At 42.1% G+C, this 133,956-nt stretch overlaps 8 protein-coding genes, 1 long non-coding RNA gene and 1 pseudogene across 14 annotated transcripts in view; 4 read left to right on the top strand and 6 right to left on the bottom strand.

Moving 5' to 3' along the window:
* The window catches only part of camkmt (calmodulin-lysine N-methyltransferase), an 83,979-nt gene extending 71,536 nt beyond the window's left edge, over window positions 1-12,443 (bottom strand). Inside the window, exons 1-3 of the mRNA XM_028988244.1 lie at window positions 12,089-12,443; window positions 11,641-11,819; window positions 11,506-11,570 (exon numbers count right to left, since the gene is read on the bottom strand). Coding sequence (XP_028844077.1) covers window positions 11,506-11,570; window positions 11,641-11,819; window positions 12,089-12,250 — 406 coding nt within the window. The 5' untranslated portion in view covers window positions 12,251-12,443. The remainder of the gene's footprint in view (window positions 1-11,505; window positions 11,571-11,640; window positions 11,820-12,088) is intronic.
* Window positions 12,444-12,560: 117 nt separating this feature from the next.
* On the top strand, window positions 12,561-20,528 carry prepl (prolyl endopeptidase like). Its single transcript, XM_028990048.1, has 14 exons — window positions 12,561-12,728; window positions 12,995-13,117; window positions 13,201-13,267; window positions 13,353-13,565; window positions 13,790-13,916; window positions 13,986-14,202; window positions 14,384-14,575; window positions 14,893-15,084; window positions 16,491-16,666; window positions 16,873-17,089; window positions 17,643-17,792; window positions 17,911-18,034; window positions 19,154-19,242; window positions 19,778-20,528. The coding sequence occupies exons 1-14, from the start codon at window positions 12,627-12,629 to the stop codon at window positions 19,850-19,852; spliced, it is 2,064 nt and encodes a 687-aa protein (XP_028845881.1). The 5' UTR covers window positions 12,561-12,626; the 3' UTR covers window positions 19,853-20,528.
* slc3a1 (solute carrier family 3 member 1) lies at window positions 19,597-28,288 on the bottom strand. Its single transcript, XM_028990049.1, has 10 exons — window positions 27,862-28,288; window positions 25,826-26,005; window positions 25,311-25,453; window positions 25,107-25,232; window positions 24,518-24,637; window positions 23,607-23,731; window positions 21,735-21,936; window positions 21,003-21,185; window positions 20,783-20,908; window positions 19,597-20,418 (listed from the first exon to the last, which is right to left on the bottom strand). The coding sequence occupies exons 1-10, from the start codon at window positions 28,283-28,285 to the stop codon at window positions 19,990-19,992; spliced, it is 2,058 nt and encodes a 685-aa protein (XP_028845882.1). The 5' UTR covers window positions 28,286-28,288; the 3' UTR covers window positions 19,597-19,989.
* A 291-nt stretch (window positions 28,289-28,579) lies between these two features.
* On the bottom strand, window positions 28,580-51,181 carry ppm1ba (protein phosphatase, Mg2+/Mn2+ dependent, 1Ba). 6 transcript variants are annotated; one of them, XM_028990054.1, is made up of 7 exons: window positions 50,770-51,181; window positions 35,840-36,706; window positions 35,505-35,622; window positions 33,508-33,619; window positions 33,165-33,222; window positions 31,617-31,633; window positions 28,580-29,853 (listed from the first exon to the last, which is right to left on the bottom strand). In XM_028990054.1, coding segments are annotated over exons 2-7 (1,158 nt in total). In that variant the 5' UTR covers window positions 36,692-36,706; window positions 50,770-51,181; the 3' UTR covers window positions 28,580-29,852. The 6 variants fall into 6 exon arrangements, with proteins under 6 accessions (XP_028845887.1, XP_028845883.1, XP_028845886.1 ...); XM_028990050.1 differs by lacking the exon at window positions 31,617-31,633; XM_028990053.1 differs by lacking the exons at window positions 31,617-31,633; window positions 50,770-51,181 and adding an exon at window positions 50,540-50,682.
* Window positions 51,182-64,270: 13,089 nt separating this feature from the next.
* LOC114796060 (uncharacterized) lies at window positions 64,271-67,213 on the bottom strand. Its single transcript, XR_003750591.1, has 3 exons — window positions 67,076-67,213; window positions 66,425-66,525; window positions 64,271-65,859 (listed from the first exon to the last, which is right to left on the bottom strand). It is a non-coding gene; the product is annotated as an uncharacterized LOC114796060 (long non-coding RNA).
* Window positions 67,214-67,790: 577 nt separating this feature from the next.
* On the top strand, window positions 67,791-110,064 carry lrpprc (leucine-rich pentatricopeptide repeat containing). The gene is made up of 38 exons (XM_028989391.1): window positions 67,791-67,980; window positions 68,605-68,813; window positions 69,264-69,386; window positions 69,473-69,594; window positions 69,975-70,033; window positions 70,123-70,209; window positions 70,981-71,107; window positions 71,177-71,321; window positions 71,426-71,583; window positions 74,489-74,594; window positions 74,775-74,882; window positions 78,233-78,351; window positions 79,885-79,978; window positions 81,839-81,908; window positions 82,530-82,557; window positions 82,663-82,720; window positions 83,226-83,332; window positions 83,685-83,762; window positions 83,854-83,916; window positions 84,160-84,273; window positions 84,411-84,541; window positions 86,006-86,091; window positions 89,641-89,848; window positions 93,205-93,329; window positions 94,683-94,789; window positions 98,532-98,600; window positions 98,683-98,773; window positions 98,862-99,004; window positions 100,982-101,111; window positions 101,395-101,521; window positions 103,114-103,202; window positions 103,287-103,491; window positions 105,582-105,715; window positions 106,239-106,354; window positions 107,669-107,743; window positions 107,833-107,917; window positions 108,798-108,940; window positions 109,815-110,064. The coding sequence occupies exons 1-38, from the start codon at window positions 67,826-67,828 to the stop codon at window positions 109,884-109,886; spliced, it is 4,266 nt and encodes a 1,421-aa protein (XP_028845224.1). The 5' UTR covers window positions 67,791-67,825; the 3' UTR covers window positions 109,887-110,064.
* A 122-nt stretch (window positions 110,065-110,186) lies between these two features.
* On the bottom strand, window positions 110,187-117,376 carry abcg8 (ATP-binding cassette, sub-family G (WHITE), member 8). Its single transcript, XM_028989128.1, has 13 exons — window positions 117,257-117,376; window positions 116,811-116,915; window positions 116,514-116,661; window positions 116,064-116,302; window positions 115,633-115,765; window positions 115,217-115,486; window positions 114,707-114,863; window positions 114,457-114,549; window positions 114,159-114,358; window positions 113,968-114,044; window positions 113,292-113,559; window positions 112,888-113,015; window positions 110,187-110,667 (listed from the first exon to the last, which is right to left on the bottom strand). Exons 1-13 carry the CDS (start codon window positions 117,374-117,376, stop codon window positions 110,530-110,532), a joined length of 2,076 nt encoding a protein of 691 aa, XP_028844961.1. The 3' UTR covers window positions 110,187-110,529.
* On the top strand, window positions 111,695-111,803 carry LOC114796260 (uncharacterized; annotated as a pseudogene).
* Window positions 117,377-117,543: 167 nt separating the features above from the next.
* On the top strand, window positions 117,544-123,570 carry abcg5 (ATP-binding cassette, sub-family G (WHITE), member 5). Its single transcript, XM_028989765.1, has 13 exons — window positions 117,544-117,755; window positions 118,021-118,142; window positions 118,715-118,851; window positions 119,745-119,843; window positions 119,978-120,110; window positions 120,651-120,790; window positions 120,941-121,070; window positions 121,178-121,391; window positions 121,491-121,696; window positions 122,111-122,249; window positions 122,388-122,573; window positions 122,683-122,795; window positions 123,188-123,570. The coding sequence occupies exons 1-13, from the start codon at window positions 117,547-117,549 to the stop codon at window positions 123,370-123,372; spliced, it is 2,013 nt and encodes a 670-aa protein (XP_028845598.1). The 5' UTR covers window positions 117,544-117,546; the 3' UTR covers window positions 123,373-123,570.
* A 114-nt stretch (window positions 123,571-123,684) lies between these two features.
* On the bottom strand, window positions 123,685-128,497 carry dync2li1 (dynein, cytoplasmic 2, light intermediate chain 1). Its single transcript, XM_028989565.1, has 13 exons — window positions 128,357-128,497; window positions 128,164-128,269; window positions 128,013-128,047; window positions 127,858-127,927; window positions 127,658-127,746; window positions 127,300-127,456; window positions 126,652-126,720; window positions 126,487-126,564; window positions 125,475-125,554; window positions 125,326-125,396; window positions 125,023-125,120; window positions 124,686-124,778; window positions 123,685-123,872 (listed from the first exon to the last, which is right to left on the bottom strand). Exons 1-13 carry the CDS (start codon window positions 128,368-128,370, stop codon window positions 123,810-123,812), a joined length of 1,023 nt encoding a protein of 340 aa, XP_028845398.1. The 5' UTR covers window positions 128,371-128,497; the 3' UTR covers window positions 123,685-123,809.
* Between the last annotated feature and the right edge of the window lie 5,459 nt (window positions 128,498-133,956).

The following is a 133,956-nucleotide window of genomic DNA, read 5'->3' as shown; positions in this document are numbered from 1 at the left end:
CTAGAAGTGCACAAACACAAGTGTACAAGTACCAAAGTACAAGTAATAAAGTAATAATATTCACATTTGATACCAAATTCTGCACTATTACATATCTGGAACAATCACAAACAAATTAAAGAGGAAATGGTAGTGTGTTTGCAGGAGTGCAAACACACTCAACGTTTGGGATTTTGTGATGGCCCGTTCTAAGAGCATGTTGACGTGGTAACGGTCCTCTCCATGCCTATGTAACGAGAGGACTTACCCAGTCTAGTACATAAACAAATCAATCAACAGATACCTGAGGTGTGGGCACTTCAGCGCCACGGCAAATGTTTACACGACACACTCACCAAAAGCACTCAGTGCAGACTGACACACTCCTGCTCACTCCACACAAGCCTCTCCATCTGCACAGCCACCGTCTTACAAAGCCCCCCACCTCAGTCATAACAAAATATGACTCTTTAAATGTTTGTGCTCCATATTCAGTCTGTCGAAAGCAAAAAATCATGAACCATTCTGTACTTCCTGGTTGCTATTCCGGGCCTCACATAGCCTGAGACCTCTCTATACGTCTCAGATGAATAATAACTTCATGTTCAGAGTGAATAAAAAAAAAAACATAAATCAGTGCATTGTCTGGAAGGATTTTCTTTCCTTCTTTTGATATTGTGCATTGGAACTAGAATTCACCAGCATCATTTCAAGTGTTCTCCAAAACACCTATTCTAATTTGTCCTATGACGTGGTCACTTCGGGCCATTTTTATGCAGATCAGGCCTGACACTGCTGGCCAGGATTGGGTTTAGCTCACTCTAGTGTCAGCAGTCCACCCCAGACATGCAGATATGCGCATACACAGAAGGACTTAAAAAACACACATAAACACACACACACAGAGGTATTAGGAGTGTGTGTGGTGGAGGACTTGACTCGATGGCCCATGTGTTTGAAGAGTGCTGTTGTGGAGCCGGTGTGTGTTTCAACAGCACCAGCATCAGGTGCGCTTCTGTTCAAAACAAAACAGGCACACAAACACACTAAACAACACACAGTAATTCCAAAATTACACTTCCCATAAAATATGCACATATTCAGCTACAGCACATAACCGTACACACAAAAACAAAGCATGTGCACACAAACACATATACTCACAGATACAGTACAGTGTGTGTGTGAGTGCGTGTGTGCGTGCGTGCGTGCGTGAGAGCACTTCAAGCTGTGATAGTTAGAAGTTGGACAAAAAGTGTTGGACAAGAAGTGGCACAGGGCAACAAATGAAGGGATTTTGCAGAAGGTATGGCAGATGTCATAGGTCAGCAGGTGATGGTTAGATGGTGGCATGGAGACTGACGGAGTGAAGAAGATGGGGCTGAGATTGTTAGTGTCATTACAGCACTAAGACCTGGCAGACAACCCGCAGGAAAGAACACACACACACAGGCCACTCACTGTATACTCCTTTCCAATTGCCTGTGCATTAGATCAAATCACAGTAAAAATGGCTTTCAGTTTTAATGCAAGTTAGATGGTGGATTTCTATTGGCACAATGCAAGGTTATCCTAACAGCGACACACACACACACCTCATCATTAAACAGACCTCAGCCATCGAAACGCATATTCACACCAAAGCATTAAAAAGCCACAGTAATTAGAGTGTCTCACTGCTAATGCTCACTGATACTACAGGACAGGGTGTGTGTTTGTGAATGTAAGTGTGACAACACAAAGAACATGACTGACTATGTAACGTATGTATCTATGTAATGTAAATGTAAATGTAAATGACTAGAACTGTCCACCTCTGGGCAGGGCCCACCATGAGTGTCTGGTTTTCCTGTGAATTTATAGCAGATTGTTCAATTATAGTTTGTACATGTGGGGTGCTGTGGAAGTTACCTTCTTCCTCACCAACACAGCCTATTTTACATTTACATTTACAGCATTTATCAGACTCCCTTATCCAGAGTGATTTACAATCAGTAGTTACAGGAACAGTCCCACTGGAGCAACTTAGGGTTAAGTGTCTTGCTCAGGGACACAATGGTGGGATTTGAACCTGGGTCTTCTGGTTCATAGGCAAATGTGTTAACGACTAGGCTACTACAAAAATTGATGCCAATTTTAATGTACGGCTAAAATTAATGAAATGCCACTGCTGAATATACTTAAATTGTTCAGCAATGTCTACTTTTCCTACAAACAAAATGTTATATTATGTTGTTTTTGAAGAGTTCAATATTGACATTGTTCTTATTTCTGAATGTTTATGGATGTAGAGTTTCTGCAATTTAGATCTAGAATTACCAAAGTGATGATGGCCACTGACAATCTTACACACTATCAGCCTAGCACAGTAACAGATCTGTGTCTTGTTGGTGCAACTGTGTGTGTGTGTGTGTGTGTGTGTGTGTGTGTGTGTGTCACTAATGGCCCCCAGGGGCAGGGCTCAGATCCATCAGTGGGGCATTAACACACCGCGTGTCTCCCTGGGTATCGATGGGTTGCTGTGGCGATGCGGACGGCCATGCCCTCGGAGTGGCTGTCTGTCTGTGCGACCTCTGACCTCGGGCTGTTTGGCGCAGCAGCAGCCATCGATCCCTCATACACACCAGGATGGCACTTAACTCTGACAGGGAACAGTAATAGACTCTCCCTACACTATTACTGTACCATCATTCACCCGCTTTCTGTCCTTAGTGTATGACACTCTCACCAAATCCTGTCACTGCATCACACCGTCCCCTCAATTTCACAAATACACTGGGAGGACCAGTAAAACACAACCTGATCACTAATAACTGAAAATAAATTATTCACTATAGTCATTCTAAATAATCGGAATTTCCTGTTAATCTATTTTTTTACTCAATGCCAACATCACACCATATGAGCAATGCTGGTTTCCATTACTTGGTGGCTGGTTGTAGTTTTGTCTCAATTGTTATTTGGATATAGCATTGTGTAGTTGTGTTGTTAGTTTTATTTTGTTGTCACTTAGCTGTTTCATTTTACTAGGTACTTGGCTGATGATTTCAATCACTGTTCTTTTTAGTCCCTCCCCTTAGCAACCTGGAATGCTTGTGTTTTTCCAGCTTGCTTGTATTGGTTTTATTAAAGCCCTTAACACCTAATTCTTACACTCATTAAAAAAAAAAAAGAGCGGACAGGGAGGTTGGTGGTGCGACTGTACAGTCACAGGTCCCCTATTATATCCTGTAGCAGGACACTAAAAGAAGAGCATTAGCCCAACGTAAATAATGCACATCCATGATTGGGCAATGTGCATCATCCACCCAGAGACCTTCCACACTCCCCACCCGCCTGAGGCCATCGGCTGAAGGAGACGCTTCACTTGAGCTCAAACGCTGATCGTTCATTTCATCAGTTCGACCTTGTCCCCTTTATCCGAGTAGGTGAAGGACATGGGGGCCGTGGGGGTCTGACATTTGAAGAGGGGAGGGCTTCTGTGAACTAGAAAGAGCATTTGTCTGAGTGACATAACTACAACTTTCACAGTGAACATGCAAAGATGATCACACACACCCCAAACACTCAACACATACACACACGGAAATAAGTGAATGACACTTATTCCAAATTGATTAGCAAAACGCTAAGAGAGAACAGGCTTAAACGACACCATTGATTAGTGATGCTCCACTTTGGCACACAACATGTGTTTGACCTCAATGGGAGCTTACTGAGTGTCTGTGGTAAAGAGAGAGCGAGAGAGAGAGAGAGAAACATTTATGGGAGCGGTTGGTGGAGTGAAATAAGAGAAAGGTAAAAGTTCTCTGCCCATGACTGTAAAGTGCATAATCTGGGAATGCAATAGCAGGTTGAGCATTTTAGGAAGTGTGAGAGCGCCCCCAAATGGACACAAAACGCGAAGGCAGGTAAGTTGTCAGAGAAACTGTCTCAAGAGTACATACTCAAACACAAATGTAAAAGGCCTGCAATGCCTCCATTTCTGAACAAGGGTTGAAATACTGAATAGAAAAGATCTCTCCTTCCTTCTCTTGCAAATAATACACAGAGCACAAGCATAACCACACATTCGCAAAGAGATATTCATAAACAGCAGCATCTGAATCTAGCAATTTAGCGGAATGAATGTTTTCCACACCGTGTCAAAACACGGAGGTCATCTGAAAGGCACCGGTGGCCGTTTTCCACGCGGTGAGTAAGAGAGAAGCAATTAGGAGGCCATGCCGATCAATTAACAAGCTCTCCAAATCAAAAGTAATTAACGGCCCCATTGTGGAACAGTTGTAAAAAGCCACTTGGGGGGAGGGGGGGGGCTGCTAAAGCATCAACTGCATTGTTCTGCGTGGAACATGGGCGTGTGTACATGAGTGTGAGTGTGTGAGAGAGTGTGTGTATGTGTGTATGTATGTATGTGTGTGTGTGTGTGTGTGTGTGTGTGTGTGTGTGTGTGTGTGCGTGTGTGTGTGTGTGTGCTGGCAGCAGAAACACTTGTTCGGGTGTGCACACTCGGAAGCACGATGCACGCTGAAGTGGGGTTGTTTAAAAATGGAGGGGAAAAAAAAAGCAGAAGCAAAGATATTTTTCCAAAAGTGCAAAGATAAATGCATGCTCCTATATCCCCAAGACCCTCATATACACACACACACACACACTCACACACACACACACACACCTGAAAAGCACAGTGGGTAAGCCTGCCTGGGCACAGTAATCCTTTGGGCGGGGTGGAGAGGGAGAGGACCAGAGAGAGCGTGCTGCGTTCTGATTGGTCCACCTGAGCTGAATGCATTTTGTGAAGCGTGAACTGCGGCCCGAGCTTCATAAATGACTTCTCTTCTCTCCGGCCCACTGGATTAGCGCTCTCCCCAGCATGGCCGCGACAATGGGGCAGGAACCAGCCTGCTGGAGACGACAGCATCGCTCATGTCCGGTAGCACCGTGGGGGGCTTTACAAAAGTAGAGAGGAGCACAAACACACACAAGCAGCCATACTGCTGCATGCATATACTATTAACATACACAGAAAGCATGCATTTCAATATCAAGACAGACTGAGCAGCAAAAATTATTAACACATTCAATAACCACTGCACATTTTATGCACATTTAGCCCAAAAAAGTGCACTGTTCTGAAATGCATTAATGTTTCAAGGGTATGAAATGAATCTCTGGGTAGATCGTAATTTAAGTAAAGTTATGGTGAGAATTAATAATATAGAAATAGTGTTTTTTTTAAAGAAACTTAAGAAAAAAGGAGAGAGACTTAGTTGCTGAGTCAGTCAATAAACAAGTAATCAGTGAGCAACAATGTAGTTAAGTACTTTGTGAAGAAAGAGAGAGTGATGAGAACAAAGGGAGGGAGGGAGAGAGAGACTCTGGCCTGAAAAGCCACTGATGCGAGGTGCAATCAGCACATATGAAGCCGTGTGGACAAAGGCAATGTCCCTGAAACCGGACCCCATGTGTGCACTCCCCCGGACGGGGCGGGGCAGGATCCCAATCTTGCATCTCATTCCAGCATTGGCGGCTGGAGGTGTCATGTTCCAGGGATGAAACCCTCTCAAAAAAACATTCCTGCTCTTTTGCTTGGGCCAGCCCAGCGTTTTTGTAACAAAAAAAAAGTCCTCTGTAATTAACAGGACGGGGTGCATTTTGGGGGTGGGGATTTAGGGGGAAGGGTGATCTTCAGAACTCAATGACTGTGCGTAATTGCTTCTCTCCTTTTCTTCTCTTCCCTGCTTCTCCATCCGGGCTCTCCCTCCCTCCATCTCTCACCCAGAGCTTTTGGGGCTGACTGGACAAACACAAAAGAGGTGGCTGTGTCGCTGCCTGCTGACTGCCTTGCTGGATGAAATGGGATGGCTGATGCAGAGAGGAGGCAGAACGAAAGGAAGAAGAGGGGGAGAACAAGGGGGCACTCGGGTCAGCCGTCACCCCTGTTTGGGACACAGAAGCTGTACCGCTGCTTACGAGAAGAAACGGAGTGTAAATGGCAGGTATTCGTCCTGATGGGGGAAGGAGGAACACACTCGCACCAAGGATAATGCAGGAAAAACAAACAGTTGATGCAGACATCAGTACTGTCTCTGGAGGCTAGAAATCTTTGTTCCTGCTGGAAAACTGCCTTTCAGAGGAAGTGTGGTGACAGGTGGAAAAAGGACCCTGTGGACCACTTCCACTGCTCTCGGAGGAGTGTTTAATCAGAGGCTGCATTAGCGCTGACATGCTGACAGTTGCGTGCAGGTCTTCCGGGGCCTGTAAATTGCACATTGCGGATGCGTCGCCGGGCTGTTAAAAGCCAAGTAATGCGATTAATGTGCAGCCGCAGTCCCTAACAACCGCTGAGGCTATGTGCTGGTAGACATGTGTCAGTTCCACTGTTCCTATGAGTGGCACCGCCTCACCGGGTACTCACTTGTATTTTTTTGGTTATTCACAAATGCACTCACTCTCTCTCTCTCTCTCACACACATACACATACACACCTTCCTGAGAAATAACTGTACCTTCTGAAAAGGCTTTCAAATACATACGATACGTACCAGACAGAGATATACAGGAATAATTACTGCAACACCACACTGCACAGCACAAAAGCTGGTGTGTTAACATGCGTGTTGGGATGGGTGGGGTGGGGTCATAATTACACACACACACAGCTCCCTACCACTCCTTTCCAGCAATTCAGGGTTTGGAGAGGTGCCCAACTCAGGATTGATAGGTGGCCATTTGTGAGCCGTACTCCCCCAACCAAGACGCTAATCAGATTAATGATGCATTTGTTTTAAAACATCATCAAGTACATTAGGACTGGAGGACTCCTCGCTGCCCGTTGCTAGGCAAATGGGGTGTTTTTGGCGACATTGGTAGAGGTGAAGTGGAGGGGCAGAGCGGATCTGTCAGACGGACTAATGGGACAGTGCCGCTGCACACTCTTTGGACGAGGAGCAAAGAGACACAATTAACCACCATGCGCTAATCACTTCAGCTGTTGAAGGGAGGACACACACAAACACAAACCGGGGAAAAGAACTCACAACCTGGACATCTGAAACCCAGCCCGTTCAATCAGTCCCTCCTGTGTCAGTGACTTCATACTTAACACAAAGGAAGAAGCCTGTATGAAAATAGGGGAATCTTCCGATAAAATTGCTCATTGTGAGCCAGGTCTCCTCAAATAATAGAACATTTTCTGTTCAATTCACCCATACTCACAGTAAAATATTCTTGTGGACACATAATGGGAGCATCCTTCAAAATTAGTCAAAAACTGAAGAACCAGACCCACAGTAACCCAGGGATAGGACCAGAATCAAAAGAAAAGCCACTTGAGATGCCAACCTTCCAAAATAAACTCTTCCTAACGTTAGGATGAGCATTAAGCTGTCCTGTCACTAACCAATGACATCACTACACATATTTATATGGCACTTGTTTACACAAACAACAAAATATTACCAATTAAATTAATTCACTGTGAGGCTTATGGCAGCTTCTAATCAAGTGTCTCATTTACATGACAACAGATGCAAGACAGGCAGCTGCGAACCTGATCACGTATACTTTACTTTACTTAACTTTACTTGGCAGATGCTTTTATCCAAAGCGACTTACAAGGAGAAGACACCAGCAAGTCCCATTCGGTGAGTTACAAAACTAAGAGCCCTGATTCCTCTATTACTAAAGCAGGGATCTGATGATATGGGTCCCACCTTGAATCCTGCCCAGGTTAGGAAAACCTGAATACTCAATCCAGCATCGGTTATCATTTCTTATGCCTGTTACCTAGCAACGAACATTCGTTTTCATTTCTTATTGAGCTACTTTGTACACCATTAGTATCATGATAAATGTTTAGGAGATAAGGCTAAAATAGTCGTAGCTGCCAGAGCCCTGTGTCGCCAGGCCAACCTGAATGAAGTTCAAGCTAGGTACTTGGCTAGCTACACTTTACATTCAGTATTGGTGAAGAGTTTGAACAGTACAGAACAGTCCACTCTTCAGATGTTCCCTGCATGACTATACAACATAAATCTTCAAGTCTGAGTAACTTCCAGGTTAAAAGTGAGTTAGTCAGAGTGGGCCGGCGAAACATGAAATCCTTGGGGGCAGAAAGGTGAAGCAGAGAGTAATTGTGCCTAGCGCACTGTATGCTGATTGCAACATGTTATTACTTTTTTCCTAGCGTTTTTTCCCCTCCACCGTAATTCTGAAAGCACTTTTTTTCTTTTTGCTACAGAAGGAAGGCGAGACCTGGCTGCTGAAGTATGTGTTTGTAATTACTGGGGTATTACCCTGCACACAATGCCCTGCCCTCACTAGACTGGTCGCTTTAACTTAATTTCCTGGCTAATCCCAGCTCATTGGCTATGGCTCAGGCCCCGTCGGCACCACGGTAACCACCCCACCCCTCAATACTCTCCCTCATACATTGGTCATTCATTACAGAGACAGCATGGGTCACACACACCTGAAGTATGTGCATTGTATTCATAAATACATTGTGGCACGATGGATTCAGTAAAAATAGGATTATTAAAGTAATGAGCCAGGAGGGGCCGTTCATCACAGCAATTTCCTTTTAACAGACATTGTTGGGCAGTATGTGAAGTGTGATTACTGCTTTTAGAAAAAAGCTGTGACTGCACCAAAATTAAATACATTTATATTCCATTCAAAATTTTATTTATTAATAATAATAATTACAATAATCCATTATGTCACCACTTGTTTTTTTTGTACCATGAATTTGAATATAACCATTTAGAAACATAACTGTCCTTTTATGACACTACAGAAACTGATCGTGATCATAATGTTCCCCTTTTTTGACTAAACATGATTTGGTTGAACCAGGTCCAGGTGTTGAGGACAGGGTCGTGGATCCTGGAACAGCCTGCAATAGATTCCTATCTATGTTTTGTATAAGACTGACAAATCAAAGATAGCTAACATTCTATGCTTAATTAATAACATACTTTTAACTATTACATGGTAATACACTCAATCATTTCGATATGACTAACTGTAAGTACAGTGCAAATATGATTGCAATAAATAAAAGTTATGTTAATTCTAATTTGCCGAATCTAAATTTATTTTCTCCAGCACATCTCAGTGCGTCTGCGCTAATTTTGTTCCGATTGTGTCACCTCTTAGGGATGAGTAGTTCATTCCAGGCTCTGTACTGTAAGCAGCCACAACAGTGTGCTAATTAACTGCCACTAACACAAGAGTTAGGAGTCAGGAGGGACAGGGGACTGCACCCAGGGGCTCAGGCAACCGCCATTGTTTCAAAAGATATAATTAGCATTCTGTCTGGCTGAATTAGCATAATTACCCAAACAGGGGGTATGAGGAAGTTGGTGTGAGAGAAGGCCACAGGAGGCAACCTTCAATAATGCATGCACATGGCTACACACTACAACTCTCCCTCTCACACACACACACAATGCATGAGCTTTGCAGACATCATTAGTTGTCTCTGAGTATTTATGTTCTTTTTGACATGCTATAAAAGCTGTGCACGACCCAATAGCAGGATTGCCCAACAAATATGCACTTACTGGGTATTATGTGAAGAAACAGATGCTTGTGATATTATACTTTGCTAAAGAAGCCCTGTCTTTAAAAACATGAATGAGTTCAAGCTTGTTGTAAATTTCCATACATCCATTTGAAGTGTACTTTTTTAAATATGATAACATGTAAGTAAATAATTTACCCTTACCCTGAGCTTGACACTGTGACAAAATGTGACATTGTACAAAAAAGATCACTTTTGAAATTATGACCTGAAGAAACCCATCTGACTGCCCCCTCCCAGCCCTCAGTGGTCAAGGATCCTCTCATCTTGTTGTTGACCCACTTCACTGGGCGCACTGGCTTCGGAAAAGACCCCTTTTGTCTCACTCCTTGATCCACCCTGGAAAGAAGAGCCCTCAATGCACCAACAACTCTCCAGCATCAGCGGCCTCTGTGTTGCAGATGACTTAAACTCACACGTTTGCTAACCATTAATCCACAGTTAGTGCTTTGGGAAACACTGACAAACAGGGGAAGCGACTTTAGGGGTTTGCCCACCCCTGGGGGTAGGATTTGGGAGGGCTGGAATGGTAAGAGGAGGCATAGGGATCAGGTAATGCAGAGAGGACGGATCACCTCCATTCACACAATGAGGAGGCCAGCTCTATCTGACAGGGGTCTGGAGATGATGTTTGGGGGAACTAATGCGTGTGATCAATTAGAGGTGGTTGAGAGAAGAGTCTGAAAAGAACATGAGTGACCCCATGTCAGAGAGGAGCAGGGGGCCAAAGAGAACAACTCCACCCAACACAGACACACACACCTCCTTTTTGTAGGGATATAGTAAATTCCACCAAACAGCAGGCGTCCTCTTGTTTCTTAATCCAAAGGATCACCCATTTGTGTCATTAGGACGCCTCCTCATGCACCCAGAAATATTCTAAAACTCAGGGCCTTTGTAACAGAAAACACTTCTGATCAACTAAAAGGTCCCTCTCATTCATCTGCATATAGAAAGGCCTGTATTTGTATGTGGCCTATATTTATCAGTGTAATAAATGTAATAAAACAGTGACTGCCAGTCTGAAGTCAGGTGCAACAAAAGAAAATCATGTCACCAACATACGCACACTAATAAGATTGCAGAAGTGTGACATCCAGAACGTTGAAGTAGATACAACTTTATGTTAGGAGGCACATTCTGTGGATGTACTTAGCACACAGATAAGTGTTTTTGATGGGGTCTATACACATTATTAAATATCAGATTTCCATTATTCTCTTGTATTTCCTCATATCATTAAACATGAAGAGCAAAATTAAACATGAAGAACAATTATAAAACTAATTAAAAACCGTAAGTAATTCATGATTCTTTCATTATTATTTGTAGCTGCAGCAGTACTGGCAGTGTTTTGTTCTTCTTGATATTATTATTATTATTATTATTATTGATAATAATATTATTACTATAAATTAAAAAGAGTATTACAGTGTTATCAGATTTGTGGAGATGATACAATAACAATATTTCTCCTACCGACTTGAGTCAGTCACAATCAATAATATTTGAATAAAGAAATATGAATGAAATTGCAGTTTGTCCCTTTGCATTCTCTGCACAGTGCTGCCTACTGCTGGCAACATGAAACCATGCAGCTCCTGCAAGTTCTCAACACAATAATCATACCACTGTAGCATAACCCATAACCGGCTTAGCAGCGGAACATATGTGAATCATGTAAGGCATGTGGCTACAATTCATGAAAAGAAACCACTCACAAGCCTATACAAAATATCAATATCTCAGCATGAGTGTTGGAGGTAGCATTGTGTATTAATACATTGTTTATTGTAAATATTAATTTTACTGTTTAGCCTGGCTGACAGGGATAATTACCAGTAATCATCCAGCATGGTTCCAGGCAGGATAAAATCTGGGGAATTGACTGGAATTAAGTTATTGTGAGGTGCTGAATACATAATCTGAATACTCACAGACATTTCCGGTGTTATCAAAACTTTGGAGTACTTCATCCATTCTGATGGGTCCAAGGTTGTCCCTGGAAAAAGACACAGCAGAATATAAAATCTGAGCAAACCCATCTTTTACTGGAAGTCAGGTTCACCAACCTTAGTAAGGCACTGTACTGGGGAAAGAAGGCACTTCGGTACTCAGCCCACTGCACTTCAGAGGGGACATCCTGGTGAGAGGACACAACCCTGGTCCTTGAGAACAGGCTGAAAGAGGAGAATCTGCGGACTGACACTGGTTGAGCCGCCACACTGTCCAGCTGCTTCTGTCTCAGGACCTGTTGCCAGGAGACAGGAGGTGTTAAGCTTGGCCATAGACCTACAACACCCAAGGGTGTAGACCGCAATTTAAGCTCGAGGGGTTACCAAAGCAGCTCTTGGATGCAGCTTCGTGTTAATGAGCACATACTAAGACCACATGGGCATGCTGACAGGGTGTTGCAGCATGTTGCAATATTCATATCCACATCAATATAAATCACGTTCGGTCGGGTAAAAGGAGATCTTAAAGGAAAGCGCATAATTATGGGATCATGGAAATTTTCACCTGTCGTAAAATCGTCCAGCGAGCTCTAGCAGCGTCGGTTCCACTGCCCAGTACTTGTTTTTTTTTATGATTTGCTTTATAATTTGAATTTACTAACAAGGACGACACCGTGTCCGCAGTTATGTTGTTCTTGTCTTCATTCTTTGTTTGTTTTCCATCCATCCTGTCAGCACTGTTTTCTTAAATGAACAGATTGAGTACAGTTAGCAAAGCAGCTGTCACAGTGTTGAAATGTTTGAAAACAGAAAGCTGCGAAGGATAAAATAAAAAAAATGTTCCTCGGCGTTCCGCCGGTAAAACAGTTCGTGATCCTTCTTCGTGCTTTCCGGCGTGACACTTCCGTACACTTCCTCCGCTCCTAGGCAACCCAATATGCGCTCAGAGTAATCGAACGTCCCATTCACGCAAACCCAGCTGGAGCGCGTAGATCGACTGCTCTGGTCTGGGTCACGCTTCACGCTGCTCGCCTGTGGAACGGAACTAGCTCCAGCGTGTTCTGTCAGACAGAGAAACCTTCAGTGCTTCTTTCTCGTTATTAATGTACCAGACAGTGGGTTCCTTCTTACGCCGTCTGTCACGGAGTGTACGGCGGTCACGTTTACACCCCGCTGCCTCCGTAGCTGTAAAACTACACACCGCGGTAAGGCTAATTCGGAGTTTAAAACATGTCCAATGACATTCATGTTTAAAGAACATAAAAAAGTGGTACGCTTCAAAAACCTATATCATACGGTCATATAGCAACATCTGACCGTATGATATAGGTTTTTGAAGCGTACCACTTTTATGTTCTTTAAACATACCATGTTCTTTAAACATAAGATTCAAAGAAAATATCTACAGCTATTTCGAGAACCTGATTGTGCATGTCAGGAATGATGGGGAATGTGTGCCGTTTCTTTGCAGAACCTTCAAAATGCACAGTTCAGCAAATCTCAACTTCCAGACTACCAAGCCCTGGAGTGTTGGTTTAAAAGAAGGCTGGAGACTGTGTATCATAGATATTCTGACATCCCAGACAATACAGTTGTAAGTTTTGCACGGTGGCACAAATGTGCTTTATGTGCATAATTTCGTAATTGTACTGCTGGCTATTTGATTTCTGTCCACAGGTTTTGGGGTGCGACCATGTCTATATTGAGGATGGGGGTGTTATCTACAGGGCCACCCGTGGACTGGGTGAGGAAAATATTGAGTTGTGACATCATCATACCTCATGCATCTAGATGCAGTGCAGTGTGGATGATTCTGCTCGTCTCTGCAGAGGAGTTGGAACCAGAGGAGGTTCTCTGTGCAGATTGTGTGGGAGAAGGAAACGGGAGCATTCAGAGGGTCCGTATTTCCCCAAATGAGCGTGTGATGGCTGCCACAGTGAAGACACCCCACAGGGATGAGGCCAAGTGCATTGTGGTCCGGTTAGATGGCCACTCTGTAGCACGTCAACCAGTGGTCATTCTAGATCAAGTCTTCAGCTTTGGTAAGACTTTATGCCAGCTGTTTTTTTTTTTTTTAACCAACGTTTTTTTGTTTTTTTTTTCAGAATGACCAGTTGAATCTGTTTTATTTTCCACTAGGGTTAAATAAAAATGCACATCCACAGTCTGCAGAATCTGTAATATTACAGATATTGTCGGGAAGATTTTGAAAATTTGAACATTTGTTTAAATAACTTTTTATATCTTGGCTTTTTTGTGTGTGTAGAATGGGCAGCAGACAATTTACTGCTGTACAGTAAGCAGGAGGGACTGAAGTGTCACAGCGTTCACCGTCTGGACTTTAATGACTCCAACATCCATAGCACACTGGTGTATGAAGAGCACGACCCAGAGTAAGTCAAATTAGTAATGGTAATATGTGTTATATATTGTATATTGAATAGTTATTATCTAGCTGTTAGGTTCTTTGTTGAAGTGGGACGCTCCAGAGACGGCCGGCTGCTGACGCTGAACTGCACCAGTAAGAGCTGCTCAGAGGTGTGGGTTAGTGACACCGCCACTCCCCACCTCCCCCCAGCTCTGGTACAGCGCCGCCAGCCAGGACTCCTGTACCATGTCGAGCACTCCGCTGATCATGTGTACATACTGGCTAACACAGGGCCTGGCCAGGAATACCAGGTACACACACCAGAGATGATGATCTTTCCTGAATTAAATGGAACAGCTGACTGTATAATGAAAAAGGCCAAATTAGCAAAAACAACATCAATATCTTTATATGTAAATATTTTGCAGTCTTATGAGAGAGTGTGCACAAAAATGAAGCATCTGTTCTCTGTGTGTCACTGTGTGTTTTAAGTTACTGAGAGCACCTCTGTCCACTACCTGCTTGGAGAATTGGGTTCCATTGTTTACCCCATCTCCCGGATCAATCATTAAGGATATGGAACTGCTGCAGGAACACTGTGTCTTTACTATTAGGCACCCCAGCGGTCACCTGGGACTTTGCACAGTGTCACTGAAGGACCCCTCCTCTGAATCATTCCTAAAGGTGTGTTTTTAAAGGTACATGAATGCTTTTAAAAGCGAATTAATATTCAGTACACAATAGGCATCAACTTCTGTTATTGACCATTATTATTGTTCTGTACAGTTTCTATTGTCAAACTGACAGATTTACAGCATTGTAGGCACACATTGTAGTTCTTGCAATACTTCTCTATGTAATCATTACCATACAACATTTTTATATTGCTAACTATTCAACAGAAGTTTGTATATAGTACTCATAGTTTAGTATTCCTGGTCTATGCATATGTTAATAAATTAATATGTTCAATGATACTCTCTCCTGTGTTTGTGTGGAAGCTCCCACCCTGGGCCTGCTCTGTGGAGATGCAAAGAAATTACATTTTAGACAGACAGACCTTCCAGTTCCTTCTCAGCTCTCCAGTGTGTCCGCCTTTTCCATGCGTTTTCTCTCCTGCCACTAAGCAGCTTGTTACAGACGCACGACCCTGCATAGACTACAACACCACTCGTCTGGAGGCCAGCAGTAAGGTAAGAATCAGATACTGCCACACTCAACATGTCTCAAACAGACACTAAAGCAGATACTGAAGTATATGCATATGCCCAAATGTTTATACGTGCAAAAGTCATATGCAAAAGTGTTTTACCCTAAATTAGTTGGATTAGCTCTTTAAGCCTCAGACTTCATAGACAGGTGTGTCCTATAAGACATGCTGTATGGGATTTTGGGTGAAAACAGAAAATGTATTTAATGTGGCCAATTACCAGTTTGACTATCCTCTGAAGAGTGATGGGATCACGGTTATCATCAGTGCAACTCTCAAAAGATAGATGTTCAGTATAATGGTTTAGGGGATGCTCTCAGGAGCTTGAGTGAAAGGGAAGTGATTGTCTTTGTGATACACGGCACAGCACATGGTGCACACAACGAAATGTGTCCTCTGCTTTTAACCCATTACCCTTGGTGAGCAGTGGGCAGCCCTGCCTGTAATGAATGTAATCAGGAAATGGAAGACCGCAGCACAGGTACAATTGTTGTTAAACCCAGCTCTGGCCGGCCAAGAAAAATACACAACACCCAGACCACTTCCAAGAACATCTTGCTGCAGATGCTGTACATTGTTCTACATTTTAGCACAATTTGCACAAATAACATCTGTGTGGCAGAGTGAAGTGAAAGAAGCCCTTTTCCTATAATGCAAAAGCTTGTTTAGACAAGCCATTCATTTTGGAACAAAGTGCTTTGGACTAATGAGTAATGTAGTTACTTGGTCATAACAAAAAGTGCTTTGTATAATGGAAGATTACTGCATTCCAAGAAAACACCTGCTACCTACTGACACATTCAGTGGAGGTTCCATGAAGTCAAAGGTCAGATGAATTCAACCCAATATCAACAAATTCTTCAGGATAATGTTCAAGCAACAGTTATGCAGGGGTTATATATTCCAAAAATCGAGTGACCCAAAAACAGTTTGAAAGGCAATCATGTAGAGGGAAAAGTACAATGTTCTGGAATGGCTGTTAGTCCCCTGACGTCATTAAGTTTCACTGAAAATCTGTGGGATGATTTGAAACAGGCTGTCCCTGTAAAAGGAAGATGCTACTTTGAAAGCTCAGGCAATGATAAACAAAATTCCTAATACTATCCCTACTACATAGAATCCCTAATACATAGAATAATACAAAGCCTTTAGTTTTTTAAAAATAGACAAAAATCAGACAAAATGTACATTTTGATTATAAATAGTTCTGCCTATGATTCATCTACTGATATTGTTAGTATGCAGTCAGATGTCAGGTATGTAAGACAGAACAATATTTACATAGATCATGTGATCAGTGACTCAGCCAACCACAGTGGGAGCTAAATGACTAATTATGTTAGTCTGGTTTTTGCATCGTATGGATATTTTCTTTGCTGTGTCTAATAGGATGGAACACTAGTGCCATTGACCCTCCTACACAAGCCAGCTCTGGCTGAGCTGAAAGAAATGCCCCTGTTGGTACACGTGTATGGAGCATATGGTCTGGAGATCAACATGAGCTTCAGTTCAGAGAAGAGGCTGTTGTTGGACCACGGCTGGGCCCTGGCCTATTGCCATGTCAGGTATAACTTCCTGCTGCCAACTGAGCATATACCCTTAGCAATATATATATAAAGTATGGTCATTTTTATTTAGAAGGTTCACATAACATTATAGCAAAGAATGAAAACTGCTTTGTGAATGTGTGTGTGTGTGTGTGTGTGTGTGTGTGTGTGTGTAATTAAGAGAGCGAATGATGATTTGAGTTTATTATTTTTTTTCTGTTTAGGGGTGGTGGAGAGCGTGGTCTAGGCTGGCACAGGGCAGGGTGTCTGGAGGCAAAGCAGAGGGGGGTCGAGGACCTGGTTGCTTGCATCCAGAGACTCTTCCACGTGGGTGTGTCCCAGCCAAACCTGACTGCCCTCACTGCCCGCAGCGCTGGAGCTGTCCTAGTGGGGGCACTGTGCAACCAACAGCCTCACCTTGTCAGAGCTGTAACTCTGCAGGTGAATATATATCATATATTTTGCGGGGGGGGGGGGGGGTAAGGACCACCCCTGCATGCATGGGTTAATGAGGTTTGTTAGAGCAGGAATAAGGATGCCCGTGATGTCGCCCCCATCCCCGATACCGCCCTGGGCAATGGCCCATGTCACCCATCAAAAACTGCCACTGCATGCATGCCTGAGCAGGGAAGGTGCTGGACTCTATGTTCTTTTTAGTGTCAGGACCTGCAGCAGTCTTTCAATAATGAGACAGGGGTTCATGAATAACCTTTTCAGGAGTTACAGTATGAAAGTGAAATGAAGTGATTGTCATTGTGAAACACTGCAGAACAGCACACTGTGCCGACTACGAAATTTGTCCTCTGCATTTAGCTCGTCAATTTAGTTAGCAAAAGTCACCCGGGGAGCAGTGTGTGGGGACGGTACCTTGATCAAGGGCGACTTTGGTGAACCGGCAACGTTCTGATTACAGGACTGCTACCTTAACCACTAGGCCACCACTGACCCAGTATGCTACTATGGTTCCTTAACTTTTTTTTTGTTTTTGGGTCAGGCTCCTTTTCTAGATGTGCTGGGTACCATGCAGGACCCATCACACCCACTGACTATACAGGAAATAGGGGAGTGGGGGGACCCTTTGACAAATACCCACCACAGAGAAAACATCGCCTCCTACTGCCCCAGCCATAACATTACACCTCAGGTAGATCTCACAGACACACACATTTCCTACAACCATCTGCATTGTCATAGACAGGTGCTGAACTGACAGACGATTGTTAACAGCAGCATTTCTGTCTGTATACCTGTGCCTGTTGCAGAAATACCCATCCATGCTGATTACAGCCTACTCAGAGGACAGTAGAGTACCTATTGCCGGTGTACAGACTTATGTGGAGCGACTGAAGGCTGCCATCCAGAACCAGTCCAGACAGAGTTTGTCTGGTGAGTCTGTTTGTAGCTGTAATGTAGGATTCCCAGCTATACTGTGTCCAAATTATTGGTGTGTAAAGATCTATCATTTGAAGATATACAAGACATATGTATGTAATGCTCTACACATGCTGCCTTATGAGTGTTTCTGTGATTCTGTGATTCTGGCTGCTGTTCATGCCTTTTCATTTTGGACCAGTTACACAAAATATTGAAATGCACAGACCACACACAAATAATCTTTTAAATTATATAAGCAGCTTCAAAAAACAAGAATGCCTGTCGTATTTCCCTAAACTCATGCTTTTGTGCTGCTTTGGGTGTATTTTAAAATGTTAATTATAAATGAGGAACCATACATCTTTTGTGAAATTCTATGTTTTGGTATCTTTATTTGGTCCTGACTAAGATGTAAATAGAAGAACGCACAAATACTCTCATACACAAAAGCTGGAACAGGCTGTCCCTCTCACTAATCCCTCCCACTGCCTTCCACCAGATAAAATGCTGATCACACACACACACACACACACACACACACACACAGCTTGACCGATTAGCAAGTTTATGAGATGGTGTATCTGGAGGAGAGATAAGGAACAATACACTTGGCCCTGTCAAGGTCAGGAGGAGGCTTGTGAAACACACAGTGGAGAGTGGGCTGGAGAGTGGAGAGACCCTAGCCAGGCTGGCGATAAGGCCGGAGATGACTGAGGAGCGCGGAGGATTAGGCTTATGATGCTCTTTACACAATCTCGACTGCATGCCGATACTCCCTTCTCAGCCACTCTGCTAAAGACACAGCCTGCCCAAAAAACTTCCATAACACTGGGCTTTCTGAAATGCCTCCATAACTTGATTGATCACATTATCCATTGTATTGTGAACATTGTGACCTCAATGTGACAAACATTGTCATTTTTGTTAAACCTAAATCATTGTAATTAATCAAACATTTTTTTAAATATTCATTATGAAAACAGTTTTGTAGTCTGGCTCTAACTGGTCTGATTTAAGCACAAATGCAAAATTATACCAAAATATATTTCATATATTATTCTTTTGGTTCTGAAAATTCCACACAATAAAGAGTTGTACATAGCTAACTAGTATTTCCATTTTGCCCTGTAGAATCTGGAGCAGTGACCAGGATCGTTTTGGACCTGCAGCCTGGAGGAGATCACTTTGGCCCGGAAGACTTTGATCTTTCCTTGGCAGAGGTATTTACAGCATAATCACACTGTTCCTTATGTAGAGTCAACTATTGACTGGTAGGGCAACATTACACATTATTGCACAATTCTGGATTTAAATATCCTGGATAATATAGTTTTTCTTTCATTTGCCACATGCATATATTATGTTTTTTTTTTTTTAGAAATGAATTTGTCTTCCGAAGCTTGTTGCTTAAGATTGTTAATAATAATCACCTGTTTACTATTTACTGAAGCTGCACTCTGTGCTTGTCAATGATTGTGAAGATATAATTCATCCATTGTTTGAGAGGTCAAAGTAGCATGTTATATCTCATTCAGTGTAATGTATTAACTTTCATACCTCTCCTCACACCATGCTGGCTATTTTCAAATTTTATTATGTAGCACCATGTAACTTGATGTTACATATGGCCTTCAAGTCACCACAGGACACACATTTGATGGATCATAAATTAGATATTTTTTACTGTATTTCTAATTCCAGATCAGTCCATGATTTAATAATCACTCTACTGTCTCCTCTTCTGTGTCCTTTCAGTCTGCACGACAGCTGGCCTTCCTCCAAATGGAGTTGGGCCTGGACAACCCACCCAGCCAACAAAGATGCAAATAAAAACTGGTAAACTGATCTTTAAAGAGGGCATAAGACAGGGGAACTCATATAACACTCATGGAAAGCTATTCCTATGTAAGGCCCGTCACGTTGGTTGTCATTTTAAAAGACTTGTTTGACTGTACCTGATTGTCTCCTCAGCACTGGTACAAGATATTCAGTGCTCCCAGATAACAGGCCGGCTCTGAAATGTAGCATTCAGACTTGTGGCCAGGGTGAAAGCGCTGGTATGAGGAGAACTCCAAAACCAGGCCCTCTCCCTTGCCTGTGGGAATGTCTGATTTGGAATAGCGCTTCCCATTATTGACTGGAATGGTACTTGTGTGCACAGTCAGGTCAGAGGGCAGTTCCTTAATGAAGGCGAGGTCCGTTTTGGCCGCCTCACCAAAGTTAAGTAGCACCAGATAGGCGCGTCTCAGGCCGTCCATCTCACGTAGGTATGCAAAGACGTTGGTGTCTTTCCATATGTAACACATCCAGCCACGATGCAGCGCCAGCTCAGACTCCCGGAGGTGACTGAGGCGTCTGTACTGCTCCAGCACTGAGCTACTGTTCCCCTTCTCTGTCTGTGATGGAGGAATATTTTATTTTAACCAGTGTAGGTACAAAAGTACAAAATTACTGGCTTTTTTCTCTTTCTTGCTTAAAAAAATAAAATAAAGACATTTTTGATGAATTTCATTCTTTCAGCAATATTTAGGATTTGATTGATTAGGAAAGACTGATTAAAAGCTACATACTGTTTTAATCAGTATAGATATATGGTAAATTAGTATTTATGTCAGTATTGCTGTGACCTGAAATGTACTTAACTTTCCTCTGTCATAACATACAAATTGCCCAGCGGACTAGCCCTGTAGAACCCCTCTAACATTAAGCTGTTATCAACCATTACATTGAGAAACCTAATGAGAGTAACATCAGCCTCACCTCCACATTGACAGTGAGGTAGTCGGGGTGGATGGGCAGCCAGGTGCCCGTCTGGTTCTCGCTGAAGCCTGCGTTGAGCCCACTGCTCCACTGCATGGGTGACCTCTGAGGGTCACGACTGGAATTCTGCAAAGGTCCAGTGGTTTCATATGGACAAAATCTTTCTTTAAGTAAATTTAATAAAAATAATAAAAACAAAATGACAAAAACACACATTTACCGGATTGAATTTCCCAAAGGGGTCCTGAATGTCACTTATGTTGATGTGGACATTCTCCATGCCAATCTCTTCCCCGTAGTAAGTGGTGGGGGTGCCAGGCAGGGTAAGCATCAGCATATTGATTGCCCGTATGTACTCCTTCCCTGCACTGGAGGACATACGTGGCTTGTCGTGGTTTCCTACCTTGAGATAATCAGTTTAAATTACGTTAGTCTGACTGAAATCTTGCTCACACTTCTCAGTCAAATAATGTGATAATTAAGCTGTGTCTGCATTTATGTTTTCATCTGGACCCAAAGTGACTAAAGTGATCTGCACATGCACCACAGTTCCCGCTCTAGGCTTTTACATGGACGTGTCATTTCTACCTTTACGTGGTGTTTCTACCATGACTATCAATAATTTTTACTGACTGAAACAATTAAGTGGATCATTCTGTCAAATCAGGGTTTTGGGAATCAACATTGTCAGCCAGAGTGCTACTTTAAAAATGGTTGTAAGAGTCACTGTATTGCTCCATCAAAGAAGGAAGACTAAGAGTGAGAGTGGTCAGAATCGATCAGTTTGCCCAAGAAAATCGGATTCTTGTCAAAAGAAAGGTTAAAATGACCAACACTAAAACTGTACCTAAACCAGAAATACATATTTTAAACTTTAAAAATAACATTAGCATATAGGCAGATATTTGGGCATCTTAGCAGATACTACAGAACTGGATGATATGGGACTCACCACCCAGTTTGGCCATTTTCCCTTGGGCATGTTGGACATCCACAGGTCAACAAGCTCATGGGCCCTGGTTCCTGACAGGCCTTGGGGCAGATCCAGCAGGTAGAAGTTAAAGGGGAAGTCGCCCTCTTTGATAAAGTCTGTGCTGTAGTACATCATGGTCTTATCAATCTCCTCATAGTCGTACGACTCAGTCACCATAAATCTGATTGGGATAAATACATGGAAAGCCAGCTTCATTAGAATGATTAGCAAACACTCCACTGAAAGTGAAAGAAAGTGAAGTGATTGTCATTGTGATATACTGCAGCACAGCACACAGTGCACACAATGTGTCCTCTTCTTTTAACCCATCACCCTTGGTGAGCAGTGGGCAGCCATGACAGGGAGCAGTATATGGTGACGGTGCTTTGCTCAGTGGCACCTTGGCGGATCGGGATTCGAACCACAATCCTTCTGATTACGGGACCGCTAGGCAAGAATAATAGTAATAGCCAACTCTGTCCTAAAAAAAAGCTCCACCACCACCATCATCACAATACCAGATATGGGAACATATTTGGGAAAGCTGTACAATCTTTACATTATATATTAGATTCATTGTCATTGAAGTAATTAAAGTTAATGTATTTAGCCTAGATGATGTTTTAATAATACACATTCACCTTACTTGTTTTGTTGGGAGGTGGGACATAAAAAATGCATACAAAACTAAAAAATATTAAAATTTGATTTTTCTTTGCCTTTAAGAAATGATCTTGTTCTGTTATGTTTGCTATATTTCTCTCTTGTTTGATTAGAATTTATTCCTAAATTTGACACCCAACTGAAATCTTCAGTAGTAGCTAATTGCAGATTGTGGCTGAGTCATCTTTTCAAGTTCAGAATATTGGGTGAGATGATCAGGATCCGCAGGTGGTTTTGTAGAGTTGTTGTATTATAGCTTGTGACCAGCACTGTCTTCCGTAAATTTGACAGCTGACTTTTTATGCCCTACTTTCTCATATTAAATGCTGGACACGATTCTCCACAGAATTAAATAGAAGGGGAAGTGGTGGCCTAGCGGGTAAGGAAACGGTCCTGTAATCAGAAGGTTGCCAGTTTGAAAACCAGTGAGCAAACACACTACTCCCTGGGCGCCTCTCCTGGCTGCTCACTGCTCACCATGGGTGATGGGTTAAAAGCAGGGGACACATTTTGGTGTGTGCCCCGTGTGCTGTGCTGTGCTGTGTTTCACAATGACAGTCACTTCACTTTCAGACATCATTAAATGAGGCAACTATAGAACAGCAATACAAACATAACATTTCTGTTCATAGTGATTATTTATAAAATTATAAACAGGTGATTACACAATGAGGTGATTATGTAATAATTGCAATAGAACTAATGTTGTCCAACAGGGAGAATTTGTGCCAAGGTCCGCGCTAGGGGTGTGTATTGGCAAGGATCTCACAATACGATATGTATGTGTAGAAAAATATTGCTATTTGATAGAGTTCTCCTAAACAGTGACCTGACAATTATTCAACTTCGGTATTGTTTCAATGTTAATTTTCAACTCTAAATAGTGTGTTGGGGTGTTAAAAAATTACCTTGTAAAGTGCACTCGTCAATTTGTGGCAAATCATTTTTACATTATATATTTCTTGTTATGTTATCCTGCAGTCACAAAAATCAAGGTTCAGTTTCCAGTTAATGATTAAGCCTAATCCTAGACTAAATGAGAACATAAGTAAAGATCTACATTTACAGAATTTACCAGATGTGAGTGTGGTTGGAACCTGTGACTTTGGTGAGTATCTTAACCGCTAGGCTAATACCACCCATTCAAAAACCATTTTAGTCTTTAATCCATGAACAGGAAGCTGATACCTGTAGCGTCCTGGTTCCCGGCTGTAGGTGTCCATCACTACCCTGAAGCCTCTGAGGATGTCATGCATGCCCACCTGAGTGTATGTGTAGTCATGATGGAGCTCAAACTCTGTGTCCACAGTCTCCTGGATGGAGCGAGGAATTGAGGTTGTCACTATCTTCATGCATTTCATGCAAATTCATACCAGTGAAAAATCACACGTTTTCATACAACTCAGAATCAACTCTTCTGATATTTCTGTCTTGAATTTGTTTTACCCTCCACTTCATATTATGTTCACACAGAAAAAAAGTAATCTAAAATACATTTAAAATACATTTGCCATGCTTGACTTGCTTTAGAATTTGGACATTATATCACAATATCACTATATGTGTTTTCTGAAATTTGACCATCTGCAGAAAATGTCATGAGTAGGAAACCTAAGCAGCACAGCCTTTGCAGCAGCCTCCAAACATTCTCAACCCCACTGAATTTTGGAGTTGAGCTTGAGTTCAGAGCTCAGATCTGATCTAATTGCATGGCATTGGGATGATGGGAGTGACACTGGCCACCAAATCCAGAGAAATATGCCACAGTAATCCCCTCTCTGTGAAAGCACTGGCTGCTACGGCGACTTTAGATGCCACAAGCCCCTTTCACGTGACACATAGACTGAGAAAAAACAGATGACAAGCTGTGTCCAACAAGCCCTGCTTTAAGAATATACTCTTGACCGCCATCACTCCTGTTCTGTTCTATCAGAGCAGCAAATCTCTCGGTTCATGCTTAATAATGAATTATGTAAGACCAGCGTTCAATTTGGCAATTTGTTCCATATTTTTTTTTTATTCAAAATGGCAGCAGATTGGAGTAGAGAGAAGGCAACTTAGGTGGTTCTACAAGGCATATTAATATGTGAAATACTAACAGGAGGTTGCTCAGGGTCCACCTGAGGCTCATTCCTCAGGTGCTGTGCTTCTAACATGTGCTTGACTGCGTCCATGCGGAATCCGTCCACTCCTTTCTCCAACCAGAAATGAATGATGTCCTGTTAAGGAGAATCACAACAGAGTACAAAACTAAATGCAATCATATATTTACATAAAGGTTAATGCAGTTTTTGTGACGTTCTGGCTGCTTTTCTGGCCAAGGGAGGCAGTTTATTTGGTGTTTACAGAATACCAGTCTGCCTGCTGTCAATACCTAACAAAGTGTGAAGCAGGAAGGCTAATATGTTACTGCAGCCGAAGATAAGCAGACATAATCAATAACCACTCTGGACATAGCAGGAGTGACCGGATGCCCAGTGTAGATCCCATTTCCAATAAACAAGACATGAAGAGGCTTCTTTGACCTCGAGAAAACTTTATACACACACACCCCATTCCCTTCCAAGACACCAGAGGACAGATGAGTATCTTCACTCTTTGTAACCACAGGTTAATGTAAGTCTACATGGTTGCAGTGTAACAGCAAGGCTTAGCGGTGTTGAAGTGGAGGAGAGTGTATTCACGCACCGTCATCTCCCGCTTGACATCCGGGTTGTGAAAGTTGAGGTCCGGCTGCTCCTTGAGAAACTGGTGCAGGTAGCACTGCTTCCGCAACGGGTCATACGTCCAAGATGAGTTCCCAAACACGCTCACCTGGTAACAATCGTCAAGTTGTAACATTTGTATAACCTGCATGAATGGCTGTTATTATTTTCAGACCACAACACTTACCCAGTTGTTAGGGGGCTTGTCAATAGAACAGTTGGTCCAGACATAGTAATTGCTGTAGGGTTCTACATTTTCACGACTCTTTTGAAACCAAGGGTGCTTGTCACTGGTATGGTTGGGTATGAAGTCCATGATCATCTTAAGTCCTGAAATCAGAATAAAAAGAAAACCTGCCAAACAGGGTGGTAGTAGCCTAGGGGTAACACACTCGCATATGAACCAGAAGACCCGGGTTCAAGTCCTGCTTACTACCATTGTGTCCATGAGCAAGGCACTTAACCCTAAATCGCCCCAGGGGGGGACTGTCCCTGTAAATATTGATTGTAAGTCGCTCTGGATAAGGGCGTCTGATAAATGCTGTAAATGTAAATGTAATAGCCTAGTGGGTAACACACCTGCCTATGAACCTATGAGTGTCTCCAGGGAGACTGTCCCTGTAAATACTGATTCTGGATAAGGGCACTGCCTTTACACATCAAATGACAGAACATAGAACAACTTTTATTGCTGTGATTCACCTTTTTCATGCATGGCTGTGAGAAGATCTTCAAAATCCTGCATGGTCCCAAAAATTGGATCAACATCACGAAAGTCCTCCACGTCGTAGCCAAAGTCCTTCATTGGAGATGTGTAAAAGGGGCTGATCCAGATGGCTTTAATGTTCAGATACTGAAAATGATCCAGTTTTTCCCTGATACCTGCACATGGAAATGTTAAAATTAGGATATGGATCATGTGATGGGTATAATGATCAAATCCATCAACAATAGGCTCATATATTGACTGAAATATATTTATTGTGTTATGATCGTTCAGGATATAAATTTTGCAATAAAAAACATTATAATTCAATATGTTATTGAAAAATAGTGTCAGCCCTTGAACTTTCACTTCATAATAATCCAGTTGATTTGCTGTATGGGGACATGAGGACGAATGAATCCTGAATATACTGTTATAAATATTAAAATACCGTGCTACAAAGAAATAAAAGAAATGCATAATCTGCTTCTTCAGGCAATTTAGTATCTATATTTCTGAAGAATATGTTTCTACAGCACTATGTTTATTGCATCTCATAGTTAGGAGGGATAAAACTGTATGGGAGGTCCATAAAACAGCCATTTAAGAGATTAAATGCTCTGACTAAGCAAATACTGTATTTACACCAAATATTGTCATTCATTTAAAGGAACATTCAGTGGAGTCTGGGGGTCATCAGGCACCTTTGAGGGACAACAGTAATCAGGGATTGTCTTGTTTTACACTCAAACAGCAAAATCATATCTCGTCACAACTACGTGGCTGGGAAATAAGAGGACAATGGCTGGCTGCAGCTGTCAGGTGCAGGGACTCCTGTGATTCTCCAAAATAATAGAGCTGATTCTGCCATGCTTAATATGGTTGTCTACAATAAATGCATGTGCGTGAATGAAGAACAAAAAACTACATTTTCAAAATATAAAAACACAACGTGATTTTAAACATATGTGCTGTGTGGATAAAGTTGTGCATTATTTATCACAGTATATTCCCTGGTCCCTCCCTGAAACGTGGTTGAGCGGATGGCTTTAACGGGAAAGTGTCAATGTCTGGTGGATCCTACTGACCTACTGTCGCCATAGAGTTGCCATTGACAAGTACAATACATATACTATTATTTTAATGATTTGGTGTTGCTGAAGATTAATAAAGTTTTTTGCCTGACTTGTGTAATGCGTGTAAACTGTTGTAGTGGGTAAACTGTGACTGAATCAGAACAGAAGTGGTAAAGAGGGTGCAGGGTTGAGACCCCAGTTATGGGAGAGGCCATGAAAGACACTAAGATGGGCCCGCTGACATATTTGAAGAAGAAAAAGAACATGGTGTGTCCGTAACCGGTGTTAGACCAGCCACGGATGAAGATAGTTAGTGGGGTGGGTAAATGTGGTAGAGAGTTCTAGCTGGAAGTGAGGACTGGCGGTGCATTATTAGCAGTCGTGGCCTTTTCGAGGACTTTAATCTCCCCCTTTCCTGGAGACCGCGTGGGAGTCAGGCGTGCTTCTCTCCATGGAAGTAACCGCTTATGATGTTGAATTGTATTCAGGGTGAATGTGTGTGTGTGTGTGTGTGTGTGTGTGTGTGTGTGTGTGTGTGTGTTAAGTTTAACGTCGGGTTATGGTTGCGAGTGTAGATGGCAGGGTTAGACGGTAGGCTGGAAATGTGTGTGATAATTTTCACATTCGCTTTGATTTCTAAACTGCTGTGTATTATATTAACCTTCATGTGTACCAAATTGCTGTGGTCATAAGATTGCTGTGTTTGCACCATTATGTTTTGGGGTTGAATTTGAAATTTTATGCATGCATATTTATATCCCTGCCCGGTCGTGTGGACCAGAACCTGTGGCAGATACCCTTTGTTTAAATAAAATAAAAATGTAATAAAAAATGTGGTGGCAGTTCAGATCAGCAAGGTCCTCTTCATTGGGAACACTTGTTACACTATGCATACGCATGCGAATATGCATGGTTGAAATGATTTGGTATTTCTTGTCCAGACGAGCACGCAGTACCTCGCAGGTCCCCGACGCCGTCGCCGTCGCCGTCCCTGAACGAGCGCGGATACACCTGGTACACCGGGGAGCTCTGCCACCAGCTGAGGCATCGCGGCGACAGCGCGACCACGGTGACGGTGAGGGCCACCAGCGCCAGCGTGCACGCGATGATCAGCCAGAAGATGAGCTCGCGCGGCAGCCGGTAGCGCGCACGGTGCGAGTAGATCAGCAGCACCTCGCGGGGCATCCCGGCGTACGGCTGGATCTGGGAGTAGGCGCTCGCCTCCACGGTATCGGCGGGGCCTGCGGAGAAGTTGGTGACGATCACCTCGCGGCTCTCCCTCTCCTCCATTTGGAACTCGGGGTTCTCCATCCCGTCCTTCGCTTCCACGCTGTTGCTCATGTCGCCTGCAACTGCTGTGACGTGCGGAGCGGCGCGCATTATACGCGCCTCCCCGCCCTCTGTCACCCTTTCACCCTGCGATTCATGCGTTCAAATATCATTTGCTACGACTCTAATCGTATAGTTCAGAAATGCACAGGACAATAGCATTCAATAAATGATAAAGAGTAATAATACAAAACCCACTGAACATTTTTACTGCCAGTTGGTTGATTAGTATTCAGCTCGCTCCTCTGAAGCCCAGGCGACAGCAGAAGCCTGCCAGCAGCACACTTTACAACCAACTCAGTGTGTGCACCACAAACACGAGTAAAAATGAGAGCGGAAAAGAAATGACTTTGCACTAGATCTTTATTCTTCAGCAGAGTTTCATAGCTTTGTTGTCTCAAGAATTCTTGTGTGAACGTCACTGAGTGTTAAAAATGCAGTTGGACGTGACCATGGCTACACAACGATGCACTTGAAAATAAAAAGTGAATTCATCATAAAGCTAACATTTCTCATCAGGCTAAACAAACAAAATTCACACAACTTTACAATAAACTCTGAGGATGAGATATCGAATGGATGAAGGCGGGTCATCGCAAGATGTCGGCATTGTGTGGGCAGGGCAGGTCAAAGGACAGAAGATGCACAGAACAATGGTGCGGCTTTGGATGGTCACTTTTTAGCCTGAAATACCCAGCGTTTCCGAGCGGAAGGTTTGTGCACACGCGTACACACATACACACACACAAATGGCACAAGCTCATTTTGTTTACAAAATCCAGAATTCACTCCTGCAACTTCCTTTAGTCACACAGTAGGTCACGTCTTACACCACCAAAGGAAAGAAAATCCAAAGAAGAAATTTGTGTGTATGTGTGTATATGTATAAATATACACACACACACACATTTATATTCTATTTTCTCTTAAAACAGCAAGATTAAAAAGCTTATAACACACAAGGAGTAAGGGGAGGTGAAAGTTTTTGCAAGCTGAGGCAGTGTCAATGCAAAAAAAAAAAAAAGTTCATTAACTTCCACATCTGTTGGAAAAAAGGAAGGGTGTTGGAGACGGGGTACACCACAACATCCCCCCCACCCTCCACACAATTAATGCAGCTTTGTCCTCTCCACATGTTCCATGCCAGACGACTGCTCACTGGCAGTCTGGTGATTACTTCAAAAATCATAGGAGGAGCAGTATTCAGGGACCACTCAGTCCCCAACCCACCAGCTGTCCAGAAAAGGCACCACAGAGCACATGGGCGCATCCAGCCCACTGTCATTAGAATCGGTTTCAACAACAAAAAGGAAAAAGAACCACCACCACGAAAAAAGGTAACAAGTCTTTAATATCTCCTATTGTGTAGCTAGGAATTTACTGTTGAAGAGTTCTTCCGTTCCCTCCTCTTCATACAAGACAGTTTTAAATACTTTGTGTCATGTTGTGTTTCCAAAAGACTGAAAGCAAAAAAGATTTTGAATGTTTCATTTGTGGTCCAATTGATCTATTGGTATTGTAGGATACCAAAAGGAAAAGGTGAGGCAAAGATGTCTTCAGTGTTGGGGGAGGACTGTCCGTCCGGGCAGCTACCATGGGTCCTCCAGGTCTGCAACATTCTGAGGGAGAGAGAGATGGTCAGAAGAAAAGGTCTCCCCTGTAGGAGGTCAACTATAAATAAAAATGGATCACTCAATAGATCGCTTGACTACATTCTAACAGGATTATTGTACACTACTGATGAAAAGGGTCATTTAAAAGTCCAAAATTAGTATGAATAGAAATGATTACTGTATTAACAAGAAATGGTAATTGATAAAGAAATAACGACTGAACCCACATTTGCTGATGCACTACATACACAACTAGTCTGAATTACATTTACATTTCGGCATTTGGCAGATGCCCTTGTCCAGAGCGACTTACAACATGCTTAACGTAAATTTGGACAGTTTTATTGTTTGTTTAATTAGTGTGACTTTTGTGTTTATATCATGGCAAAAAATGTTTTTCTAATAATAATCAGTCACAGCATTATACAGGAAGTCAAGTCTAATCGTTGCTGATGTTGGGCATTTCATAGTTCCATATAGTTCCAACAATCTCTGGACTGGAGGTCTGATTCTACCTTGAACAAGTCAACTGATTAATTTCACTCAAACTGAGGATGTTTCCCAAACGTACTATAAATTCTTCAATGGTAGTGTGGTGGTAAGCTTTGAACCTATTTGAGCCTAGTCACAAGCAAGAGTACATTATTTTCTAATAGTGTAGTGTGGTAGTAGTCTAGGCATCAATGTGGTGTGCTATGAACCAGCTGACCCACAAACTCTCCATTCTGTAAGCGATCCTTCTGATCCTGATACTACTACACTGCTGTGAGTAACACACTTAACTGTAGTGTTGCTACAGAAAGACTGAAGATATAATTACTCGTTCTTGGCCACAGAAACAAATGCAGTGTATGATTGTATGAGTAAATGTACAAAATAAAAACATGCCTCTTATCCACATGTTTTTAACACATCATGGACACGTTCAAAAACACACCTCTATTCAAAAAGGCCCAGGTGGCTGTATCATGATACTGGATTTCTCACTGTTTCCAGAACAGTACATAGGCATAAAGAACTAGACAACCCTCAGCTACACAGGCTTATCAGTATCATCGCTGAATATGAACTGTGAACATGCAAAAGTTGTCAGGTTATCCATGTGACTTGTGGTCTAGAAAAGGGATTAATAAGACACATATTCTTTGTCAATATGCCTCAACCTACATTGGCAAAACAACCCTGTCTGATAGGAAAGGCAATCATGTCTTCAAGCAAACCCTCCATGGTGTTCACAGCAATTTTTAAATTCCATACATCACGTCATTACTAGAACTGGAGAGGATATTCGGCAGTTATGCCAGAAACAATAAAATCCATTCCAGCAGCCTGTTTAATCCTCTGCCTATCTAATTATCTAATAAAACACTTATTATTAAGTCATGGTCATAGGTGAGACGATATAAATAAGTTCTGAATATTTGCGCACACACAATTAAAAGCATCACCACTTCACCTAACAACTCTTTTCGACTGATAAAACAAATAAAGACATGAAAGCTCCCCACAGTGTGTGTCCAGGTTAGGAGTCATACCAAGACCGTCATGTTGCAAGACAGTAACTACATAAAACTGTTCATTTTTATCACTGCTAAATAGAAAATCAGATCATAGTAGCCAGCCCAAAAGCATGAACCCACAACCATAAGCCAATAAGATGCCCCTTCTCTCCCCTCATACAGACAGGTCCTATGGGATCAGGACTGGGATTACCTACTGTGCAGTATGGACAAATCAACGTCTGTTCAGGGGAGCATGTTTCCACTTACCAAATGATACAGGAGGGCTGCATTAATTGAAGGGTGAACACACACAATTAGACAAAACTGAAAAATCTTCACTGCTTGTGTGGCTCTGTGCATATGTGGAACTGGGGCTAGAGTTTCATGAATATGTTCCAAAACACACACACATCAAGAACAATATGAGTCTGCAACCAAAGGCATACATATTCTGTCTGTTTCCATCTCTGAATTTATACTATTAATTCCCAGTGAGGACCAGCAAAATGACCCTGAGAGAATTTCATGCTTTTCTATATTCCTCTGTGAGGGCATTTTGTGCGAAGACATATACAAACATATAGCTCTTGGATGTATCCGCAAAGTGAACGAGCACGCTCACGCTATATCCACTGACACAGGTGCACAAAAACAGTTGCCAGTCCATGACATCACTTTCAGGCTGACCAAACATTCACAACCTTTGCATCCTCAATACAGAAAGGATTTTCATCCATGCAAGCCACAGACGTCCTGCACACCTGCATCATGCTCCTTCAGGGAGAATGTGACATCATCAACATGAGACAGTTCAAATTTACCCAATAATCTTAATGCTGCATTGGTTTCAAATTACCTACAAACATTTGGTCTGAGGTTTTATAAAGTTGTATTTGTGCCCTTTGCTGAGACCATTTCAAAACCACACACAGTGTCTATTGTCTCATAGACTAACAAACAATTGCAAACCTGCATGCAGAGAAAAGGAGACCAAAACCTCTGTATAATTTAGGATCAATATAATACCATAATAAATATAATACTGTTTTGCCTCATATCAATGCTCTGATCTCAGATAATAATAAAAATCTCTCTCTTTCTATATACACTGCTCAAAAAAGAAAGGGAAAACAAAAATAAAACTTGTTCTTTACATAGTTGAATGTGCTGGCAACAAAATCACAGAAAAATGATATGGACACTATACCAAAAGACACAGCAAACCTTCTTGCCACAGTTCGCATTGCGAGTATGATGAGTATATTTATGCTATGCTAAAGTTTTGATCAGAAATGTACATAACACATAAATGTCATGGTAATTTCAATAAATTATTTTAACTGTTCCTTTTACATGGTGAAATGATTGTACTGATTAAAATGTTAAATATATATTCTTAAAAAAGGATCAACATAAATCCAAAATTACACATACAGGTTCAAATCTATACATAAACCCAAAGATATTGATATTGTGTGCCCTTCAGGACCACTTAAATTAAGTTGATGTAACTTTGTTATCCACCCTAGAAAGGGAACGGTTCTAATAAATCTCTGAAAGTCAAGAATTACCAAGACATTCATGTCTACAATGAGTGTATATAATCTCTTAGCCACAACTGTTTGTAAGATGAACAAAGAGAGTATGTAATTTAATCTCTCATGTTGTGATGTTAACAGGAGCAGAAGGTTGAACACGTTCAGGCGTCTGTATACAGGAAACCCATACACACATATAGACATTTGTTATATGTGTGTATGTATGCTCATGATAGATAATGGGATTGGGTAGTATACTGTTCTGAGACACTCTCACCCCATCTTCTTCCCTGTGTGGGTTCAGCCGGGTGTACACTGCTTCAATAACACTGTGCCTGTCAACAGATCACAAACACACATATACAGAAGACAGACAGTTTGTAACTCTCTCTGCACTCTCTCGTCATCTGTTTATTCTAAAAGAAGAGGTTGGGCATTCAAGTATGTCAGAAACCCAGTGTTGGTGGATGCATGAAGAAACATCTTTTCACTGGATAATGTGTGTGTAAGCCTCCAGCTGACTTGTGTGTGTGTGTGTGTGTCGTGTGTGAATATTCTATAGATGATACTTATAGATGATACTTATTTCTTTTGCATATATGTGTGTGCACACATCTTACTTGCTGGCGAGGCCTCCCCCTGGTGGGAGGTTAGGGATACTTTCTGAGGCGAGAATTCTCATGATGTGGACCAGATCAGGAATGCCCTCCTCCCCTGCCTTCTCTATGATATCTGACGGGAAGAACAGTGACGTAGGAAGTCAAGAGAAGCACAACAAAAGCACAAATCTGTGTGAAGCAGTGCTAGGATCAGAAATTGTGTACAAAAGAAAAATTTTGAAGTGCACAATATAGAATGACAAAGCTATGGACATGAGCAAAAACATACTTTTTGTTATTATGGTTATACTATTATCAGAAACTGTTTAATTTGAGTACAAGTGGACAGAGGAGGGGGAGATTGAGAGGAATCCTGTACTGGGGACAGTATGGAATGACTGTTACAGTTTGGGCCAGGGTCCAGATGGATGTTCCGCCAGCACATTCCACACTGAAGCTGCAGCAGTGTCAGCCTCCCTCAGCAACTCACAGCAGGCAAACACTGGATCAACGTTACGTCAACCTCTGTCTAATGCTCCAGCCCAGCACAGCACAGAAGGGAAGAGTTTACATAATTCTCAAAGACTTCAGAACGCTCATGCTCACCTGCCAGCTCCCAAAAAAGAAAAGGAAGAAGAGAGGGTGTGAGGCACAAAAACAGGGGACAAGGACAAGAGGGGAAGGAGAAGAAATGGACAGTGTATGTGTAGTCAGGGCAGGAGAGAAAGTAGGTCAACACAGGCTTCTGTGAAAGATAGTGAGAGCCCCACTCTACCACTTTACAGCACTGATTTGGCTCTCCCAAATCAACCCATGGGATTTCACAACATTCACCCCAAAATAATGCATTTAGAAACACACATAATATGTGTTCTGGAAGACTCAGCCAGGACCAATCTTCAATGCTCTTACTGAGTGAAGGAGGTTGTAGGCCAAAATCTTGTAATACATGACCCAATCCATCCTCTATTCAATATGGTGCAGTCATCCTGTCCCCTTGGCAGAAAAGCCCCTAAGAGCATGATGCTTCCACCCCTATGCTTCCTGGTTGGGATGGTGTTATTGTTCATCTTTCTTCTTGCTCCAAACAGATTGCTCCAAAAAGTTCTATTTTGGTCTTATCTGACCACATGACCTTCTCCCATGCCCCATATAGATCATCCAGATGGTCTTGAACTTCAGATGGGCCTAGACATGTGCTGGCTTGTGTCAGCTCTCTTCAGGACATTGACCACGTCCTCCTGTCCATTATTATTATTATTCACCTTTCATCCATTTTAATATTTTGACAACATCTGTTTCCTTATCACCAATCTGTTTGCCTGTTGTCCATCCCAGCCATGTGCAGGTCTAAAATTTTGTCCCTAATGCCCTTAGACAGCTCTTTGGTCTTGGCCATAGGCGAGAGGTTGGAGTCTGATTGATTGTGTGTATGGACAGTAGTGGTGTGAACCTTCACTGGTCTCATGATTCGATTCTGATTATCAATGCCTCAATATCGATGCATCATGATGCATCCCATATATTTTCTACAGTGTCACATGATGTTTTCAAATACAAAAGTTATGGTATCATACACCTGTGTGTACACTTTGACTTGCTTCAATGACCAGAAAAACTGTGTGTAGTCCACACTCACCTTGTAACTGGTGAAATATACTGGTAGTTCTCCTTTAAATGCACACCTTTCTCTGCATGCTTCACCGGAGTTTCCTCCACTACACAAATCAAACCCGATACAATCTAAAGCCACAAACGGCAGAAAAACACCTGATTCAGACGCCCGTGGCGTCATATGAGTGTGGACTGAATACAGACCACTTTTCTGCTATTTGGAGAAAATCTAAAGCCGTGGCAGTGCTGCACTCACCGCGGGGTTCAGCACAAAAAAAAAAAAGCTGTTTTTTTTTTTTTTTTTTCCTCTCACCTTCTATGATAAGTGTTCTGTAGCATGGAATGTAGATTCATACACTCAAACACAATAAACATGTACATATGTGCAGATGTCACCCTCTCACCTTCCACACGCGACTCCAGGAACTTATCCAATTCTGCATCTTTCTTTACCGCTTCTTCTGACACTTTGGGAGCATTTGGCAAACACACTAGGACAACACTCATGTTGTCTCGACTTCCCTGTAAAAAAAAAAAACCCAATACAGTATGTCTGGAAAGATGTTCTGTATGTTATGCTAAGAAGGTATCAATGTAAAACAGTATATGGCCTCTACATGATTCTTCAGTCTTTCAGTAGGCTGAATGTTAAAACTCAATAAGCCCCGTGCTATTCCCACGTGGGAAAAATGTCTGTCAAATAAATAAATGTGCACAACACACACACACACAGCCATACCTTATGCAGGCAGGTGTCCACCACATCATTGCAGACCCTCTCCAGGTCCTCAGACACCTCCAGTCGGGCACTGACAAACTCACAAAGCTCCTCATTGCTCATCACGTCCCAGATCCCATCACAGGCCAGCAACACAAACTCATCCTCAGGGGCTCGCACAATTTCAAACACCTCTGGCTCTGGCGACACCAGCTGCTCCGTGGGGCCTTTTCCATCCACACACTTGTAGTCATAGTCACCGAGTGCACGGGAGACGGCCAGGGAGCCATTAACGCGCTGGATCATGACTGAGCCGCCAGCGTTCTGGATGCGCTCTTTTTCGCGAGGGTTGCAGGGCTTGTGGTCCAACGTTGAAAAGCAGACATGGGCGTTCCGGCAGAGCAGGGCACGGGAGTCGCCGCAGTTGATGAAGTAGAGGTGCTCAGGTGACAGCATTACAGCCACTGCTGTGGAACCGCTGCGGTCCATGCCATTGCGCAGGTCCGTGAAGCTGCGCATGTGCTCATCGATTTTCAGGAAGCCTGACCGAATGCCACTCTTGACTGCCTCGACTGCTGGAGCTTCAGGAGATGGTGACCCAGCCCTATGAAGTTCCTCTGTGCCACCGGCTGTGATGATGTGTTCAAGCAAGTGTTTAGAACAGTAGTTGGCCACACGAGAGCCAGCATGCCCATCGTAAACTCCAAAAAAGGACCAGTCATCCAGGCCATGTGGTAAGCCCACCACAGCAGTGTGGGCATCCTCCATCTCTACCCGCCAGCCCTGCATGCTGCTCAGACCAAAGCGCAAGCCATTTCCATCACCATGAGCATTGTGCTTCTCAGTCTTCGGTTTGTCCAGAAATGCCCCCATGGCTCAGAGTGCTTCCTGGGAACCAAGCAGAGAAGGAAATGTAGAGACAGCACACAGAACACAAGGAAAAAAAAAAACCTATTCTAGTGACACACTGGTGACCTAACGGACTTGTCATTTCTGGCATTCAATTTGCCAAAACAAATCCTTGAGTCTGCACCAATTATAAAGGCTTATACTTATACAGTTAGACCATGGCATTCCTACAATGTTACCTGACATTACCACACCTGCACAGATGACAATTCCAGTCCAGGTTGTTCTTTTCTGTTCTTCTGCAATGGGGGAACAAGTTTCCAACCCCTTTCAAATCAGGCCCACCATCTCGATCTTCATGAATCTCCTAAGACTCGTCTCCTCAAAGATCAAATCCTCAATCAACCCCACAACACACTAACTTCTATTGGCTTGCACTAAATATGCAAGCTCTTAAACTAGCTAGCACCTATATGTTTCCCACTACTGAGAGAATCCTCATCTGCAGACTGCTTTAGAGAAAAGGGTTGGATATAAGGGTATTGTCATCGAAAAACCAGGTAAAGTTTCCTTACTATTGAACAGCAGAAATACATTAGTAGTCTGGTACATGACTGTCAGTCACGATTAGATTACTGGGGTGCAGGCAGAAACTGGATGCTTTCATCTAATTTTATGAAATGAATCCCTGGGTGATATGTTTATAAAATATGATTAGCATGAATATTATATGAATATTCATATCTCTGTGAATTTCAATATTCAAATGTGATCCAAAACTGCATTACACAATTTAGACAATATGCTTAAGTTATTTTAGCTGTTAGTAAGGAATCCGTAAATAATAAGGCGACCATCAGAAGAAAAAAAAAAAGTCTACTGTTTCAATGTTCACTTACTTAGTCTGAACAGCTGATGTAGAACCACCGAAACTACATTTTAGCTCAACTTCAAAGAGGGTTCAAGTCCTCCTATACCATAGACAGTTTCTATTAGCAACTTACGACAGAAAAACATGATTGATCTACAGCATACAGTTTTGAATATATATACACACACACGCACATACTCCTGCTGCCCGATTTGGGGAAAAAACAAGACATATTGCAATTATTGAGATCAATATTGCGATATGCGATATGAAAAAGGGCACTTGCTCTTTAAATCAATTTATGCACTAATAATGGCAATCAATGAGACAAAAACTTGACCAATGTCTTAAAGTTAAAATAGTAAGACTTCAACTGGCAGTCTGGTCTTTCTTTTAACAGTGAAATGATGACAAAAAATAAACATTTTATTGCATACACATGGGCTCAATAAATATTTCACTCATTCCTCTCTCTCTCTCTCACACACACACAGCGATTACTGTTATCTACATACATATATATATACATTCGCATATGTGCTAGGTATTAAATATGTACAGCATAGGATCTAAAATACTTGGAGCAGAACAGACTTACACGTCTTTTTCCTTGTTGTTTGGAGGCTGACTTGAACACAGGGATGCATAGCTTTGATAGCTTAGCTAAGGTTAAGATTTGTAAACGGAGGATGAATTTCTTTAGGAAACCTTCAAAGTTTGATAAAAGTTAACTGAACAGCTAAGAACAGTCTAAATAGTTAATGCCTACGTTTAGCCAAAACCTTGTTTGGAGGCTGACTTGAACGCTGCATATCTTCGCTAGTTTAGCCTAGCTTAGCTAAGGTTAAGACTTGGCCATTATAAAACGGGATTTTATAATGGCCAAATATATTCAAAACAATTGTCCAGCTTTACCTATGAAATGTAATCCCCGGGATCTGGTTTGGAGCGTACAGTGGTTTGTACAGCCCCAAGCAGCACAAGGCATTTTTACTTCTCTCCATAGACATGTATATGCTTCACACCACAGCAGAGCCTATCGCAATATGGCAGCGACGTTGATGTATGATGCAGCTTGTCATGTGGCGTCTACCCATATGTCTATGTGACTCACGAATCTGAGGTCTCAATTGAACCAAATCAAAAGTCATGTGACCAAACACGTCACATTAGACTAAAGTGAGACTTCAGTGAGCTCGCAAACTTTGAGAGAATGAGTGATATGTTGCCGATTAAATCCATGTACTAATCATTTAAATCACAGCTTTTTGCGTTCATGTAATCACACAGACTGACATTGCGATTACGATTGCGATTAGATTAATCGTGCAGCTATACTCCAGCCTGATAGCCCTGCACAAATATTTCTGTGCTCTATGTTTGAAAGAGCATTTCAGAGAGAAGGCTTGCCATTTACAGCCTTTCCCCTAGGACAGGGCATTATGTAATAATATCCTAAGGTCAGATATAACTGAGGAGTTGGTGCATCATTATATTGTTCAATTAAATTTTAGATTTTATTTAATTCATCTGGTCCTTGACGAAAAAAAAAATCCTTTAAATACAAAATATTGTCTGATTCTAAACTATTCATTAGTTCACACTCACTATCCATGACAACTTATTCCTAACCAGGGTTGTGGCTGCAGAGCCAATCCCAGGGTGCAAACACCATTCAGTCACACACACCCACACACACACACACAAATACAGACAATTTAGAGTAGTGCTGGTCCTTTATGCAACAAGTGATCTCAGTGATCAGCTTTGGGCATTTTTCCTTATCACGATTATTAAAGTTAAAAGTTAGGCCCAAAAAGGCCACAGCCATACGGCTGTTTAAAAGCCCAAACCCTTTTTCAGCCTGACATTATTGTGGTGGCAAAGGCCAGCCAACCTGACTGTACCAGCATACCTTGCAAGAGCTACAGGAAATGAGTGGGTTGGATGAAAATAGTTGAATGTTTAAATGTTGGTTACATGGGGGTTAAACACAGTTTAGTGTAGGTGGGTAATTAGACATCATCTCCGTTCCGATAATCGCAAAATGCAAAATGAGAGAAATTAAGCCCAAACCAGTCAGGCACAGAGCTTTAGCTCTATTTACTATTATTTTTAAATGGAGACAGGTGGCTGCCGAGGTGCTAGAAAGCAAGAGACGCAGTACCACATGACGTTGTTGTGGTATGACAAAGACCCCAAAAGGCCAACAATAGTCATGGTTTAATATGTCAATAAACTGTATTATCTCTTGTGTCTTCAGTTTAAAAATCTGAGTTCACTGTCAATACTGGTGTGCAGTTTAAATGTAAAAACGTGCTGAACATCAAAGCAGTAATGTGATTTTTTATTTTTCCAAAAATAGTGAAGTATTATGAAGCAAGAACACCCTTGAGGAACCACCACCACCAGGTTAAAGAGCTGATTCTATTTTGGCAAGTGGTGTAACTAGTCTGCAGCTTATTTTTACAATAACACACAGGATTGGACATGGCTGGGCATGTTTGTGAGTATTCCCTGATTATATGGGCATGGGCACAGAGATGGAATTAGCTATAATCAATAAAAATATAGAAACTGCGTTGAAAATGTTTCTTTGCTTAATTAATATAATGAATACTACTAGATCCAACTACCAGGAGTACTGTAGTTTGAGCCCTCAATATTAATTCTCCCTTCTGTTGTTGTACTGCTCATGAATAATCTAATTGCAATTGCAATGTCAGCCTCTGCAATTACAACAACAACAACAACATTTATTTCTTATATAGCCCAAAATCACATACAGTATGTCTCAATGGGCTTTGACAGGCCCTACAGTTGACACCCCCCACACTTGACCCTTCTGCACACAAGGAAAAACTCCACACAAAAAAAAACTCTAGGAGAGAGAAAAAAAGAAGAAACCTTGGGAAGGAGTGATACAGAGAGGGACCCACTTCCAGGGTAGAGTGAGCCTGCAAATGGTGTCAGTGCAGGGTTGGGGATGATATAATAATAAGTCCTACAGTTGTAGGGTTGGAGAAGTCCAGGATGTAGTCAGTGTCATGGTCTAGATTACGTGTCCATAATGATGGTCCATTTGAAGATCCCTATAGCTGTAGTTGTAACGGTGGTGGAGGCTGTGGTGACCCTCTGGTTTGTTTCATGGTATGTCCTTGTTAAGCAGTTGTCAGGAATACATGAGCGCAAAATTAATGTATAGACATAACTCATTCTCTCCACACCGTAACACCAGGAAGCCTGTTAGCATTATCAAGGAACTGTGTACCTTACAAAATAAAGTTTAAATTGTGAGCTTCAAGTTTGGGGAGTAGCACATGTGCCATGTATGGTCACATGACTTTACAGAGCGCATTGAGGATGAGAGTTGGAGCTGGAGCTTGTGGAAGAGGTTGAGCAGCACCGGCTAGATGTAGGTCGGACTCACCTCGACACATAGCATTGGCTCTGGAACCCAAGTCCTTGAGAGAGATTGGACACTCTCCTTTGCTGGAGTTGCTCCAGGTGATAGCCGGAGGGCTGGGGTTGGCTCAGCCTTTTCTGACCGGTTTACCCTGGGGGAGGAGGGGGTAGCTTCACTGCGCCTTTGTGTCGGGGAATGGGTCCTGACTGTTGTTTGCGCTTATGCAACAAATAGCAGCTCACAGCACCCACCCTTTTTGAAGTCCCTGGGACGAGTGCTAGATAGTGCTCTGAGTGGGGACTCCATTGTCCTTCTGGGGGACTTGACAGCATGACCTGAAGGGGCGTCATTGGGAGGAATGGCCAGATCTGAACTCGAGCATTTAACTCTGATAAATGCTGTAAATGTAAATGAGTGGTGTTTCGTTGTTGGACTTTTGTGCAAGCCGCAGTTTGGCCATAACAAACACCATGTTAGAACATAAGGATGCCCATCGGTACACTTGGTACCAGGGCAGCCTAAGTCACAGGTTAATGATTGACTTTGTAGACTTATCATCTGACCTGCGGCCATATGTTTTGGACACTCAGGTGAAGAGAGGAGCAGAGCTGTCAACTGATCACCAAATGGTGGTGAGTTGGATCAGATGGCAGGGGAAGATGCCATGTAGACCTGGCAGACCCAAAAGATATAGTGAGGGTCTGCTGGAAACGCCTGGAAGAAGAACCTGTCGCGCTTTGACCGTGTCCTGAGAACATTGAGTCCGAATGGACCTTGTGCCATGCGATTGTTGAGGTGGCTGTTGCTAGCTGTAGTTGCAAGGTGGCCAGTGCCAGTCAAGGTGGTTACCCCCATACCTGCTGGTGGACACCAGAGGTTAGGGGATTCATCAGGCTGAAGAAGGAGGCCTACAGGACATGGCTGATCTGTGGGTCTCCAGAAGCAGCAGACAGGTACCGGATGGCCAAGCAGGATGCAAACAGTGGCAGAGGCAAAATCTCGGTGTGGGAGGAGTTTGGTGAGGGCATTGAATAAGACTGATTGTCTCCAAAGAGATTCTGGCAAACCATCTGACGCCTCAGAAGAGGAAGGCAGCAACTCGCCCACACTGTTTACAGTGGTGCTAGGGAGCTGCTGATGTCGACTAGGGCTATAGTCGTGCAGTGGAAGGAATACTTTCAGGAGCTCCTCAATCCCACAGACGCGCAAACCGAGGAGGAACCAGGGCTGGGATAACTGAATATGCCCTGTCCAATCTCAGGAGCAGAAAGTGCTGAGGAAGTCAAACAGTTACACAGTAGCGGATGAGATGAGATCTGTCCTGGGTATCTCATGGCTATGGATGTTTTAGGGCTGTCATGGTTGACATGTCTCTGTAAATTTGCGTGGACATCAGGGCAGGTCCGGTGGAGTGACAGACTGGGGTGGTGGTCCCCGTTTTTAAGAAGGGGGACCATTTACAGTTACAGCATTTATCAGATACCCTTATCCAGAGCGACTTACAATCAGAAGTTAAAGGGACTGTCATCCTGGAGCAACTTAGGGTTAAGTGTCTTGCTCAGGGACACAATGGTAGTAAGTGGGATTTGAACCTGGGCTACTACCCACACAACACAATGGTGTGTTCCAACTATAGGGGTATCACACTCCTCAGCCTCTGTGGAAAGGTCTACTTGAAGGTACTGGAGAGGAGGATCCGGTCAATATTTGAATCTCAGATTGAGGAGGAGCAATGTGGATTTCGTCCTGGCCATGGAACTGTGGATCAGCTCTTTTGTTAAGGGCCATTGTCCCTGTACCAGAGGAGCATGAGTTTTGTCCACATAGCCGGCAGTAAGTCGGACCTGTTCCCGGTGAGGTTTGGACTCCGCCAGGGTTGCCCTTTGTCACCGGTTCTATTCATAACCTATATAGACAGAATTTGTAGGCACAGCCGTGGTGTGGAGGGTGTCGAGTTTGGTGGCAGGAGAATCTTGTCTCTGCTTTTTGTGGATGATGTGGTCCTCCTAGCTTTATCAGGCTCTGACCTTCAGCTCTTGCTGAGTAGGTTGGCAGCCAAGTGTGCGAACCAAATCTGAGATCATGGTTCTTGACCGGAAAAGGGTGGCTTGCCAACTCCGGGTCGAGAGAGAGGTCCTGGAGCTCTGAATCGCTGCTCCTCCACATCAAAAGGAGCCAGTTGAGGTGGTTCGAGCATCTGGTCAGGATGCCTCCTGGACGCCTTCCTGTGGAGGTGTTTCGGGCACGTCCAAAACTGGCTGGTCAGCCTAACTGTCTGGTAAGTAGTTTTAGAACCATATAAAGCATGGGTTCAGATGACAGTGTTGTTATAATGTAGGTGAACTAATAATAAAAAAACAACAATAGTAATCCATGTGATGTTTTTATATATTGACCAAAGACACTTAAAAGGGTCATGGATATCATTTTAACACACACCTCTGACTGGTAAATCGCTGGTATTATCCCTTGCTGAATTTCTTTTGAAAATGTAAATCATTAGGGGAGAGCTTTTCTCTATTAAGTCGTCAATGTGCAGTCTCAAAAGGGATATCCTAGGAACTGTCCTATCAGACAGAAGGCCCCAGATGATGCCTAAGGTAGAAAGAAATGGCCCTGGACAAAGGATGAGGGTTGATCGGATCACAAGGCTGGGGGAATTTATGGGGCCCTCTTGACAACTTTTGTGTTGAGCCATTGGGAATCCTGCAGGCAATTCCCACAGGGAAATTGGCCTGGCAAAATGACAGGATCCCTTGCCCACCACCGCCACCCCCTTTCATAACTGCTGAAAACAGAATCAGGAGGACAAGTTCTGGAACATGGTGCTCGTTGCTGGCAGTGGGTGAAAGCATTTTGTGGAAGATGGCCAGTCTAGTAACGCTGTCACATTGCAGCTGCCTTTGTTCAGAGGCGCAAGCAAATACATTATAGCATGGACCTGCCCATGACAACGAAAAAAAAAACCTAACTTGCCACTTTACATTCAATATACTGAATCTCAATGCAGGGACAGGCGGCAAAGCATTTGAATATCACTTATTTCCAGTACACCCACTGCAGTGGCATTTTGAAATATCCCATTTTCATCAGGCTCGCTGACGTTCTCCAATTAGAGAGTGCTTTTTAAAAAAAAAAAAAAAAAAAACTCAACCGTTTTAATACAACCATCAACATATTGGCACTGTGATTCAGTATGGGTGAGATGGGAGCGGGCTGGCTGTAAGCTGCTTGGCACACCCTCATTCTCATAAGAACATTACATGCAGCCAAGAATAGCCTAAACCACAGACTTTGTTGTTGTTGTTGTTGTTGAAACCCATTCATGGAGCACATTTATGATAATACTGGGAAAATCAATTCTTCTTGCTGATGGTAATAAAAAACAGAGAATAAATTATTAATATAGCCACTGTAACAAATAACCTTTAGAGGGTGAAACTGCAGTTGTTAAAGAAGAGAACTCAATAGCAATAAAATGGTCCAAGGACCTTTTAATGGACATATACAAAGATTGTAATTTTGGAATACAAAGGACTGTCTCCAACTGGCAATGTCTATAAATAACCTCACTATAAATGAGGCTTACACACATACTACAATCCTACCCCCTACTCAAAGAATTTGCTGTGTATGGCTAACCTAATCCATCCAATGGCTGAAGGATTCCAGTCCTCCTGATCCTCCAAATCACCTCACCTCTAAACAGCAAATAATGAAAACCACTACAGAAGACACCACACAGTGGGCGTTTTTTCTTCTTCTCTGCCCAGGGCAGGTTGGTCGTGTGGTGTTGTCTGGTGCTGCAACGCCTACTAATTGTCTGTCACTACCACACCTCACTCCCATCGTGCTATAAATACCCCTAGCTACGGTTACATCCTCCCTGCTTGTCCATTCCTAGCCTCCAGACCATCGCTGGGGACAGGATAGGCTGGGGACTTCTCCTATTTCACTCAAGGGAAGCCACACTTCCTCAGCCTAGGCAGGCAGTAGCTTGGGGTAAGCAAAGGGCGTGGGCCGGTTACATAACATGACAGAAACTTTGGCTTATGTCATCTTTCTCAGTGATGGCATGTCTACATTACAAAGTGTTGTCTGTCAACTGACCAATAAATAAGATCTTAATTTCCATCAATCTCCTAGTTTCCTTGGAGATAAAGCTGGATTTTCAGGTCAATCATGCTTCAAAAAAAGTACAGCCCTCACTTTGTATAATTTGATCGTTTTTAAAGATAGTACTGAACCATCTGTACCTTTACTGCACCTCTCTCCTACTTTGATCTCTCAAAATTATTAGCATCACTGATTTTACAACAGCCCCACCACTCAATGCAATGCTTATGTATTTTTGTACATCCGAAACCCATTCTGAAGATAGAAAATGAAGGGACGACCCCTACTGCAGCATGTGTATCTTTGGTGGCACAGTGTGGAACAAAAGGCAAAATTTACAATCCTTTGATCATCCTTCTCTGTTAGACATCCATTGGCTGCCCGTTGAAGCAGGTGCATTCAACATCCGCCTCTACAAAAATAAATGTGGCCTAAATAAAAGGCAAAGAAACGTATTATAAATGCAAAAATGCTAAAACAAAATGTATCAATGCTAAACAAAAATGTATCATCTAGTGCTGCACGATTAATCTAATCGCAATCGTAATCACGATGTCACTCTGTGCGATTACATGAACGCAAAAAGCTGTGATTTAAATTATTAGTACATGGATTGGATCGGCAACATATCCGATCCATTCTCTAATTCTCTCAAAGTTTGCGAGCTGACTGAAGTCTCACTTCAGTCGGATGTGACATGTTTGGTCACATGACTTTCGATTCGGAGACATATTGTTAGACGCCGCATGACGCGCTGCATCATATGTCAACGTCGCCGCCATATTGCGATAGGCTCTGCTGTGGAGTGAAGCATATACATGTCTATGGAGAGATGTAAAAATGCCTCACTCTTGTGCTGCTTGGGGCTGTACAAACCGCTGTATGCTCCAAACCAGATCCCGGGGGATTACATTTCATAGGTAAGGCTGGAGAATTGTTTTGAATATATTTGGCCATTATAAAATCCCATTTTATAATTCTTAACCTTAGCTAAGCTAGGCTAAGCTAACAAAGCTATGCATTCCTGTGTTCAAGTCAGCCTCCAAACAAGGTTTTGGCTAAACGTAGGCATTAACTATTTAGACAGCTAAGAACAGTTTAGTTAACTTTTCTCAAACTTTAAAGTTTAAGTTCCTAAAGAAATTCACCTCAGTTTACAAATCTTAACCTTAGCTAAGCTAGCAAAGCTATGCATCCCTGTGTTCAAGTCAGCCTCCAAACAACGTTTTGGTTCAAATAAAAAAAATTTTGCCAAATATAAATTAAAACAGTTGTTTAGCCTTACCAAGGTTTGTCATTTGACAGTAATGTAAAAGAGTTTTTTGTGATTAATTTTGTAGAATATTGTATGTTGAAAGCACTGGGCATTTCAGGTTGTTATAAGTAGTTTGTATGTTTCACTTTGAAATTAAACATTTCACTATTAGTATGCGACTTTTCATTGATATACAAGCAAGTGTCCTTTATCATATCGCAATCGCATATCGCAATATTGATCTCAATAATTGCAATGTGTCTTTTTCCCCCAAATCGTGCAGCCCTAGTATCATCCATATCTTACTTTGCAGGCTAGTTTTCAGCAGCAGGTTTCCAAAAGATGCATTACTTTAAAACAACACACACACATACAGACACACATTCCACTGAAGTAGAAAGCTTCTAGCCCCTAGGATCTATAGCACTGTGGTGATGTAACCACTGGACCACTGTCATGTGTCCTGTCACTATGGCTACCATGCCTGGAGTGGCAGCAGAGTGGTTTCTATGGAAACAGGAAGCACCAGCAGTGCTCTTCAGCACATCTTGTTCCCTCTCTGAAATGGTGAAAGCAAGGAGGTGGACTGATTTAAACAATAATTGCAAATTCCACAGGAAAAAAGGGACAAGGATGTCACAAATAAAAACAAGCAAGGAACTTCCTGTAAACACACTAATCCAAAAAAATGGTTCACCATCCAGCCTGGCAACATCAAAGAAAAAAATATATTTAAACGCATGGCAAAAGTTATTTCACACCAAACAAATACTACCAATCACATCAAAAAGAGATGTGCACTCAGTCCATTAAAAAAATGATCTACATCCAACCCTCTAACTGGCCAAGGTGCAAACAATTCAGTTCTAACCTCAAACAAGCACAAACATTAATGCACTCAATGCAGTGACACTTCCAATAATGAATACCAATGTCACTTCCAACCTGCAGGGAATCAACCTTAAACTAATAATGTATGACTATAGTCTTATTGACTATAGAATCATTTGACGTATTTGTTTGTATGTCACCTAAAGTGACCATCCTTTTTTGGTCAATTAACTCAATGAGCAAAATATGAACTTTGTCATTTTCCATACTCCTGAAATCTTGACAGGTCTTGACAGGTGTGCCTACTTGTGTAATGAAACCATATTGAAAGATATAGGCTGACAAGTAGCTCTCAGTCATGGTGAACATGTGATATCCCTGCCCACTCCAAATGCATGTTTCACTGTTCTGCAGCAGTGAAGGCCATTCTCCAAACAGCACAGCCATAATTACACACAGTCAGAGTGACCAGGCTGTACCTCATAACAACAGAGGAAGGGACTTAAATACAGAAGCGTTGCCAGGTTACATCACCAGGTAACACGGAAGCAGAACAGTGGAAGGTTGCCGGTTCGAATCCCAAACCACCAAGGTGCCCCTGGAGTGCCACTGAGCAAAGCACCTGTGATGACTGCCCACTGCTGCCTCAGGGGATGGGTTAAATGCAGCCAAGACACATTTCACTGTGTGCACTGGGTGTTGTGCTGTGGTGTGTGACATGTGACAACTAATCACTTTCACTCACTTAAGTCGTCCCCTTCATGAATAATCCAGCATCTTTTTGGACAACCACTCCCTTGCCAGAGAAGCTGGCCATACATGGGTAGCTTCATGAAGGGTAGAAACAGCTCTCTTCACCCATCCATAAAAATAAGCACCACATCCGGCTTCCTTCAACACAAATAGCATACATGCTATACACTTGTTAGCATGAATACAATGTTTTCCAGGCCCTGATCTTTCTGTTCCACTTTAATTGATAATAAGTGGAGGAACATACAGTGTGAAGCAAGTCAAGAAAGCTGGGATGAAATGAAGAAGATTTTACAAATGGGTGCATGATACAAACTAAAAGAGCATGTACTCTGCTGATGTGAGGGATTTGGAGGTGGTGAGTGAGGTGGTGAGCAAGGCTCCTTGCTGTCTCCTCTGACAGTCAGGCCAGAATTACTGCTACAGACCCTTCACATTAAACACAATAAACATTTAGGTAGGTGATAGAGGTCAAAATTAGATCCAGTGAATGGCAAGATCCCACAGGTACCATCAGAAAACTATCCAGGGCTTCATGCTGTGCCAGAATGGCCTAGTGGGTAAAGATTATGGATTATGGGTTCAAATCCGGGGTTCAAACTGTCAAGTACGTCCCCACACACTGCTCCCCGGGCGCCTTTCATGGCTGCCCACTGCTCACTAAGGGTGTTGCAGGACTTAATGCAAAAGACACAATTTGTTGGTTTGAAGTGAAAGTACAGTGATGGTCACTACAGCACAGGATGACACAATGAAATGCATTAATGCATTTAACCATCAGTTACAACTTTTTCAAGTCAAACAGCCTGCTGTGTTGTCAAAATTGAAAAACAATAATAATTTCCTGCTCCTGTTACCATTCATGTTGAAAAAGGTAGACTCTGACTGGCAATTGTTGGGAAAATTTCTGGCACATGTGATCAAGAAAAAATGCCCAAAGCTAATTGTCCTTAATTTCTATGACAATCACTATAATTGCTCAGCCCTAGTCTTTTATCGGTGTGGTGATGGTACCTTCATAATCCTGAAAATGGGTCAATGAAATACCACCATCATCATTAAAAGACGCAGAGAGCATCTTTTGAAAAGGAAATACATTTTTCTTTTTTGGAGTCAAGGAGGCCAGAGACAGGCCCATTCTTTCTCTCATGAAGATATCTGGAATGTATACAGCTGGTAGTTATTGCAGCAATGGAATGGAATGTTATTTGAAAGCAAGGAACAGAAAGAGAAAAAAACAGCCCTGTTTGGTTAATCTTCAGAGGGATCAAAATATCTGTCAATAAAATAAAAGCTAACATTGATACTTCAAGAAAATGACACTTGAAATTACCATGAAATAATTTTGTAAACATAATTAACTATTCTGATAGATGACATTCAAACTCAAACCTGATATTGAACAAATTATCTGCACAGTTCAATTCTATACCTTATCAGTATACCTGATCACCCTCCAGTATTGTTTTACAGCATATATTAAATATGCCACCTATACATTAACTCTGAATACACACTGCACGCTAGATCATGACAGCAAACACAGACGCACTGCAAGACTATTTTATTGAGCAGGATCATAGTTAATTGCAGCAGTGGAAATGTAAGAATCTAGTTTATGTCAACTTTGTTCCAGGAGCTAGACTGGATATTAAAACTTTAATTAAAATATTATGTATGTATGTATGTATGTGTGTGTGTGTGTGTGTGTGTGTGTGTGTGTGTGTGCAATATATATGACATTTTTACCCAAAAAATCCTCCTACTCTGTACCCGTACCATCTCTGGTTTCAAGTACAGTAAACCAAGAGCGCACGCACACAAGGATTTACAGCAACAATAAACTACAGGGAATGTACAAAAGACAGGCCCCAGCCAGTGCCAGATCCTAATGTCCATCCTTAAACACCCAATCTTTCAATCTGACACACAGACACACACACATTATTCTACACACTTCACAACCTGCAGTCAATGTGGCTAAACAAATCAAAAGACAGCCACAATGACAACTCAACTATCCACCATTGGCAGACCATATTCGGCCTGTTCACAGGCAATGTGCCTCTAAAACTGACTTGCCAACACAAACCGATTAGCTTAGTTTGATGTTACATGTAGAGCAGTGCTCCATTTTTTGTGAAATGTAGTGCAACAGATGCCACCAAATGGTTATCCTCCAGACAGTCACAGCTTTCAGTCTGACCACTCAATACGCAAACACATACATGTCTGCTTGGATTTCCTAAAACTGTCAAATTTACCACAATACACTTCAGGGTTTACATGCCAGTGCAAGGGATGTTCTCCACATTTAGTTCAGAAATTTGAAGAATGACAGTCAGTGTCAGTCTTAAATATATATATAGAAAAGTCTAGAACCACCCACGTGCAATCACAATATCAGTTTTATGACAATACAAACGGCACAATCATGTAACTAAATGTCTAATTATACACGACCAAATGCGTTTAAAAGTAATCTGCACAACGAATGATGAACAAATGAACTTCTGATCACCGGCACCTACCGTAACAAACGCCTACCTGCAAAGAAATTAATTAAATTACAAAAAAAATTGTAACCGTCGCAGCCTGATGGACTGAAATCGGGCTAAATCCAGCTTGCGTTATATTTACGTTTGCATGTCGTTCTTTTGTTCTGACATGGTGACAAGGTTGCATCGGATAACTAACAGCTGGGTGGTTGTACGCGTTGAAATACCAGCGGTGCGTGGTGTGGATAGTGAACTCCCAAGCGCTGGTTACCCAGATTACTGTGCAGCAGCGTTACGAAACACAACCAGCTAGCTAGCTGATGCTATGTCCAGCTATCAAATAAAAAACAACACTTGGCTGACGTTACTTACGTTTCACTTTTCAAGATGAAAATGCTTTCTCTTCCACTTCACTTGGACACCGATGTGGTTTCTTAACGTAGCCTTGTTAATTTAAATACTTGTTTTGGAAACGAGACATTATATAACTCCGCACAACAGAAGTGTGGCTCGTTAGCTAGCAGGCTAGTGCAAGCAGGGCTTACACGACCAGTTCTCCCGTCAGCAGCTGCCTGCTCTGGCTGGGGAAATTTTCATACATTTTTGACAACACGCTAAATCAGCGCTCGCAAATTTGTAAGATTAGATATTTAGTGGTCTTACAGTTGAATGTTCATACTACATAATAATAATAAAAAGCCTCGCTAAATCTCTTCAGAAAGATGACGTTCTTTCCTCCATTTCTCCATTGACGGCCCGCAGTTCTCCCTCAGGTCGGCGTAAGACACGGGGGCGGGAACTCTTTCCATCTGACCAATCACAGGACCCGAAACCATAAAGCATAATGCGCACTTAAATTGGTTTCTATTCTTGTCGATTCTAAACAATGCAGCTTCAGCACTGTTGGAAAGTGGCAAATACATAAACGTTTTTGACTAGATTCAGTACATATCACGATCATGCTTTTTATTAAGGAATACATTACCTGAAATGACTTTTAACTGAAAAGTGCAGTACTTTCATGTGAAGTGCATTTATTAACTAAGTAATGCAAATGTATTCCTCTTCGACAATAAAATCAACTTTCAACTTACAGTTTTGACACAAACATCATCTAACACCACATATCCACAATGTGCTTTTTCTCCCCTGGTTGCTCTGTTGCTCATTTGCCCTAAAAAGTCCTTTTATTAGGTTTTGCACCGCATTTTTTATCAGGTTTGCTAGACAAGAAACAGCAGTTCATGAAACATGATGGACATGAGCCTGGAGGACTGAGTAAGTTCATTCATATGCAAATGCTCACGGTGACAGAGTACATATTCAGAAAATACTTTTTTTTTTACTTTGTTTGCAACACCTTGTTTTCTCTGTTAGAATAGCTAAAGGCCTTTGTGAATATATCTTCCAATTATTCATGAAAATATGGACTGAAATAATTTGCTGTAAAGTATATGGATGATTGTTCCCCTGTTCAACACCCAGTTATGAAAGGCCATTGAATTCCTCAAGTGGTGTACTGTAATTAGGAGAGGCAAATTATACTGAATATAATACATTGCATAGGTTGCTTTCCCTAATAGAGGATCAAATGTGATATATTGTGACTCAGTATTGATGATGTATTTGACTAGTGGCGCAGTAGTTAGCAAAGTGGATGCACACCTCCAAGGCTGTGACTTTGAATCCTGGTTCAGAACTTGCATGGTCTTTGGTTTCTTCACACTGTCCAAAGGCATGTTGACTAGGTGGGTCGATGACAGTCAAGGCTTAAAAGATAATTGCCATTTATTTCAGTGCACATGGCTTTGTCAGCACTTTGTATATCAAAAATTCTAGATGGTCAGTATAATAGTGTAAGCCAGAAATATTGTATGCATATTGAATATCTGATATGTAAATACACTCTTTGAAGAGTTGTACCTGTGTACTTGTGTACTATGTCCCCTGTCTCCCACTTTCTTTGCCCTCTTATCCATTATGCACAATAGGGTGAAGTGCCTCTTCTCATCTGTTACACACCACCTGACAGATGGCACATGGGTTTAATCTAAACACTCTCATTGTCCTGTTCACCTTGGCTTAACCCAACACTAGATGAATGACCCAGCGCCACCAAACCTCTGCAATGATTTGATTGCTCCTGAACAGCCATTGCTATGGAGACCACCAAGCGAGTCATTCATCACCATGGAAACTATAGTATGCTCTGGACACCACAAGCTTTATATTTTACAAAACCTCCTGTACCTGTCCTATTCAGTGTGCTGGAACTCAGATTTGTTACCTTGTCTGTTAAAATAGCCTTGTCAGACTGTGTGAGTTTAGCTGAAGTTCTTTAGCTTTATGTATTAGATGGTGTCTACATTTGCCAAGTTTCTCGTGAATAAAATCGTTATGTATTCATTTGCAAATTCTTAGGTGCTAATAAGAATTTTGTGTTGGTACCTGTTGTTGGTGCTGATCTAGGAGTTTATGTGCATATGGAATGATTTGGCTTTGTTTGCATGTGGGTGAGTATGTATGTCTGTGTGTCAGAGACGATGAGAAAAAGAAAAAGAGAGCGGGCCTGGGGCACACTGCTTCATAATAGGATTACTCTTATTAAACAGCTGTTTCAGATGTATTTCTGGGCTTCTTCCTGTGCCATTCCTGGATTTTCTTCGGGCCTGTCTGATCCCTAATCATCAGGGCCATGTAAGTATGCCATAGGTGTGAGGGAAAACCCACAGCTCCCCCTAATGAAACCACCCCAAGCCCCCAACCTCCTAAATACTCCCATCTGATCAGCCCACATTTGCTATCCCCCAACTCATTCAGTCTACACCCTTTGCCACAGGCTTCATTTTCTTTGTGTAAGAATGATATTGGTTTGAAACACTGAAATATAATTTGAATTCTTTCTTTTATTCTGATACAACAGATTCTGCACATTAGATGTGCACATTTGATTAATGCTTGAGAACCAAGCAGGTTTATGACAGAAGCATGATATCCCCATCTAGTGCATACTAAATGTACTGCACACTGTTCTTCCAGAGCACAAATTCAATGATAGCTCATAAATCACACAGAATACTGCTTTTGTTCAAAACCTTGGCGTTTGTCACACACTATAAATGTGTCATATTTTAACTTCAAATAATTCATGTAACAAGATATACAGTTGCATACACGCGCTCTGTGTTGTTAAAGGTGGTGGATAGATGCTGAGAGGGATCTCAAGGTGACTCCAGGAGCTCATCCATGTCCTGAACACATCCTCCTGTGAAAGGGTTTAGCCGATTAACAAAGCTGTTTCCTCCAGCATTCACCAAGCCACCCCTGTTTGACTGTGACATTTGATGTCTATTGATTTCAGCAGGAAAACGTCAGATTTGTTTAGCGCTCATGAAAGAGGGAGGGAAGAAGAGAAGAAGAGTGGGACAGAAGTAGACTCATCGCTAAGTGCTCTTCATGAGGCCGGCCATCAATGCTTAAAGGCGCTGTACATTTAAAGAATGTGAACTGCAGCAGCTGCTTCCGTCTCTCTGACACATATTTTTGTAAAGCACAATAAAAGACAAAACTGTAGTGGGGGAAGGAGTCCTCTGGGCTGCCTGTCTCTAAACACACACTGGAGTGGGCCTCCAAATGGCTCTGTGGGCACCAAGAAACGAGGTCGGTGTTTAATTAAAGATATCTCGCCAAAGCCTGACCCACCTGGTGCAGCAACTGAGTCACACCCAGGCCTGGATCAGACCTGAGACCAGACGCCAGCACACACCACGCTGACACTGATAGAGCCCGTCCATTATTGATGGCGACATTTAAATATGCACAAGGACAAAACAGGCGTGGCGCAGAGCATGTTCTCACCCGCTGTGTTGCAGTTCACAGGAACGAGACAGCAGTCTGTGCGGCACTGTTTTATTTTTAGCTTAATCTCATACAGGATCACATGCTGGTTCTCATCAATGACTTCTTTGCTGGCACCTCCCTGGTTTTTTAGGGTCTTGACTATGAAGTGTACGGAATGTATGGGCCATTTGTGTGTTGCAGCAGTACTCTGCGCTGGCAGCCAGTGTGATCTAACAACAGCTGACAGGCAGGTTGAACGACTCTCTCTGGGGTCCCGAGGCCGGCTGCACTCGGCACCACATTACGGCAGACCTGCTCCACTGTCCCACTGAGCTAGCGATTAGCACACACGCCAGTAGAGCAGGCATGGGACTGCCGCAACCTGCCTGTCAGGCTGGCCGAGACCTCCACTGTTCACCCAGAGATGGGCCGCTGAGCCGGGGCTGCAGCTCGGCCTGTTAGCCTTCTTACATTTAACATGAGGCCCAGTCTGGGGTGTCTTCACTTATTCATCCAGAGCTGCTAACAGCTTGCTGGTGCTAATGGGAAATGACAGCTGGGTAGGGGGGAGGACCATCCATGTCCAATCATCTGCGTCTCAGTACAGTCTCAGTCTCTTGACCCTCCCATAGCCTTTTCTGCTCAATCAAAGCTCCATCAGCCTCCCTGATACTCCCAGATAACTACTTGCAATAGGGGATGGTAAATCACCTGTCTTCAAAAACAGTTGATATGCACCTTTAACTTGCTTCCCTGAGTAGAGCATATCCTGTTTTTTACAGATGATAGAGATAGTTGTTTCCACCAAAATTTACCTGGTCAGTTTGACTTTCAACAGAATGAGCAACAGTGGAAATAATGTTTTGTACAGTTGATGTATCATGTACATTTTCACACAAACACAAATAAAAAACACATATGCACACGCTCGCTAGACAGGAAGAGATGTCTTGGGGGTTTGGGACGTGGGTGGGGAAGAGATCGATGCCATGATTGCTGGTGTGTGAGTTTGATACTCAGTGGTGACCTCTTATCCCAGACGTCAAAAAGAGGAAGTGCTCTGTCCCACGAGACGCCAGCATCACAGAGAGAAAAACAAACACCAGTCAGCCAGTTAGTCATACACACAGATTCTTCTGCCTTTTCAGGCTAAACCGTTTTAGCTTTAATTTGAACAAAATCCTGGAGGAACATGTTTAAGAGTATTTTCCTTGGTAGGGGTTTCTTTTACAACAACTGCTGCCAAGAATTCTTTAGATTAGTCCTCTTTGGCCCAAGAAACGAAGACTGCCTCTGTCTCTCTGTCTCTTAATGGGGACAGCCTTACCTGGCTATTAATGTCACATCTGGTCTTCGAATGTAAACAATTTGGCAGTCAAATTGCAACAGACCCAGAACACACGCACACAAACACCAGCAGATATCTGCAGATATCTGAGCCTCAACACATCTGGAGGTATTGGGGGAAGTGTTTATGTGTGTGTAAGAGAGACTTAGAAATGGGGTGATGAAACTGACACCCAGCATATGATCATGAAAGAGCGTGACGGCTCTCCTGTCACCCATGCAGCATCAAGAGTGACAGCTGTCTGTCACACATGCCTTGCTCCGTACCCTTGGCATCTTCTTCACAAGTAGCCAGTGGCTAAGTGTCCAAAGATGGGCAGAGAGATGGATAGACTGGAGGCCAGAGATCAGACAGATACAGGGATGGACAGAGCACCATGGGGCAGTTGGGACAGTAGACAGCTGTCTTGCTGAGCGGTTGGGACCCACACCCAGCTGGACCTTCCGAGAGGGCGTCCAAAGAGTCCCTCAAAGGATGAGAGAAAAGTGACTTAGGATGACAGAAAGGACAAATCTCAGTCATAGAGCAGTCAATGTCAGGAATGAGGCAGTCTGGAGAGACTGAAAGAAGACAAGGACAACAGAGTGACCTTTTGATAAACACAAGAAACCAAAATACCTAGACCAATAGCAGACGTGTTTTGATTAACAGGATCTGACAGAAAGTGGAGGAGAAGAAAATATATGTGATGAGGGAGCAAAACAGAGGGAGAGACAGTCAATATTATGGGACATGTGTGTGTCACTACAGTATTGCACTAGTGACTGTTTACCTATGGCCCCCCTCAGAAAAATCCTCTTCACTCCTCATCAACAAGCCCTGTCCTCCTACATCTCATCTCACACCCCTGGGGCTCTGTGTGAAATGCGGTGACTGTGCATCCATAAACTCAACCCCTGGGGAAACACAGACTTCTAACTGATAAGTGCCAAGTGGGGGCGGGGAGGGGGTGGCGGTGGGTGGGTGTGTGTGTGTGTGTGTGTGTGTGTGTGTGTGGGGGGGGGGGGGTTAGTGAGTCGGGGTGCTGATTCTGTCAGGGGCATCTTCAGCCGAGCGAGATGGCATCATCTCAGACTACCACGACGTAATCTGAGCCGACACGCCTGATATTACCAATCGCCACCAATCACAGAGCAGTGTTAGGACACAGGATCAGCATCTCCACTGTTTCTTCCAGTTCTATACAATTGGTTGTTACCTGGAAACAATAGTACATACAATACAATTTTACAACCCCTCCACCAACACATTTCACTCTCAGTTGGATTATTAATTGTGTAATTATGATCCTTGTATTGTATGTTTGTATGTGACAAATAAAATTTGAATTTGAATCTTGACTTTCTTTATTACTGTCAACACTTGCCTCATTTAAAGATTTTAAAGACAGTTAACCACTTTCTTTCAACCAGGGCTGCAGAACCGCAGAGTCAACATTCAAGATGGACCATGGTTTTTGATAACTACACAAATTCAAATACCTCATACATTTTTGATCACTACACAAATTCAGATACCTCATTAATTAATTACCCCATTAAATTAATGTGAATGTTAACAGACACATTTGTATGGTACATGGGTGTCTGTTTTAGAATCTATGAGTTCTTCTAATCCCTGTAAATGAACCACTAGACTATGTGGTAACATAGTGGGGTAAGATACTAGTGGGTAAGATACTTGCCTATGAACCAGAAGACCCAGGTTCAGATCCCATCTACTACTACTGTGTCCCTGAGCAAGACACTTAACCCTGAGATGCTCCAGGGGAACTGACCCTGTAACAACAGATTGTATGTCGCTTTATGACCCTCGATCCCCAGGCAAGGCTTTTTAAAACCCTGGTGATTCAAGCTCTGCAAATAATAACTGAAAACTGCCCTAAAACAAAGAGTGTCAGCTAGTTAATGCAAAATTTAAGTATTGTAGAATCTAAGGTCATTGACCCTTTGACACTTAAGGTATCAGCGGTTAAGGAAGCAGCCCTGTTATCAAAAGGTTGCCGGTTTGTATCCCGACTCGCCAAGGTGCCACTGAGCAAAGCAGTGTCCCCACACAGTGCTCATTTGGGGCCTGTCATCGCTGCCCACTGCTCACAAGGGTGATTTGTTAAAAGCAGAGGACACATTTCATTGTGTGCACCATAGGTTGTACTGCAGTGTTTCTCAAAGACAATCAATTCACTTTCACTCACTTATCTCACTGTACAAACCTGGATGGCTTTTTATTCACATTAACCATTGGTAAAAACCCCTGCATTGTTGTCATTGACCAGCACCAGAACAGAGTAATTCCCAAATATTTATTGAATATGACACTGTCCAGGAGAAACCAGGCAGCACTGGACAAGACATCAGCGCTAATGATGGAGGACAGAAAGCATGTTGCTAGGGGCTAAAGGATGAGATGAGAAAAGGTCAGGTCAGATCTTGCTCCTCACCTTCTGTTGGTGTTGTCAGGATTTTACATGAAAGGAAGACTAAATCTGTACCCAAAAAGCAGAGAGAGTGAGAAAAAGAATACAAAAGGACAGATTCACAAATGTCAGGTACCTCAGGGCCACAGGGGTCACTGAGAGGTGCTGAACCCTTGAGATAAAGTGTTTAAGCGTAAACAGAGTAGGAAGACAAGGGGTTGGTGTATAGGCCTATTTAATTTAATTCACTGGTTTTGCAAAAATATTAATAAGAATCGTTTTTGTCATTGTGATACATTACAGCACAGCACACAATGACACAATGAATGGTGACACCCTTGTTGGCAGCCATGAAAGGTGCCTGGGGAGCAGTGCGTGGGGACGGTACCTTGATCAAGGTGATTTCAGTTTATGGTTTGGGATTTGAACCCACAACCATTCGGTTACGAGTCTGATTCTTTACCCGCTAGGCCACCACTGCCCATTACATTCAGAAATGGTCTATTAATTTCTTTATTACTGTAGGTAATTGTATGTCATACGAATAATTTGAACTGTTGACTTTGATGTTTTCATCAGGTACAAAGTTAAAAAAAGTGCTTTGGTAGGAATGAGAATCTGTATCTGTGATCTGCACTTCCCTCACTCATCTTTTATGTTGTGTTTCCCTTCATTTCATATGCATGACAGAATTCTCACTTCCTGCAGCCCTCCTACTGTCCTACTAAAGACTTGTTAGTAATCAACTCGATTACTGCATTACGATAATGCATGGTGTGAAAAGCCGGAGGTCAAAATTAGCATAGAGAGTTTTGGGTGTAGGGAGGGGGGTCACGTGGCCTAGTGGTTAAGGAAGCGGCCCTGTAATCAGAAGGTTGCAGGTTCGAATCCTAGTCCGCCAAGGTGCCACTCAGCAGTCATTGAGCAAAGCACCGTCTCCACACACTGCTCCCTGGGTGCCTGTCATGGCTGCCCACTGCTCACTAAGGTGATGGGTTAAAAGGAGAGGACACATTTCGTTGTGTGCACCGTGTGCTGTGCTGCACTCTACACAGACACCTGAAGCACTCAATTCATTTTGTGACAATGAAAAAGTACACACCATATCAAAATCATGTGTTCATCTTTGAGAGAAATACAATCTCTCAGATTGATAACACTCAAAATTATCTGAAAAATATATTTAATACTTAATATTAAGTATTGCCAGCAGTTTGCATATTTTCATATTATTTATACATTTCCCACTTTAACATATTCATGTTGGACCTACTGCAAACTGTTATTTTATTTATGAATAATAGACTGTGCATAATCGTAAATGTGCACACTGCATTCTGCCTGTGATAGTGCAGCTTTATGTATGCATTATATATGTGGTTTGGTGGGTCATTGTCAGTGTGTTGATTCCCGACAAAAAACGTCTGAGTCGTCAATATTCATGAACCAGGTTGCCATTATATCATAAAGCAGGTCTACTGAGAAACAGAAAACATTTTCCTTATGATTAGATTCTCTCACAAAATATAATAAAATGCATTTCTGTTGATAAGTGTTTATATGTTATACATAACCCATTTTGAACATTCAAGAACAAACCCTGATAATAGTATAATTGTTTTGCAAGTTATTACCTTTTTTGTTAAGAAATTTATATCATTAAAGTGTTTCCATACAAAATATTTTCCTGGGATTCTAAATGCAATAATTACAACCGTAAAATGACTCCTCTTATTTTCTCCAAGAGCGAAGATAAATTTAACACTTTTGCCTGGATAAAGCTTTCCTAACCTCTTGTGTCATCTGCCTTCTGCTCCAACCCATGTGCTGTCACACCTGTTCTACCTCAACCTTATCCACCTCTAACGTGGCACTTCTCCAAAGGTTCTTGAAATAACATAAAATGTTTATTGTAGTCCCAATAAATCTAAATTCATCCCTTGTGACATCCCTTCAGCAACCTGCGCAGTGTGCCCATTGCATTCTTAATACCTGGAGGTATTTTGAAATAATATTAACAACATTATTTAATCAAAAACCTTTTATTCAGAATAATATGTTATGAGTATACTGAGGACGTGGATTTTAACATTTTACTACAAAAATCACTTTTAGTTGCAAGATTACATTTGGGAAAACAGGCATGGAGGCTAAAAACAGACCTGAGAATTAAAGCAAACAAATCAAAGCTGTAGACACATCTGCAGACACACTGCTTTGGACTCTCATTCAATTCGCACAATGTCACTAGGATAGCATTCTTTCACCTTAGAAATATTGCGAAAATAAGAAATATAATTTCCATGCATGATGCAGAAAAGTTGGTCCATGCATTTATTACATCAAGGTTAGATTACTGCAATGCATTACTGTCTGGATGCTCTAGTAGGTGCATGAGTAAACTCCAGCTAGTACAGAATGCTGCAGCCAGAGTTCTAACTAGAACTAGGAAATTTGACCACATCACCCCAGTCTTACAATCACTGCACTGGTTACCCATCAAATTTAGGATTGACTACAAAATCCTACTTTTGACCTATAAAGCTCTAAATGGTCTCGCTCTGCAATACCTGAGTGAATTTTTGGTTCTTTACGAACCACCACACACCCTTCTATCAATGGGTGTGGGGTCACTACTGGTACCAAAAGTACAGAAGGTCACAGCTGGGAGCAGATCCTTCTCCTATAGAGCACCGCAGTTGTGGATCGGCTTGCCTGTCAGTGTCCGGGACTCAGACACAGTCTCAGTGTTTAAATCCAATCTCAAAACCTATCTGTTTTCTCTGGCTTTTTGTTAAAATCCTAGACCCTCATTTCACTTCACTTTGACGCAGTGTCAATTATAAAGTCCAGTTTATCACAGAGTCCCCCTGTTAGACACTGTCAGGATTGCCTGCAGCTGGGCTCCACACCTGACTCCAATCCTGACGCCCCATAAATGCCAGAGACTTCTGCCCCTTTGAGATCTCCGGCATTTTCGTGAACTTGACATTGTAACCGTGTAGGTGTTAGTATTTTCAGTTCTGGCAATCGCCACACGCCTGCGGGTTTGTTTGTGTTGTTCCCCTTTATTTCCCGTTTTTGGCCACCGTGCCATTCTTTCTTTGTGTTTATTGCTTATTATAAAATAAAAACCCCTTCCCAGTATGTCAGACCTCTGTGCTTCCTTCCCCTGTAAGTCCGTAGTCGTGACAGACACAGACAAAGTTAAATTCACCCTAGTTAGGCTGTCCTAGTTAGGGTACCGGGCCACTTTAGCACCATACTACTATACTACTATCACCACATATTTCAGTATCGGTCGTACAGTGCAACCGTCTGCCGCTGCTTCTGTTTGTTTTTCTCCGAGACACGGAATCAAGCACCCAGACTACAGGCAGACCCCAGTGAAGAGACCTGCAAATAAATCCTAGTTCCTGACAACTGCTAAACAAGGACATACCATGAAACAAACCAGAGGGTCACCACAGCCACCACCACCATTACAACTACAGCTATAGGGATCTTCAAATGGACCAGTAACATCATTATGGACACGTAATCTAGACCATGACACTGACTACATCCTGGACTTCTCCAACCCTACAACTGTAGGACTTATTATTATATCATCCCCAACCCTGCACTGACACCATTTGCAGGCTCACTCTACCCTGGAAGGGGGTCCCTCTCTGTATCACTCCTTCCCAAGGTTTCTTTCTTTCTTTTTTTTTTGTGTGGAGTTTTTCCTTGTGTGCAGAAGGGTCAAGTGTGGGGGTGTCAACTGTAGGGCCTGTCAAAGCCCATTGAGACATACTGTATGTGATTTTGGGCTATATAAGAATTAAATGTTGTTGTTGTTGTTGTTATCTATCAGAATCTGAATTTAACTTAAATAGAAAAGATAGCGGTGAGTACGTAAAGTATTCAGACCCCATTACATTTTTAATTCTTTGTTATATTGCAACCATTTGCTAAAATATTTAAATCATTTTTTTTCTTCATTAATGTACACACAGCAAAACAAAGAAAATTATTAACAAAGAAAAACGGAAATATCACATAGTCCTAAGTATTCAGACCCTTTGCTGTGACACTCATATATTTAACTTTCCATTACTTCTGGTGATCCTGGAGATGAGTCCAGCTGTGTTTTGTACTGGATTGGACTTGATTAGGAAAGCCACACCCCTGTCTATATAAGACCGTACAGCTCACAGTGCATGTCAGAGCAAATGAGAATCATGTGGTCAAAGGCATGACCAGAACACTTCCTAGAGCTGACCATCTGGTCAAACTGAGCTATCAGGAGAGAGATAAAGAAGGACCCAAACATCATTGTGGCTGAGCACCAACATTTGCCATCCAACCTGGAAGGGATCTGCAAGGAGGAATGGCAGAGGATCCCAAAATCCAGGTGTGAAAAAAGACTGGCTGTATTAGATTAAAATGGTCCTTCTACTAAATACTAAGTAAATTAATAATTAGTATCAAGTGATAGTTGTTTTTCTTTGTTAATAAATCTGCAAATAATAAAAATTAAACATATGTGTGCGTACATTTAATGAAAGAAAATGTGAACTTAAAATATTTTAGCAAATGGCTGCAATATAACAGAGTGAAAAATTTTATGGGGTCTGAATACTTTCTGTAGCCACTGTAGATTTGCACCACAGACATGCAGCAAGGAAAGGAGGAAATGTACAGTTTATTTCAGTTTAATGTAGTCATAATTACATGTTTGCTTACCTTGGATGGAAATCCCTGAACCAATTCTTAACTGTTTAAATAACAAATTGATATTATTCCCCACTTACTGTTGTGATGCCATGGGACTGTCACAGCAGGTGCCCATGGACCTGATTAGGGAGTCCCATTCCATTGCATATGGCACCTATTGGGCTTAATGGATTGGGACTTCATAAAACCAGAGTGCAGCCGGCAGACCACTGCTGCGACATTCCAGTGGATTCTGTTACATACTTTATGTCTGTTTTCAGTTCCCGGGTTTGTTTTTGTTTGTTTCCTTTGTTTTTGCCCTTGTACCATTTTCATTATTATTAATAAATAATTGTTCCCAGTATGTCCCGTTTCTGCACTTCATTCCCCATCAGCCTGCGGACATGACAACTGTATTGGCATAATGTATTTAACAGACCCTAATTTTGAGGAGTTACATGTTAAGCATAAGGCCAATGTTTTTCAGTCCCAATCCTGAAGAATATCATACTTAGAAGTTTTCAGTTAAACCTATACATCTTACAACATGACACATTTATTTCAAGGCAACAAATGTAAATTTAATTGGTTTGGAGTGAAACCATTTGCAGGGAACCCCTTTAGGTGCACTATAAATTGTGTTGTATGTTACAGTCAGTGTAAGATTTGCATATACATATATACAGATACTGGGTTGATCAAAGAAACCACATAAAGAAATTCATTAATTCAAAAATGTTCCTTAGAAATGTACTTGAGAGTAGAATAAAGTAGAAAGAGTTGGTCACTCAGAAGAGAGAGAAAGAGAGTGCCTTTATGTCCACATGTTCTCCATGCCGTTCTCCCATAGCTATAAGGGGAGTAGGAAAAAAGTTTGATGTAAATAACATCACGCTCACGTAATACTATGTGTTTGTGCCTCATTCGTGTCTCAACTGAGTTTTATTGCCCCAGATGTGGTCCATATTACTGTGCTTCACCAAAATGTGTTGAAACATCCATTAGAGGGATATCTCTAAAGATGTCTCATGCCTCAAAGACTTGGCATATGAGGGTTGAGGCTGAGTTAAGTGTGTGTGTGTGTTAATGCTGGACTGCCTCTCAGAGACACACTGAATGTGTGTGAGGTCAGGTACAGAGGCAGGCGTGAGTCAGATGATCAGGTGATTATCTTATCATCCAGCCTGCGGCTTGGTAACACTTCAGCGCGCTTTGCATGGCCGAGGATGACAAACAGTTGGGACAAAAACCATGTGTCCAGGCTGTAGAGAAGAAGATTGTGTGTGTGTGTGTATGTGAGTTTAAATATATCAATCCCCCAGCTCCCTTCACGCCTCACTAGGCCAATGGAGCAGCACGCTGGGCTTCCTTTCTTCCTCCCAGAGTGTGATGGGTGCAGACGGGGCTGCGGTTCGCAGCGGAAGAGTGCAGATCATAATAACAGTATAATGATTGTAGTAATGACACACGTATCACTCCAACTGTCACACCCATTCCCCTTCACAGAGGGACCGTCATCGGCACGGCCCACGTCTCGCCGGCTGCAGAGGGATTCGGACCAAATCCACACACACAGTGACACAGAGCAAGCGGTGCAGGACTTACTCTGGTTTTATTTTCATGACCTCAAGAAGCAAAACACAGCAAAAAGCGGTGAAAATGGTGAGATGTGAGATATTTTGTGACAGGATGAATTTTGTGACAGGATGTGTCATAAGACATATCAAATAACCAAGAACGCACATGCCTTCTCACACACACTCGAACTCACTCCGGGTGTCATGGCTGTGTTTGGAGGGGTGCTCTCTTGTCACCCTCATCTGTGACACCTCTGCTCAGCAGGGGATGGAGTGAAACAACACCCCCAACACTGGGGACAGGCCACCGCTGCCATCACTTTCACACATCCTGATGCAGTCAGACATGCAGCGGTCCCACAGGGGACTTCCATTCTGTCTTCATCCTCTGCTCTCCCTGTCCCCTCCACCCAGTGCAGCGACAGAGAGGTAGATCCTGTCATGTCACCTGCTTGTCGCCATTGACCAAGACTTGCCTGATGGAGAAAAGAGAACGAGGGATGAGTTAGTGTGTGTGTGTGTGTGTGTGTGTGTGTGTGAGTAGACGAGGGGAGGGGTTCAAGATGGAAAGATGTATCAGGGAAGTCGTCCCAATATAACAAACATCTGCTAGCGTGTAGGGACCACACCTGGACATCAAATCTGTCAACACATACTTTAGGTCACTTAGAGGGTATTGCTCCATATACCTGTTTTTAGCACATTTCACAGTGTGGTACACACGGGTGAAAATCTCTGGACTCAGATACCCATCTTTGTTTATTTGAATCAAGGGCTGAGCCTGCCAAGGCTTTCAATTAGATGAAACTACAAATATTAGATTAATAATTGAGGCACGCCATGAATAATTGACCATTTACACAAATGCATTCATGCTGTGGAAAAATAGAATGCCCCTCTCCGTGGGTTTGTTTTGTGAAGAAGAGAAAAGGTGCAGTACGAAGCTGAAAAGACAGGGGCCTTGCTGGGTGTCGCACCTCACCACACCTCCTACATAATTCAGCAGCCCATGGATCTCTCGCGGGCTAAACCTCCTACTTTTAGCTCACATGCCGGCTGAAGAGCCCCTTCGAATCCCGCGCTGGATTACCATACATCTCCCTGGGTCATTAACCTGCTCTGTTGCACTGCAGGGGGAGGGATAAGGGTCACATGCCTGGGAATCAATTCTTTAAGAGGATGTGAAAACAGAGACCTGAACACAAGTTCAAAAGAGACAGAACACACCAAATTAAACAGAATGGCAGGGTCATGATCTGACCAAAAATAGAATTATTAAGACCACCTTTAATATGGATTTCATATTAAAGGGCTCCTTACAGAAAATGACTTCAACTTGGGGTAACATGACTGTGGTGTAAGTCTGGAGAGGAAGTAGGGTGGCAGTAGCCTAGCGGGTAACACACTCACCTATGAACCAGAAGACCCAGGTTTAAACCCCACTTCCTACCATTGTGTCCATTTACTACTGATTGGGTGTCTGATAAGGGTGTCTGATAAATGCCGAAAATGTAATTTCTTTTGATTTTGTTTAGGGACAAGATCATGTGTAGACTTTCTCCACCTCAAACGTATTCTGAATTCTGGCAATTAAGGAAATATTAAGCAGTCCAAATGAAGCCTGCCTATTTATTTATAATGAATGGGGCTGTGGTTGGAATAGGAGCAGTAGTGAGAGACTAGTGACTAATGATCTAGACAAACGTTTCTGCTTATTCTGTTATGAAGGTACATTGAAGGGCTTAATAAAGAATAAATGCGACACAAAAGTACATGCAGAAAAGTTAAATGAAATTACCATGGACATTATAATGCCATTAAATACAAATTATTTTTATATTATTATTAATATTATTACTGTTAAATTATAATAAAAAAAATAAATAAAACACAGAAAAACCAGTAGAAAAATATATAATGAATTAAAATATAAAAAATTGATCACTGAATTAATAATTACATAAGTAAATCACTTTAAATTGCCATAAATGTTTTCACTTTTCTCAGTATTAAGATTGTCAGCATCACATTCTGAGTATAGTTTTTAGCTTTATTCTAAACCTGAATTTAAAATATTATATGAAAATAAAACTAAATCTTCAAAGCAAACTAAAACTAGGCAATATTTCAAATGACAGTGAAAGATACTTTATGCTTTTCCAGAGTATTGGGAGTGACAGCCTTCCCTTCCAGCAGCCACCCTCCCACCAAGGCATTATGGGGGCCGACCAGGCCACCTTGATGGACAGCTGCAAAGACATAAAGGACAGGTTCAGCAGGAGAGGACATGCCTGGCAGGCAGTGCATACTCACTGTCACCTGTTTGCTAGTTACTGCCGTTCAGCGTGGCAAGTGGCAACCAAGCTGTATGTGTCTGTCTGTGTGTGTGTGTGTGTGTGTGTGTGTGTGTGTGTGTGTGTGTTTGTGTGCCTGAGATGGCTGTCACCATGAAAAAGCCAAGCGGCATGGCACACGTCACCCACATTTGAACCTCCTGGCTCTGACACGCAGCGACCCACCAGGCATCAGTCAGGACCTGACAACACCCCGGCTGCATGACCTTTTCCAAACTCGACCCCTTACTGGTGCCAATTTGACTCTCACTACAGTCCCATAAGCCAACTCTCCCTAACAGGCGCACGGGGAGTACTTGTAGAAAGACAAAATGTCTGGATAAAGAAACTCATTTGTCCAAGGACTCTAAACTTTAGTTATATTAAAGGGAGTTTTAAGAGAATTTTAAAACAGGAAGTTGATTTTTTGCAAAACGCATTGACTTAATCGTAGACTTATACTTACAATATAAAATGTAGCGCTAAGTTGTGCTGGGCGTGACTTCCTGTACGCAGACCTACTTAGTAAGACATCACTTTATTGTACAGAGTCACAGCGCCACCACTCGACCGCTAAGCAGAAAACCGCCTGGACGAATAGCGCCAAAGGGCTCCGCATGACCCCCAGACATTCCTTGAATAGCCGAGGCTTAATCATACAGAAACAAAACAGCGGTTAATTGGTTTTAATTGCATGCGGCAGAATTTTGTTTCGTTCTAATGATTTCTTTGTAGTTTTGAATCCAATGTGTCCAAAGTTTACAGAAGTCAATAAGGCGTGATTATAATTTTACTTTGATTGCGCATGGCACTAATTGTATTTTGTTAGGAAAGACATAAAAGACACCTACAATTTGGGACAAAGATTCTTAATTAGAAAGATAATGCAGGCGCCCATGAGAGAGCAACTAGCGCTAATTAAAACTACACTGAATTGATGTTTGGTGTCTTAGTCCTGAACGTTGGAAAAACTACCTACGCATCTGAGCAATATGAAAGGTTAAGCAAAATGAACTGCTTAAACAGCTTCTTATGCAAAGAATCTGAATTAATCGACATGTTGAAATAACGACAAGCCTGCGGCTTAGCACACACGCGATAAAAGTGGCCAGTAAGTAACAGCGCACCCCTGCATTCAGCATAATGGTCTCGCCCAGCGCGCTCTGACCTTTCACGTGGTGCGGACGTCCTTCCGTCCTCTCAATTCGGGTTAAACATGGCTGCGCTCTTGAGATCAGCGAGGGTGCTGAGGTTTTCACCTTCCCCCCTGCTTTACGTTCCCGGCGCGGCGAAGTATGGTCCGCCGCGTAGCGGGCTGTACTGCGGAGCGGTCGGCGCCAGAGCGATCAGAGTTTCAGCCCGGGTGCACAGGTATCTTCTCCCCGGCGTGAGGAGCCATGCCTGACCGCCAGCACGCAGTTGTCATTGACGCCGCTGTTCGCTGGTTTCTGCATTGTAGTGATCGCTTTTTAATTGAAACGTAACATGTCAGTAGTTGAAAGTGCCATTTTAGGGGCATTGTCAACTGGGATGCTCACGTGGGGTGGCCTGTTTGCTGTAATTGTAGTACTGTAAATTGATACTGTAATATATGTCTACAAGCATATAATCATATTTCTTATGGAGGAGTCTGTATTATTATGTAGTCTTCTCAGCGCTAAACAATCTGACCTCAACCATGAAATCATTTTAATAAAAGCTCCTGGCACCCCAGAGGTCAACAAACGCTTCCCTAAACCAGCCAACTCACAAATGAATGAAATATTTCTGCTGCATTCTTAGATGAGTGGACTCTTTAAATGAATAAATGTATTGAGTTATCAGTGTTTATTGGGAACCATGTTATGGGTCAACGTCAAGGTTTCTTGAGGGTTTTGTAAGATGGACTCACCTCAAGATTTTAAATGACTTTTCTCATTTCTCAAATTATTTCAGTGGGGCATTCACTCTTACTTTAATGTTGATGAGTGAAATTGACATTTCTGTGTCACTCAGGTTAGCATGGCCATGTGCATCGCTCCGTCAGTATGGTGTCGCCCCACAACAGCAGGGAGTGTCAAAAGACGAGGCCAGCATTGGGCTCCGGACCAAGCAAGCTCAGCAGTTTGACTGGGCCCTGGCCAAGCTGGATAGCTCAGTCCGCAGAACTGGTCGTGTAACCAAAACTCTCTTGCTGCGTATCTTTCATGACATCTGCCGCACAGGTATGAGCCTCACGTAAACTCAACTGAAACTCGTTGTGTTTATAGACTTTTAAATTGTCTAGAATTGACTTTTAAAATATGTTGCTTGTAAGTATGCTCTAAAATCGTATGAGTACCTGAGAACAAACTTAATTGGGTGATATGGAAATTAAACATGAGACACTCATCTGATTTTGATCTACCCCCCCCCTTCTCCGTCTATTTAATTTTTGATAGGGTGATCTTTATTTTACTAGCATTGTAAATATCTAAATATATCTAAATGGCTTATATGCTGTTTTATGTTTTTGGTCCAGTGAAGAATATAAAATATAAAAACTTTAATCAACATGTGCACACACAAAAATATCAACACTGTATGTGTATTATTAGGAAAATGAGCATGGCTTTCAATCAGTTTTTCATTTGTGTGTAACATGATTAAATGGCTGTTCCTACTCTCTGCCCCAGGTTACCCGAGCGGCAATCAGGCCCTGCTGCTGCTGCGCAGTTGTGGATCCCTGCTGCCAGAGATGCCCCTGGCAGAGCGCACAGAGCTGGCCCACCGTATCTGGGATAAGCTGCAGGAGCTGGGTATGAGCATCAGTGGGCATGAGCTTCTTCACCCTCTTCCGGTCTTGTGCGATAACTTTAGTGCATTTCTTTCTTTTTTTTTTTAGGTGCCTCGTATGATGCCAGCCATTACAATGCATTGCTGAAGGTCTACCTTCAGAACGAGCACAAGTTTTCTCCCACTGACTTCCTGGCCAAAATGGAAGAAGCCAGTGTACCAGCTAACAGAGTAGGCATTTACATTTACATTTACACTTACAGCATTTATCAGACACCCTTATCCAGAGCGACTTACAATCAGTATTTACAGGGACAGTCTCCCTGGAGCAACTTAGGGTTAAGTGTCTTGCTCAGGGACACAATGGTAGTAAGTGGGATTTGAACCCAGGTCTTCTGGTTCATAGGCGAGTGTGTTACCCACTAGGCTACTACCACCCTGGTAGCATTTAGTATGATCTCTTCTGTTTATATGAAATACTTCCTGGTTGGTCCAGAATTGTGTGTGTGTGTATGTATACACCCACTCACACACACACATAGATAGATAGGATCTTGATGTGCAATAATATGACCAAAAAGTTAGTCCTTGAACAGTCTGTTATTTCTCAGGTGACTTACCAGCGACTGATTGCAGCCTATTGCCAGGAGGGTGACATTGAAGGTGCCAGGTGAGACACTATGAATATCACTAATATCTTGTTGTTGTTTTTTTGTGCACATCAATGTGAATATTATTGTACTGTGTGTTTCTTCTCAGTAAAATCCTGGGCTTTATGAAGAGTAAAGACCTGCCAATCACAGAGGCGGTTTTTAACTCGCTGGTGTCTGGCCATGCCCATGCAGGGTGAGTGAGCCTACTACGTACGGCTGTGTAATATGGCACAAAGTTTATATTGCAATATAAATTTAACCATAGATGGTATATATTGTGATATATAGTTTGATAAGTACATTTAACTTTTTGAAAGGTTAACAAGTGTCCATAGCAAAGGCACTGCAACAGGAACTTTTAACAGATACATCAACATATAGCATTACCAGAAATATAGCAATCACAAGCGTCACACCTATGTTCTCAGAATATAGTGAAATACTTGCATGATGCAAAATATTATATACAATTTTTGGATTTTCTATATTCAACTGTAGAGTTTACATTAAAAATATTATCAGAAAATATGTAAATGACACTGTTCTTGTTCATATTTTGTCATGCAGTCCCTCCAGGATTTTATTTTGTGATTTTTTTTAAATCATAATGAATTTTAAAACCTTTAAACTCTAGATTTAAGGATATAATTTTTAATGATATTTTAGACCTTTTTTTTTTTTTTTTTTTTTTTTTATAGAAAAATCTAATTTAGAACTTTTTAAAAGATCTGCGGAAACCCTGCCGTGTGCTCTGTGCTCTTGCCCAAAACGAATTGCTGCAAGTAGGCGTTTTCACGCACTAGATATTTCTACGGTAGGCCCGTATAATCAAACTCTCTCCAATCATCCAAATTTATATTGCATACCTTTTTATATGTCTATACCGCACAGCCCTACTACTAAGGATGTTTGCACCTCTGCTGTCTGTGTTGGTGTTGCATCATTGTTTGGTTTGTGTATGCAGGGACATGGGAAGCGCTGAGGGCATCTTGTCTGTGATGAAAGGAGCAGGTATTGAACCTGGACCAGATACCTACCTTGCCCTGTTGTCAGCTTACGCAGAGAAAGGAGACATTGCCAAGATTAAACTGGTAAGAAAACTTACATCAGCAACACGGACATGCAGTGACATAATATGTTGTGACATTTCCTTTCATCAGACGCTGGAGACAGTGGACAATACGGACACAAGCCTGATGGACAGAGATCTGATGCAGGTTGTATTCAGCCTTGCCAAGGCCGGCTATGAACAGCACGTTCCCGAGGTGGTGGAGCGCATGCGACATGAACGGGGTTACGTACCAGGTATCTCCACTAATACACCATTTGCCCTGTTAAAATGTTTGTTGGCCTGAAATTCTTTCTGTTCATTCAAGTTCATTCTTGTTTTGCTTTATTCCATCCTATAGATGCCATGAACCTGTGTCTGAGTCTGATTACCCAGGGGCGGGAGGACACAGCCCTCACTGTGCTGAAAACCTTCCCGAGCCTGCAGGTGGAGTCCGAGAACGGAGAAGTCCCTGACCTGGGCAACTTCTTCCTGCGCCATTGTGTCAACATGGAAAAAGTGAGTGTTGATTTCCATACCAAGCTTAACTAATTAATGATGAAGCATCATACAAACAGAAATAGCTAAATATGTTTAAGACAGTTGATTTTAAAACTTATTTGTATTCTTGAATTTACAGCAACAACAACATTTATTTCTTATATAGCCCAAAATCACATACAGTATGTCTCAATGGGCTTTGACAAGCCCTACAGTTGACACCCCCCATACTTGACCCTTCTGCACACAAGGAAAACACTCCACACAAAAAAAAAAAAAGAAAGGAAGAAACCTTGGGAAGCAGTGATAGAGAGGGACCCCCTTCCAGGTTAGAGTGAGCCTGCAAATGGTGTCAGTGCAGGGTTGGGGATGATTTGTACAATAAGAAAGAAATAAAATAATAAGTCCTACAGTTGTAGGGTTGGAGAAGTCCAGATTGTAGTCCAGTGTCATGGTCTAGATTATGTGTCCATTATGATGTTACTGGTCCACTTGAAGATCCCTGAAGCTGTAGTTGTTACGGTGGTGGTGGCTGTGGTGACCCTCTGGTTTGTTTTCATGCTAAGTCCTCGTTTAGCAGTTTTCAGGAACCAGGATTTATATGCTGTCTCTTCACTGGACTCTGCCAGTAGTCTGTGCGCTTGATTCAGTGTCTCAGAGAGAACAAACAGAAGCAGCGGCAGACGGTGACATTGTACGACCGGTACTGAAATATGTGGTAATAGTGGTATATTGGTGCTACAGTCTCCCGGTACCCTAACTAAGACAGCCTAACTAGGGTGAATTTAACACTGTGTCTAACAGGGGGACTGTGTGATAAACTGGATTTTATAATTGACACTGTGTCAAAGTGAAGTGAAATGAGTGTCTGGGACTTTAACAAAAAGCCAGAGAAAACAGATTTGAGATTGAATTTAAACACTGAGACTGTGTCTGAGTCCCGGACACTGATAGGCAAGCCGTTCCACAACTGCGGTGCTCTATAGGAGAAGGCTCTGCTCCCAGCTGTGACCTTCTGTACTTTTGGTACCAGTAGTGACCCATTGATCAAATGGGGTGTGGCGGGTCATAAAGAACTAAAAGTTCACTCAGGTATTGCGGGGCGAGACAGTTTAGAGCTTTATAGGTCAAAAGTAGGATTTTATAGTCAATCCTAAATTTGATGGGTAACCAGTGCAGTGATGGTAAGACTGTGGTCAAATTTCTTAGTTCTAGTTAGAACTCTGGCTGCACCATTCTGAACATGCTGGAGTTTACTCATGCACCTACTAGAGCGTCCAGACAGTAATGCGTTGCAGTAATCTAACCTTGATGTAACCAACTTTTCTGCATCATGCATTGAAATGATATTTCTTATTTTGCCATATTTCTAAGTTGAAAGAATGCTATCCTAGTGACATTATCTACGTGTGAATTGAATGAGGGACCTGCATCAATGATGACACCTATATTCTTTACTTCAATACTTGGTGAAATTGAAAGGCTATCCAGGGTTATGATGTAGTCAGCCAGCTTATGCCTGGCTGCTTGATGCCCAAGTACGAGAGCTTCTGTCTTATCAGGGTTTAACAGTAGAAAGTTGGTGAGCATCCACTGTCTAATGTCCTTCAGACAATTCTCTATTTTGTTCAGCTGCTGCCTCTCATCTGGCATTGCTGACAGATACAGCTGTGTGTCATCAGCGTAGCAATGAAAGCTAATACCGTGTATGCGGATGACGTCACCTAAAGGTAAAATAGTAGGGAAAATAGTAACGGACCTAGGACAGAACCTTGTGGAACACTAAACTCTACTTTTCTATGTGAAGAAGAATCACCATTGATGTCCACAAACTGTTATCGGTTGGTCCAATATGATCTGAACCATTCAAAGGCTGTTCCCTTTATCCCAACAACATTCTGTAACCTTGTAAGGAGAATAGCGTGATCGATAGTGTCAAACACTGCACTCAGATCAAGCAGGACAAGCAGCGAGATGCGTCCCTGATCAGAGGCCAACAGCAGGTCATTAACCACTTTAACCAGCGCTGTCTCAGTGCTATGATGAGATCTAAATCCCGATTGATATACTTCATGGATATTGTTGCTGTCTAGGTATGTGCTCAGCTGCTGGGCTATGACTTTTTCTAAGATTTTTGATATAAACAGAAGGTTTGATATCGGTCTATAATTTGAAAGCTAATCAGGGGTCTAATGACTGCTACCTTGAACGAACTTTGTACGTGGCCGGTGCTAAGCGACGAGTTAATAATTTTGAGGATAGGATTTATAATATCGGGCGCTACTTGTTTAAAGAACCTTTTAGGAAGCGGATCCAAAGCGCAAGTACATTGATTTGTCAACGAGATTAGTTTAATTAGTTCATGCCTAATAAGGTTGAAGCATTCTAATCCGTGGTCAGCTATTTGAAGAGTATTTTCCATAGAAATATCGACAGAGCTATTTGTTGTGGTTTTATTCTTATCTCTCCGTGACTAGTATTAAAGAAATTCATAAAATCGTCGCTACTATGATGATATTGAGTGGTTGTATCCATTTCTGTCTTATTCCTGGTTATCTTAGCTATTGTGTTAAACAGGAATCCGTGATTATTTTTGTTTTTGTCTATTAACGAGGAGAGATACGTCGATCGAGCTGCGCTAAGAGCCTTCTTATAGTTAAGTAGGCTCTCCTTCCACGATATTCAGAATACGTTTAATTTACTTCAACGCGATTTACGTTCTAATTTCCGTGCAGTCTTCTTAAGCAAGCGCGTGTGATCGTTATACCAAGGAATTAAGTTTTTATCTCTTACTATCTTCCTTTTGAGGGGAGCGACATTATCTAACGTGCTACGCAGTGTTAATTCTAGACATTTGGTCGCTTGGTCGAGTTCAGCGGGAACACCATTTATATAGCTACTTTACTCATTTCCTTCACTCCAGCCTGCTGAAAAGTTGATAAAATACTCCAGGGAACTGAAGGATGCCAAACTGCATTCAGGCCCCCTGCAGTTCACCCTCTATTGTGCGGTGGAAGCCAATAAGACAAGTAAGTGATTTTGTAGATTGAGAGGAATTGACTTAGACACTCATCTCTAAGCACGTGATGGAATTGTTTAATTATGCAAGTTTTCCAGTAAAGACATTTCTTAAATTGATAATGTAATTACAGTAAAAATGTTTATTTTTTATGTATTTTAGTTTATTTTTAACTGCTTTGCTCTGTGAGGGTTGGCAATGGAGCTGATGACTGACATGAAGGCAGAAGGCCTGCCAATCAGACCACATTTCTTTTGGCCACTCCTCACCCATCACCAGAGGGACAAAAACATACCAGGTGAGTTCTAATGGGCTCAGTGCTTTATATGTTTACAGCTACTTTTGGACCAGAAGCATTATAATGGACATGTAGTGAAAGTGATTAGTTGTCATGTGTGACACATCACAGCACACCGTGAAATGTGTCCTCTGCATTTATCCCATACCCTGACAGAGCAGTGGGCAGCCACTGTGCACAGGTCAAGAGAGGGGTTGGAGAATCAACAGTAGGGTCTGTCAAAACCCATTGAGACATACCGTATGTGACTATGGGCTCTATAAGAAATAAATGTTGTCGTCATGGGATTTCAACCTGTAATGCATTGTCTTCCTTGGTTTGGAGTAAATTCAAGCATAATTTCTGCCTAATACATTTGGAAACAGTCTCACTGATGCTCTGTCTTAGCTAAGGGGCAGTGGTGGCCTAGCAGTTAAGGAAACAGACCTGTAATCAGAAGATTGCTGGTTCGAATACTGAACCACCAAGGTGCCACTGAGCAAAGTACCATCCACGCACACTTTTCCCGGGCATCCTTTCATGGCTGCCAACCGATCACTAACGTGATTGGTTAAATGCAGTGTGATGCAGTGACAAATCACTTCACTTTCAAATTATGCCTGAATTTAGCATTCTTTTAAACTAAAAGAGAACTTCAATAACCCTTCTCCATGGTAAGGTCCCTTTCCTGAAAATTTTTTCATTCCTCACCTTTTACACCCGTACCCTGCACCGCTGTAAACGTCATGAAATATGCAGCACTAACCCTACCCTCCAATTCCCCTTCCCGTTTTCTCTTTCTCTTACTTTCTCACTCTCTCACTGTTTATCCCACTGTTCGTGTGTGTGTGTGTGTGTGTGTGTGTGTGTGTGGATGCGCAGTGTGGTGTAGGTGATGTGACGGAATGGGTAGTGACTTGATTTCATGTAAATGCGAGCGCTCTGAGGGAGTTCACTTTGGATTAGGCGCGCCGCTGTGCACCAGCATGAAATATTCAGTGCCATGTCACTTTCTATCCACAGGTGTCACTGGTGGGCAATAGCCAAACCCACTCATCCTCCCTTCCCTTGTTCTATCTGAACCTCTCTCTCCCGCTCTCTCTCGTTATGAAGGGGACAATAAAAATACAGCACTTTGATGAGGAGCAGTTTGGAGCGTCTGGCTTTGAGGAAGCATATGTTAGTGTAGTTGTATCTGCCTGCAGCGGGGTCTGCTTGTCATTTTGGTGTGCAGGGCTGCGACTTATCAGTTGTGACACGAGGGTGCGAGAACCGTCCAGGCCTTTTGCATTCACTCCGCCTGTGCCCACCAGTCATCAGCCCCCACCTATTCTGTACGACCTTTCTCCCCCAACCTCCCACGGATGGATCTGTCCATCCTCTAATTCACTTGTCCCGTGTTATTAATAAAATAAATGCTGGCATCTCAGGACCGGTCTGTTGTTGCAACCACCTGTATTCCGACACATGGCCTTCACATTCTGACAGGGGAACAGGCCAAGGGCAAAGGAGCAAGTCTTTCTCGTGTTTCCTCACCTCCTCTTCTCCGCTCAGTAACTGCAGGTCGGAGGCACTCCCTTCTGACTGCTGGTTAAGGCTGTGCCCTCCTGCATCTGTGGTTGGAGTTGGTAGAGTCTTTCCTCATATGGACTTCACGTGTCCCCAGATCTATTGCCGTTTTTCTAACATTTGTCATTTTTAAGTTTTTCTTAATTAGTTTTTGTGTGCTCCTTATCAATATTCTTCTCAGGATGTTCTTATGCTAGGATTAGAATTTGTTTATATATATATATATATATATATATATATATATATATATATATGTGTGTGTGTGTGTGTGTGTGTGTGTGTGTGTGTGTGTGTAAATAAATAAAAAACAAACACTTTTTTTCATTATCATTATTGGCTATGAAATGAGTCACATTTAAGTCAGAGCTGCAGCACTATAAAGTAATCTCAAGAATAAACCACGAAGAATTTAAAGAGTAAGAATTTAAGTAAAGTGTTGATCATGTGAGAATAGCATTTGTGATTGTGAAATATGTCCTTTTTAAAAGTAGTCTAGCTGAATTGTTTTAGGTGTAACATCTAAATTTAATAAAGTTAAATGATCTAAAGGATTGAGGTGAAAAGTGCTACCTGACCTTGGAATGGACTGTCATGGTAGCTCTTAACGTCCACCACCCCAATCTTCATCCAAACATGTTTTTTTCCCTGTTAACACTACCCATTCACCAGGAGCTATTCTGCTTTTTCTGTATTTTTATGAAAGAAAAATGAACATCTTTTATTTATCTGTTTATACCCAGTCATGTGCCCAGACACTTACACCAACAGAAGTACCAGTGTGTGTAGCTGGGACCACTCTAAGGGTTGACACAAAAAACCCACAAGAAGTGCAATAAACAAAAGTGCTGAGTGTAGCCGGAGAACCACTTCCAACCCCGGCTACCTCTCCTGTCACCTCCTGGGTGGGAAATGGGTCCATGGATAATTGAAGAGGAGGACAGGTGTGTTTCGTTCATAAAAATACAAGATGAGAGCGGCTCCTGAGCCCCGGGCTCTGCTGAGGGGAGAGCTACTGATTGCCTGTTTGCTTTTTCTTGAAAGCGCTGCGTTGTGTGTAGTGAGCTGTGATCAGTGCATGAATGGGTTTAAGAGTGAAAGGGATGCATGGCCAGATGAATGGATGGAGGGGTTTTATGGAGCTTCCAGGTGCGTTACCTGGCAAATGCTCTCACACACACTGGGTTGGAGGGGCGGAAGGGCGCTGACCCAGGTTTTAATGGCGGATAAAAGCAGGTCTTATCTTTTATTCAGGTGTGCTGGGATGGGGAGAGGGACTATAGCCAGGTGATTGGAGCTCTCTGGAGTGTCAGGAAATGGAGCTGGACCAGTGCTTGGAGACAACAGAGCACACGCACACACTGCCTCTCTTGCCAGAAAACAGCACACACACTTTTCTGCTCTACTACACAAAGCAACACAGATATGATGGTCATATTCAGTAGTCTGTTGGTCCTGGAACACACACAGTGCTCGGGTGAGTGGTAAGGGCCTGTTCCATATGCATGGTGCTGATGGGTAGGTGTCCCTGGGGCAACACCTCAGGTGGAGAGTCCTGATATTCACCTTGTGTGTGGGTCAGGCATCGCGTGACTGGTATGAACCGGTGCGTTCTAGGCTGTTCTGCTCCTCATCAGAATGTCATGGTCATCCACTAAATGGGCTCTACATGTGGAACACTGTGCTTCAAGGGGACTTTAGTGATGTGTTTACTGAATGTGTTGCGGTGTTACGGTGTTTTGTGTGTTTGATCAGTTTTTTTTTTTTTTTTATTGTTGTGTGTGTGCATTTTTTTTTTTTTTAAGGAATTCTTGAGGTGTTGAGGGGGATGCAGCAGTTGGAGGTCATGCCTGATGTGGAGACCTACTCCAACTATGTTGTACCTGCTTTTCCCAACATGGATGCAGCTCGTGCTGCACTTCAGGTAAAGAGAGGGCATGTGCAATATTTATGATGAAATATATTCCTTTATGACGTGACTGAAACGAGACAAGATGCAATGTAAATTCCAGTAGTGTATCTATAATTAAATAAATCATGTAATATTGTTAACAAAAATGAGACTGAATGGGTTTCACAAAATAAAAACTAAACTTTTTTTTAGTTTAAACTTTAGTTGTTGACTAAAACAAGACATTATTTCCTCTCATTTAATCGTGTTACTATTTTTATGCAGTATTTCTGTTTCCTGTGTTTTTCCATCCGGTCACACAGATGACTTCACTTCCTCAATACTCATTTGCGGCATTAATTCGATTTCAGGATACTTGCGATGGTTTAGTCGATGGCTGGGAGAAAATTAATTTGTCTTTGGGCACATTTTCTTCATGATAAAGTGATAAAGACAACATAATGTTTGTCAGAGAAATACAGGGAGAAATGCAGCCAATTTAATGGATCTAGCTTATTCTTGAGTCTATAAGGTATCAATAAAATGACGTTGTTTTAATTATGAAATGGGTCTATTAAACTATGCTTGTACTATATTTACTGGGTTCAATAGAATAGAAACTAAAATGATTCAAATGCTTAAACTTTTATAACTTAATATTTTGTTGCACAACCTTTTGAGGCAATCAGTGCAATCAAACGATTCCTGTAACGGACAATGAGACTTCTGCACTTCTCAGCTGGTATTTTGGAACACTCCTCATGAGCAAACTGCTCCAGTTGTCTCAGGTTTGAAGGGGGCCTTTTCCAGACTACACGTTTCAGCTCTTTCCAAAGATGCTCAATAGGATTGAGGTCAGGGCTCGTAGAAGGCCACTTTAGAATAGTCCAATGTTTTCCTCTTAGCCATTCTTGGGTGTTTTTAGCTGTGTGTTTTGGGTCACCCTGTGCCCACAAAACACCCTGTGCCAGATGCAGCAAAGCAGCCCCAGAACATAACAGAGCCTCCTCCATGTTTCACAGAAGGGACTGTGTTCTTTTCTTGATATGCTTCGTTTTTCCATCTGTGAACATAGAGCTGATGTGCCTTGGCAAAAAAATCAATTTTTGTCTCATCTGTCCATAGGACATTCTTCCCGAATCTTTGTGGCTTGTCCAAATGTATTTTGGTAAATTCCAGTCTGGCTTTTTTATGATTTGTTTTCAACAATGGTGTCCTCCTTGGACGTCTCCCATGAAGTCCACTTTGGCTCAAACAACGACGGATGGTGCAATCTTACACTGATGTTCTTTGAGCTTGAAGTTCACCTTGGATCTCTTTAGAAGTTTTTCATGGGCTCTTTTGTTACCATTCATATTATCCGTCTCTTTAATTTGTCATCAATTTGTCATCAAAATAATTCTGTTGAAAAGCAATGTCTGACTTTTATTAGTTAAATTTCATCGAATTTTTATTTATTATTACTTTTGTCAGATTCAAGTTATTTTTGTGACCATTTTGAGTTTTTCTTTCATTGACTGAAGTGTACCAACAATTTTGTCCACGTGTGTATGTGTGTCTCTTCAGGAGGCCGGCTGTGCTGTGGACGCCGCAGGTTTTGCTGCGTCTCAACTGAGAGCTCTGGCATCCAGCGGGGATCTGGCAGGCCTCCTGGCTCTGAGTGAGTAACATCTCGGCTCTTCAATCTCCGCATCTCACTCCCGCCCTTGTCCCCCATCACTTACCTCTGCCCTCAGACTGTTTTTCTCTGCATGTCCATATTATTAATTTGAAACAAACACACTTCACTGAAGTCACTGGAGCCAATTTACCAGTGGCTTCACCCAAAGGACCACTGATGCATTCTGTTTTTTGTTTTTTGTTTTCCTCTTCATCTGTTTACTTCTGCCTTAAGGCTAACTTCCCTTGGCGTGTGGGTGTGTCATTAGCACCCCAGTGCTCCTATTAGGCCTTTTCAGTGATAAGTATTTAAATGTGTGAGGAGTGATGGTGTGATGTACCTCTAGAGAAAGAGAAATAAGGACAGGTATCCTCTACCTCCCTCAACCCCTTTTTGTCCTGCAATCTGTTTAAATATTCTGTTGACCATGACACCATTGGGAACACAAAAAGTAAAAATGATGTCATGTTTTCCAATTTAAAAGTCTGATGTTTGCTCAAAAACAATACTGGTCAGAACAATGAACAAGTATGTATGTTACAATGTCACTGGTCTAAATGCTACATGAGTGCTGATCATTTTAACATGATAGCCAGTAATAAGAGATCAAATGTGGTGCATTGTATGAATATTTTAATTAAGCCAGAATCAGTATTCAGTATAACATGTATAAACAGAATTTTGAATGTCTGGGTTATGATAATAGTTGTCTTTGAATTTCATTTTATACATTCAAATTAAATGGTGTTTCACATTATCTGAGTACCCATCTTAAATATTAGGACAAGTAAAAGTGCAAATTGCTCTAAACATATCAGCATAACATATATATATTAGGGCTGCACGATTTGGGGAAAAGACATATTGCAATTATTGAGATCAATATTGCGATTGCGATATGATAAAGGGCATTTGCTTGTATATCAATGAAAAGTCGCATACAAATTACTAATAGTGAAATGTTTAATTTCAAAGTGAAACATACAAACTACTTAAGTCTTTACTTTAAAAAACATTACTGTCGAACGACAAACCCTGGTAATGCTAAACAACTGTTTTGATTATATTTGGCCATTATAAAATCCAGTATTATAGTTCTTACGTTTAACTAAAACGTTGTTTGGAGGCTGACTTGAACACAGGGATGCATTGCTTTGTTAGCTTAGCTAAGGTTAAGATTTGTAAACTGAGGTGAATTTCTTTAGGAAACCTTCAAAGTTTGAGAAAAGTTAACTAAACAGCTACGAACAGTCTATAAATAGTTAATGCCTACGTTTAGCCAAAATCTTGTTTGGAGGTTGACTTGAACACAGGAATGCATAGCTTCGCTATCTAAGCCTAGCTTAGCTAAGGTTAAGACTTATAAAACGGGATTTTATAATGGCCAAATATATTCAAAACAATTGTCCAGCCTTACCTATGAAATGTAATCCCCCGGGATCTGGTTTGGAGCGTACAGCGGTTTTACAGCCCCAAGCAGCACAAGAGTGAGGCATATTTATGCACTTCTCTCCATGTATATACTTCACTACACAGCAGAGCCTATCGCAATATGACGTTGACGTACGATGCAGCTCGTCATACGGTGTCTTCCCATATGTCTATGCGAGTCACGAATCTGAGGTCTCCATTGAACCGAATCGAAAGTCATTTGACCAAACACGTCACATTCAGCTGAAGTGAAACTTCAGTCAGCTTGCAAACTTTGAGAGAATGAGTGATATGTTGCCGATTCAACCCATGTACTAATAATTTAAATTGCAGCTTTTTGCGTTCATGTAATCGCACAGACTGACATTGCGATTAGATTAATCGTGGCAGCACTAATATATATTAACATGTCTTTTTGTTCTCTTACAGTCTCTAGTCCCACTTTCCCTGCCACTGACCTGAGTGTGTTCAGAGGCAGCCTCATTTCTGGTTTCAAGAGGTTAGTGTCTGGTCACTAAGTGTGTGTGTGTGTGTGTGTGTGAGCGAGATTGTTTAGTGGCAGCAGAATAAAGCCATAGGTTAATCTGCTTGGTGTGAATTTGATATGCATATGTTTACATGAGTGAGTGTAGTTTGCTCTCAGTGTAGCCTGGGACTGAAAGACGAAGAGGTGTGTGAGGGAGGGAGGGAGGGAGGGAGGCCATGGCCTCGTGCATGTTGATGCACTAGTTCTTGAGGGCCTGCCCCAGAGCAGCATGGGAGAAATGCAAATCGCCTCTCTGGTCACCTCTTCTCATGCTTGTAATATTTACTTACTAGCCATTCACATTCATTATAGTACAGTGTTCCCATGTTCATCCATCCTGCTTTTTTATTGCAGCTCAAAATTGTTCTGTTTTGAATGCCTGAACATGTATAGATATTATAATATATTGTTCCATATTCATTTATTTTCTTTGAAGAGAATGAATAATATTAGGCAATTGTATAATTTCATTTAAACGGTGTAAATTATGTATTGTATACAAAATGTTTTTATAGAAGCTTGTAGCATGGCTGTAATGTTCAGTTTACTGTGTCTGTTTTGTTTTAAACTCTTGTCATCTGCTGCCCCCTGCAGGTCCAGTGATGTAGGGAGTATGGCCAAGGTGAGTTCTTTGATGTGGTTGGAAACAGGGATGTGGAGCTACAGTTTGTCTCTGTCCTTGATTCTAATGAATCTGTCAATATTGATATCATTTTTTTTTTATTAGGTGACTGAGCTCTTGTTTAAAGATGTGCGCTTTAGCCAGAGCCCAGCAGTGCCCACTGGTAAGATCTGCTGCCTATCTCTGATGTTACATGAAGGTAGATGTGCTGCTTTGTAAGTCTGTAGGATGTTCAGTCTGTGTGTGAGTCTGTCATTGCACCCATCCTGGTGCAGAAAAACACTTGACAAAAATGTTTTGCTTTAATCTGAATTTGTGTGACTAATTCTTTCTGATCATAGTGTGTGCATTCAGCTTTGCTGACGATGTGCTGAGTCGACATGAGTAGGTGCTGAGTGAGAGTGTGTGTGACCTGATTGGTGTAGACTGGTGGAGAGATGGATACCTTCTCTGTATCATGTCCTGTTTGCTCTTTAACCAGTGTGTGTGACTGAACCTGTCAGCAAGGTGCCACACTTTAATACACACACTTCAGTCAGAGCGCAGAATCTGCCTTTGTCAGCATAAAACACACAAACTTCCTCTATAGCAGTGGTAAAAGCAAGGTCACATAAAATATTTTACATAGATTTCAAAGAGTGTGTGGTCCTTTTCTCTGTTCCCTGCAGAAAACGTGGCCTACTTTCTCTATAACCTGATTGACAGCATGACTGAAGGAGAGGTTCAGGCTAAAGAGGAGAAACTGCGTCAGTATTTTGCTCAGTTGAAGAGCCTGGTGGGTTTAACACGCTCTGCTTTTCAATGGTGCTTTTCATTATAACAAACAAAAGGGAATTTTGTGTTTAAAGTTTTACAAGAATCTGTCCAATGGGCGATTTTCATAGGCATGTTTTAAACAGCTTTTTACGCTTTCATTACCTTTCCAAATATATTCTTAGAAACCTCTTAACAAAAAATATTTTTTAAAAACACTTTTACCAGGTATTTTTTTGTCTTAAAGAGGTGAAATGTGAAAAAATGAAATTATGCTCTGACATCTCAAGACCAGTCCTCTGAACTGTGTCTTTCTGTGCTTTGTGACCCCCTGACCCTCCCGTTTGTCTCTCCCTTGCTTTCTTTCCTACAAGAACGTCTTCATCCCAGTGACCATCTACCGAGGTATACGCAACATACTAGATGCATACCATGTACCAGAGCTCATCAAGGTCTGACCCCATGTCATGCTCTTGCACTTTTCTGGTAAATTAGTGGTAAATTGGTGGTGCTGATTTGACGTCATTCTTTAATTTCCTGTAGGATGTAATCACCCTTGTTGACAGCAAGGAGTCAATCAGTACAGCAGAGGCAAATATTCCCAGAGTAAGTATGTGATTCACAGTGTGTGTGTGTGTGTGTGAACTTGGCAGAGCAGTAGTTTCAGTGGTCTTGTGTGCAGCCTTTGCCTGTTTGATATAATGTGCGTGTGTGTGTGTGTAGTAATAGATTTTGTATATAATAGATTAAAACATGTTGAGTGTCACTGGTTTGTAATGTTTGTGAATGTAAGTGTGTGTAATTGTGTGTGTGTGTTAATCCATTTATCCTGTCTTTGTGTGTGACTAGGGTCCAGAGGGCCGTTTCGTTGTTCTGGAGACTCGGCTAGCTGAGCTGAGGGCTGAAGGGAAGCCAGTGAGCGCCGTGCTGAAGCAGCTCATCCAGGCCCTGTGTGCTGAGGAGGTGCCTGGTTCTTACATCCTTGCTTCACGTCTCAGTCCAGTCTCTTCCCATGTCTCTGGTGTCTTTGTGTTCTCTCCTGTTCCTGACAACTTTCTTGTCACAGTGCCTCCTTTTTCACTGTCTCCTCATGTCTTCAGAAACTGGAACGTGCACTTGAAATCAAGGCCCAGTTTGAACAGGACATGGTGGTTGGAGCGTATGCTGTCCTCATCAACCTCTGCAGTCGCCACGACAACGCAGATGAGGCAATGAACCTGAAGAGAGAGCTGTGAGTGGAGTGCACGCATACAATCAGACACATGCTGCATTAGACTGTCCAGCAGAGCATTAAACTTTAACACAGACACAGCACGAAGGAGGCGAAATGGCAAGATGTTAATAAAGCAAGCGCTGCGGACAGATGCTCTTTCAGACGACCTGCCCAATCAGAGACACACACGCTAGATGACTTGTCATCAGGCACTGGTCAGCAAGTGACAGCTTGCAGGATGCTCTGCTTTTAAGAGAATTTGCATCAGCGGATTGTGTGTGTTGCTTGAGGCAATGTAATGTTAGTGGCAGGGTAGTTGAGTATGTATATATGTTTATAATATGTGTCTATAATATGTATAGATGCAGACCAAAGACAGCAAACTCTAATTGTCCCAGCGACCAGGGGGGGATTGATAAAATAACAAACATGCAAAAATAATGTCTCGTCTCGTTTTAGTCAACGAAAATTAAGAGAAATTTTAGTACAATTTTAATCTTGTTAACCATATTTACTTTTGTTTTTATTAGTCAACAATATTACATGATGTATTTCGTTATAGTTAGTCACATGACCAGCATTTAAGTCTCATCTTGTCTTAATTGCATGAAAAAGGCTTGTATACCCAGAAGGCCAGTACCATTCTAGTGGTCAGGGATGGATTGTATACCTCTGTAACTGGGATCAGGTGGATGCATGCTCAGCTACTCACTCAATGACTAACTTGAATTTGACTGGTCAGCCATGGGTAGCCAGTGGAGGTCTATGAACAGCACAGTAACCATGAGAAGCAGGTGCACTGCTGCATTCTGGACCATCTGTAAAGGTTTTGTTGTCAGCGGCAGGACGATGGAGAGAAGTAATTGTGATGAGAGGTTGCTTATGTTTAATTACACAATCTATGCAACTTTTCTGAAACACTGATCATGTGATCAGCCACATTATAAATCACCTATCCCACCTCTATATAGAGCATAGTTTGCATTATGGTACTATTTTTACTATATTAGCTTTGGTTTTGTCCATGTGAAGCTCTCCCTGTGTTGGCATTGGCTTCATCCACATGGTCCAGTTTACTGAGTCCAAAAACACATGGGTCAGATGAACTGGTAATGATTAATTGGCCCTGGTGTTTTTTTGTTAGCTTTTTACTCTGTCCTGATTTGTGTTCCTGCCTGTGGATTATTGGCAGGAGCTCAGGCTCCCTGCCATTGACAACTGGACAGGGCTTAGAGAATTGAAAATGGCTAAATGGAGTGTGTGTGTGTGTGTGTGTGTGTGTGTGTGTGTGTGTGTGTATATATATATAATAGATGTTTTTGCTTTAGTTTGAGTTTGTTAGTGTTCCTGCCATGTTGCCTTTTCATTTGTCTGTATGTTACATCAGCCATGTTTCTGTTGCCATTTGTTCTGCCAAACTTATGTTGTTGCCAACCATTAATGCCCTTTTGTCTTGTCCTGACATTTGTTTATTGCCCTTAGGGCTCGTAAGGACTCTCATGTTGCCCTGGATGCCACAAAGTACCTGGCCCTGGTCAGAGTGCTGTCAAAACATGGCCGACTGGAAGGTGAGAGTGCCAGGTTCCATTCCCATACAAGACAAAAGCAAACATTTAAAAACAGCACATTGCAGGGTTTAGCATTCACCAGTAAATAACACTTAATGTTGTTTTTAATAGTCCATGAAGGACTATTATTATGAAAATTATGTGTGCACAACTAATACTTCATGACGAAAAAATGATTGCCAGTTTGGATGTTCAGGGTTTTTATTACCTTTTTAAAACTCTATGAATCAAGTATTTGTTCAGGAATGGTAGATAATGTGACCTTTGTGGTCTTCTGGTTCATACGTGAGTGTGTTACCCAGTATTCCTCTATCATCACCACCACAATATTGTCTTTTTTTCTCTAAAAACTTTCACTCTACCATTGCCTGAAAATAATGCAATTTATATATAAAATATATGTGGCATATTTTATACTGAGAACCAATGTATTACTTTTTTAAAGAAATAAGACTTGTTTTTTTAAACAAGTAAATGTTTCTTAAAGGGTTTTTTTCTTTTTTTTTTTTTTGTTCCTTCAGGGTTACATTTTTTTAGGTGCAGATGTGGAATGAGTCACACCTTGATATTGCTAGTGGAATTAAGCGAAGCTGAAAATCTGAGGCTAAGGATGGTTAATTTTTAATGCAACGCTCTTTTCAGCGCTTACTGTCTTACAGGAGATGTAATTAGTGCTTTAGTGTGCACTTGGAAAAGTGTAGCGCTCTCTCTCTCTCTCCAGACGGCCACTCTAATCAGCCATTAAGTGAATTCCATGGTGGATTTCGCTGCGCTCTTGTAAGACACAATTACAATAAGTGTTTCTCTCTTTAGCTTTGTGCACACTGCAATGGTGAATGCTTCATCTCCTCCCGCTCTCGCTTTCCAATTTCTCCACAGCTTATGTCACTCTCTCCTTCTTTCTCTATCTATCCTACCTCCTTCTCTTTGACTTGGTGTGGGTGAAGGAGGGAGCAGAGGGGAAAATTACAGGAGTGTCTGCACTTTTAAGGGAATTACAGAAATCCGGCCTGATACTAATGGCATATCATGACTGAGGAAAGTGCTCACACATGTCGCCTATATACACACACACACACACACGCACACATTTACATGTGAATTGGAAGTGAGGCGCGGTGCGGGCAGCCATTAGTGCGGCGAAGCACAGAGGAAGCCTGTCAGGCGCATTAGCACACCTCGCTAACTTTGCCCTGCTAACGCTAGCCGCCCAACCTGCCAGTCCTGCTTGAAGATCACGGCCTCCTCTGTCTTTTTAATGGGTCTGTTTTTTTCTTCTGTCTCCTCTTCATTTCCTTCCCCACACACGCACCTCTTATGTTAGATTTTTTTAAGATTTTTTTTTTTTTTTTTTTTCTCAGATTTCGCTTCTCATTGCTAAACAGTTGCTGGGTTCACGGCCAACTGTGAAAGGCAATAGGCAATAAGGAGAAGATTAATGGGCTGTGTGAATATTTGTTGCTCACTGCTCCTGGCAAAGACATGTTGGCCGGTCAGCTGGCAAGTCTGTTTTGACGCGAACTGGTGATTTTTCAGCTTTTTTTTTTTTTTTTTTTTTTTTTCTCCAGCATTGGTGATCAGAATGGTTTCTCAATGATTAGAGATAAATACCAGCATTTTTCAGATTAATTAATTAAAACCAGCCCTAACCTCTCAGTTTCCCAGTGAACACAGTTCCTTTGTTGACAGTCTATAGAATTTATCTTACCCAACATGGAATGGAAGACCAACTGTGTGAATGAAAGTGCACATTTTATTAAAATCTCTGCAAGCTGTTATGCCCTGCTCCAAAAATATATTGATATTATTATCAATCATTGGACATCCATTATGGCAGCATCTTAGTAATCGACAGTGGGAACCCGACCTCTGCTGCACTCATGACAGAGTCCCTGCTGAAGACCCTCAACCCTGTGTTGCTGCAGGCAAACTGAACCTGTAATTACTGGACTGGGTAAGACTGCCAGCCCCGTGACATAAATGTTAATGTAATGGTGCCCAGGACAATGGATTCAGTTTAAGTCCCAGTTTTCCGTCCGACCTGTGAGGTTGGATAAACTAATGACAAGTTTTCAGGTCTGTGATGCGGTTCCCAGCAGAGATCGGTGCCTGTTGTATGAATAGACACAGTAATAGACAAAAGTGACCTCTTCAGATCCCAGCATGCTCTTGCAAAAAAAATATCCCCCATTTTCACTCCTTCAAGCCCCCAGTCTTTCCCTTTCCTTAGATTTCTCCTTTTCCATTAAGCCATTGACAGAAATAAATGGGAGAAATTTATGGTTGCTGAGAAATGGGACGACAGGCCAGGTTTAACATACCAAAGCACCGGCATGCATCAGTGTGTGAACGCATACACGTTGTCTGAGGCCAGAGCAGGCCGGTGAACCTGTTCCTGGTGGATGGCATGTTTGAGATTGTGTTCCTGTGGTAGCGGGTGCTCTCTGCCTAGTGAGCCGTGCTGTGTTTTTGGTACCGATAGTAGCCAGAAAGCTACCAATGCATGAGAACCACGTACCCAACGCAACGATTATCGCGCTCTCCAAATGATGAGCACAAACAGGCCATTAGATGCTAAACAAGTGGACTGGAATGCGCTCTATCTTCCCCGCACCACAGCTTTTCTTCTTTCTATCTCGATCTCCCTCTCTCTCTCCAGGCTGGTATGATTAGTATCGTCAGTACAAACAGGCCCTATCAGTATCAGCCCATTAACGAGCCTCTAAACACAGTGTAAACACATCTTAATTATCTGGCCCTGTGACAGAGCAGCTGTCTGAGATGTGCTGAGTGTGTGTGTGTGTGTGTTTGCGCGTTAGCACGGTGGCACCTCACTGTAGCCAGATGGGTTCTCCGCCCCAGTAAAAGCCTCCATTACGCTGGGCAGGCTGAGCAATGCCCACCGGCCAGGGGCTCAACGGGCACCCGCTGCACACCTATAATTTTACCGGCAGGCATTTGCAGAGAGACCCCGGGGAAAGGAGGGAAAAAAAGCTCACCAGGCATTGTAGGGCCCTGGTAATTGTAGTCTCGTTTAGAAATGCAAGTAGCAATTAGCGGCGAATTGGCATTATACTGCAGGATTTGCATTCCTGCTGAGCGTAAAATGCTGTTTTAATAGCAGTTTGTTTTCCCCACATGAAATTATCTAAGGGGCCTTTTATCATCCACCCCCCCCCCCCCTCTTTTTTTTTTTTTTTTTTTATTCCCCCCCTCTATTTGCCAGCTCTTTCATTTGCTTTAGCTCACTCGTGTCCGGGATCCGACCATCAGGCGAGTTCAGAGCACACAGCAGCGCCTCGTGACTGCTCTCGCTCGCCAATAAACATGGAAGAGAGGTCCGCACTCTGACGCTCTGTTCCGATAGTGTAAAACGGTGTATTTCCATTGAACTAAGTGCAGGTCATAATCAAACATTGCATATTACTGGAACTCAGTGGCACAACCAGAACCTGTTATTGTTCACTCGAGTTCCATTAGTCCTCTATCTGTAGCGAGGTAATGGATTTGATTTGACCCTTCATTCCCTTCTGACTCTTATCTGCACAGAGGCCATCGACATGCTGAAGGAGATGAAGGAGAAGGATGTGGTGCTGAATGACAGTGTGGTGACACAGCTCTTCCACGTGTTGAATGCAGCAGCGATGAAGGGTGACGTCGCCACCGTCCAGCGTCTGCAGGACACAACCTTTGCCCTTGGCCTGGTCAAACCCACTGCCAACCTCTGTTCTCCGCTTATCTCAGCGCACCTGGAGTCGTGAGTTTTCACATGACTGCAGTACTGCTGATTCCTAAAGCAGCATTACAATAGTGCATCTAATCCCTCAATTGTTTTGCAGCCATAATTGACATAAGCGAACAAGAATGACTGAAAAAATTACACATTAAATTTGATTAATATTACATTAGATGCATTGTGTACAATAGGGGATTAAATGTGCTAAATAGTAAGAGAGACATACATCTCGCAATGGTACAGACATCAGAATATGATAATTGTATTACTGCTAATTAAAGTAAAGTAAGGCAGTTATGCCTGTGGAACTGCCCCATAGTGTTTAATGGTGATCAGTTATCCGGAGTGCCTTACTGTCATTAGTTACAGGGTCAGGGTTAAGTGTCTTGCTCAAGGACCCAATGGTAGTAAGTGGAGTTTGAACCTGGGACTTAGTGGCCTTCTGGTTCGTAGCTTTGTGTGTCACATGCTAGGCTACTACCGTCCCATTTCTTTTTTGGTTTAAAGCCATCTCTCCTCACTCAGGCCATTACAAAGATGGATATCACAGCCGCCATCTCTCATATAATACCCAATATGCAAATAAGCCCCCTGCCCCCCCAAAGTTGGCCTCTCTGCCCCGCCCTGTGCCTCCATTCAGGTCCATTTGCGAGACTCGCTTTTAAGTAGATCAGCTCATTTGCATGTTAATTATGCAGCGAGCGCTAATTGCTGGATTTGCCTCTCTGTTAGAGTGCTCGGACCCCCCTATTCCCCTGAATGCTGTGGGATGGCTAGTCCAGGCATTACACCTTTACTCTCTCCCTCCCTCACATATTCTTTGAATCTACATGCAAACATACACACACAATTTTTTTTCTTCTTTTAGACGCCCCTAAGACATAGTTTGTTTTCCTTTCACTTGAGTCACACAAACACACCGCGGCAGTTCATGTTTAATTACTGGCTTGTGCTTGATAAGGTTTGTAATTTTCTCCAGGTTCATTAGCGATTATGAAAAACACAACTGTGCGCCTCTGTGAACAACTCAGTGGATAAGCCGACCAGTTTCACCAGCCTCCCGCCTGTCTGTGTTGATTGGCAGACGCCAGAATCTTCAGTCTGACCCATTAATGTTCGCAACAAAGACTCCAGGGCTGCTTGGGGAGGGGTGGCGTGTTCCTCCAGGCTCAGAAGCCGGTTTTCAGAGTAGCAGCAACCAGTTGGAAGCAGACGGCCATTTTTCCTGTGTATGTTTTTTTTTTTTTTTTTGTCCTTTCCCATGTCTGCTCCATCTCTCAGTCTCCCAGCCGTCATCTTGCCGTGGCATTTTGAGGAGCGAGACAAAAACGCATGTCGGGGCTGTCTCGTCACTGCGTCAGTGGTAATGACTTAATGAACACTTCTCCCACAGATTAGAGCTGACAGCTCCACGTTGCGACGGCAGAAGCCATGCCCGCTTAAGCTAAAAACACTGCCGTCATTGTCACGGATATGTACACCCCCAGCACCCACTCTAATGTGCCTAACAAAGGCAAGTGGCAGCGACTTTTCTTTGCGGACAAGATGGGGGTGGGGGGTTTGGATGGAGAAGTGTATTAGAAAAGACATGCCGCAGAAAGAAAGGGACACTAAGAGTGAGGCAAACAGTTGAGCTGTCAGAGAGAGAATGTTTGTCTGAGGAGTAGTTCCAATTTCAGGCCTTTTCTGGCCTTCACCAGGCTTTAATAAAAAAATAATATTAATAATAAAATGAAGGGCTTTCATTTGTACTTAATTCTCTGTTGATGGGCTTGTGTCTGTTGGTCACTGATCACATTAAAATAAAATTCCAATGGTCATCGAACAATTTATTTGCTGAGCGCTCTGGATAAGGACAGGCCTAATTTTTACTTAGGCAGGATTCAACAATTAAAAATGGGATTAAAAAGGAGACAACATCCACAGCAGTGGTTCTCAAACCTTTTCTTTGCTTGGTGAGATTGCTTGAGCTAAAACATGTTGAAATGTGTGTTTAAATTCTGAATCTGCCCTGTTAGGTCATACTTCTCACATGAACGAGGAGTGTTAGTGAAATGATGGCACCAGAAAAATCCTATCTCATTCACACATTTTTGAATATCATACATAAAACATTTAGGCCTTATCACCCAGTGCATGTGACCAGTGCTTGTAAGATGCCACTCCCGAGTAGACAGCGAGGGAAGTGATAGCACATTGCCAGAAGAGGAATGAAAGAAATTAAGACACATGGTGCCAACCGCTTTCTTTTTCATCCTTCAGGTTGTTTAGGTGCATGCCGCCTCGACCGTCCTTCCCCTCTTTTGTTCCACCTCTCACCCTCTCTCTACTTAATTGGCTGGAAAGTGCTTGACATGCAGTGTTAGTGACATTAACGGGGGAAGTGTGTTGAAGCTAATCTGTATGACTGTGACAGCTAAATTGTACCTAGTGAAATTATGAAGCCTTCAACATGGTTAATTCCCCCGTTTTTTCGGGTGGAAAAGGGGGTGTAATTGCGATCCTGGTAGCTGTGATTGGTATTCAAAAGATCTTTGGAGGCATGGCTTTTGGTGGCTGTTTCAGTGGTAGTGGAGAGATACATAGAGGGTTGAACGATGCGCTCCACTGGCAAGATCCATTTTTTCCCCCACATTTTTCTTTGAAAATGCCCCTTATTGCCTCGTGGTGCTTGTCTGTAATCTCCTTTTCTCTCTCTGCCTCTCCCCTCGCTCTCAAGTGCAGTGTTCAATCATGAGGCGAGTGGTTGAATTGCCTCTTGACTCGTGCTTGAGGACTAATGTTGTCACTCTTCTTTTCAATTAAAACCATTGCCTGGGAGGCCAGTTTGTTTTCTAAGCTTAATCACCTGTTTGTCACTCTGACGCCGCCTTCCCCCCCAAATTCACTCTACTTCTCTCTCTTGTTTCATATCAGGGTCACTCCTTCAACAGGTTGTACTGTCATACGTTATAGAAACTATGCACTTCTTTTTATTTTGAAATGCTTCTCCTCTCTATATCATTTTTCCAGCCCACCTGCCCACCCCGCCACCTTTGACTTAACTTTGCTTTGACCTCTGTGTGATTTGGCATGGTAATTATCCAGTCACCCAACTGCCGCTGCCGTAGTCACAATATAGGAATTGGAGTGGCGCTTTTCTCCTCTATCAGTGCCTCTGGCAGGGACAGCGGTTCTTTGTTCAGAGGAAGGAGGGGGGGTGCTGGAGTAGAGGGAGCATTTTAATTCTGTTGCCATATTCTGCCAAATGGCCCAGCTGGGGGTGTGTGCTTGTGTGTGTGCAGGTGGGAGGATTAGGTGATTGAGAGCATGTGTAAACCACTCTGCTGAGTTATACTGGTCATAGTATTTTTTTATGTGTATGTGTGTGTTTGCAGCGGAAACTACTCTGGCGCGCTGGAAGCTGCAATGGAATGCCACCAGCAGTATAACCAGCTCCCACGGATCCATGACATCATCTGTGGCCTGGTGGAAAAGGGGGAGATGGAGACACTGCAGAAGGGTGCGGGTTCTCAAACACTGAACGTGCACACACACACTCATACAAACATGCAAATATACCTTCTTAAATTAACTAATGCCATACACACACACACACAGACAAACAAAAATGTATTTACACACATAAAAAAAAATTGGTTAGCATTTTATTTGTAATGGTTAAATTTAGACTAATATATGTATAACATTTTATATTTAGACTAGGGTTTTTAACAGCCACAGCTCTTCAGCAGGGTTATCAACGAGGGTAAAGTCTTTTGTTGCTGTGTGTGTTGGAGTGTTTTTGGGTGAGGACCTTCGGCAGGTCTAGCACCACTCTACTCCTCTCTACACCATTTGAGGACCCCTCTCACCCCAACATTTTCAGAACCGGGGATCAAGCCTATACCCACACAAAAACAGCTTTTTTTTTTTTTTTGGCTGCCTGTTCCCACCAACCTGTCCAGCTCACCGGAGGGACAAACAATTGTCCTTACTTGCTCCATTAGTTGGGTCTGTGTACACCCCAAGTGTTTCCATGTGTCCAAATATGATTTCTGACTGAATGGCCCCCACAGAGCATCGCTTGCATTACCTACTATCTATTAAACATTAGAATATTTTATGAACAGAATTATAATATGGGCATATTATTAAAATGCCAAACATGATGTTTGCTCTCCATTACACCTGTGATTGGAAAGTTGAAGTTGGGAACAAGAAAATGTCTAAGGTGACAGAAAGCATTTCTCTTGCAGTGATGTTGGGTTGCTGTTGAGAATTTAGCTCAGCGGGGAATATGCATAGTGAACAGTGACTGTGGCATGTCTATAAAATTGAGTGTGTTGAAGAAATGATCAAGATAACCAGAGCAGCATATGAGTTCCCCAATTTACCATGAGATCAAGAGTTTTGAAATTCCATTTGCCACAATAGGAAAGTCCTCAGCATCTGTGACAGACTTGTGATCAAAAACTAGACCAGGTTTACAATATAAAACCCTTTATTTATTTATGCTTCTGATTGGCTGTGTTTTTACAATGTATCACACAGGTATTTTAATGACTTGCTACATAATTAACTACTTAGTAAACTCCGGTCACAATAACAATGTCATGTCTGGATCTGTTTCAACAAGACAAAAACATCATGTGTAATATTTCTTAATTTGTTTGAATCAATGCATTTTTGTTTCTATCATTGCCGTATAACACACGTGATGGGTTAAATGCAGAGGACACATTGCTCTGCTGTGTATTGCAATGACAATCACTTTCACACACACTAATATGCAAAAGTGTAGCCCTCCACAGATGAGTAATCTGAACAACTGAGATGGAATGTTTTTTCTATCTGCACTGTCCTTCCTCTGCAGCAATGGACTTCATTAGTCAGGAGCGAGGGGAAATGACAATGCTGTATGACCTCTTCTTCGCCTTTATGCAGACCAGACGCTACAAGGAAGCCCGAAAAATTATTGAGGTGGGACCAGCACCATTGTTAAACTTAATTACAGTGTTGTCAGAACTTCAGATACTTCAGAATAGGTCCAAATCTCAGCCATGTTATTTTCACTACAGTTAATTGTGCGTTTTGAGAAAATGAAATCTGATTGTTTTAACAAGTCATCCGGTTGCCACCTGATTTCACATAATGTTCAGTGTAGAAATTAACAATGCTTCCATTTCAACTTGAAATCAACACATTTAAAACTGTCTGTTTAGCAGGACATTGTACATTGTACTGTACATTGTATTTGTAAGTAATTTCAAAATAATATTTATTTTCTCTATCCTAAACTCCCAGAGAGATTTCAACATTATTGTATTTAGCATTATATTAGTCTACAATAAATACTACATCTCTCCTGAGACAACTACCTAAACTACCTACCTACTTTTACAGTGTTGTTCTTTTTCTGATGTTGCCACATCTGCTTTCAGTCAGCTGTGTTTTAGATCTTTTTCCTATTTAAATTTGAACTAAAGCACTACTTGTATCGGTAGATTGAATCACATTGTCTGTAAGAACTTTCTTTCTTCAAAGTTGTGCTTGTGTTATTGCACTTTTATTTATTTATTTTTATTTTTATTGACTGCTTCTCAGATGTCGACTCCTCATCCCCATCATCAGGGGAACAGAGTTTTGTGTGCAGCCAATTAGTTCTGAGTTCCTTGTTTAAGGGCATCTCCCATGCGTCTCCTCACTTGTTAGAGGCCTGTTCTGTTGTTCATATCCCGGGGGTGTGTTCCCCTAGAACAGACATCTCAGACAAAAGCATTAAGATGTTAAATTAGCCAACCATTCTAAGATGGACTTGTTTATAACCTCACTGTGTGTCTGTTCTTCACTGCTCTGTGTGTGTGTGTGTGTGTGTGTGTGTGTGTGTCTTTTAAGTTAAGATCTTTGACTTACTGATTCTGAATTTAGTTGTGTGTTCTTGGTTAGGTCTGAAAGGTAAGGGCAAGGCTCACAAACCCTGGTCCTGTAGGCCACCAGCCCTGCACAGCTTGTTTTTTTTTTTTTTTTTTTCACCACACTTAATTCAACTCAAGATCTGGGTGGTAATATTGAGCAAGGCTGGATCAATGTGTTAATGGGGGTAAACTGTGGAGGAATTCGTCCAGGACCAGGGCTAGTATATATTGTATATACTTAATGTTGCTGTCCTCACAATAAGACAGAGAAAATCTGCATGTCAGTCATCTTGGTCATTGGGGGTTTTATTTCTGTATTGGTCAGTGGCTCGCTGTTCTCATCTTGTTGTGTTGATATGAAATTCAGAACTAGAAAGCCCGGCTGTAAAGGCGCTTATGCCTGTCAGGATAAGATGACGTTCCTAATGGTGGATTTGGGGCAATATCCCTGTCTTTTGTGACTCTTTACCAGATCCGCTATCATGTCCTCCATACCTCCAGATTTTTTTTCCCCTGACATGTTGGGTCTAAGATGGGATTTCATCCCTCTTAAATGCTGACATGCTATTATTGTCCTACGCATTGTGATTGGTACACAAAAGCTGTGGATCAAGAGGTTGGTGTGAGTATCAAATTTGTTCATGATTCCAAAGCCTACCCGGCACCGATGCTCCGGCATTAAAATCTCTTACTGGTGTGGCAGTCATGTCCCAGTTAAATTCAGTTGTTGGCCATCTGTACAAATGCAGACTGTTTTAAGTCTTGCATGTAATGTTGAGTGCTTTTCACTATTTAGAGATATTCGATGTGTTTGTCATTTGTGATTTTACTTTCATTGTGTTCATGTTTTTTTTTTTTTTTTTGTCTCTCAATACGCTCCAATTGCACAAGCCATTTTTGTGCTTTTCAGGGTCCTTGCCCTCAAAACTCTCAATAGCACCTCTAAATGACAGCCAGTGGAATTAATAATAACAAAAAAGGGGTTGGGGATGATTGAGGGAGCAGTTCTGGATTAATAGCTCACTCATTTAACCGACCTGGGAGTGTCCTCATCGTGTTTGACTCTTGGGTCAAAAGCGTCTCCCTTCCCTCTCAGTATCGTCGCTCGACCCAGTGCCCCCCCCACAGACCTGCCCCCGAAAACACCACATGCTAATTAAAAACACTGATATCCCAAGCAGGCACCCTCCACCGCTGCCCGCAAGGCCGGCAGTAAGTGTGCGAGTGGAATGCTCAGTTGGCCACAATTTGCAGAGTATTAATGGTGGGTAATTAAGTGAAATGCATGTAAGCGGTTCCATCGTAATTATTACTGTTAGCCAGGATGGGCTGAAGGTGTGTGTGTAAAGGGTAACTTCACTACAAACTTTCTGATTGCAGTAGTTTAGAGTTGCTGTTTGCATGGCATGCAATATGTTGATTGCATCAGCTTGCTGATAACAACAACAACATTTATTTCTTATATAGCCCATAATCACATACATTGCATGTCCATTAGAATGCTACTGGTCTATTTGAAGAGCCCTGAGACTTTAGCCTATACTGTGCTGGCTGTCGTTCATTCTAAGTCATATCACTTTTAATTACTTTTGACCCTTGTTGGACAGCATTTATTCAGAGTGTGTTCTTAATTAACCTTTTCTTCTGAGCAAGAAGGACCAGCTCATTCTAGTTCATTTCTAGGGGCTTGGATGAGTAATGCTTTCAAGGTCCTGGTTTAACCTGTATATAACGGTTTAACTATGTAGTGATGAGGATAGCAGTTTTTTTTTATTAGTTCTTTTTTATAACGTCCTTTTACCTTCAGAACCATAATCAGCTCCTCTTCTCCATTCACTTCATTCATTATTCAGCAAAATTTCATTAGTGCCACAACTTGGACCAACACCAAAGCTTGTCTGGGGCTATCCAAAGCTTCAAGAGATGAACCCCAAGGAGATAACTGCATTAGTTCACATATCAAGAATACAAATTGCATCTTGGAGCAATGAGTGTTTTATAAGTCCTGTAGCTGCCTTCAACGAATTTTTGCATGTGGAAAAACAAGGCCTGCTTGCTCTTTCTTTCTGTGTGTGTGTGAGTGTCCATTCTGAGGATGGGGTCTATAAGCTATCAAGTAGGAAGCTGTAGATTGTCTTAATCTGACCTAGTTGTCCTTTTCAGGATTGGGCCATGCTGCAAGTGAAAGTATGTGTGGTCTCATCAGTTTGGATTTAGGCCTGGGAAGACTTAGCCTTCTGGGACTTATGTCTGTAGTCAGGATGGGTGGAGTATTTTAGGAAGAGGTGGAAGGGAATGAGGAGGGAGTGGGAGATGTACCAATTGAACAGTCTTATTTTTATTTATTTATTTTTAAAGAAGATTATGCGTGATTGAGACCGGGACAATTTTTAATTTGTCCTGAGGCTGATTGCATAAGAATATAATGCCCCCACCGGCTTTTTATAGCCATTGCGATATTCTCCCTGGAAAAAATAGAGCTTGCTTTAGAATTGGCTTGAATCCTGGCCATTGACAGATTAACAGAAGAGTTTAAGATGAGACTCAGTCTGACCATGAAATCCTTCACTCATTACCCTTTTTGAACTTTGCACACACCATGTGATGCATCAGACCATGTGATGCATCAGTTTTCAGTTCAGAGTATGTTAAACATAGGCCTGTAACCGATAAAACCACATTTTGGAGTGTATTCAAAAACCTCACAGGCATGCAGTGCTGACATGAAAGACTGTTTATTGTCCTCTAGGAGTAATGGATTGCATGTACAGTCCTTACCTTTTTTTTTTTTTTTTTTTATATCTTAGACCCCTGGTTTGAGGGCAAGGCCTGGGCGACTACAGTGGTTTGCAGAGAAATGCATTGCAAACAACCAGGTAAAGTACATAAACACAAAAAAAGACAGTGCTCAAATTATGTTTTGTGTGAGAGTGTACATCTACTAATGCTGATGCTCAGATGGAGGCTCTGGAGAACATGGTGGACGTCACTGAGAAGCTGTTTGAATGCGACCGTGATGAGATGTACCACTACCTCTTGCGCCTCTGCCGTAAGTCCCTCTGACTGCTGCTGCGTATGCTTCAAGCCATTCTGTTTGTGTTTGATGTATGAGAAACACATTTGGTTCTTTGCCCCAGAGGAGAGTAATGACTGGCGAAAGGCGGAGGCCGTGTGGACGAAGATGCAGGAGGAGAATGTGATCCCCAGGGAGAAGACCCTGCGACTGCTTGCCAACATTCTCAAGAGCAGTGGACAAGTGGTGCCCTTTGATGTGCCAGAGGTAAGACTGATCCACACCAGGCTCTCTGTGGTCACTGTCCCCTCATTGGTCCAGTCACATCTGCCACCGCAGTTGGACTGGTAGAATTATTCAGGGTAGTCAGTCACCTATTTTCCTGCAATCACTTAACACCAATCATTCATGCAATAGCTGCACTTCTTTCTGACCTGTGATCACCTGACAAAAGCACCAACGAATAGCAGACATTAGTCTGGTCTGATAAATGATACCACCTTTTTATTATACCATATTATGGATGTTGATGCGGGATGTAAACAATGTAAACATGCGCTTAGCGATGGCGATGAGAGGCTGTCTGTGTCTAATTCGGACCACTTGCCCAATTGGTTCTGCACAAATATCATCATTGTTACAGCTCATAATGCAAGTGGGCACAACTTTTTTTGTATTCCAGGTCCCCCCCAATGTTTGTTTATTTGATACGTTTTTATGCTTATTTCAAATGTGAAGCACTTTTAGTTTACAAATGGAAGAATCTGTAATATTGTGAAATAGTTTTGATATACCCCAAATACCCAAGCACTTTGTTGATCAGTTATTAAATGTGATTTTTCATATTGCATTTGTTCTTTTTTCACTTCCACTCCATAATCAGTGGTGGTAGTAGACTAGTGGTAACACACTCGCCTATGAACCAGAAGACCCAGGTTCAAATCTCGCTTACTACCATTGTGTCCCTGAGCAAGACACTTAACCCTAAGTTGCACCAGGGGGACTGTCCCTGTAACTACTGATTTGTAAGTCGCTCTGGATAAGGGCGTCTGATAAATGCCGTAAATGTAATCACGCGTTTTTTAGGTGAATAGATGGAATTCAGACTAATTAAAATGAAAAAATTAAATTTAGGAAAAAAAATAACAAAATTTCATAGGGTCCTAGGGAAGCCATTGGAAAGCTTTTATTTCTTATGTGCTAAATGTTGCCATACTGGAGATTTGACAGGGTTTTCCCTTGCTATTAAATTCTCTCACACACATTACCCATGAGCCCTTGCAGCGCAGCTGTTATAATGTTCATGCAGTCTTGTTGTATATTTCACCTGCTCCTTCCAGGCTGAGTGGAGTTGGGGTAGCTTGTTTTCACCCTGGGGCTAAATCAAAGTAGAAGTGAAGGAGGATGCCTCCAGGCTGGAACCCTTTTTATCTGATGGTGCCCCTCATGGCCTTTTGCTCACACATGAGCACCCATCCCCACAATGGACTAAATTTGCTCTCATCAGCTGACACTTAACCTCACCCCCCTGTGTTTTTAACCAGTCCCTGCTCCCTAAACATTAAACATAACTTTACATCGGTTCTGAGGGATACTAAAAGATAAGGGTGTAATGGAAACTTTATTTAGACTTCATGTATGCTAGTAGTATAAGACATTTCTACTGTTCGTGCACCATATAACATGCCGAGAGTACAACTTTTGAAAATGTTTTATGAATAAATGTAGTTTGTGAGTATGGTTGTGTTCTTTGCATATGAAAACAAATAGATTTGATGAGCAGTGTCACAAGGCCTTTTCCCTACACATAATTATTCTTTACCATATGTTGCTTTGTTCACCTACTGTTACTGAAGTGTTACAGCACATTTTCATTTGCGGCCTTTTTCAGACTTCCTTATTCTGAGTGATGTGCAACCAGTAGTTACAGGGATAGTCCTCCTGGAGACACTTAGGGTTAAGTGTCTCCACTTGGTGGTCTTCTGCTCATGGACACAATGGTAGTCATCTGTGACTTGGTGGTCTTCTGGTTCATAGGCGAGTGTGTTACCCACTAGGCTGCTACCACATTTTGTTTAATCATGCAGTATAGCCTGTGTTCCTCATTACATTTAATATTTGCATTTTCACTGTTCTCTGCATAACTGTATGTACCACTATGACCCCCATACATATTCAGTATGAATGTCCCGTTGTAACCCTATTAAACTGTGTGTGCGTGTGTGTGCGCACGCGTTTGTGTAGGCATGGTATGAAGAGGACAAACCCAAGTCAGCAGAGTTTTTGCTAAAAGAGAAAAGTTTGGTTCCAAATGAAACTCCTACTGACTACCAACTTCGCCTGGTCACCCTCTGCAAGCGTGGAAAGGGCAAAGGTATACTGCCTAAGTGAAATCTGGGATTTTTTTTTTTTTATTATACAGTAAATACCCAAGTATAAATAAATAATTTTTTAAAAACCTATGTTTAAAATTTATGTTTAATTTGAAGTATATTCATTGAACTGGGTAAAATACTCTCAGATTTCTGTTTAGTTTAATAATGAATTTTAGGATGTTTTACAATGCTTTCAGAAATGGTGATGTTAATGACTCATAAAATGGTTTGTGTGTGCTAATTTTTGAAAAAAAAATCTTGTTGCTGCGGTGTAACTTCCAGAGGCCTTTAACCTGCTGAAGGATGCAGATAAGAAGGGTGTAGTTCTGGGGCCAGCTCCATATGATGGGGTTATTCGATCACTGCTGGCTGCCGGAAGTCTGGAGGATGCCATGGCTGTCCGTGAAATGTGGGTACAGTCCTGGTTCAATTAGTATTTATCTTGGTCCATTAGTTAGTATTTCAGTCCATAGTTGGGTCAGTCCAATAGTTTTAGTCTCCATAAAATCATGCATATCTGTAGCTGCCTTAGTATACACTAGACATTATATTCGATAAGCATATCCAAGGATATTATAGTAAGGAGTTTAGTATGTTGGTAGTAGGTGCGAAGTGAGGTGGTGGTTTTGATCTGGTTTCAAGGTGAGCGTGTTACCCACTAGTCTACTACCACCTTAGTAAAATGTGATTAGGGTTTGTATCAGTGCTGTACATGTTAGTTTCCAGCACAACAGTTATAAGCACAGACCTGCTACAGAATTCATGATTGATTTGTTTGTGATTATTTTTTCACACACTGAAACCACAATTAGCTGTTGAGTTGATTGATATTATGAGTATGTTGAAATGGATAATGTGTCATACAAATACATTTACATTTACATCATTTATCAGACGCCCTTATCCAGAGCGACTTACAATCATTAGTTACAGGGACAGTCCCCCCTGGAGCAATTTAGGGTTAAGTGTCTTGCTCAGGGACACAATGGTAGTAAGCGGGATTTGAACCCGGGTCTTCTGGTTCATAGGCGAGTGTGTTACCCACTAGGCTACTTTACCATCATTTACCAATAGTCACCATCAGCCAAACCATATGTCAATTTATGGCTTAAAATAGTGAATTTATGCTTACCTCAGATAATCTCTGTTATAAAAGCAACTGTCTGTTGCATTTGTATAGAAAGTTCTCAGTTAAGAAAACAAGAAGCATCAGAGTGCTCTTCAGTACACCGGGGAGATACATTTTATCTCCTGCAGACAAGTGATCATCCCGTCATCCTGTAAGGGCCGCCTCATCCCATGTTCATCCAACCCCCTCTCCTTTCCTTTTTCTCTAAATCAGCTTCTGTTGCCACCACTGACCTTGGCAGAGGTGGCTTGGCGAATTTAATCAAGCAGGAAATTGACAAACGTATGCTGTGTGTGTGTGTTTGGGACTTTGAGAGGCCTTTGGGCAGATGTGGCTCCAGCAGCGTACAACTGAGCAGTGGGTCCCAGGCAGATTAAGTGGGGATTGGGTTAAGAGGCTGAAAAGAGGAGAGGAGGATGAGAGGAGGAGAGCAACACAGACAGACTCCAGCATCATTCTCCAGAGAGAGGGAGATGTGGGACGTGTGGGATTTTCTAACTCTGACCCTGGTAGCTGCAGCAATCTGACGAATGGACTGCTGGCGGCTTGTCGCCATACCGATAAGGAGCAGCAGCTGATGCTCAATTGGGCAACCAGATTAATCCGTCCGGAGCTCATAATAAAAGAGGAGAGAGTTTGATTGAGGTTTTAGTGGCAGACGAATGGGAGGAGGGAGAACAAGAAAAGGGTGAAACCTGGCACATAGGAGAGAGATTTCTGGATCTTTATTCCACTGCAGCTGTTTACATATAAATAAACACACACACTACCGCTTGCTTTTTTTTTTTTTTTTCCCCCCACGTGTTCCCAGAAGTGATATAAATCTGTTTCTGCCTGTCATTGAATAGTGATTGTTGCCTTTTCTTTCTCAGTGCCATTTCTCATATCCCAGGATTCAAACTGAGTGACATGGCCAGCAGTCTTCTCATTATCACACAAGTCAAGCGAAATGAGGTCAAAGGTCAGTGGCATGACATTAGTTCAAAGTTCTGACATGAGTTCTGACTGTATTAATAGCAGGTCTCTCCTCTGGGCTACTTCCTAGATGCCATGGCCCATCTGAAGACTATGCTCCAGCTAGACCAAGTTCCAAGTCAGCTTGCCATCACCCGATTGGTCCAGGGCCTCGGTAGCCATGGAGATGTCCATGGTATTGAGGAAGTGGAGGGTTTGGTGAAGGCCCTGGGCACCTCCCTAAACCTGAGCCGTATGGTGTTCCTCAACAACACAGTGCTTGCACACATAAAGAAGTGAGCTTACACACTCAGACCTGGTTTTAAATTCTGCTTGGCCATAGTTCTGGCCTCAATTAAGGAATCTGTGAGGGGAATAATAAAAAGAGGATTGTCAATCAAGTGTTTCCCATGTCCAGCAGCTCTAAAAAATTTTTGAAAGGTTATGGTCAAAACGGCAATCAGTGTCAACCAAGCTTATTCAAGCTTTTTTTTTTCTAATTTGCAGTTCAAATAAATGTGAAGAAAGGCATGCTGTGTGAGTACAGCATTTTTAAAACCATGTCTGAACATTGTTCTGCACAGATAAATAAGTCATGTCATTTAGGGGGGGTTTTGTAGAATGTTCCCCTCCCTTCACGCTCCTTCATACTTTTGTTTTTACAGTTGTATCGTAAGCCTGCATAAATATTAAAGTTCAGAATCTCTTGCCATGGAGGTGACTGGCCGACGTGAATAATTTATGGGGCCCACTGGCTAATGCGCTGCCTCTTTTTTCCAGAAGCTTCCGTCTCGCCTCTTAGTCAGTCACCTTGGCTCAGCCGCGCAACGGCGAGCGTGTCACTGCTGCTTAGGCCAGCCCGGGGGTCAGAGTTCACGCTGACAACCCGGTGCGAATGCCACACTAGACCAGCCCAGTGAACCGTGAGGAGCTTTTCATATCCACTATCCACTGTTAGTGCAGGGACGCCAGGAACGACTTGACACGCCATGCCTCGGTGCCGTTCCACTGACTGCAGGGAATATTAATGTGACCAAATAAAGTTTGTGCGCGTGTGTGTGTGTGTGTGAGAGGGTGAAAGGAAATGGGAGACTTGGTTTTTTTCCTATAGTTTCCTATGTTTCCCTCATTGAATATTTTCTCAAAGCAGCCATCTCATTTCTGTCAGTGTCACAGGGCTCCTGTGAGTGGGTTAGAACAACCTGCTGGGTTCTCCAATGTTTTTACATCTGTGAAAAAAATTGATCAGTTATGAAAATGCAGTGAATGAACAGAAGAGAAATCCGAATTAAATCAATATTTGGTGTGACCACCCTTTGCCTTCAAAACAGCATTAGTTCTTCTAGGTACACTTGCACACAGTTTTTGAAGGAAGTCAGATAGTAGGTTGCTCCAAATATCTTGGAGACCTATCAGATCTTGTTTGCCTGTAGGCTTCCTCAAATCCTTCAATTTCTTCATGTAATCCCAGACAGACTTGTTTAGAGATCTGGGTTCACTTTCAGGACTCCTTGTTCTTCTATATTCTATGTTTGGACTCATTGTCCTGCAGAAGAGTAAATGTGGGGTCTACCTGATTGGATTGCCTGATGGATAAGTATATTCCTGTATGCAAATCCCAAACCGCCAAAGTACCACTGAGGTGCCAGTGAGCAAAGCACCATCCCATGTCACCTAAGGGTGATGTAGGGTTAAATGCTGAGGACTCTTTTTAGTTGTGTTACAGTGTGCTGTGCTGCAGTCTTCACTTCACTCATTATTGTAGAGCACCTTCTGCCTTTTTCCTTCACTCCAGTTCCTGCATCTACGAGCCTCAATATTCCCTTTTTACTTGTGCTTCTTCTAAAGAGCATGAACAGCACATCTTGCTATCCCAGTATGCTTTGAACTCTTTCTCTGGGAGAGTATGACTGTTAGCCTCCCCCACAGTGGTTTCTCTTTCACTAAATAACAGTCTTTCAATGTACAGTAAATGTGAAATTGATGATAATTAGAACCTGTTTGGTGTAAATGATTGAGCATTCATCAGAATGTAATCCTACTTAATCTCTGTACCTATAAAACAATGTGTCCCAACCTTGGTTTTGAAGAAACATCTGCTATTAAAATTAGTTTCAACCTACATGGCTTTACAAACTGCCACACTCCTAGTTAAGGACCAGGATTGGGAAACACTTTAATAAAAGATGATTCTGCACTGGGCAAATTTTGCATTTTGTAAATTGGTAAAAATAATTTTGTTGTTTTGAATGCATTATTTATTTACTATTCACATTTATCATTTTCATTCTGGAACAGCTGAAGTTTTTTGAAGTCAAGCAAACATAAATGGTTAAAGAGGGGAAAAATCAAAGATGAATAATGGTGCAATTTCTCTCTGTCTCAGTGGAGATGTGGACCGTGCTGTGGAGAGTCTGGAGACATTATACACTCAAGGCGGGGACACTGCTCACACCTCGAGTGTGGCCTTCGTGTTCAGAAAGGTGATTGAAGAGAACAATGATGCTGCACTAGACAAATGTAAGTGTTTCTACACCGGATAGGCTGTAAACATCTGTCAGACATGCTGTTTAAATTTCATGCTCAAATGCATGTTCTCAGTTGCTAACTGCCATGCCAATGTGTGACCACACATATTCAATTTAAAATGATCTGGAACAGATCAGCCTTTCAGAAGGGTTCTGAGCATGTGCTCGTTTTTGAGTATCTGGCATTTCTGGATCCAGTAGTACATAACCATCATTTTTTTTTTTTTTTTTTTTATAAAAACATTTTAGCACTTTAATAAAAGAAATTAACAAAACAAAAATAATAGATCATTTATTAAAATATGAACTAATTTAATGTTGTGACTATGAACTAGTCTTAGTAAAAATGTGAACTGATTAATTTTCATATTTATGAACTGAACCATTTATTTTTCGGTATGAGCTTTAAATGTTAAACTGACATCCAGGTGTTTACTATATGTTCACCACATGGATGTGCTATATAAATAAATTTGCCCTAATTTGGTAAATGAAGCAACTCTGTGTTTTCACAGTGAGTGCAATGGCGGAGAGACTGGCCAATCACTTTGCTCTGTATCGTCCTGCTACTGACCTCTTCATGCAGTACCTAGAAGCTGGACGTGTTGAGGAAGCCAAGTTCATGTTACAGGTGAGCACAAAAGCATCCAGCACCTCACACTGCACACCCAGCAGTAGATGCTTAAATACATCCTTGAAGGGGCTGGAGGAGTCAGAGATGTTCATAATTTCATAATTAACCCATTGATCATACTATCTTTTGGTTATAAAAAGAAGCTGAACTAGACAGAAGTTGGCGCTAGACTTGAATGCTCACTTGTTTGCCACTACCTCTGTGTTACACTGAACAAAATTGTAAGACAAGTATTTACATTTTCCGCTGGTGGATTGTAACCAGGTTTTAAGTAGAGGTTCAAAATGCAAAAATAGAGAGCAGGAAATTATAAAGAAACTGCATTTAAATTCAAGCAACCTGATCAAAAGTTTAATTTCTTAGTCTTTAAAAGGCAGAACATGTGCAAAAACCTGTACAAGGATGGAAAGGTGCCTAGGGAGCAGTGTGTTTGGACTGTACTTTGATCACGATATCTTTGTTGCTGAAGGAGATCTCCATTTGCACCAAACTGTCACCATCCCACCAGGCTTACCTTGTACCCTTTCACATTTATGGAATTTATTAGATATCCTTATCCAGAGCAACATACTCAGGGTTAAGTGTGTTGCTCAGGGACACAATGGTATTAAGTGGGATTTGAACCAGTGACTGTGGGTTTTTTGGTTTATAGGTGAGTGTCACTACGACCCACTAGGCTACTACAAGCCCACATTGATGTTTTTTTTTTTTATATTATATTGTTTTCACAGACCCCATTATTTAAGACAAATATGAGAGTTGAAATATGAGATTTAACACCATTGGAGTGGGTATTGCGTGGGAGGGGCCAGTGTATCCTCCCTTCTGATTGGTCTGGCAGTCAGGACTGTTGTGTGTTCTCCCTTTTGCTCACTTAGGCATTATTGCACACTTGGCATGTGGTGCTGCATCCCACGTCTCAATTCCTGTTGTAGATATTTGGTTATTGGAGGCAGGGAGGGATTGAGACAGCATTCTGTGGAAGCTCCAGCCCTTTTCACAGCGTTAAGTGTGGATAATTATACTTTAAAGAGAACAGGTGCTGTACATTTTAATTTTGCTAAAGAAATAAGTAGTTATCTGTCTGACACCCCATTAACTGCACAATTAACCCGCCGCAGCGGAGCAGCCCGCACAGGGCTGCTCTATTTAATGGCAGATCAGTAGAGTTCCAAAAACACTTTAAGCCTGGAGACACACACACACACGCACACTTGTGGCCCACAGGTGTGTAAATGTGTAGTAAACACACAGGCGGTGGCAGTAGAACTGTGATCATTGGATGTGTGCATATTCATTGTCTCGTTGCAGCGCTGTGCGGCGATTGCAGAGCAGAGAGAGATCTTGCTGTCGTACATGACCAAAGCAGCGCAGGAACCAGGACAGGTACTCAACACTGAAACATGATGCAACACTGCAACAAGTATGTTGCCAGGATCTGCTTATCCCCATTTCCGAATTTTGTGTTTATGCAGGTAAACAAAATCAAGACCATGAAGGAGTTGGTGCCAGACTTCGTTGACAAAGAGACACTCTACAGTTATCTGATGAAATGTTATGGTGAGACCATCATTCCTTAACAAGATCAGTGTGCACCATAATGGTGTCTTTATTAGATGTACCCAGTTGTTTTGCTTGTGTGTGTTTCTTTAGTCCAGTGGTCTCCAAAAACCAGGCTGAACAGAAAAAAATTATTGAATTTTAGTTTAGTCTTTTTGCTTTAATTTAGTAGTGAAAAATGACTGCATCCGTCTTAAAAATTAAGCATTTAAAGTTCCTCTATAAAACTAGTTAGAAACAATGAGCATGAAGTCTGTCATGCAAAAGGTTTCTGAATTTGCTATAAAGGCACTAGAGGTTCAAACAACGGCAGAAAAATAAAATTGCATCTTAATGCCCAGATATTGACTTAACACACCAGTTAGAAAATCACAGTTAATTAAATTATTTTTTTGTCAGTGTGAATGTGAAATCAGTCCTAAAAGTCCTAAAATGGTTTCAATGTAATTGTAATTCATTTTAGTGAGTGGTTGCTGTTGATTTTCTCTCCTGAGGTAATGCTCCCACTTATCTTTGCTCACTGGCCTGTGGATAAGCAGTTATTAGCAGTTTGTTTAAAAATGCAGAGGGCAGCGTCCAGCACCTGTATCTCCAAGGCTTTGCCCAGACACAGAACACATGTTCTCTTATAAGCAGTGCATCAGCAGCATGACATGAATAAGTACTTAACGTAGCCTAACAATTACACATAGCCATGACTATTTCAGTAGAGTGGATAGTCCAGGCTGTGGCTGCTGGGAGAAAGTGGAAATGTGAACATGGCCTTTAGATTTTTATTTATTTATTTTTTCATTCTGTTCTGAAGGCAGAAAATCTTTTTCTTTCATTTGTATTTGCACTAAAAGTCTTTGTGTGTTCACCATTGGTGTGTGTTTGACAGGTCTGGATAAAGACCTTGCCTCTGCGAAGGCCCTGCATGATCAGGTCCAGCAGGAAGGCATGCAGCCAGATGAGCTGTTCCTGAAGAGGCTGGCTGTGCTGTACAGGGATGCAGGAGAAGCTGCGCCATTCCAGGAACCCCCGGTAAGCTGTTACAGACATATTACCCATTTCTGCATGCTTGTCTCTTCTGTAGAAATGTGAGTGCACACTGTGCAGTGTTCAGTTGCTGTGTGTGTGGAATCTCCAGCTCAGTTTTTGTTTATTTGGCATCTCTAGTGTCGCATGTGGCCCTGTCGTCATGTTTCTTAACCCTGACTACGCTGCCGGTTTCCTCTTGTTGTCACCCCAGGTGACACATGCGTCCCTGCCCCATTCCAATGCTCCAGAAAATCTGGACTCTTGTAATTCATTAGGCGTCAGCATGTAAGCTGTGCAGGCCTCCGTTCCCCACCATGACACCCCCACTCTTGCCCTCTCTCCCCACTTCCTTCCAGCTCGCGTTCCACTTGTCCTCTTGTTTGATGGTGCCAGAGTACAGCATTTCCTCCTGAGAGAGGTGATAAGAAGAGATTGGCACATGGCCCCCTTCCGTCTGACACAGCTACCGCTATTTATTGACTTTAATTACACCGTTAATAGGGGAATATACAATGCTGGGCAACAGTAATCTTCTGACAGCACTCACCTTTCAAAAATTATATAAATAACAATAAAACAGGCACCGCTTTTCTTAGCTAAAAGCGTGTTTAATTAACAAGACTTCAGTGACGGGACTGAAGTGTAAATCTGTTTTGTGAACTAATCTGGTTTCAGAGATGAAAGGCTGCCCCTATGATTCACTGTGTGTGCTGCGGTTTTTGGATGTGTGGATATATGGTATTAGTTAGTCTCACAGGGGTGTGTCTCGTCACTCGAATCAACAAACACACAGCAACTGCATTATCTGGCACCTTAAATGAGAGTCCAGCTCTGCGCCCAGAAAGTCATTTCCCATTTTCCTGTCTCCCGCTTACAGGAGTCATTTAAGTTCTATGCTGAGAAGCTGCGGGAAAAGACCAAAGCCCAGACAGCGTCTGCAGATGACTGAACCCCGGTTGTTCCTCTTGTGGAGTTTGTTTTATGGTGTGTGCCCAGATCATGTGGATTTCTGGCAATGTTGTCTTGCCCAGTTTGTTTGTTTATTTTTAAGTTGATTTTTGTTCATGCTGCCAATAAATGATGTACAGAAGTATTTATGCTAATAAACACAAGCAATTTCATCTGTGCTCTGTGTATGTGTGTGTTTGCATGCAAAACATCATCTCTGCCGTGCATTTGGCCATACTTAAAAATATCTCTAGGATTTGTCAATTAGATATTGTCCAGTGAATACTTAAATTGTGCCATTTCTTTAATCCCAAAAGTACATGTAATCTACATGCTCAGTTATCTGCATTTTGCACCAGTACAAAACTTGCATAAGCCTTCATTTCTCTGTACGGACACTTTCAGTGTGACTTACTGTGAGTCAGAGGCCATTCGCCAGACATTTTATTGAGAGGGACGTAATAATCTTAAGATATACAAAAAGATTATGCTCACTATAAAAATGGAACAGGCGAAATCTGATGATGGTTATCTGCCAGAATAATACGCCATTCATTTGCCAAAAATAAGATCAGCAGGCTGAAGGGGAGAAATGCGGTACGTTGCTGCCATCCAGTGGCAGGAGGTGGAATTGAGGGCTGTGTTCACCAGTCCTGACTGGACTTCTGCTTGATGAATTTCAGTGACAAGTAGTAGAGAAGCATGAAGAACAAACACACAGCCACAAGCACCAGGTAGCAGGCGAACAGGGGGTACTGGTTCATGTTCATTGCCTCCACCACCTGGGAAAAAATAAGCACATAAATGTTCCTATTCCAAATGAAGCACATGTTAGCATTTTAAAACTGATTTACTGCAGTTTGCCTTTAACTGATTTTTAAATATGACACAAAACAAATAGCTGTAATTAAGCAAATTCACAATAAAAATAATTGTTTTGTATCAACAATTTGTTTACTTGTAAGCAGGCAATGTATTAATTTAACATACAGTGCTCAGCATAAAAAGTACTAATTTAATCAGTAGCTCAATGATCAAAAGAACAATTTCCAGAAATTTCACACGGCTGGGTTTTATTGAACAATTGTTTAACTCCATAACATGAAACTGAAAGTTATGAAGGTTAATAATATAACTATATAAATATATGATCACTTCTTCAGTCTTACTAAAATAGGTTGAAGCAACCAAAAACTACTACATCTAGTATTTTGTATGACCACCATGATTTTCAAGGACAGCCCCAAGTCTTCTGGGCATGGAATGAACAAGAATAACCTCCCCAGAATTCCCCACAGGTGCTTGATTGGGTTCAGATCAAGAGACATACTTGGCCATTCAATCACCTTCACCCCGTTCTTCGTGACAGTAGCTTTAGATGTGTGTTTTGGATCATTATCATTGTCATGTTGGAAAAGTGCACAACGACAAAGTACACAGAGTGATGGAAGCATATTCTTTTTCAGTATAGAGCAGTACATTGTTGAGTTCATGATACCATCAATGAAATGCAGCTCCCCAACATCAGCAGCACTTATGCAACCCCACATGAGGACACCGCCACCACCATGTTTCACTGTAGGCACCATACATTTCTCTTGAAATCCTCACCTTTATGACGCCATACAGTTTTGAAACCATTTGTTCCAAAAACAGTGATCTTTGTCTCATCACTCCAAAGTATAGAGACCCAGTAGTCTTCATCTCTTTCAACATGGGCCCTACGCATGCTTTTTTGTGCAGGGGCTTTAGGAGAGGTTTCCTTCATGGACGATATCCATGGATGCCATTCCTCTGCAGTGTGTGCCTGTTACTTCTCAGCCTTTTGCTAAGATCAAGTGTAGTATCTGTTCTTATCAGTTTAATATCTGATATGTCCCCCAGTGGGGGAACTACATTAGGGGCAGTGATAGCCTAGATGTTAAGGAAGCAGCCCCGTAATCAGAAGGTTGCCAGTGTGCATCCCAGTTTGCCAAGGTGCCACTGATGTGCCACTGAGTGTCTTAAGTGTAGCTTTTCCCCTAAGACCATAATTGGGGTGTACTAATTTTTGCTACAAAAATAACTTTTTTGTGTGTGCAAATGAACAAATGCAATCAATGGCCCATTTGTGGATTGTCGAATTTGTGGCAATATTTTGTAGTATAGTATCTTATAGGAAATGCTGATTCTGAAAGGAAACTAAAGTTTTTTGATACATGTAGTGGAATGTACTAATTTATGCTGAGCACTGTAATTATGATATATTGCATAAGTAAGGCTGATGAAGCCGACTGAAAAGTGCCCCGACAACTCAATCCAGAATCAATGCAAATGACGAGAAGAAGATCCATGACATATCAATCACAAGGTAAAACTAGTGACTGCAACTCAGAAATCTATTTATTTAGAACACTCCCCATATTTAAGATCTCTTCTAGATTGACCATAGACTCACTATAAATGTGAACCCTCATTAAAGCCCAGATGAGGTTTTGGCTTGGGACCATTCTCATCACAGTATGGTTCTGGGATGTTGATTGGCCAGGACACATCGGTTTTATGGGTGGTAGTTTCCTAGTGGATAACACACTTGCCTATGAACCAGAAGACCCAGGTTCGAATCCCATTATTACCATTGTGTCCCTGAGCAAGACACTTAACCCTAAGTTGCTCCAGGGGGGGACTGTCCCTGTAACTACTGATTGTAAGTCGCTCTGGATAAGGGCATCTGACAAATGCTGTAAATGTAAATGTAAAATGCCAATTAATATACAACCTTATCCAGTGCACCTTACATTCCAGGCACAGTCCCCATGGAGACACCCAGGGTTAAGTTTCTTGCTCAGGGACACAATGGTAGTAAGTGGGGTTTGAATCTAGAGTTGTGCTCTACACAGACCAGGTGTTGCTGCTGGGTTGTATTTTTTTAATAAAGTGGTTGGCAGATGAATGTGCCACTGTGAGTCTTGTGTAACACTAATACTTGTGTAACTAATACTGACTAATACTGTGCCACTTACTCTAATGCCATCGATGTTGAATGTGAAGTTGCCGATTGTGAAGGGGTACTCAAGGCCCTCAAACTGGACCTGCAGCATGCCCTCAAAACCCCAGCGCATGAAGGAGACATGGGAGAACCAGGATGCCACTGCAGGACAGGAGGAGTTTGTAAGGGTTTAATCTCTAATAAATTGAGAGCTTAGAAAAATGGCTGGAGGTTTTACTTTGTAAAAACGTCAAGTGTTTCTATGCTTGTGACTCACAGGCAAGAATTACGATTTTAAATCAATGACCACAGCAGACATAATGGCGGAAGGTATTGGACAAGAGTGGTTTTTATGCAGCTGTACTTTTTCTTGGCCACACAGTGTGAGTTGAGGCAGTAATTGCATGTTCAGATAAACCGAGAACAGGTCCAACTTACCCAGCCACATATTCTTCAGGCTGATCACAAAGCCCCCGGTGAGATAGTTGACTGTGAACAGGGAGTTGCCCATGAAGGACGAGGTCTGCAGCGTTGGCAGTGCTGCAGCAACAAACAGAGCCATAGAGCGGCTGCAGTACACCATCAGCCAGACAAGCAGGAAGTTGAGGAAGAAGCGGTCGGGTGCCTCGTTCATGCCTGCCAGCCAGTAGATGGGCACACCGTACACCAGGGTGAAAGCACAGTGCTCTGGAAGTTCTCCCAGGACCTGAGCAAAAACACATATAATGTGGTTTCTGTTCACATTTTGCTTATTGTGCTTGTGGTTATTTTGCAAAAATAATTATATGTTTGTGTGTTTGTGTGTGTGTAAGAGAGAGAGTAAAAGAGTGTTCAGGTGCTTTTTGAGTTGATATTCATCGAGCTCTGCTGCCCCCTACTGGTCTTTTTTATTTCACTGTTTATTGGTTAAAGGTCCTTTAGACGATTTATAGACGTCAGAGACACACATTTTACCTCTGTGTAGCATATTACTGTTGTTCACAAAGCAAAATTATATTTTTCTGTTTGAAGCATTCATTTAAAATTGTTCCCTTTTGATTCGGAATTAAATGTTGTTTGTTACGTTTTTGTACCACATATATGCTTTTTACATATACTGCTTTTTGCAATATACCTTAGCAAAGAAGTATGAAGTGACAGAGTACATGCCATCCTCCAGTTCATGGTAAAGCATGGCCCTCTCTGAATGACCTGAGGGTGAGTAGCAGTACACCTTATTTTTAATCTTCATGATCTGCATAATAATGTACCCGTAATGACTGTTAATGAAGGAGTTCAAAATAGTTTCTTAAATGCACTGCTCACATTTCGCTATGACATCCAGCACCACAGCAAAGGGGGTCAGGGCTCCTATCATGTAGAGCAAGGCAACTGTGTCCTGGATGGAGAGTCTGTCCTCTCCGGCACCATAGTACAGAAATCCAATCAGCAGGGACATCAGAAGCGCCTCCAGACCATGCACCACCAGGGTGACCAGGTCACGGAAATCATTGTACACATGTCGCCTGGCATTGCAGACACAGACTTGTCAAAACATACATTTATACATTATTGCAGTCACCATTGGTGTGAGCTCATGCGGTTCTTATTCTGTGTTGCCTACCTGATTAAAATATAAAACTGATGCAGGCGTCCTGGGAGATGGTCCTTCTGTCTGGACACTTTGACAACCTCTTCACCCGACTTTGAGAAGGATCTTGAGCACAGACAACATGAAGTGGAAATTAATCTAAACACTTAACGGTCTTTAACAGCTTAAATCAGGCTGATTAAACTCTCAAAAGATTTTTGTTTCAGTAATGTGCTTGTTTATAGTTGGCATGAGTTCTGATCTGTGAGGACATGGTCCTTACTTTTGTCGGCAGGTCAGTGCTGGAAGCTCGCTTGACATCCACATGAAGTCCTCAGTGCCTCTCACCTTCTCCTCAAACTGAGCCGCCAGAGCTTGCGCTCTCTCCAGGCACTCGGCTTCCTTCTGTGGGCTGCGCCGGTCAATGCTGATCAGGTCAACTTCAGGAAACAGGAATCAGAGCTGAGCTGTCGGCCAAGTAAATCAACACCACCAGCAGAGACATGACTTCGAAATTTACATGAAATACATGACCAGCTTCAGTTATGCTTTTGGATTTATTTGAGAAAACGTTGAGAGAAAATTAAAGAAGTCATTGGGCAACTTTGAATTCAGCTTTAAATTGATCAGTTTTTGGAAGCAAACCCCAAGAATGCACCAACGTCTTCTCCACATATTGTAAGATTCAGAATTGCATAATAGCTGTAAATAACTAAAATAACTGTATGTGTTTACATGTTTTAAAAGGGCACTACATATAAAAGCAGCAGCCACCAGTTATCTACTGAGTCACCATAGAAATCCGAAGGGTTGCAGTAGCGGGGGCAGGGGTGCCCAAGGGCAGTGAAATAGGGCACCATCTCTCTAGCTGGACCACAGTAGACTGCAGATCCGGATGACAGCAGGACCACCAGGTCAAAGATCTGGAAGATATCAGAGCGAGGCTGATGGACTGACAGCAGGACCAGGCGGTTGCCCTGGGCTAGTCGGGATAGCGTGATGACCAGGTTGTGGGCTGTGAAGCTGTCCAAACCAGAGGTCGGTTCATCCAGAATAAGAATTCCTGGATACAAAATAATAATAAATTCTGATTGTTTATGCTTGATGGTGTTGTTTTCAATCTTCTGTTTTGTGATTCTGTCTCCCCGTAAAACCCCATTACCCTGATTTACCCGGAGTTTGGTGAACTATTGGTCTATTCTACCTCACCTGGATTCCACAGTAGCTGCACAGCGATGCTCACCCTCCTCCTCTCACCTCCCGACACCCCTCGCACGTATTCGTTCCCCACCCGAGTGTGGGCACACTGCCTCAGACGCAGCTCAGCAATCACATCATCAACCTGCGGGGATGTGGACCTGCTCAGTCCCTTGACAGGCCTGGACCGAGACTAGCTCAAAACAGGGTGCACACTATATCTATTTTATCATAGAGAATGGTAATGAATGGAGCTGTGGTTTGCAGACTAAATGTTTAAAGTGTTAAAGGATGCTGGCAATATAAGTTAATATCCTGTAACATTCTGCTTTTAGCACTACTTTTAGCAATGGTAGTTGGATCATGTTGGTTTTTACTAATCAGACCCACAGGAGCCATAAATGTGCAAATGTCCAGTAATGTAGGGTTTGTGCAGAACTCACCCTCTGGTCCCTCTGTGCCTGGGAGAAGTGTGTTGGCAGCCGTAACTTAGCAACGAATGCCAGCGTCTCTCTCACAGTCAGGTGAGGTAGCAGCCGGTCGTCTTGGCGCACGTGAGCAATGCTTTTGCGCACAAGCGTTGGCGTGCTGGGCTTGCCATTGATCAGGACTTGTCCAGATGTCATGGTGCCTCCTTCATCTCGACATGTTATGATGTCCAGCAGGGATGTCTTCCCACAGCCTGGAGAAAAGCGGACCAGCTCATTGCCATTTTAAAGATCGTTGCCTAGTGGTCAGCAAGTTCAGAAAGAAGGACAGCAAGTAGAATGATTCAGCCAGTGTGGCTCCAGGGTGAGTTACACTAATTACTGAATTATTTAATAAACACGCATTGAATAATGAATCACATGGTTTAGGCCACTAGTTCTGATCCTTGCTAGGACGGAACTCACCAGAACTGCCAATAACAGCCAGCATCTGGCCACTGTGCACACGCAGGTTCAGGTTTCTGATCGCCGTCTGCCTGCCACTCTGCATTTCCCAGGGCATCTTAAACTCAGACAGTTTCTCATACCAGGGGATCTGAGCGGCTGTGTCCACCTGATATGCAATGTATTACTGCATTGACTGCAAGTCAAAGTTCTCACTCTGCATTAAATCATTTCAAATACAGGATTTTAAAGATCAGAAACATTTAAAATAGGCAAGAATATAAAGGAAGAGGCAGAAGCCATCAGTAACCATCATACCTCATAGTGCAAATTTACAACCTCCAGTTTATTCTGGCCTCCGCTGTAGGTGAAATAGAGACTGCTGTCCTCCTCGGGGGAGCTGAAGAGCCTGGTGTCTCGTCTCTGCAAGACACCAACAGTATGTGAGGAGGGTTAACTCCAGCATTTACGTGTGCTACTTCACTATTTCCAGCCACGTATCACCATTTACATGAATTGAACTGATTAGTAGCTTATGAAACAGATCAAGACTTTAAACTGACTTGATGCCAACAGATAAGACTGTGCAGCTCAGGGTCCATTTAGACACAGCTGTCACACACAGACATTATGCAAGTTGAGATAAATTATGACCTGGCTCAGACAGTCTGCTCATTTACATGTAAGGTACTGGCGAACATAGTTTTCTTTCCATGCATCTGTCTGCCATGGGCTGGATTACGTTTTTTTCTTCTGCTGTTTACTTGCCCTTTGGTGACCTTGCTGAGCAGAAGCTTGCTGAGCAGGTGAGAACTCACATTTTTCAGGGGGTCAGGGAGCACCATGCTTCCTCTTCCCAAACCATCTGCGCTCTCCTCTGCCATGTTGGTCAGCTGGCTCCTGACAAAGGGTCTGTGGCCCCTGAGATTGAACCTGAATCTGCAGCTCTGCAACCTTTCCTCAAATGATGGCTACAGCTAGTGAGTCCCTTCTCTTTATAAAGCCTGGAGCAAAGGTCCGTCTGATAAGGGCAACTGTTTATGATGCCAGTGGAATGGACCGGCAGTCACTGTTCAGGAACACAGATGGAACCATGAGCAACTCGTACTCCATCGAAAAGAACCGCCATGACACACAGAGCCCGTTCAAAGAGTCCTTCAAGCTGATGCCTGAGAAGATGGCATCACTGCTGAACACTGGACTCCCGGACCAGCCTCAGCCTTCCTGCTGCCTCAGTGTCTACAAAGTGTCCTACACAGTCAGGTAAGGATGGTCAAGCACATTACTCTGAAACAGACAGCAGAGCTACAGTAATTATACTCAGTTACTAAAAAACGTATTGGACGTAGCTATAAATTATTAACAGAAAAATATTTTACATTAGATTAGTTCAAATAGATTTGAACTTCAAATAGAGTTTTTAAAGTATAATTTAAAGTATAGTTAATTTCTATAGACAGTTAATATCTTTAGACAGTCTGAAATGATGACAGTACACCTACACTGTATGCATTTGTTTGCACGTCAGTGAACGACTGGGCCCTTGGTGGGAACTACCCACCCACAAGAAGAATTGGACAAGACAAATTTTGAATGATGTGTCCTTCCACGTGGACAGCGGGCAGATCATGGGAATCTTAGGAAATTCAGGTAGGATAAAAATACACTTTCATGCATTAATAGATATTTGCTATTTCATGCACAAAAAACAGTAATAATTCACAGTTAATCAAAACAGAAAATGTTCATATATTCCAATGTCTGACGGAGAGTGTGTGTGTGTCTGCGGATCATATTAACATAAGATGAAACAAATACAGCACTGATCCTAATGGACCTGATGTTATTAAGAAAACCAAGCCTGTGTATTCAGCATTATATCGTAAAAAACTTTGACATACAACTTGTCTGCAACTGATAGAAAAAAAAATTGTGTATATCATCAGAAGAGCTACAAATTATTCCCATATTTGAGATCAAACTCAACACACAAGGTCCTTTTTAACCCTGGAAAATGATTCAGTTTTAATATAAAAAGATTTTATAGCAAGCAGCATTAAATGGTGTAGTTTGTACAATTCAACAAAAAGTGGGACTGTTTCAGATGGTCCACATTTTCTTTGACATTTGTGTAGTATTAAAAAAGTATGTGCTTCATTGCAATTCAAAATTTGAATTGATTTGCCAGTCCAGGCTAAACCTAGTTTCTGTGTGTGGGCCAGGATCGGGGAAGACCACTCTGCTGGATGCCATAGCTGGGCGGATTGGAAGCTCAGGCTCTCTGCAGGGAGATGTGTTCATCAGCGGCAGGAAGCTGAAGAGGGAGCAGTTACAGGACTGTTTCTCCTATGTGCTACAGGTAGGAACTTGCTTCCTTTCTTTCTGCTCTCTTTGGAAAGTGTGAGACTCTTGTTGGGTTCACAATTTTACCCTTCCTTGACCTCTTACCTACTATTACATGTTGACAATTCAATAGAGAGGAGTTTGATCTTCATGTTGCCAATTGTTTATTACAAACATACCCCCACACACACACTTAACACCAGGAGTTAGAACGTGTTGGGAGGTTACTGGCATTCAAGTGAGCGGTCTAAACAACCCTCCTCAGTGCAGAGAAGTTTGTTTCTGCTGAGTGGCAGCAGCTTAAATTAGCCACTGTAGCCAAGAGGTTCATAATCTTCCTCCGAGGTGTTCATGTGTATCCTGAGCTAAATGAAATAATCAAGGATAAACCACGGTCCTTGGAAGTAATCTCTCATACATTAGAGATAAAAATCCTGAACGCTCATTGGGGCCATGCATTAATCCCGTTATTTCATTTTCTCTGTGAGCCCTGAATGAGACGGTGATATAAATCTCAGTGTAATTATTTCAAACAGAGAAGAGTTCTGAAGTGCCTGGAACTGTCAGCTCTCAGAACCCGTGAGTGGAGTTACAGTTGTGTGTAGCTTATTGTGTATAGTGTAAATCAGGGTAGTTCAATGCACTTTTTCACCCTGAGCTGCATGCACCAAAAACGCCTGCTGTAAATCATTAGCTTAACTCAATATACCAACACACTGGAACACAATAAAAAAGACTACCTGGCACAGACACAACAGTTAATATATTGGAAGTTTGTAATAAAAAAGAAAAGTAAATGTATGACATATTATTTTATTACATTAAATTAAATGCTTTCATTTGAATTTTTTTTTAGGTTTTCTAAGAACATGAATTGTTTAAAAAAAATTGTGTTCTAAATGACTGTAGACCGACAGCCTCCTGAGCTACTTGACGGTGGAGGAGACTTTGATGTTCACGGCACAGCTGGCGCTGAGACGACACTCCACCATTGCCATCCGCAAGAAGGTAAAATCACGATAAAAAGAAGCAATAATAACTAAACTGGGTCTGCGTACGAACAGTTCTGTTGTGGACCCAGATGCAGTTATTGGGGTCACTGAACTCTTCTCTGGGTCGTTCACCTCCTGTCCCGCGCCCAGGTTGCAGCTGTGATGGCGGAGCTGACTCTCAGCCATGTGAGCCACAATGTGATTGGAGGGCGCGTCTTTCCCGGAATCTCTGGGGGTGAGAGGAGAAGGGTGTCCATTGCTGCTCAGCTACTCCAGGACCCCAGTGAGTAAATTAGAGTCCCCACTAAAAATCCACTTCTGCACTGTTATGGCTTGGACACTTGAACACAATGCAGTGTTCTGACATTCTGACCCAAAAAAAAAAGTCAAGCTCCATTCAAACTTCACAAGCCATTTCTTTCCCTTGCAAGGAGGGGAAAAGAAAGTGGTGGACACAGAGACAGAACTTTATCAGTGCCATCCTGTGGGACCCCATTTATCATATTCCCTGGACTTAAGGGATGTCCTGGGACAGGGGACAGAGGATTAGCCAGCCCCTTCCACCAAATGAAGTCTCCCAATTATGATGGGTTCCTACCCACTGCCTCTTCTAATTAAACAGGACAAGAATGAATGCCACGTTTAATTTCTTCATCCTTTAGACAATACCCAATCTTTTAATTGCCGTGATTAGCAGAATAAATGGAGGTGAATTAATAATGAACTTATCTCAGACAGTTCTCACACTTTGGAAACTTTCTTTGCCCTGATCCCCTCTTTTGTTGCTGACCTGTTCTGATGTCATCAACCCACTCCGTTACAGAGGTGATCCTTCTGGACGAGCCAACCACAGGCCTGGACAGCATGACAGCCAGTCAGATTGTGGTATTGTTGGCAGAGTTGGCAAAAAGAGATCGCATTGTCATAGTAACCATCCATCAGCCCCGCTCAGAGCTTTTTAGAGTAAGAAAGACTGTCACTGTATCAGATGAATATGATGAATGTAAAAATGGTTTCAAATGGACTCATATATCATCCAGCCTGGAAACTGGACACCATGAGCAGTGATGAAAAGAACAACCACAAAGGAGGTCTCGTCTCTGTAATTAAAAGGTGTTCAGTAGGATTGCCATCATGAGTGGAGGGGAGCTGGTGTTCTGTGGCCAGCCAGAAGAGATGGTGGACTTCTTTAGTAGCTGTGGATACGAGTGTCCGGAGTACTGCAATCCATTTGATATCTACGGTTAGTTCATTAATCTTCTGTTCTCATATCCCTCAGCTGTTTTATATTCTGAACAGAAAACATACTGACCATCTGTAAAATACACTGTTGGCTGTTTGGCCCATCAGTGGACTTGACTTCTGTAGACACGCGGTCCAGCGAGAGAGAGGCCGCCACATACAGGCGTATGCATGACATCAGCTCTTCCTACCAGAACTCGGACATCTACCAGAATATGCTGGAACGGATTCAGCAGGTCTGCCAGTGGCAGGAAAAACCCAACATACCCTTCAAGAGTAAAGAGTCGCCCAGTAATATATCCAAACTGGGAGTGTTGTTCAGGTGGGACATCGTGCTGGTCCAGGTATATTTTTTTTATCTTGTCATGATCCTGCTAGTTCTGCTTATGTATCTTTGTTTATGTGAATTCTGTGGCACTAGGAGAACTATGAGGAACCTGTCCCGGGATCGAATGGGTGTTCTCATGCGCCTCTCCCAAAACCTTATCTATGGTCTCTTTGTGGCCTTCTTCGTCATGCATCTGGATAAAGATGTTGTTAAGGGAGCAGTGCAGGACCGCATTGGCATCATCTACCAGTGCATGGGCGCATCCCCCTACACAGGCATGCTGAATGCTGTGGCCCTGTGTGAGTCCATGTCTCATTATCATGGAGTCCCACAGCTTTTCACACTCTGCATACCTTGAGGATAAATACATGTAAAAGATTATTTTGATTATTGGTGACAGGCTGAACTTCAGTTCCACATGTTTGTCTGTGCTAGCAGTAAAAGTAAATGGAGTCCCTGTAGGGTTTGATAATTATCTTGATGGGTGAAGGTGTAACAACCTGAACCTCCTCTTATCCTCTCTCTGCTATCTGTGGAACTCTGATATGGAATTAGACTGCAGTGTAGTAATGGAGGCAAACTGTAAAGAGCCCCTTTCCTGGTTGAAGAGCATTTCAAGAAAGCATGTGGAACATTCATTTAAAATAATGTTACTTATCAGTTCTAAAAGATTCCAACAACCTTTGTTTTTAAAGTTGTGTGTTTGTGTGCAGTTCCTTCCCTCAGGGCCATAGCAGATCAGGAGAGTAAGGATGGACTCTATCAGAAGTGGCAGGTGTTTCTGGCATACATCCTCCACATCCTGCCCTTCAGCATCATCAGCGTCTTCATCTTCACCTCCTTCCTGTACTGGTGAGTGAGTCATCATCACAGATTCATAATGCTATTACATTTCGTTAGTTAATAGTTAGTGGACACATGGTTATTGTTCATAATCACTATTCATAAGTACTTTAAATGTATGATCACATTATTTATTGTTCTTCTTAGGACTGTAGGAATGCATCCTGATCCCTTTCGGTTCCTTTGCTTCTCTGCCGTGATCCTGGTGCCTCATATTGTGGGGGAGTTGCTGACTCTAGTGCTACTGGGTGTGGTACAGGACCCTAACATGGTGAACAGTGGCGTGGCTCTGCTCAACATCGCTGGCATCATGGTGGGCTCTGGCTTCCTTAGGTAAGCACTGATGCAATGGAAATATGCCCATGTTTTTACTCCATGCAGTCTTTCAGAGCAAAGACATCTCAGACATGGTGAGCTATGATAGCAATAATTCCTCCCTCAGGAGCACCATGCAGATGCCAGAGATCTTCCAGTGGCTCAGCTACCTGACCTTTCAGAAGTATGGCTGTGAGCTGCTCATAGTCACTGAGTTCCATGGCCTCAATTTCACCTGCAGTAAGACTTTCTCTCTCTTGCTGCGTTCTGCTCTCCAGACGTTAAATAAGAGAACCTTTTTAACAAAACGACTTCATTCAGAACACCCTGTCATCAATAAATATACATTACTTTTTAATATATTTTTGGTGCTTAATAATGTCTGGAAAATCTGTTGCTCACTTAGGCTCACATTTCCCTTTAAACTGAGCATTTAGAATCCTGCTTATTAACATGGCTCAATAAAACATGCTGCCAAATACAAAAGGGAATCAGGAGAGTTATCAAGAGAGAAAAAAATTAACATTACATTCATTTTAGCATTTTCATTTTACCTAATTTCTTTATCAATTCATGCCATGACTTTGATGATGCACAGACTGTAAAAAAATCCCTGTATTTTACTCATCTAGGCGACACATCCAATCTCCCTGGGGCCTGTGTGATGAAGGAAGGTGGGCTAATCATTGAGCAGGGGTACCCCGGTGCTCTGTCACGCTACACACTGGACTTCATCCTCCTCTATGCATTCCTGCCTGCATTGGTGGTGCTGGGAATAATCAGCTTTAAGATCCGAGACCACATTGTGCGCCGCTGAGTGCTCAAACTAATTTTTAGTTAATAAGCTAAGTGAAGAATTCTTTACGGTCCATGAAAGGCAAATATTTGTGCAGTGTGTGTGTCAGTGTAGAGAACTGGATTGTTAAGTGTTAAATTAAAAATTATTTCATACTTTGTCACATACAAAGTCCCATGTTCAAACCCCACTTACTACCATTGTAACCTGAGTGTCATTAACCCTGTGTGTCTCCAGGGGGACTGTCCCTGTAACTACTGATTGTAGGGTGCTCTGGAAAAGGGCATCTGGTAAATGCTGTAAATGTAAATGAATGCATACAGATGCCCTGTGGAGAAGATATTATATAATTTTATTGTATATAATACATTATTCTGTTAGATAAACTTCCTATATATTTACATTTTATGGAATGTTTCCTCCTTAATTTCTTTGTCAACATTCTTCTGGGGGAAAATCTAAGACTCCAAGTCCAAGTCTCTCCATGACTTAGACATATTCCTTTTGTACTGGTTCAGCTCCTTCAGAGAGAAGAAGTAAAATAATTTTAGTATTTTATATTATTTACTCTACACACAACTCATTACTTCACAAACCTAAAAGTGAAGTGAAGTGATTGACATTGTGAAATGAAATGTGTCCTCTGCTTTTAACCAGTCACCTTAGAAAGCAGTGGGAAGCCATGAAAGGCACCCTTCCAATTATGGGTCCACTTCCTTACCTACTAGGCCACTGCCCCATTATCTTTAAATATTCATATTATATATATACACACACACACACACACACACACACACACACATTTCTAGTCACTGCCTCGCACCATAGTCAAATTCTTAGTCAAAAAGTCTTTGATGTTTAACAGTTTATGCCAATTAACCCAGATCTATTGTAATGGTTTTGCCAGGGAATGTGACCTAATATAATCATTAGTCACAATCTGATAATACCAAATCTACATGATCACATAATCATTAGACTGGGGTTCCTAACAAAATATCCTCATTTCACATGTTTTCTTTGGGAGAACTAAAAATGGACTTGGGTTCCAGGCCTGAATTGAAGGACTCTGGAATGTCCTTCAATAATAAGAATATGCAGAATGAAATCAGTCCAGAGGTTCAACTTAACGGTCATGACCACAAAAGGCACGGGTTATGACTAAATGGTTATTACAGCTTATTAAATGGTTTACACGACTGATATGGAGGGAGACTACCAAAGGGCATTGGGTTTGTAATGACAGGTTACCATAGGGCACTTTAGAAATATTTACAGTATGCATGCTGTAGTTATTCCAGATCTCTAAAACTGGTGTAGTTGTGAAAACTCACCTGGTCTTTCTGAGCTCTCATTGAGTCGATCACTAACTCACTGTACTGAGGATCTTTGGCTGGGTCCTTCAGCTCTTTGTGCTCACTGGTGTTCTGGAGGAATAATATTTAGATATGCTGTAAATAAAGTATGGATGATGGATGAAAGATAGTTTCCACAATGGTACTAATCCTATTAAATCTATGACCATATGGTTTGATTTTCACTCAACCAGATGGAGCGTCGCTCCAGAATGACTGAACTGAAGTTACAGGAAATCCCTCTGAGTGACAGTGTGAGATAAATGAATAAAAGGAAATTGAAGCCTCAGTGAGCTTGTCTCTAACAGTTGACTACCTCAGAAGGAAAGATTTTTTCAAAGACTTTCTTCCAAAGGTCCAGAGCACTTCTGGCATGTAGCGTTCCAATGTCTACATCCATTGTGGAAGGAGAACCTGGATATATGATTAAGTCTTTCAGTCACTCAAACTCAGACACCATAATTTTCACGTGATATGGCCATTAAGATGAGAACAACTGTGAAAAAAAAAAACTTAAAAAATGGGTGTGGTTAATGACTTAATAATTTGTTGCACTTGTCCTATCATATATGTTCCTGTTTTTCACTTTGATGTTAATTACCAAACATGATCAGCTCACCAATCAGACTCAGAGAATCCATGCCGGCTGGTACCATAAGTGGTTTACTGGGATCAGTGCAGAGTGACTTTCTGTATAAGCAGATAAGTTAGAATCAACAAAATGATGCACACTGAAGAAATCAGTTTTAAAGTAGGTCACTTCCTCACCCTCCTTCTGTCCCAAACGCCAGGTGATTAACAAACATCCTGGTTTTGGACATCATTGTATCAGATCTATTGCTGGTAAACTGAGGATAATTCAAGAAATGAAAAATATTCAAATTAACATATCACCCAGACCTATTTGATCCTCATCAGCAAGATATCTGTCTCTCAGAGTTGTATGAAGTGGACACCAGTCCACAGAAGCAATCAATCTACCCAGATTCCAAACCAAGATCAAAGAGCTTCCCAAGAATGTCAGGGACAAGAGTGTGGACCTACACAAGGCTGGAATGGGCTATAAGACCATCAGCAAGCAGCTGGGTGAGAAGGTGACAAAAGTAGGTGTGATTTTTCACAAATGGAAGAACCACTGCCAATCTCCCTCAGCCTGAAGCTCCACACAAGATCTTCAATGATAATGAGGTGTGGAACCAGCCCAGAACTACTTGAAAGGAACATGTCAACAATCTCAAGGCAGCTAGGACCATAGAACTAAGAAAACAGTTGGTAACACACTATGTCCTGAAGCACTGAAATCCTGCAGTCCACAGGGTTCCCCTGCTCAAGCACATGTACAGGTTTAAGACTGAATATGTACATGATTCAGAGGACTGGGAGAACCTCCTTCCTGGAAACCAACTACAAGAAATGTCTGACCTCTGTAATTGCCAAAAATGTTTTGCTAAGTACTAAAGCATATTTTGTAAAAGGGCAATTATTTCAGATAACCATTGAATTCATTAAACTGTTATTCATAAAAAAATCTATAAGTATTTCAAAATGCATTTCTTTGTTAGTGGGTAAACATACAAAATCAGCAGGGGTTCAAATATTTTTCCCTGACTGTGTATAATGGATGAACTCTGACAAAATCTAAACTATTTCAATATACATACAAAATTTGAATAGACATGAATATACATATACTACACATATACATACAATTACTGTCCACTATTGTTATACACCATGAATGTATGTAGTTTTGTATAATTCATTCAGAAATGAAACATACTATGAGAGATCCTCCATAGTAGTGTGCAAGGAATCGAAGTGTCTTGCAGATAATCTTCCTCCTTTCTGATTCAAAGTCCTTTAGGTATACACAATATATCAGCAAGGATTAGAGGAGATTTAGTCCTTACTGTAGATAAATACTGTAAATTAAGTTGATGTTCACCTGAAAAAGATCATACTTGCTGCCAATTATAAGCAAAGGGACAGGAAGAGGGTCAGTCAGCTCTCGATCCTGGAGTGAGATTAAGACCAGACAAAAAAAATAATAAAATACAAAATACATCATGCTGAAAGATATTTGTATACAGTGAAAAATTTCAAACAATAATTTAAAAAAAATTGATGCACTTGAACACCACCACATTTCACAATGAAGGAGACACTGACAGATGTCCTCACTTGTAGTCTGAGTGCCTAAAATTTTTATTCATCAGAAAAAAGTAGGACAGGATGTCTGTTATCAAGATGACCTTTTCCAGTGCCACAGCCCATGACACTTTACTCATGTTACATGACTGGAAAATAATAACATTCTCCTTGAGACATTTATGGTCCATATGACTATCAAATTCCTGCCAAACTATCCAGTCTTATGCTTTTGAAAGGATACGTGATCTAATAAAAACACTACTATGCTTGTCATTGGCAGACAAAAAACAATCACAATCCTCAGTCCCTGTTTTCTGTCTTTTTACACTGAACTCTTTAAAAACTTGTAATCTAACACTTTTACGCATACAAAAACAAACCAATACACAATATACAGAAAGCAATACAACAGTATACCACAGACAGCAATGAATGCCCTCACCGGGTGGTCTTTTCGGAATGTTAGTGGGATTCCAGTCCTCTGAGATGAAGAACAGGCTTTATCCATCAGCATTCGAACTATCTGCAACAGCTTTGTTGCTGTAGCCCAGAGGAAGTTGGGCTTGGACAGGTCAAGAACCAACACCACTGAGAAAGCTCTGTGCCAAAGTAAATAGGGTACAGGTAGAGTTATTCTTCACAACTTTTACATGCTTCAACTCATTGATGTACACATCTAATAATAACCAAAGTGGTATATTTCAAGATAAGAACGTAAAAATACAGGCTAGGAATGTCATGGCCATGACTGACAGTGACTTAGTGTGTTTTTTTTTTTTTTTTACCCCACGTGTACTAACTTCATACACTGTGGCGTGACTGGAATCTGGACCAGATCAGACAGTGAGTCTCCTCCTCCAAGTTCCCACAGGTGAGCAATGTCTTTGAGCTGTGTGAAGAGAACATGGTATGGTCACAAATCACCAGACTATTAAAGAAGTTTTTCCTATTTTAATTTACAATAATTTTCACTGCATGTTTTTTTTTTTTTTAAACATACTGTGTTATGTCCCCGGGCCCTTCTTCCAAAGGTGTACTCTAAAGCAAGGGTTGCTTTGGGTGGTTCGTCCCTGGCAAAAAAAAATATTTTTGGTCTCAGGCATTTAATATTCAGTCTATATTTGTTAGGAACTACAGACATTGTTTACATCTTACCGGTCAAGACAGCGCAGCAATATAGTGGTTTTCCCCTGTAATTAGTAATCATTAGCAGAAATATGATAGCATCGCATACTAAAATAATGCATGGATAATAAACTACTTTATATTGTTTTGCACATGACAGCAGGGTTTAAATAAGCCTCACCCCTCCCTTACTCCCCAGGAAGAAGACGGTCCTCTGATGTAGTGACTGCTCTTCCTCATCCTCTGCCTTGCGTACCTCCTCCGCCGCCAGCTCCCATAAAGTGTCACTAGCATGAACAAAAGATAGGCCTTTGTTTAAAATAAAAAGTTAGAAAACAGCTAATGCTAACTTAGAAATCATGCAGAAAATTCACCTAGTCTTTGGCATGTTGTCTGGTAACTTGCCGCAGCTTCACTTTAAAAACACGTTCTATCGTCTAGCAAATAGTTTGGATCTAATAGCTTTGTCGCGGCATTCGAGTTAGTTGCGATGGGTACGGGCGCTGGTTTGTGACGTAATGAAAACGGGTTTCTGGGAAATGTAGTTTTAGGTGGTAGTTAAGTATGGGTATGTTTACGTATGAGCGATGTATCTCCCTGAAAACTATGAAGCGCCCCCTAGGCCACAAATCAAGAAAAGCTCGCACATACACTATCTTTCCTCACATATCTACATACAAAGCTCGCATATACACCATATATTCATCACGCATCTACATACAAACCTCACGCATACACCATATATACATCACACACCTACATACAAAGCTCGCATATAAACCATATATTCATCACGCATCTTCATACAAACCTCACGCATACACCTAAATTCTTCAGGCATCTACATACAAACCTTACGCATACACCATATATTCTTCAGAAATGTTGATGTGCACGAAAAACTATGTCAATGCGTGTGTGGTCGGGATGTAATGGGAAAATTGTATACACGTTATGTGAACTCCAGCGAAACTTGTTGTTTAAAGCTGTGTGGTTCATGTTCTTGTGTTTTTCTGTGTAATTATGGGTTGTATTAATGGCGCACACTATTGCTCTACTCGCGCTTACGCGCAGTTCGCCTCAGTGTGCTGTTGGAGCAGAGAGGGGTGAGATGCGTGAGTATTCTCCGTGTTATCGGCTGTATGTATGTGTATTTAAGTTATAAATGGCTGAAATCATTGTTTTATGTTCTGTGGTCGCGCGGTTCGAATTGGAAAAAAACTTTATTAGGTCCTTTTTTTATTGTATTTGTATTGTATTCTTGTCCCTGTGTGTTAGGCTCACCTAAAAAAAGTTGTGTTATTAATAATTGAAGAATTAGTCATTGGAGGGGGTAATGTGATTGAGTTACTATTTGAATTCACGATATGGTTGGTTTTGTGTTATTTTGTTAGCTGCTGAGTCAGCACATCTTATAAAATATAAGAGGGGATGAGAGGAGGTGTGACTGGTAGCCACTGTTTGTGCCCTTCAACAGAAATATAAACCTGATTATATTTGATTACCAACTGATGTGCATCTGAAGTAGTATATGTGCGAGGAAAAAGTGGTGAATGTGCATGTAGATGCGTGAGGAATACATAGCTGTCAACGTGTGGGTTCGGGGACGCACTTGCAGACATGCTTAGAGCGGGGGGGACAAGTCGTGGTACGGGGAGTGGACACTGGAAGAGCTGGGGAGGAGGACCGGAGGCGCTTGGTCTGTGAGAGGTGGGAACGGGAGTGGAGTGACGGGGAGGGTGCTCTGGCTCCTTGGAGAGCAGTGGGGAAGGAGGTGAGGGGACGAGGCTGGGGTGGACCGTGGCAGAGGAGAACAGGAAGACGGCTGGCTTCAGGATGGTCTGGGAGCGTGGGTTGGATGGGAGGGGGTCTTGGCAGGAAGGTGGGGTAACATATATATATCGTTGTAGCAAAAGAGACAGGCAAACTCAAGGTCGAGGACAGCCAAAGGTCGTGGTCAAAAGGCAGAATCAGGCATTTGTAAAGAAGGCTAGCGTCTCAGGGAATTAAATTCAACAATGAGCCGGCAGCGTCTCCCCGGCCACCTGACTTTTATACTGGGCGCTGCCCACTCTTGCTCTCACTTCCGCTTCCGAGTCACTGTCTCTTGTGCAAATAGGATAATTTTTTTCCAGTTAATTGTACTTTTTCTTTGTGTGTCCTGGAATAGGTGGTTTGGGGACTTGTCCCATCTTAGCCCTCCCAGCGACCTGGAGGACACACATGCCCTGTTTGTTCTGGAACCTCTGGAGGCAGGCCTGGGCATGCAGGCTTCACTCTCCATGTCAAGATGAGAGGTGTACCCTGACAATCAGACAGCCTCCCTCTTCACATCAGAAAGGTGTGCTCAAGGACCTTCTCCCTTCCATCTTTCGAACTCAAGGCTGGAGCCCCTAACTCATACTGTAGCCCCCAAAATGGATTGGGTAGAGCACCATGTGCTGTGCTGCAGTGTTTCACAATGATCAAAACAATGATTCACTTTCACTTCAGAGACAAACAAAACAAAGGGTCCCCTGGCTCTCTCTCTTGGTTCCCCGCAGGTATGACAAAAGGCATAACCAGGGAAGGCTGGATAGGGTTGTATGGCTGGGGGTGGCTCCAGAGTCTGGTACACCTGTGCCTTGACCATGCAAGGAAGACAAGGGGGGACACCACAGCTGGAAACACAGCTAGCATGAATAAAATGAGGCCTGAAGTCTGACCTTATTATTATATTATGTACATAATTTGTTATTATGGTATGTATGGGTGATTCCTGTTTTGGAGCACATTTTCATGTCCTCGTGTTTAACTGGCTCTTATTCTTTTATGAAATTAGACCAATCTTTATAACAAACCTATTTTATTATGAGTTAGGTGTTTTCTATTGCATTAACACTGATAAATTATTGTTTTTGTGAGTCTTTAGTTTCTTGGGCAGTAGAGGCCTAGCGGTTAAGGAATCAGAAGGCTGCCGGTTCAAATCCCGACCCGCCAAGGTGCCACTGAGCAAAGCACTGTCCCCACACACTGCTCCCCAAGCGCCTGTTGTGGCTGCCCACTGCTCACCAAGGGTGATGGGTTAAAAGCAGATTTTGTTGTGTGCGCCGTGTGCTGTGATATCACTTCACTGTCACTAAAAAGACTACAAATCCAAACAATCATTTCCTGGATGTGGTCACACGCTCGATCTTGTAAGAAGACATAGTTATTCTTCCGGAACTGACTAAACTAATCTCGTCATCAAATCAATGTACTTGCACATTGGATCCGCTTCCTACAAGTTTCTTTAAACAAGTAGCACCCGATGTTCTAAAACCTATCCTCAAAATTATTAACTCGTCGCTTAGCACCGGCTATTTACCAAGTTCGTTCAAGGTAGCAGTCATTAGACCCCTGATTAAAAAGCCTGATCTTGATGGCAGTCAGCTTTCAAATTATAGACCGGTATCCAACCTTACGTTTATATAAAAAAAATGTAGAAAAAGTCGTAGCCCAGCAGCTGAGCGCATGCCTAGACAGTAACAATATCCACAAAGTATATCAATCACTGAGTATATCACTGAGACAGTGCTTGTTAAAGTGGCTAATGACCTGCTGTTGGCCTCTGATGAGGGACGCATCTCGCTGCTTGTCCTGCTTGATCTGAGTGCAGCATTTGACACTATCGATCATGCTATTCTCCTTACAAGAGAATGTTGTTGGGATTAAAGGAACAGCCCTTGTATGGTTCAGATCATTACTGATTGATCAGTATCAGTTTGTGGACATCAATAGTAGAGTTTGGTGTTCCACAAGGTTCTGTCCTAGGTCCGTCCTGTCCGTTACTATTTTCCTTTATACACGTTACCTTTAGATGACGTCATTCGCAAACACAGTATTAGCTTTCATTGCTACGCTGATGACTGTCACGTTCCTAAGTCTAGGGGTCTAAGAAATGCGACAAGGGTGTGGAGAGGAGGAGGTCCACTGTTACACACACCAGCAAACAAAGCGTACAAACAGTGCTTTTATTTACAGGGTGCTAACAGGTACAATTAAACAGCGGACTCAGGACCAGCCTAAAGGAAGGGATGGTCCAGCAGGGATAACTCAAAACGTGCGCAAGTCAACAAAAAAGGCATGTGTCAGGCTAACAGCTAATAGGCTAACACAGGCAAACAACAAAGGGATCACACAAAGCAACAAGAAACACGAATGAGATCCCCAACGGAGCTCCTTGCAGATCTCAGTGGACCTCCCGAAAACATAAGGGCCTAGCAGACCCTGGTGACCTCCCGAACACCATCCGAAGTCTCTTTATATAGGTGGAGGTGACCAATGGCAGATGGTAGGTGGAGCTGGAAGGCTTCAACTCCTCCCACGAAGTCAACCTAAAAGAGACAGGACACAAAAACACAACCAGACACACAGAACACGTGGAAGCATACGTCCAGGGACGTAACACGACACACAGTTGTATCTATCAGCAATGCCAGATGAGAGGTATCAGCTAAACAGAATTGAGAATTGTCTGAAGGACATTAGACAGTAGATGGGCACCAACTTTCTTCTGTTAAACCCTAATAAGACAATAGCTCTTGTACTTGGGCCTCAAGCAGCCAGACATAAGCTGTCTGACTACACGATAACATTTATAACCCATGATAGCATTTCTATCTCACCAAGTACAGAAGTAAAGGATCTAGGTGTCCTCATCAACACAGGTCTCTCATTCAATTCGCATGTAGATAATATAACTAGGATAGCACCTTAGAAATATTGCAAAGATAAGAAACATGATGCACAATGCAGAAAAGTTGGTTTATGCCTTTATCACATCAAGGTTAGATTACTGCAATGCATTACTGTCTGGATGCTCTAGTAGGTGCATGAGTAAACTCCAGCTAGTTCAGAATGCTGCAGCCAGAGTTCTAACTAGAACTTGAAAATTCGACCACATTCGACACACTTTTCTTAAAGTCACTGCACTAGCTACCCATCAAATTTAGGATTGACCACGAAAACCTACTTTTGGCCTATAAAATACTAAATGGTCTCCCTCCACAGTACCTGAGTGAACTCTTAGTGTTTTACAACCCGCAACACTCCCTGCGTTCAAACAGAAGGTCACAGCTGGGAACAGATCCTTCTCATATGGAGCTTCGCAGTTGTGGAACGTCTTGCCGGTCAGTATTTATGACACTCAGCGTGTCCCTCAGAATTGTAGGAAGGATGGGAGCACTATAATTCTCATAGTGCTCCCAGCTGTCTCCAGGTGAGAGAGGAAATGATATAGAAGGTGAATAACTGTATCCAGTGCCAGGCTGGTAGGCAAACTGAAGTGGGTCCAGTGTTGAGCTCAGGGGGCAAAGCTGACCAGCTGCTCTATGGTGGGATGTCAGAGCCTCTAGCTGTTGAGGTCCTTGGGTCGTGGAGTTTTTGGCATGCTGTTTTTACTTGGTCTTTACTCTGACCGGGGTCAAAAATTACCCTATCTGAGTTGGTATTTTTTTTAGGAAATAAAGTTGATGCTTCACATAATGTTGGGTGTTGACACATGTGCAGAATGTTCAGTAGAGAATTTAGCACCCACCCCAGTGGAAAGGCGATGTTGAGTCTGAGGGCTGTGGAGATATGGGTACCTGCTGTAAGTCTATGCACATGGTCAGAGAAGTCTCTTTATCCAGCATTAGATGGAGAAGGAAGTCTAATGTCCAGCATCTTTATTGTCAGTCTGACTGGGATAATTGTATTAAAAGCAGAGCAAAATCTGAGAAAGAGCAGCCTAACATTGCGCTCCTTGCTGTTCCAAATGGGAGACAGCGGTGTGGATAATTGTCCTCCTGGTCCTTCTTTTCCACAAGATAATACATAACCTCATTAATAAAATCATAGCTTTTTGTCAAAAATGGTAAAGAAGTAATGAAATGAGTTAAAAACATTCATGCCAACTTTTGTTGAACACATATTTCAGTATCAGTTGTACAATGCCACCGTCTGCCGTTGCTTC

The sequence above is a fragment of the Denticeps clupeoides genome, chromosome 8, assembly GCF_900700375.1.
Source record: "Denticeps clupeoides chromosome 8, fDenClu1.1, whole genome shotgun sequence".
Taxonomy (NCBI): Eukaryota; Metazoa; Chordata; class Actinopteri; order Clupeiformes; family Denticipitidae; genus Denticeps; species Denticeps clupeoides.
Note: the sequence above shows the minus strand (reverse complement) of the source record. Positions and strands in the feature narration are given on the sequence as shown.

Excerpts from the sequence above, each read along its gene's own strand:
- dync2li1 (XM_028989565.1), bottom strand. Across the intron at positions 126,565-126,651 it reads GCAAGTATGATCTTTTTCAG|GACTTTGAATCAGAAAGGAG; the intron begins GTGAACATCAAC and ends GTATACCTAAAG. Across the intron at positions 123,873-124,685 it reads TGAGAGCTCAGAAAGACCAG|GAGCTGAACCAGTACAAAAG; the intron begins GTGAGTTTTCAC and ends TTCTCTCTGAAG.
- slc3a1 (XM_028990049.1), bottom strand. The coding sequence starts at position 28,285 with ATGCGCGCCGCTCCGCACGTCACAGCAGTTGCAGGCGACATGAGCAAC. Across the intron at positions 25,233-25,310 it reads ACAAGCCCCCTAACAACTGG|GTGAGCGTGTTTGGGAACTC; the intron begins GTAAGTGTTGTG and ends GATTGTTACCAG. Across the intron at positions 24,638-25,106 it reads ATGTCAAGCGGGAGATGACG|GACATCATTCATTTCTGGTT; the intron begins GTGCGTGAATAC and ends TCTCCTTAACAG.
- abcg5 (XM_028989765.1), top strand. The coding sequence starts at position 117,547 with ATGGACCGGCAGTCACTGTTCAGGAACACAGATGGAACCATGAGCAAC. Across the intron at positions 118,143-118,714 it reads GGGAATCTTAGGAAATTCAG|GATCGGGGAAGACCACTCTG; the intron begins GTAGGATAAAAA and ends TGTGTGGGCCAG. Across the intron at positions 121,697-122,110 it reads GCTGAATGCTGTGGCCCTGT|TTCCTTCCCTCAGGGCCATA; the intron begins GTGAGTCCATGT and ends GTTTGTGTGCAG.
- abcg8 (XM_028989128.1), bottom strand. The coding sequence starts at position 117,376 with ATGGCAGAGGAGAGCGCAGATGGTTTGGGAAGAGGAAGCATGGTGCTC. Across the intron at positions 116,303-116,513 it reads GGCTGTTATTGGCAGTTCTG|GCTGTGGGAAGACATCCCTG; the intron begins GTGAGTTCCGTC and ends GCTTTTCTCCAG. Across the intron at positions 114,045-114,158 it reads GCTGGATGTCATAGCGAAAT|GTCATTCAGAGAGGGCCATG; the intron begins GTGAGCAGTGCA and ends ACTCACCCTCAG.
- ppm1ba (XM_028990050.1), bottom strand. The coding sequence starts at position 36,691 with ATGGGGGCATTTCTGGACAAACCGAAGACTGAGAAGCACAATGCTCAT. Across the intron at positions 35,623-35,839 it reads TGGACACCTGCCTGCATAAG|GGAAGTCGAGACAACATGAG; the intron begins GTATGGCTGTGT and ends TTTTTTTTACAG. Across the intron at positions 33,620-35,504 it reads CCTGGAGTCGCGTGTGGAAG|ATATCATAGAGAAGGCAGGG; the intron begins GTGAGAGGGTGA and ends TCTTCCCGTCAG.
- lrpprc (XM_028989391.1), top strand. The coding sequence starts at position 67,826 with ATGGCTGCGCTCTTGAGATCAGCGAGGGTGCTGAGGTTTTCACCTTCC. Across the intron at positions 68,814-69,263 it reads TCATGACATCTGCCGCACAG|GTTACCCGAGCGGCAATCAG; the intron begins GTATGAGCCTCA and ends TCTCTGCCCCAG. Across the intron at positions 84,274-84,410 it reads AGGCCCTGTGTGCTGAGGAG|AAACTGGAACGTGCACTTGA; the intron begins GTGCCTGGTTCT and ends TCATGTCTTCAG.
- prepl (XM_028990048.1), top strand. The coding sequence starts at position 12,627 with ATGTACCAGACAGTGGGTTCCTTCTTACGCCGTCTGTCACGGAGTGTA. Across the intron at positions 13,566-13,789 it reads AGATCAAGTCTTCAGCTTTG|AATGGGCAGCAGACAATTTA; the intron begins GTAAGACTTTAT and ends TTGTGTGTGTAG. Across the intron at positions 15,085-16,490 it reads GTCTGGAGGCCAGCAGTAAG|GATGGAACACTAGTGCCATT; the intron begins GTAAGAATCAGA and ends TGTGTCTAATAG.